This window comes from Anguilla anguilla, chromosome 3 (genome assembly GCF_013347855.1).
Source record: "Anguilla anguilla isolate fAngAng1 chromosome 3, fAngAng1.pri, whole genome shotgun sequence".
Classification (NCBI taxonomy): Eukaryota; Metazoa; Chordata; class Actinopteri; order Anguilliformes; family Anguillidae; genus Anguilla; species Anguilla anguilla.
In genome coordinates, this window is record NC_049203.1 from 35,305,919 (window position 1) to 35,440,259 (window position 134,341).

Here is a 134,341-nt window from a genome sequence, read left to right on the forward strand (position 1 = left end):
GTGCCCTCAGTATTATAGCTCACTGACATCTCATCAAGGGCCACTCGCAAAGATTGTACAAAGAACTCTTGGATACCCCCTTCAGTATGAAGCTTACATTGTTGCTGGCTCAGTCATTTCTGTTGTCTATCACTGAAATATTTCAAAATATTTTGAAAATTGTATTTAAATGTTAATGTATTTTTAAAAGGCTCTAAATACTATTTTTAAAAAAGTATTTGGTTTCCCAGGAAAGTATTTATTTAAAAGAATGTATTTTTTAAATACTATATGTGAAAGTATTTGGTTTTCCATTCAAATAATTAAAATAAATCAAATATGAAGTATTTCATGTGTAAATGTATTTGAAAATAAAATACAAATATGTATTTACATGCATTTTCACATACAAATACAAGTACGTATTTGTATTTGACCCAGGTTTGATGCCCATATAGAATGCTGTGGAAGAACTTGACTGGCCTGCACAGAGCCCTGACTTCAACCTCATTTAACACCTTTGGGATCAATTGGAAAGCCAACTGCAAGCCATGCCTAATCGCCCAACCTCACTAATGTGCTTGTGGCTGAATGGAAGCAAATCCCTTCAGCCATGTTCCAAAATCTAGTGGAAAGCCGTTCCAGAAGAGTGGAGGCTGTTATAGCAACAAAAGGGAGACCAACTCCAAATTAATGCCCATAATTTTGGATGACATGTTGTTTATCCACATACTTTTGGCCATGTAGTATGTTATGTTAAGTGGTCCTATTGCTAAAAAGAAACAAACATGTAGCTACAGTAGATATATAACCAAGAATGGAATGTGTAGCCACCTACACCTGGGTGAAATCTGTGCCAGATTATGCACAGCGAGCATGTAGCACTGGAAAAGTGCCAATAATAAGAGTACTGAGAGGCACATATACCACAGGCAAAGCCAGAAAATGATCTTGCGACTGATAAGCTGACACTGGTAAGTGAGGGGCTGGCAGTGGTAAATGAGAATACGGCAATTGATTCGCCAAAGCTGGTAACTCAAGTACCTAGGCTGGCAACCTTCTGGATTTGCAACTGACTTGGCTAGCCACTAGCATTCCTAGGCTGCTCACTCACATACCTACCCTGGTAAACCACTGGATTGGAAACGTTTTTCTTTTTTGACTAAAAAATTAACAGAATTCTAAATTAGCATATGTCATTTGTATCTCATTTTCATTCTGTACTCTCAAACACAGCCATCTAAGGAGACCTTTCATAACTAACTAAACTGTGCTGCAAAATCAAATACTGTAATTTCTTTATATTTTGCATAAAACTATGCACACTGTAGTCTATTTATTTGGTCATGTATTTAGTGTATCCACACAGGAGTACGAAGTGTAAAACACAACATTCACAAATCATAATGCAGAATGTTCTACACTACTTTTTTAATGAATTTGATGCTGTAGGGCATCAAGACATCGCAGGCTGCTACTCCATTTCTGGATATGGCTACACAGGTTGTGATACTGCCTCTCCCTCTGTTCTTCATAAGGTTGAATCCTGCCTCATCAACATAAATGTACTCATAGTTAGTCTGGCCAGCAGCAGCTTCCATCATATTCTCAAGTGAGAACATGTTAGCATTGTCTACTGTAAATTGCAGTAACTGGATATATTGTACAAAAGTACTGTGGGCGGTGGTTATAACATGATGCTTTAGACAGATGGTGTTGTTCTTATCTACAATAGCATTTTCTTAGCATCTGTCAGAAGCTGTGCTCTTGCCCCTGAAACCGCTTTTATTTCTGATATGATTGGGAAAAATTTTGCCATTATTATGAGGAAGCTACATGGAAAGTTGAGAAAAACCCCATTTGTGGAATTCTATACTTCACAGAAACAATGCTGTATTTACATTACATTACATTTATTTGGCAGACGCTTTTATCCAAAGTGACGTACAAAAAGTGCTTTTCATGGTCATAGACAACTACTAAACACAGGTTCAGTAAGATACAAAACTTATTTTTTACAGCTATTTCTAGCCAAGAACACAGTTTATTTCACACAGTGAACACTATTCAGACCTAACCTCTGCAAAGCCAACTAGGCAGAAGAATAAGCTACAGTATTAGGACAAATACAAGTTACCAAAAAGTGCTGGGATGGGGCAACATGTAACAAGTGTCATGAAAAAGGGGGGGGGGGATTTATATACAGCGTGGTGGTGGTTAGTCTAGTTATAGTCTGAAGAGATGAGTCTTCAGGCCACGGAGTGAGGGGGAGGTTCGGAGAGGGACGGGGAGTTTGTTCCACCACTGGGGAGCTAGGGTGGAGAAGCTCTGTGATCCCTTTGGTCGGGTGGGAGGGGTTACAAGGCGCCCTGCTGCCACAGAGCAGAGTGGTCGAGCAGGGACATAGGATCGAATCATGTCCTGCAGGTAGATGGGGGCTGTCCTGTTGGCTGCATACTGTAGACCAAACATTGCTTCATAACCTTGTGTGTTGTAATGAGCTGCTATTGTACAGCAAGCTGAAACACTCTGATGATCCACAGTTGTGACTTACCAGTAACCAGTTTTCCTTTTTGAACACATGAATTGAAGACACTTCTAACATTAGGCTGAACCCTCTCTCCAGCATCTCTCAAGGATAAACCATAGTTGTTCTCGCTGATGATACAGTGCCTGAAGTATAGAATTGTTGGCACCCTACTAAATTGTGCATAAACTGCTCAATACAGGGGTGCTAATAATTGTGGCGCACTTTTTTAGAATAAAAATGATTTTGTGATTGTTGTTTTTCTCTGAGAAATAGTATCACTGAAATAATATATAATTTACCGCATTATATTACATATTATGAAATATATAATTTCTACATAGAAAACATTGCAGTATTTATTTCATTCTTCTCTGAATTTTTCATGATGTAATATCTTGAGGGCACAATGAAATGGTTTTCAAAACATTCTGTTGTTTCAGAGATTCCTTTTCTTTCCCAACACTGCTGAAGGATATCACAACAGAGCACTTATACTGAGTAGGACATGAGCGGATGTATTTCCTTAGTGGGTGTGCCAATTACTTTGCTGCAGGGGTCAGTTGGTTCTCATCATTTATGAAGCCCTTTTCTCTCCAGAAGAAAAGTCCATGTTTGCCTGGCCAAAATTCAATAGTAACAGAACAAAACTAAGTTGTACTCAAAGCCATGACAATTAAAAATGTGTCCTCCTTATTTATTTATTTATTTATTTATTTATTTATTTATTGTCCCATCACAGTTTTCTTATTCATGCATTAATATGGAATCATTTCTTATATGTATTTCTACATTAATCAAATATAAGTCCGATTAAGAAAGGGCTGGTACTATTTCTGAGTAATGGTGATGTCCACGGTCCATTTGACCTGGTCAGCTCAGGGCCAATACCTGCTTCCTTTGGTCAATGTCCATCCTTTTCAAATGGAACATTGTCTCAGAAACAAAATCACCTTATGGCGATGAATGAATTTCACATTTAAACACCACTAGGAGGAAATATAACAATTAAACATTCCTGACAAAATTACATTCTATTTCTAATAGAACGTCAGACCTTCATATTTCACAGTTTCCTCACATTACAGGACTGAATGTTCCTGGAACAATAATTAACTAGGAGCTATAATTTCGATGTGCTCTCATGAGCATTAATTTCACTGGTCATATTGATAACATCTATATGAGTGTACAAATGTATAAATGTCTCATATATTAATTTGCATGTTATACAAATATGGTGCACATCTTCTGTTTAAAAATCCTTTTGGAAAAACATCCTCCTTTGGTGTTTTGAATAAAGGGCAGAAAATAGCTCTTATTGTTCCTCTCAGGTGACCATCTGCAGCTGCTGACCAGGGGCCACAGGGAAGCTTGGAAGGACGCAGCTGATGTCAGAGAGACCAAGTTAAGGTGTGCCATCAATCACACAGCTTCATCACAGTGCTGTTTGAACTCCTGCCTTCCATGTCTTTGTCACCCATTGAACCTCATTCCAAGAATGTGTATCCAGATTACTGATGGTACCTGCTTACACAGGAAATAGAAAAGTGATGCTCTCTCCAAGCTTCAAGTGTCACTTGGCCTAATTATTTAAACACACTGTTTCGGCGTATCTGTGCCTATGTAAGGGTGAACACAGTAGAGCTGTCCTTATATGCACAACCGCCATGTTGGCTGTGCTCATGGGACTCCATTCTGTAAATTCAGAACAACTGGATATATATTTTTTTGCATTTTCTGTGCTTTTTTGTAAACTGCATTTATTTAATTCGCAATTGAGTCAAGACCCCACAACTTTAAAAGACATCTACACAAATCTTAAAACATTTCTTGATTCAGGGGAATTGACCAAACATGAACTTATACTGAACAAAAATATAAACACAACACTTTTATTTTTGCAGCCATTTTTAATGCATTTAAATAATACCTTGATTTGTTGTATGTGCACAAAGATCTTATTTCTCTCAAATTGTGTCCACAAATTTGTTTATATCACTGTTAGCTAACATTTCTCCTTTGTCAAGATAATCCATCTCCTGCACAGGTGTGGCATATCAAGATGCTGATTAAAAGCCATGATCACTACACAGGTGTTCCTTATGATGGGGTCTATAAAAGGCCATCCTAAAATGTTGAGTTTTGTTGTTCAACACCATGTCACAGATGCCTGAAGAGATCATGCAATTGGAATGCTGACTGCAGGAATGTCCTGTAGAGCTGTTGCCAGAGTAATGGGTGTTCATTTCTCTGCTGCCTCCAGCATCGTTTCAGAGATTTTGGAAGTTTGTCCAACAGGCCTCACAACCGCAGACCACGTGTAACCATGCCAGCCCAGGACTGCCACATCCGACTTCTTCACCTGTGGGATCGTCTGAGACCAGCCACACGGAAAGCTGATGAAACAATTGGTTTACACAACCGTAGAATTTCTGCACAAACTGTCAGAAATCGCCCCAGGGAAACTCATCTGCGTGCTTGACGTCCTCATCGTGGTCTTGATTTGTCTGCAGTTCGGCATCACAATTGACGCGAGTGGGCAAGAGCTCACCTTCTATGGCCACTGGCACACTGGAGACCGGTTCTCTTCACTTATGAATCACCGTTTCAGCTGTACAGGGCAGATGGCAGGCAGCGTGTATGGCGTTGGGTGGGTGAGCGGTTTGCTGATGTCAACGTTGTGAACAAAGTGGCCCGTGGTGGTGGGGTGTTGGTATGGGCAGGCATAACCTATAAGCAGAGAACTCAAGTGCATTTATTCATGGCAATTTGAATGCACAGAGATATCGTGATGAGATGCTGAGGCCCATTGCTGTGCCACTCATCCACCGCCATCACCTCATATTTCTGCATGACAATGCATAGCCCCATGTTGCAAGGATCTGTGCACAATTCCTCAAAGCTGAAAATGTCCCAGTTCTTCCATGGCCTGCATACTCACCAGACATGTCACCCATTGAGCATGTTTGGGGTGCTCTGGACCGGCGCATACCACAGCGTGTTCCAGTTCCCACCAATATCCAACAACTTTGTACAGCTATTGAAGAGGAGTGGAACAATATTCCACAGGCTACAATCAACAATTTGATCAATTCAATGCAAAGGAGATGTGTTGCGTTGCATGAGGCAAATGGTGGTCACATGAAATCAATAGATAAGTGCTTAATGAGTCTATTTCAGTTGACTGATTTACGTTTATTACCGTTGAACTCAATAAAATCTTTGAAATTGATGTGTTGCATTTATATTTTTGTTCAGTGTATAAATTAAATCCACCCAGGCCAGTTTTTATACTTTGCTAAAAATCCATGAGGCTGGACTCCCCATCTGGGCATCCCATTGTGGCAGGAATTAGAAGTCTCACAGAGAATCTGTCAAAGTATGTGGATTACCATATTGCTCCACTGATTAATACTCCTCCATCATATCTGAAGGATACATCAGATTTAAATAAGACCGTTGTCTCCAATAAATGAAACAGTCCTGCTGGTAGCACTTGATGTGTCTATTCTTTGCACAGATATGCCTCACAACCTTGGTTTATCTGCATTAAAGAAAAACCTTTGCATTGACTCCGCTCTGCATCAACTAAGCTTTGTCTTTGGCTAATTTAGTCTTGACCAAGAATTATTTTCTTTTTGAATCCAATTACTTTTTGTAACTACAGGGCACAGCTATTTATGTACAGATGGGTGCTAAATTAAAGGAAAAATCTGAATAAATGAGTGGACAAACATAACGAAAGCAGCTTCCTTACAGGTGTACTGCATGATACAGGTCAACAATTAACATCATATCATGCTCTGTGGCATGTATAAAAATGCTGAGCTGAGTTTACCTCAATTTTGGATGAAGATGGCAAGAAGAAATTATCTAAGTGATTTTGACAGAGGGTTTATTATTGGGCACAGATGGCAGGAGCTTCCGTCACAAAGACGGCTAGTGTTTCAGTAGGGACAGTGACTAAAGTGAAATCTGCATTTAGACCTATGGGAAAGACATCAGTAAATGGGGTCAGAAATTGTAGTTGAAAGCGCACATTCGCTGATCGTGATGCTCGTGCGTTAGTACAAAATGTAAGGAAAAGCAGAAGAGCAACTCTTCCCCAGGTGACTGAGAATGCAGAACTTGATCAGACTGTGTCAGCAAGAACAGTCCATCGACAACTGCATGAAGAGGGATATTTATAATAGGGCTGCAGTGCATAAGCCCCTCATTATAAATACAAATGCTCATTTGAGAATTCAGTGGTGCAAAAACCATAGGCACTGGTCTACAGAGATGTGGAAAAAAGTGATATGGTCAGATGAGTCATCCTTCAGCACATTCTCAACATTTCCCGCATAGAGTGCCAGGCAGTTGCTATGCAACATTAGTAAACTTTCCTTTGTTCCACCAAACTAGCTAACAAGCAAGCGACCGTTAGTGAGCTGACAAGAGTGTATGCCTTATTGATGCTTATTTGTACATTCTTTATTTGTACTCCTTTCTGTGTGGAGTTTACATTACATTACATTACATTCATTTGGCAGACGCTTTTATCCAAAGCGACGTACAAAAAGTGCATTTCATGGTCATAGACAACTGCTAAACACAGGTTCAGTAAGGTACAATACTTATTTTGTACAGCTAGGTCTAGCCAAGAACACAGTTCACACAGTGAACACTATACTGACCTAACCTCTACAAAACAAACTAGGCAGAAGAATAAGCTACAGTATTAGGACAAATACAAAATACGAAAAAGTGCTGGGATGGGGCAACATATAACAAGTGACATGAAGGGGGGGGGGGGGTTTAAAGAGTGAAATATACAGCGTGGTGGTGGTTAGTCTAGGTATAGTCTGAAGAGATGAGTCTTCAGGTCACGGCGGAAGATGGGTAGTGAGGGAGAGGTTCGGAGAGGGACGGGGAGTTCGTTCCACCACTGGGGGGGTAGGGTGGAAAAGCTCTGTGATCCCTTTGGGTGGGTGGGAGGGGTTACAAGGCGCCCTGCTGCCGCAGAGCGGAGTGGTCGAGCAGGCACATAGAATTGAGTCGTGTCCTGCAAGTAGATGGGGGCTGTCCTGTTGGCAGCAGTGTAGGCAAGGGTCAGGGCTTTGAACCGGATCCTGGCGGCGACCGGTAGCCAGTGTAGTGATCGCAGCAGAGGAGTGACGTGGGAGAATTTGGGGAGGTTGTAGATGAGTCGGGCAGCGGCATTCTGAATCATCTGTAGTGGCTGTATGGCACAAGCTGGCAGGCTTGCAAGGAGAGAGTTAGAGTAATCAAGGCGAGAGGTCACTGTAGCCTGGACGAGCAGCTGGGTGGAGTGCGTCGTCAGGTATGGTCGAATCCTTCTGATGTTGTACAGAAGGAATCTGCAGGACCGTGATGTTGCCTTGATGTGCTCCTTGAGGTCCAGTTGGTCATCCAGGACCACCCCCAAGCTCTTGGCAGAGTGAGAGGCAGTCACTGTGGTGCCATCAACCGTGATTGAGAGCTCACGAAGTAAGGAGGTCTTGCACGGGAAGAAGAGCAGCTCAGTTTTGTTGAGGTTGAGCTTCAGATGGTGGCTGGCCATCCAGGTGGAGATGTCAGCCAGGCAGGAAGAGATCTTATCATTGATCTGTGTGGCCGAGGGGGGGAAAGAAAAGAGTTGTGTGTCATCTGCATAACAATGATAGGAGAAGCCATGTGAATAAATAACTGAACCAAGAGATCTGGTGTATAAGGAGAACAGCAGAGGACCCAGTACAGATCCCTGCGGCACTCCCGTAACAAGTGGATGAGAAGCAGAGGCAGACCCCTTCCAGGTGACCTGGTAGGTCCTATCTGCAAGATAGGAAGCGAACCAAGACAGGGCAGTCCTGGCGATTCCCATCCTAGCCAAGGTGGAGAGGAGTATTTTATGGTTGACCGTGTCGAAAGCTGCAGACAGGTCAAGAAGGATCAGGACAGAGGAGAGGCGTGAGGCTCTTGCAGTGGCAAGTGCCTCCGTCACAGCTAGGAGCGCAGTCTCTGTTGAGTGCCCGGATCGGAAGCCAGACTGGTGAGGGTCTAGCAGGTTGTTCTGATGGAGAAAAGAGGTTAGTTGTTTAAGAACTGCTCGTTCAAGGGTTTTGGACAGAAGCGATACGGGTCGATAATTCGTTACATCGGAGGGGTCTGAGGTGGGTTTTTTGAGAAGTGGGGTAACACGAGCCATCTTAAAATCAGAGGGAACATGACCAGAGGAGAGAGAGGAATTAACAATGGAAGACAGATAGGGAAGGAGCTTGCTGGAAATGGATTGGAGAACTTTAGATGGGATGGGGTCAAGTGGACAGGAGTTTGCATGTTCTCCCTGCGTCTACATGGATTCCCTCTGGGTACTCCAGTTTCCTCCCACCAGACTATAAATTACCCATAGGTATGAGTGTGTGAATGAATGGTGTGTGTGCCCTGCAATGGACTAGCAAGCTGTCCAGCATATGTATTCCTACCTCTTGCCCAATGCATGCTTGGATAGGGTCCAGCACCTCCCACGACTCTGCCCAGGAATAAGCAGGTATAGAATGGATGGATTGATTGTATGTTCCCATTTATTGTTTAGCCACCGAAAAACTGTCCAACATCAGTGCCATCACTTTGCATAGGTCTACTCATTTTGTCAGGCGCAGTGCTTGGCATGGCAAGGATTCTGCTCCACCTTCTCCTGTCACCGATCGCTCTGGAGAAAGCTCTCTAACCATCTAAAAATGTGTTAAAATAAGAAAAATGCCTGACCACTTGCAACCTACGACAGAAAAGTACCAACACAAAACATAAACAGAAAACAAAACATGGTAGCAGCAAATTGTAACACTAAGGTAAAAGGAGTCTTAAAAAGGAGTGTGAGTCAAAAAGGAATCTCTCAAAAAGCCCCCTTCAACTGATGTCTTCAGGCTTTATCCACTTGACTGTTACTTGAACACAGGTGTGCATCATCAGGCAATCAAGCCCTAATCAGCTCCACCTACAGGATTGAGACTTGCAGACTCACAGAGCAAGGGAACATAACAGGCATCTCTCTCACCTCAATATTTACATCAGATCATTTCAAATGTTTCCATTTTGGGACTGATGATGCCAGTTACATGTAACGTTTTTTTGTTTAGACTTGAATGACTGCTTAGCCTTAGTGATAATTGGGATGGGAGGTATGCTATCCCGCTATGTTATGGTTTGGTGGGGTGGCATGCACAGCACCAACAGTTTGGCACTTTTAGGGGATTCCTACAGAAATAACCACAATGACCACAGACACTCAGCCCTTAAAGCAGTGGTGTCAAACTCGTTGCCATGGAGGGCCGTGTGTATGCAGGTTTTCATTCCAGCCTCAGATCTTGATTATATAATTTGTTAAATTATTTGCTGAATTAGGGATGCAGGTTTGTGCACAATGGTGACCCGACGTCTATGGTGACCCGCATTGTCTAAATAAAAATTCTTATATTCTGTGCTTCAATGCAGTTAAACGCATATGGCTGAATGAGTAATTGGACTCAATTAAGGCAGCATTAATTGGTTGGAATGAAAACCTGCATACACACGGCCCTCCATGGCAACGAGTTTGACACCACTGCCTTAAAGCATCTGACCTCATGTCAACAGACAGAATTCACAAACAACTTCACATGTCCACACAAGAAAGCCCGAAACTTAGGGGATTTTGCTGTTTTTCCTTCTTCTTTTTTCCTGCAGATTACATCATCACAAATGCTCCAGGCACACAAAGAATGTCTCCCCATTGAACATTAGCTACATCAGCCAGTAAAAACATTGAAAACTTGACATATATAGAAGTTCACACATTTAAAAAAAACTTTGCAGCTCTCAAAGTTTAGGGTAGTTCGTTAATAGCTCTCTGGTAATTCGTTCACCTATGGGACCTTCGGACGAGTGTGAGGCACGGGTTCAAATCCCGGACTGAGGCAAATCTCTGATTACTCGTTATACGGGCTTACTTGCTAACTAATAATTGCCTAAAAAATGTAAAACTACTGCTTTTGCAACTGCGTAATCTTGGTGGGAAACTCTGAAATCCATTCTCTATCACCCTGTTACTCAACTCACGGCCCTCAAGGTCCAAGAACTGCTGGTTTTTCACCCTCCCTTTGCAGTCAGGTGTGAATACAGTTTGGCCAATTGGTAGCTCTAATTGTTCCGTTAATTACATGGGGAAAAGAAATCCAGGGCCGGATTTGGATTCAAGGTCCAGATTTGAGTATCCATGCTCTATCATGTCAGCACTTCTGCCTGAAACAGTCATCAACCTTCTTTAAAAGAACAAGAAAATTGTGACATTAAATAATGTCCCTTAAGTCCTATTGTTTGAAACTGTAGGACTTAAAGATACACACGACAGAGTCTTTACACATGGAGCTCCTTTTTAGAATTTAATAAAATGACCGGTCGGGAAAAGGTACAAGTACAGTCTTCAAAAATATTAAGTCTAATACATGAGTTTATATAATTCTCAGAATCAAAGAGCTGTTGGTCCAGCCTATGAGATTCATTCAGTTGTCATATAGAAAACTTACAATTATAGCCAAGTGTAGGTTAGGGAGTTCATTCCAAGACTGACCATGGGGGCCAGTTAAACAGAAATAGAGTTTCTTTAATCCCTTAATGCACTTAATTACTGCAGCTGCTGTCCATACCCTTTTTCTTGCATTCCAACAGATGCATTGTATGGGGTGAAACCACATACTATTAGATACATTGGCAATTGAATGTAAACATTCAGCACTCAGTGAACTATATTTATCAAGCCATTACATTAATATATTTGCTTATATAATGCTTTATGTAAGTCAAATTTTTAACATGATCCTTCAAAACCTTTTTGGTAAAATACACCTACACTTTAGTTTCACTTTCAACATTTTTAGTCAACCCAAGGAGTGTATAATGTTAGTGCAAACAGCACCGAAATGAAGCACGGAAAATTTGCATTGCGATTTGGTTCGCTAGGTAACATTGCCGATTTATTTGGCATTTATGGTAAAGTAAAAATGACTGAATGTGTTTCTTTCAGCTAGAATGTAAGTGTGTTTGCATGTCTTTGCTAAGTTATGTCTTTGCTAAGTTACTCATACATTCAAAGCACTGCCTATAAGTCATTAATTCAAACTTGCAAAATCTAGGCCTGCCATTAAAAGTTCTGATATAAAAATAGGGCCACGCTACAATAAACAATATTGGCTATCTTCGCTCAACCAAATTAAACAAGCTGTATTCTAAAGCAGGACTACCCAATGTTTCCTAAAGTATTTCAAGTTACTTCCCTTTGTTTTTTTATCTTCCCATCTGAACAGAATGTGACGTTTTCGTATGTTGAAAACATGTTTTTCTTCAGATTGAAATAGAACTGTAAATAAGCATTAGACATGCAGTTATTATATGACGGCTATTAACCAATCATATTATGAGATTTACCCTACCCATTTTATGATATATTGCAATTGATAGAATAATGCTGTAGCAGGCTGAGTGCCACCGCTCGGTTAAGAGACGAGAGAGACGAGAGTTATTCCAGGACGCGAATGCGTCTTTTTATTTTCACGGCCGCCACGCAGCTTTCGGTTTTGTACAAAAACACAATTGTCGCTGCTGACTCTCGGTCAGAACTTCCTCTGTCTCCAGTCTGTTCCTTCTGCCTCTGTAGACCGGCTTTTAAGCGTCCAGGCTCACTGTTGAGGTAATCAGCACATTGTCCATCAATCAAACAATTAAACATCGGTGCTGATTAATAATCCCCAACAGCTGTGTCCGAGAGCTGCCCCGCCCACTCTCTCTCTGCAGCCAGCGCAAAACCACGCCCACCCTACCACAAATGCAATTTTATAATGTTACTTTTTAAGTCAAATACTGACCTGAATTACTCAAATACTCTCCTTTAAACGCCAGTCACGTTCTGAAATAGGTCTACAGCATTATGCATATGTGTTTTCTTAGATTAATTAATGGTAGTAAGGAAAGACGGGAGCCTGCACTCTTAATGAATAGATATAGATTATGAATGTCTACGCAACAAAATCATTTTCATTTTAATTAATGTAAATGCCGTCTAAAAAAACCTTTTACTGGTTAAGATAACTGTGTACAGATTGCAATGTGGATGGAATAATGTAATTATGACATTTCTTAGTTTTTATCCCAAATACTGACATGTGATATGTATTTTTCTATCTCATTAATAAATAAAAATGTCATCTAATACAACCTGTTACTGGATACGATTGGAACAGTTTATTAATCTGTGGATAAATGCTGTTAGGTGCACTAAAACTTCTTTATTTTCTAATATTCTCCTATTTTTCTGTGTTTTTGAGTGCTAAATAAATGTTCATTTTAGTTCAGCAATTTAGTGTCTTATTTGTTATCATTAAATTGTTGAATTTTTTCTGGTGCAAAAAAATAATAAAAAATCATTTTATCGGCCGTCAGCCACCCTGCTTTCTAAATATCTGTATCGGCATCGCCCATTGAAAAACCCTTATCAGTCAACCACGGTTAATTTCCCTTCCTGTCCAAATTCTTGTGAAAATACTCATTAACAGATCATTTCTTTGTGTCATGAAAATAATTAGTGATTACAGTGATTTTCCTTTGATTTTGTAAATCTGAATCACAGAATATATTCAGTTGCGCTTTTTTGAGTTAGAACCTGCCTGGTAGCCATAGCAACATCCACCCCACGCCACAGCTCATTTGAGAGCTAGGCAAATATTCCTGTGGTGGAAGTCAGGGCCAGCCTGAGAGACAGTGACAGACAAGGAGGCTATCTTGATTTAAATACTTTGTTTTGCTTCTCTACTTCTCCTAGAGTCCAGCATTTTAGCTGGTGAAAGCTTTAGAGAATGAGCAAGTAAGATTTCAAAATGAGAAGATATGAACATGGCTAAGAATGTCAATCTCCATGTTATTGCAATCAAATAAGTGGGGTCAATCATTATTTAATTTCATGTGCAATAATAATTTGCCTTTAATGCATTTCTCTTTAGTGTGTATATACAGCATATATACATATATATATATGCAGATTTAAATATTCTTAAGATTATTTATTTGTGTGTAGTTTAGATTAGCATAAATCTATGACTTTCCATCGTTTCTTCAATCAGTGTGTCAAGTGCACTATTATAAAATCACATTTGTGTTTCATGCTCCCAGTATTGTGGAAAGAAATTAATATGATGCTTTCCTTTCACATTGTGCCTGCATAGTGCAGATGCAGGTGACAGTCTTTAAATCTGACGGCAAGTGAGTTGTTGGCTGAGGCAACAGAAGACAAAGCTCACAACAAAGCTTTTCTCTTCTTGGTTTCTCTCAGTTAAGCTTTGCAACTGTTCCCATCTCAAGACGTTTTTTTTTTCCCGAGAAAACACAGATCATGAAAAACTACAAACTAAATATATGTAAAAATGTATAAATGTAAGAACACTTGAAACGGGAGAAGGTTTCATGTGTCCGGTATATGAAAGCTTGATTGAAGGGTAGCCTGCTCACTGTTGGATGCCTGGAGTGGAGTGGAGAAATAGTTTTGTTATTCTCCTGGTTCGTATTCGCTGGTGTTCATCGCTTCAAAGTAAAAACTGTTACGGCACCATTGTTCTCATAATCGTATATAGTGAGCTCCATGTTTGGGATAAATATTATTTTTCTTGATTGGCCCTGTACTCCACAATTTCAGATTTGTAATCAAACAATTCATATGTTGTTAAAGGAATACTATGCAGGATTTTTTAGCCTCACTATGGTCTGTGTTTACAATCGAAGTCGTCTCCTCCATTGTCAATCCTGCCCACTCAAGTACCTCACTTAATGCTGCTAGCTGGATAGCTAGTGGTAACATTAGTACCATGAAATGAGCTATTGTGAGTGACAGTAAGATGGCAGATTCCATTATAGCTTAATTAATGACTTTTTTTAACTTCATGGTTTTGAATTTTATAGTTTCCCGTACTGTAAGGTTTCATTTGTGAACATTTCAGAAATATTTTGTTTCTTTTTTCTAAACCTTTTAATGGCATGTGATGCATTTAGCTGCTTATTTTGGCATTCTTTTATTTTAAAGAGGATGATGTTTTGCTGGAAGATTTGACCAATTAAAGACACATTATGTTGTATCTAATATATAGCTTAATCAATTCTATTGTGTTGAACATAATAATGAATTCATCGTTGGGACTTTTATTTTGAAAATTTCAGACCCTCACAAAAGTCCTTATTGTCGCTAGCTTCACACTGCAGGTAATGTTACTTACAGATCCAACAGAAAACAAGTCAACTCCATCCCCTTGGCAAACTTAAGCTGATGCCACCAGGGAAAAGCAATTTCAAGGTTAACTTTAGTTCTTGAACAAGCCCTGTCTTTTTTATTTGCTGTATCCGGGCTTCTTCCAAGCAACAAACACCACTGAATTCTGATCCCAAACCACAGGCTCTGTAGCCATACTCACCCCTCCCAACACAGAAAAGAGTGCCATGCCCAGGAACGCCCGAATACAATTTACGATAAGAAATACCGGTAAAGGTGCACAAATTTGGCGAAAGTGTATAAAGACAGAGATTGCCAGTGCATTATGGAGTTGCCTTAGCATAGTTATTTTATAATATTTTCAAGATATAAATTCCAGCATAGTATGTCTTTATAATGCTGATTCACAGCTTTTAATGAAGGGTATTTTTATACATTTGGGTGCACCATGTAGACAATAAAACATGTTTTATACATAGTGCCCCCATTTCAGGGCACCATAATGTTTTGGACAAATGGCTTCACAGGTGTTTATGATTAGTCCGGTGTGTTCAATTACTGCCTTAATACAGGTACAAGAAAGCTTTCAGTATCTAGCCTTGATTCTAAGGTTTTGATTGCGTTTTGAGACCATCATTGGTGTTTGAAAAAAGTAGGCCAAACCTATATACTTTTGGTTGTACGCCAAAAGTATGTGGACAACCTGACATCCAACATCTCATCCAAAATTATGGACATTAATGTTAGTCCATCCTTTTCTCTTTTAACAACATCCCCTACTGTGAAAAGACTTTCCACTAAATTTTGGAACATAGCTGCAGGGGTTCACTTCAATTTGGCCACAAGAGCATTACTGAGGTTGGGTACTGGTTGGGTGATTAGGCCTGGCTTGCAGCTGGCTTTCCAATTGATCCCAAGGGTGTTGGATGGGGTTGAGGTCAAGGCTCAAGGCACAGGCCAGGTAAATTGTTCCACACCTTCCTCTACAAAGCCATTTCTATATGGACCACGCTGTGTGCTAGGGAGCATTGTCATGCTGAAACATAAAAGGGCCTTTCCGAAACTGTTGAGGAAGCACAGAATCTTCTAGAATGTGTAGTATGCAGTAGCATTAAAATTTGCCTTCACAGGAACTAAGGGGCTAAGCTCAAACCATGAAAAACAGCCCCAGACCAAGGTGTGCAGATACTTTTGGTCATATAGTGTAAATTGAAAATGAATTAAAAGGTTTGTAGAATGCTGCTGCCATGTCCCATATGGTATCTGCACTAAAATTTAACACATTTTACTGTTGGCAAGAGTTTGTGGTGCACATGACTAAGATGGCTGTCGCACTTGGGTGAGATTACAGATTCATATAGATTTATATTCGCCTTTGACTACATGCTCTGGTGTAATCTCCTATGCTGTGCACTGTTTCTGTTTAATAAACAAAGACATGGTCAGTTAATACTGTTGATTTAATTGGACCAGTCTCTCTGTTTAATGTTCTTTCATTTTGCTTGGATGTAAAATCTGGGCAATCCTAACCCATTTATGGGGTGTTCTATTTAAGCCTTTATAACTCCAGATCTGAGTATCACAGAGACTTGGAAAATTGCTTTAATAAAGAAAGACACTAGTACCATGGTGATTTAGATTAGATTATTAGATATTCATAATTTAGGTAGAAATAAAGTGGCACAAATGCAATTATCTTGGCAAAAATGCAGAAATTAAGTTGTTCTCCTTCTGTTTGAAATGAAACAAGGAGCGATTGCATACATATAACAGGTAAAACTATACATTTCCTGAATCATAACCTCCTTGACCACAAGTGTCCAACATCTGAGAGTGAAATTACTAAAGATCTATGAAGAACAAAGTATGCAGTGTACCCTCGAGTCCCTTAGTAGCTCAAAATCAAAATGTCTAAATTGCACATTACTACAAATCAACTGTGTTTACTCACGTAACTCACTTTTGCATCATTTCCAAGTGGGAATTACTATCTTTTCATTAGTATAGGGGATAAGATATCCAAAACCTAGCCAAAACCTCTCCAAAAATGAATAAAATGTTTGTTTTTTTCCATTATAAAGCTATACATTTCCCCCTTATTATAGTTTAAGATGAAACATTGATATCCCATTGGAAAATGATGTGCAACCATTGTGACACTGTGTTTAACATAGCTGACATGTTGCAGGTTGCAGGAGCACTGAATGTCTGTGTTGATCACTCTCAGAATACTGGCGTCCTGGCCACTAGGGGGCTTGTGCGAAGTGGTTAACTGCAGGAACAAAGAATACAGGAGTTAACACTAGAAAGGCCATATTTTTACTAACTTCAACTGTCATGTCTGACACCTAGTGGTATTAGGCTCATCAAATGCATTTCACACAGTTGTCTTTAGCCTTATTCCGACTGCATTTGTCGACCTGGCCCTGTGCATGCTTCCCAGGAGTGATGGGTGTGCGAGGTGATGCTGAGACCGTGGCTGCTTTGAGAGCTGTCATTTCTGTCTTCGACTTCATGTAATTTTCACGCAGCTCACAGGCCAGGTTTATGATGAAGTCATGCTTGTCTATGTGTTCTTTCAAGCGTCTTAATTTCAAGCATCTTTTTTTATGCAGGGTGTGTAGAGCCCATATCATTTAATAAAAATTAATAAAAAGCCAGCAACTTCTAATGGTTTTGTGCCAGTGGGTGCCAGTTACTATTCAATATAAACCATTGAGTCGCTGTTGTCTGGATTTGTTTTAGGAGACTGCCATTTTTTCATGGCACAGTTTCAGGAGCAAGTTGCAAAGTAAAGAAAATTAGCAACATCCAATAGCAGCACACTTCCTGGTGTGTGTCTGGGTATCTTATACTTTGTCACATACAGTAATGCTTTTTTAATGAGGAATTCTCTTTCATGACTTGCAGGACCATCCCAAATTAGGGATGGCAATTTAAAGTAAGGTGAAACTTGCCTTGGACCTCATTAGGCACTTGCTGTTGTGACACTGTGATGGAGTCACCCTCCTTCAATTACAGTCCATGGCATTATTATAATTACAGGAATGGTCCTTAGCTAATTAGAGTACTAATATAGGTGTGACTTTCTTTGGGAAATCGAACCCTGACAAACCACACATTACGTGGACAAGGTGTAAGCTAGCACCTTATAATGTCAGAGACAGAGTTAGTGACAGTGCTAGTAGCACAATTTACTGTTTACTGCATGGGTTTTAATAACAATGTCTTTCCCCCAGTTTGGGATACCAAATCATATTCCCATCCCATTGCTACAATACAGCATCCTTGGTCAAGATAAGTGTGTCAGAAAAGTATGCGTTCTGTGAAGTGTGTACTGCCACTGGCTAAGCTACACAGTCATCTGTCCATGGAGTACACGTCATGCACAGCTGATGCAGACAGACTGCCGGCAATCAGCCAGAGGAATAGCAAGCAGAGACAAGGACCAACCTGCAGACTGAAACCCCCTTTCCTGGGAGCCACTGCAGCCTTATCCTGTGTTTGAGGTGTGTGGTCCCTAAACCAGATTTTTAAAACTCCATGCAGAATATTTAAAGTGCTCAGCAACTTTTGGCCTGTCTCCCCTGCTTCACAATTTTAAAATACGCAAGTTGGGGTCAAGAGTAAGAGCACAGAGGGGAGGGGGGATAGAGGAAGGCGTGATCGAATGAGTTTGTAATGCATCATAGGCATGTAGGCAGAGCCAGCGAGTGGTAAAACAATCAAAAATCAACCTGTCAAAAAAAGAGAAAAAAATCCCATGTCAGTCACTGTTCTTCCACCATAGATCAATGCTAGCTGTGATTGCTATTTTATTATAATGTGAGGAAATGACTTTGAATCATTGTTTCCTAAAATCAGCAAAGGTATTTTGGCAAAATAAGCTGAATAGGACTCGAGTGCTGTCCTTATGCGGTTACAGAGTAGACAAATAAATGATCCATCTGTATCATTCCCTGACATCTTATTTACTCTCCCAGTAAGGAACCACTTCAACTACATAATGATCCATGACCATAGAAACTAGACTAACATTAGCTAGCTGACCATAATTGAACAGTTTCACTTAGAGAATTCAATTACAGAAGAAATCTTAACGATGTCATGTTGCGGTGGCACTCTCACAGAACAAATGAAGCCCATGCTAGCTATCTTATCTAACATTAGAAGACAGCTAGACTTAATCTACTTGCTGCAACTTACAAAAAATAGTAAAATTGGAAAATAACTGCAGTTGTAGTCATAATAGTCATAGATAACTAACGTAACAATTGGAAAAGCTATGAACAATTATAGAAACTAGTCTAATTACCTAAATCCTAAGAACTATAAAATCCTACTACTACTAACTACTACTAACAAACTACTAAAATCCCAAATATAGGGATAAAAAAACGATAAAAAAAAAAACGATGGAACAAGAAAAGACTAAAAAGGATTTCTAGCTAAGCTAATGTTAGCTTACCTAAAGAGAAAAAAAAAACACTGACCAGGCTGTCACTATTCGACCGCTGGTAGTTTGAAATTAGCAGGGTAGTTTGTGGAGTTGCATTAGATCGCTTTGAATACATAATACATTTATCCATCAATCAAGAAGAGGGACGGACATAGGGCCTTGACTTGCTTATGTAGAATCAGGTTTTTACCTACTTTTACATCACAGATGTGGGTTGGGCTCCTGGCGAAACTAAACAAAGCTTTTCAATTTTGATGGCAGTGGTTGGCTCTTTTGTTGCACAAAATGTGGTGACAGGGCTTAGAATTGTGTGTGTGTGTTTGTGTTTTTTGCTGTTGTTGTTTGTTTTTACTATAGGACTATTGTGATGTATCAATTGGAGAAAAAAATATTTGGCTTTAGAATTCAAAAACATGAACATGTGCTGGTCTCTGTATTATTGTTTAACTGCATTTCCTAATTAGGCCTGCATCTTCATGAATAGTCAAAGGGGATGCATATAATGGTGGCTTGTGAGCATTAGGTAAATGTGATGTTACCTCCACCAGAGACACAATGTTTCTTGCAAAGTTCAAAGAAATTGAATGCTGAACACAAGGATTGGGGACTGATAAACTGTTCAAGGGAAATCATTCTTTGTTCTGTATGGGCCCTCACGTATTACTATAGAGTCGTAAGATGTCAGAGACTTACAGGGCAGCTCTCTCTAATGCTGCAGGGATACAGCCAAGATGGATGCCATTCCTCTATGTGCAAAGTCGCTATGGAAACATAGAACAGCTACTGTGTCATGCTTTCAAAGGTTTGGTGGGCGGTGTTAACTGTAGGCATTTCACTCTGTGGCGGGGAAAGTGCAGAGGAGGCTCATTGGCTTCTCTCTGCCCTGAAGAAGCTCTGCTGGGTAAGCCAATCAGCATCCTCACTTTTAGGACATAAGCGATGAGTAAGCAACTGCACATACAGGAACAGCACATTCAATACCTGCAAATGAGCTCATTTCCATTAGTGTAACAAACAAGATCATTGGCAGTAATGGGCGATCATTAAGGACATTATTCAACAGAGCCCTACAGTATGAGCTAAGCTCCTGAGCACTGTGATTGTTTCAGGTTGAACATCTACATAGTACAGCTACATACAGAAAGAGAGAGAGAGAGAGATGGGGGAGAGGGAGGGAGGGAAAGAGAGACATCAGTGGGGGGGAGGGTTTTGCCTTTGATACTGCCCAGGATGAAGTCAGGCTGCTGTGCTACTGGGAGAATCACATTACAACCATGCTAATTAGGCCAGAACATGCCAAATGGGCTCTCAGATGCTTGTATTGACACAGCGACACATCCACTTCCCTGTGGCCTGGTTATCCTCACAACACGCCGCCGCTAACACAGGACAAATTGGAGGTACGTGAAAGAGTATCTGAAATAACTCATGTTAAATTCGTCACTTAGATGATGTCGAGCAAGTCGACTAATACCCATTATGATATTGCCCATGCTACAAGCTTCTGCAGAAAAGCTCACAGCTTTTATTGTGGAGGTGGAAAACCCCATGAATAAACATCTAATTGATTAAAGAGATAATTTATTTTTATATGAGACATATATTTTCAAAGGGTCTGCTGGGATGCGTCCTATGGACATTGTCCTTATCTGTCAACATGGCAATGGCAGTGGATCTGTTTCATCGAATATAAACATGATGAGGTTTTTTCCTATGGCAGTAATGTGGTCCGGGTTATCCGATACGAAAGGCAGCACATTATATGCGAGTATTCCTTTGGGGACACGATCAATAAGTAATGGGTTATCGTCACAGCTTCTCTGTCCTTTGTTGGATTTACAATAGTTTAGCCGAACTCTTTATAATATTGTGGAGTGATGTGCTGGACTCTGCAAAGGTGAAATACAGTCCATGCTTTCATTGATTAAAAAAAATTCCAGTTTCAAATTCCCAGCTGACCATTTCAATTTATTTTGCTCCAAAGCTTGAAATTCAAGTGTTTCCACTCATTTGCAGCATAAATGTTTTAACTGTTCAGAAACAACCCAGAATTATATGGATTTAATACATATAATTCTATACGTATAGATTTATATTTATATTTCAATGTTAATACAATGCAAGCCACTTGTAATAGCGTCCATCTCAGAAGATTTTGTTCTTGCAAGCTGTTTTTTCATAGAAGCAGATTGCCTTTACTTGGCTGGACTGATAAAATCATTGGCTTGATGTTGAACTGGATTCTGGGTTCTTACAGACACAATATTTGTAATTACACAGTTTAGTGTATCATTATCTGTAAAAATTTAATAGTGTAATTAAAACGGGTCAATAATTATAAATGCGTTTTTCTTAAAGTAATTCATTGCATATTCAGAGAACTACTACTTGACCTGAATGGTTACATTTTATCTTGAATACAATACATGCTTTTTGAAATGGTAATCACATCCAATTGTGTCAATATCTAAAGTTGGTGCTAGTGATTTACCCATCAAGAGTCACTTGAATTTCATTTGGAGTCAAGACTGTGCAAAAAAGAACATTTGATACCACAGAATATTCCTGACATTAAATGTGGTACTGTACACAATCAGTTGTTGCTTATAGATGAATGACACAACTTGAGTCACAGAAATGCAGCGCATATGGTATAACCCTTTTCACTCTCTTTGTTAATTAAATTACTGTCAAGTTCCTCATTAGCAAATTCACATAAAATGTCACCAAGGGGCAGCCTGTTGAATTGCTGGATAATTATCCTTGCATGAATAATACATTGTGCCACAAGCCTCTGGGTTCAACATGTCATGATGTCATTCATCTGCTGCTTTATAAGGCATTGCTATAGATGGCTATGACAATGGACCATTCAAATACAGCAGGGACTCCATTATCTGAACCTATAATCATACTTATCACTTTATGGTCAGGGCGGTCTTTAAGTAATGGGCTTTCAGGACAGTTGAAGGCCCTGCCCCTATGGAGGTACCTGTTTCCTGACAAAATTTAATTGAAATTTTTTTCAATATTATTGAAAATCATCAAAATAATTTTCTAGATTGTCTTTGTTCATTAAACGTTATAGTGGATTAAAATTATGAATACATGGTGAATACACTATGAATGATGATTTGTATCTGATGGCGCATGGAATGTGTGACCTTTCTTTGACTGGTCTGATTCTGTGGTATTCTCTCATGATCTCGTCTGTTAGCCATGATATTTGTCTCCTGTGAAGGAGCTGCCACCCCCTCCTGCTGAACCAGCAGGAACGTGTCAGCAGGAAGTTGCTCATCTGAAAAATAGTTTTATGTTTAATATTTTGTCTGTATTCATTTGATGTAATCCCTGTCAAAATGGCACTAATGGTGTTGTTTACTTTGGTGTCAATAGATTGCAACACAAGTATGATAACTTGTTCTGTAGACTGCTCGCTGGATTGATTTGATGAAACTGCCTGCTCATATCCTATAATTTAATTTCTAGTCAGCTGATATAGTGTTCCTCAACTGTTTAGCCTTGCACCTCAAATGAATGTACAGATATCAAAATTCAAGAGTATGCACTTCTGTACATTGTTGTACTTCGTTGCCAATGTCTGTCCCTCAGAGTCCATGAACCATTAACAAGTTCAGTTTTCTTCATCGCTGAAGCTCTGGCCAAACATGACCCAACAGCGACCCTCTCTCAAAGTTGTAAACACCTCACAGCTAGACCAATGAGGGTTTGTAGCTGGAGGGGAAGGCACCGCGTGTTTTCCCTTGGCTGGTGTGATTCAAAACCGGAGATATTAGTTATTTTTCCTCTGTTCGTAAGAACAGGGCACAATTATACTTAAGAATGCACTGGTTCCGTCGCCGCGGGTCAGATATGAAGGCGCTGCTTCATGTCCCGCTTAAGACTGGCCTGAAACGGACCAGTAGCTGTCATCGGAGATATATCTGATCTGTCGCCGGACTGTCAATATTCCAATGGGAACATCAGAATATTCACAAATGTGCGGAACAACACATCAAATATATCCATGACCACAGCAAGTAAGCGTAACAGTTACTAGGTTTTACCCTCGTGATAATCTGACTCCAAATGAAATTAGAATTTTAAATTTGGGTTTAACTATACGTGGAACTTGGGAGTGGTTACACTTGACTCTATCTTGTGCCATCATTCCTCAATATATGCTCCCGGGTTTAGCACTATTGTTAAATCTCAGTTCGGTGAAGAACCCAGAGGGTAGGAGGCTGACCACTATAATACATGCCTTCCTTTGTGCATAGATAGTTATGAGCCCAGGACAGTGTGTATCTATCGGGCTCCTTAAGGCGAATTTGACAAGAACTGGCGTATAACGCCCATGGGTCCTCTTAAGCCAAAACACCAGAACCAATACCACCAATCCCATTAGCGGGCAGATCGTGGTCTCCTATCTAACTTGAAGACCTCACTAAAGACGTTCGCTGTACTAGACCCCTGATCAGTAGGTCCTAGTCATAATTGTCCCCCTGAGTATTTAATCGGAATTTCGGCTGAAAAGAAGATAAAATGGATTAGAGTCATGAAGACCACGCAAGTTAAAATAAGAAGAATTTATTTAACAGGCAGGTAGGTCATTAGCTTCAAATTCACAATTTCTCAATTTAAAATATGGAAGGTTTTAAAACATAAATATAGAGTAAAAAGTTCTTACCCAGCCTGTTTAGCTACACACAAAATCACAGAGCCTGCGCAGTGTGGGAAGTCGGTTACGATCTTCCTTGTCTAGCTACACAGAGCACAGAGTATGTGCAATGTGGGAAGTCGATTACGATCTTCCCCGATTGCTTTGTCTCCCTTCCTTTTAAGCCAAATCCCGCGTTTGGTCTAGGCGGCATTCGCATAAATTAACCTGGCCGAGTCAAATCTGGAATTTCGGCCCCCACCATTTGGAGGCTGCTGTTAAAACAATTAGTGGGGAAATTGGGAAAAGGAGATGATTACCAGAGAGGACATTCCATTGTGATAGTTTTTCCTTCAAATTCTAATTGGTATGAAACATATTTCATTCAATTGCTTGAATTTCCCTGAATACGTCCATACCAAACATGTCAAGTGGATGTAATATTATGGTGCAGTTGTCATGAAAATACCCTTTTGTTGAACCATTTTACATGCAATCCATGTTATTACTACATAAGGCATAATACAGTAATATAATGAAAACATGTGCATGGTTTGTAAGGTTTTACGGGGTTTTTGAATATGATAAACAGATGGTTTAGAGTCCAGATCCAGAAAAGAAATCAAAAGTGTAATGGCAGAGGGGCCCACATAAGGGCACTGTGGTACTGTCCTGCGCAGTTGCCCCACCATTTGGCCAGAGGCCTGATGATCTTTTCACCCTTAATGGTCCCAACACACACACACCCACAACCCTAGACAAAGAGACTAGCTCCCCTTATCTTAGTTGTGTCCAGATGGCAACATTCCAGAGAGCCAACGGCTTGCTCACACAACCATAAACAACCAGTCCAGTTCCCCTTATCTCAGTCTTGTCCAGAGGGTAACAGTCCAGAGAGCCAATGGCCTGCTCGTCCAGAGGAAGTCCGAGTAACTTATTGTTTTACCACAAGGCTCTCGGGTCCTTTGAAGTACAGGATGAGTCCCAGCGTGCCGGCTCGTTCAAATGCCAGCCTTTTCTGGGTCCCAGTTTGACTTCCCTCTTACAAAGTCATAAAGGTCTCATCGTCTAGCCATAATTATAGGCAAGTAGGCCTGCACAGAATTTTTTTACATGCGTCTGAGCGTGCTGGTATTTTAATTGCTTAATTATCTCAGGAACCTCATCTGTGTAGAAATACCTTCTTTCAGTACATTTGTGTACCCATTTATACCCAAGATTTTCCACCTTATACCAGCTAGATCAGTGGTAACCAACCCTGTTCCTGGAGATCTACTGTAGGTTTATCATTCTAACCCTAATTTGGCACACCTCACTCTACTAATTAGCAGATCAACATCTAAAGATCTATAGCTGTTGAGTGAGTAGTGCTTTGTCAGGGCTGGATTAAAAACCTACAGGACTGCTGATCACCGGGAACATAGCTGGTTACCACTGAGCTAGATGAAGGAACACAATGAAGGAGTCAATTAAAGAAATGTAGGAAAAAACAGGTTGCATAGTTTTTGGATATGGCTTGTTTAATTTCTATGAAACATAGTAGTGAAAGTTATGTTGTATTCTGCCATAAGAGTGATATAAAAATTTGATATTGTGACAGGATTAGGGGATGGAGGCCTCAAGTTGCCCCACAGCGTGCAATAAAACAGGAGATGGAATGCAGATTGGGAGTACAACATTTTTATTATAGTCCGTATACAAAGAGTTGGGCCTCACCCCAACCAACGTGATAATGGGGGGAAAAAACACAGACAAAAGAAAACAAAATCTAGCTCCGGTTGGAGCCTAACTACACTTCTCAGGTTCCCCTCTCTCTCACTGACCAGCTAAGCCGGTTCCCAGTCTTTCAAACAACCAAATCAAAGTCCGCAGTCCAAGTCAGAAAAACAGGCCAAGTTCATTATCCAGTCGGGTTCCTTCCAAGCAAAGTTCCATACACAATTCAGTGAGTCCGCCAGAAAAAGGTCTTGCACAAAGTTACTTTTCACTCACTACAATGACTTCTCTAGACAGCAGCTACGCTTTTCCCTTACTGGTCCTTCTTCACCACTGCTGTGTTTGGAAGGCTTAAATAGGGCTGTGAATGCCTAGGTGTCTTCAGGTGAGTGTATTCAGGCTGGCTGGAAAAGGTCGCATGGCTCCAGGCATCCAGGGAATGGAGCCAGCATGAAGGCACATAGCGCCCATCCAGCACTACTCCTCTGGTTCTGCTACACACCCCCTCCCTCAGCTCCGACCTCATGGGAGGGGTGAACGACGTCCACAGAGAGTCCGTCCTGGACAGGGCATCTGTATTGCCGTGGCACTTTCCTGACCTATGGGTAACAGAAAAAGCAAATTGTTGTAAGCTCAGAAACTCGCGGGTTACCCTGGCATTCGTTTCCTTGTTACGCGACATCCAGACCATTACATTACATTACATTACATTCATTTAGCAGACGCTTTTATCCAAAGCGACGTACAAAAAGTGCATTTTCATGATCGTAGACAACTGCTGAACACGGGTTCAGTAAGGTACAATTACTTATTTTGTAAAGCTATTTCTAGCCGAGAACAAAGAACACTATCCTGGTCTAACATCTGCAAAGCCAAACTAGGCAGAAGAATAAGCTAGAGTATTAGGACAAATACAATTTACCAAGAAGTGCAGGGATGGGGCAACATGTAACAAGTGACAGGAAAAAGGTTTTTTTTATTTTTTTTTATTTAAAAAAAAAAAATATATATATACACAGCGTGGTGGTGGTTATTCTAGGTATAGTCTGAAGAGATGAGTCTTCAGGCCACGGCGGAAGATGGATAGTGAGGGGGAGGTTCGGAGAGGGACGGGGAGTTCGTTCCACCACTGGGGAGCTAGGGTGGAGAAGCTCTGTGATCCCTTTGGGCGGGTGGGAGGGGTTGCAAGACGCCCTGCTGCCGCAGAGCGGAGTGGTCGAGCAGGCACATAGAATTGAGTCATGTCCTGCAAGTAGATGGGGGCTGTACTGTTGGCGGCAGTGTAGGCAAGGGTCAGGGCTTTGAATCGGATCCTGGCAGCGACCGGTAGCCAGTGAAGTGACCAGTGGGGCATGGTCTGTGATCAGGGTGAAGTGCCACCCCAACGGATAATACTTCAAGGTGTCCAGTGCCTATTTGATTGCGAGACACTTTTTTTCCACCGTCGCATATTTACGTTCCCGGGGCAACAATTTCCGACTTATAAATAACACTGGGTGTTCCTCACTTTCATGTTCCTGGGATAGGACGGCACCCACCCCCTCCTCAGAGGCATCCGTTTGCACAATCATTGGTTTAGAAAAGTCTGGGGTTACAAGCACTGGACTTGAGCATAGGGCTACCTTTAGGTTTTGAAATGCCTTCTCAGCTGCGTCCGTCCATCTGACCACATTTGGTTGTTGGTTCTTAGTGAGGTCTGTGAGGGGAGATGCTAAAGTAGCAAAGTTAGCAATAAACCGGCGATAGTAGCTTGTCAGCCCGATGAAGTTCCTCACCTGCTTCTTGGTTTTAGGTCGGGGCCATTCTTTGATTGCCTGGATCTTTCGATCCTGGGGTTTAACATTTCCCCATCCAATGGTATATCCTAGATATTCTGCTTCCTCAAGGCCCAACCTACATTTCTTTGGGTTAGCTGTCAACCCTGCTTCCCGCAACGCCCCCAATGCCACGCTTAACCTAGATAGGTGAGTGGACCAGTCCTGACTGTGAATAATTATATCATTCAGACAAGTGGCCGCATACCTCTGATGTGGGCGGAGGATCTTATCCATGAGGCGTTGGAAGGTGGGTGGAGCTCCGTGCAGGCCAAATGGTAAAACCTGATAGTGGTATAGTCCATCAGCTGTCACGAAGGCAGTTTTCTCCCTGGAGGCTGGAGACAAGGGGACTTGCTAATACCCCTTCGTTAAGTCCAAAGTTGAAACATACCTAGCATCTCCCAACTATTCAATTAGTTCATCCAGACGGGGCATTGGATATGCATCAAATTTAGACATCTAGTTTAACTTCCTGAAATCATTACAGAATCGCATTGTCCCGTCTGCTTTTGGAACCAGTGCAATAGGGCTTGACCACTCACTTAGCGATTCCTCGATGATCCCCAGGCGTAACATCATCTGGATCTCATCTCGGATAGCCTGTCGTCTGGCTTCAGGGATACGGTACTGTTTTTGTTGTACCTTCTTACCCGGTTCGGTCTGGATCTGGCAGAGTCGAGAAAACATCCCTATGTTGGTCCACCAGCTCCTTGAGGTCTTGTTGTTGCGCTGCACTTAACTCTGGTCCCTTGATGACGTCAGCTGGGGGCTCCTGCTGGAGAGGGGGAGACATAGCACAACACGAAACCTCTCGGGCATGCCACTTCTTTAATAAATTCACGTGGTATATTTGGGTGGGTTTTCTTCTCCCAGGTTGCTTAACTTTGTAATTGACCTTGTCTACTTTCTCCAATATTTCATAGGGCCCTTGCCAGGTGGCTAAAAACGTACATTCCCCGGCGGGCACCATAACCAGTACACGGTCCCCCGAATTAAATTCCCAAGGCTGGGCTTTTTGGTTGTACACCTTCTGCTGGGCCTGCTGAACCTATTGCATGTGCTCGCGCACAGTTGGCCAGATGACTGCCATCCGCTCTCTCATTCCCTCTACATGCTCAGTCAGGGAGCGATAGGGGGATGGCTGATTCTCCCAGGCTTCCTTAGCGACGTCGAGGAGCCCCCAAGGTTGTCGTCCATGCAGCAACTCAAAGGGCGAAAATCCGGTAGAAGCTTGTGGAACTTCCCGAATGGAAAACATCACATATGTGACAGGTGCTGGTGTTTTGGTCCTCAAGTAGGGTAAGGTCATTTTTCAGTTTTTACAGATTATGAAAGTGCATATTATAAGCTTTCAAATGATGTGTCATACATTGAAATCTGAAAATAGTTGAAGAAGATATGCTTATTTGAATGTTGGTATTCCTAAAATCAAGTAGCAGAGAAAATCCCCGTGAAAGATTTTCACACTTCTCACAGGGAGATAATGGGTGGGAACAATAGCTAGTTAACTCCACCCCAACCACTCCCCCACTAGAGTACCTATCAATCCTTGCCCATTTAGGGGTTACCCTATTTAAAGCTTTATAACTCCAGATGTGAACACCACAGAGACTAGAAAAATGTCTTAAATGAAGCAATACATTTGTACCATTTATAATACTAGCTTAGATTACTTTATGTTCATAATTTTGTAAGAAATTACATAATACCACTAACCTATTTAAAGACACTCAATTTCTAAAATAACGTATATAACCGAAATATTTTGAGCAGTAATAATTACATAGCAATGATGAAATCGTATCTATGTTCAGTAGATGGAGACAGAGACAGTAAATCAATGACAGTTCTATCCGCTTCTGTTTTGCTCCAGAAAACGATGTCAGATAGGTCTATCAGCAAACATATGGCTTAGCTATGCCCAGAAGTCCTCAATAATAATGGTATTTTCCAAGGAATTACGAAAAATCATTGACAACGTTTTGTTAGGTGCAACGTATTTTAATGCTACCATATATAGAGCGAATGCCATGGTAAGAAAATGTTCGGTTACGCTAACCTATAAAACGCTATTCAAAAAGCAAAATTAGACATGTTATACATCGTTAGAAAGCTTATACTCTCACCTACTGATTGAGCATCCGCCATTGTAGCAACCTCACACAGTAAACAAACATGGGCTACTACCACACGGCTTTATTTATGGGCAGTGGCTTGACCGAAACAAAGTGACAATAGCCAACAAAATCAAACATGCTAATTAAACTGCACCCTCATCACGCCTCCAAAACCCGGCTGTAAGAATCACTAAAACAAGCCGACTTTGCTGACAAATTATAAGTATTTAGTGACCCTAAAAATGTTGTTTATTCTATTGAGTGATTTCTTCAACACTTTAACTTTCGTAATATGAAAAAAAGGAAAACAGTAAAAAAAAAATTTTAAAAACCTTTTTTGCCTCCTAGCACAATTTCAAGATTTGCGACTTGCGGACCTTTCCTCCAGCACCCGTCACATATGGTAACAACTGGTCCCAGTTTTTCCCATCTTGATCAATCAGCTTTCTCAACATTTGTTTGAAGGTTTTGTTAAACCTTTCTACTAAACCATCAGTTTGAGGATGGTAAATGGAGGTCCTAAGTTGAGTGATTTTTAATAAGTTACATAAATCTCTCATGATTCTTGACATGAACGGGGTACCTTGATCTGTGAGGATTTCCTTGGGGATCCCCACGCGGCTAAAGAGCATGACGAGCTCCCGCGCAATACCTTTGGAGGCCATAGGGGAATAGCTTCAGGATAGCGTGTTGCATAATCCATTATAACAAGGATATATTGGTGTCTCCTGGCAGTCTTCACTAGGGGCCCCACCAGGTCCATGCCTATCCACTCGATAGGCATCTCAATGATGGGCAGGGGGACCAGCGGGTTCCTATAGTGCACTTTTGGCACCACCTTTTGGCACTTCGGGCAGTATCTGCAATAATCCTCGACAGCCCTCTTTACTCCTGGCCAGAAGAATCGGTTCAAGATCCTCTCTCGCGCCTTCTCCATTTCCAAGTGGGCCCCTACACATGTGAGTGGGCAAGCTGTAAGACTGTGTTAACATGTTGAGCAGGTACCAGTAACAGCTCCTTGATCACCTCATTCTTAACTACCTGATACAAGAGCCCCTTCCATATAGCAAAATGAGGATAAGTTACTTCACTCGCCCCCTCCACCGGTCGTCCATCCACCACTCTCACTTGGGACCAGCATGTAACAAGTTAGAATCGGTCAGTTGTGCTGTCTCAAATTATCCTATTAAGGTAGTACCCCCTGGGATCACATCGGTGCCCCCTTGTTCCTCTGCTGAGTCCAGGAGTGGAAAGGGGAAGGGGTCTTCCTTTGTTCCCCCCTTCAGAGCATGGTTCAGTCGAGTAGTTGTTTGGGGAGATGGCGGCAGGGCAGGGGGCCTCAGCTTTTTGTGGCAGATGGGTGACAGGCATTGCCACTTTATCACATTTCCTTCCCTTCTTACCTTGACTCCTTAGCTTCTGGTTTATGGTTGCGCTTCCGGCACAGTCCCAGAGCCTCGGGAACAGGGGGCAGTCCCTTCCTAACAAAACCGGCACTAGAAGATGAGGTACAACCCCTACCACCATCTCACAGCTCCCCCCTAGTGGTGGTGATGTGTACTCTGTAGGTGACATACTCCTTGGTGTCACCATGCACACAGGAAATAGACATGAGAGGGACCGAAAAGCTTTGCTGCTTTTCACTCAACTTTGGTTGAATCAGGGTTATCATACTCCCAGATTCGAGGAGGGCTTCTGTGTCCTTATCATCTATTTTGATGGGAAGCAGAGGAGCAGTATGTTCTTCGTGGGCCCAGCATGAGGTCAGCAGGTGGCACTCCTTCCCTTTGGGGCTGTCAGAGGATAGAGCGGTAGGCATTGGTTCCTCCCTACCTGGACAACTCCAAGCTAAACGGCCAGTTTCACCACATTCAAAGCAGCGCCACTGGTCTAGGTCTAAGAAAGGACGCCGTCTTCTCTCCCCCTCGGATTCTCGGGTCCTTTCTCTGGTAGGCCTCCAATCCTGCTTTCCCTTCTCTGTATGGCCCGCTGACTCCTTTTCCTTCTTCTCTGGTTTTAATAGGCGACTGGTGGCCTGGTGGGTTTCCACTACTTGTACCAACAGGTCCATGCTTGTAGGATTTGCCAGGCTTGCCATTTTCTTCATGTCCGTTGGTAAGGCCCTTAGGAATTGGTCCATAACTAAGAGCTCCAACACTGAGGTGCCCTCTGTATCTGCATACAACCAGGACTTTGTGATGCGGATCAGCTCATACATTTGGACTCTTGGTGAGAGGGTGTGGTCGAATGTCTAATCATGGAACTTTTGGGCTCTTGACTGTAAACTTATTCCAAAGCGACTATCTCCTTTTTCACTAGCTCATAATTAACTGCTTGTTCCGGTGTCAAATCCCAATATACGCTTTGGGCGGTGCCCACCAGGAAGGGGCCTAGAAGACCCACCCGTGTTTCTTTTGGCCATCTTTCCCTTGTAGCTGTCTGTTCAAACACCTGCAGGTAGGCTTCGATGTTGTCCTGCTCAGTAAGTTTGGGCAGGAACTTAATGGGGTGTGGTTCTGAAGTGGTTGGTTTGGTAGCCACAGCGGTTTGGTGTGCTTTCAGTTGTTGTAGCTCAGCATGGAGGACAGCAGTTTGCGGTGTTCCTCCAGCAACTCTCGCATCGCTCCAGGCATCCAGGGAATGGAGCCAGCATGAAGGCATATAGCGCCCATCCAGCACTACCCCTCTGGTTCTGCTGCAATATGTAGACAGATTTTAAGAAATTCAAAAATGTACTGAGTATATGCTTCTGTATATAACTTGGCTCCCCTCTTAAAGGCTACACTGGCATCTCCGTGTGTACTTCTATTATCTTGTGTGTATTTGTGTGTGTGTGTGTGTGTGTGTGTGTGAGAGAGAGAGAGAGACTTAGACAATATATAATGACAGTGATTTTCATTAATTATTAGATTATTCATTGAAGTCATCAAATTATTAATTGAAAATTATCCACCTGATAACGTAATAACCACAAAATAAAGTAGTATTCTATGTTATTACAAGTAAAACAAATTAATGAAAAATTATCTGGCTTTGATAGCATGATATTTGTCATATAGTACATTTTTTAGGGGTCCCCAAAATATTTTTTGTGCCCCCTCATGTGTAGAGATGGCCTTGCTTAAGGTGTTCAAGAGTCAGTATGCAGACCTTGTTTTGGCTCTTGGATTTCCTTGTTCATTAGATTTAGGACCACATACTCCTATCTTTGTGCAATGATGTACCCCCAGATTAAGACAAATCTTGACCAAGCCAATGCTTGTGAGTCCTGTGGTGTAAAGGACAATTCATCACAGCATTGCCCCGAGAGAGGATTGAGGATTATACAGTCCACAGGGTGTTCTGCCTCATCACACAACAGCAGCTTCATTCCATGCAGTCAAACAAGAAGTCTTAAGTTAAACAACATGATACTGGAAACATTAGTACCACCTGGCATTAGCCGATAAGGGCTGTGTGTCTGTTGCCATGGTTAGTTAGTGTATGTCGGATGTGGAGTGACTCCATATGGTGCTTAAAAGAGGACGCAGTGGACATAATAAAGTTGAAATAAAAGTCTCTGATCTGCAGTGAAAAAAAGGTTCTTGACATGTATGAAGGGTAGCTTTTTCAGGAAGGGACAGCAGGTGTGCTCCATATCAGATGTGTCCGTGACAGCTGGGGTTCCTGAAAGGATACAAACTCAACAATGAGCCCCAAAAGGACAGTAATACGAACCTGCGGCCATGACAGGCTTTCTGGACCTCCTCTATCCACAGACACAGGAACATATTTCAGGGCATTCCTTCATAGTGAACACAGTCTAATTGTCTAAGGGGAAAAAACAGTGCTGCAGGTGAACCAAGTCCCAGTATCCCTGTCTCCCCCTCTCTCTGCCCCAGTTTTTAAGCTCACTGTTGCTGTGGTTTGCACGTTAATGTAAAACAAGACATTCTGGTACAGTACATGTCCACTGTTCCACCGGTACTCCCTCCCAGCACAGCCCATTGAGCAACATGGAAATGGATGTTGCCATGACAACCACCCCCCCATCAATAACCATTTTCAGAACAGAAGGCAAAGATGAATAATGCTTTATTTGCAGACGCACTAAGAGAGCACGCCATCATGGTTTATAATTTTAATTTATTTAAATGGCTTCATAGGAGAAAGATGAGCTCGTTGAGGAAAAACACATTACTCTCTCTTTTTTTGTGCAAACATTGCTAATCCCATTTACCCTAATGAAGAAAAATAGAGAGATCTGGATTGTTTTCCCTCGCAATGTTGTGGCAGTGAGGTTCGGCCATTTTTGAGGACCCAGCAACAAAAGGTTGTTATCAGTTTGAAACCGAATTTGTGACATTTCCTTTTCATTTGATCTAGTGACAGATAGAGCAAAATAAATGGATTCCAGAGACAGAACTGATGAGTAAAAGGCTCTTTTTAATGGCCCATTTGCCACAATAATTTGATGGAGGAAATCTCTTTGCTTGTTGTGCCGCACTAATTTTAAAATGATTACGGTACAGTAATTCATTAGAAAACAGACCTCAAGGAAATGATTACAATTCAGTCTTTGGAAGAGTTTTTTATATAGCACATATATATAACACAGTGCATGTAAAGTCATTGTCAGACAAAATAAAATTAAAAAATCATCACAAAAGCCAGTTCTAAATATTATCAGCAATATTGTTCCATCATGATTTGGAACGGAAACCTTTAAACTCTGAATATGCAGATAAAGGCATGCCCAACATTGCAGGTAAATCTGATATGAAATTGTCTCTGCGTACAGAAGGGGCCGATTGGATCAGACCTGGCTTTTGGCTTTCCACTCTCCCGGAGATGACTCCCGTTTAATCTCAGCCGGCTCGAGCACCCCTACCCCACACGCAGACCCCTGCCCCCCTCCCTGCCCGACTGATCAGTTGGGATGCTTATGCGCTTTACAAACAATCATGAAATTTTCATCAACCATTGCCCCGTCCAGCAGAGAGTGGGGGATTAGAGGCTGACGTCTGTGTGCACAGGGAAATGTTCAGTGTTAAATCAACTCTTACAGTCCACATATGGTCCCTATTAGACTCCTGTATGCTCTGTTAGAGCTGAATTAACACCGAACATTTTACTGCGTGCAGGTGGAGGGAAGCTTCTTCACAGTTGTGCCCCTCAAACGAAGAACCATCAAAGGTTTTGCACAGATTCTGCAGATGGTCCCTGCTTAAGTGGCCCCTTTTGTGTTTCCTCAGGTGATCTGAGGAAGAGAAGAAGGAACAGGCCCAAATTCTGTTTTAGCAGACACTTGACTGCCCTCAGATGCCTCCCTGTAGAACTCCAGAGGTGCCCTAAGCAAAGGTGGAAAGTCCAGTGGGTCAGAAAGTAAAAATCCTACCATGTTTTGCTTCTAGCTAACTGATTTCATTAGTTCTACCTCCTGGCTAAAGTATTGTGCTATTTAGCACATCCTGGTGATTGAAACAAAATACTGGGGAGGACTTTTACTTTCTGAACCTGGATTTTTCACCGCTGGCCCTAAAGGAATAGCCCGGCCTAGCACGGCCACAGGTTTTTACTGCCTCCTCAGTCCCTGGACTGGACTTGATCAAACATATTTTCTATACCTCTAGCACTGGAGGACTACTCTGTTAGCAAGGGGGTGGTGGTACAGCTGTTTTTCTTCATCCAATCTGTATAATAGCTCTGATCTAATCTATGATCCAAGGACCCATTGTAAGCCCCCCTTCTTAATGGTGATTGTCCAGTGGCAGTGGTAGTCATTCAAAGAACATGTATGAGTGTGTGTGGGGGGTGGGGGAGACAGTTTTGGTGTGTGTATGAGCATGCGTATAAGTGTGTATGAATGCGCGTGGGGGAGCATATGTGTAAGTTTGCGTATTTGTGCGAGGGCGTGTGTGTTTATGCGCACGTGCAGCAGTATGTGTGCACGTGCGCCAGAGTACATAATGTTGTAAAGGCCACCTGTGTGATGAGAGGCTGAACAGAGAAGCGGTGCTCGAGCTTCTTGTGTGTGAAGAGCTCCTGCTAACAGTACACAGACAGAGAGGTACCGTAGAGCGAGAGAAAGAGAGAGAGAGAGGCAGAGAGGGGGGGAGAGAGGAAGCGGGGGGAGAGAGGGAGACTGATTTGACCATCTGACAGCAGAGAGGAGAGCGGTCCCTGTGAATGCTGCACTGCTGCTGGGAGTGCATTCCTCTCTCTGTGCTCTGACAGTCTGAACACGCTGAAATAACCGGAGCTGCTGCCTCACATGGACTCAGTGCCAGCCGAGATGCTCTAAAGGCGATCCGTTCCATCGATGCAGCACCTGGCAACTGCCGTCTCACCTTAGGACACTCACCATGGATTCTCTCGTCAGCGACATGGACAATCTGGAGAGCTCCTTAAAGTACCCAAAGACCAAGCAGACCGAGAACATGTGGATGCGACTGAAGGGGATGTAAGTCAAGCTCTCGCGCATAACTTCTGCAGGGAAGGCAGAAATGGTGCATGCTATTTGTGACTTGGTAAATGAGATGAGGACAGGTTGTTAATGTGAAAGCATTTAAGCTTTTTCACTGTTGTTTAAATGGGTGCAACAATGTGAGGCAAACTCTTGATTGGCTTGAGCAGATCGTAACATAATTTGGTCAGGATACTTGCAATGATGCTGCTGGTCACTGGACAAATCCTGACGCATGTGGTACCTCTTGGTTAATTACCATGAAATGCTTGTGAGAAAAAATCTACCTGTTTTTAATGTTTTAATGTTGGTTGATTCCTCTGTTTCTCTCTCTGTCTCTCTCTCTCTCTCTCTGTCTGTCTCTCTTTTTCCTCTCTCCTCTCTCTCTCTATTTCTCTCTCCCTCTCACTCTGCATGTGTGAGTGTGTGTGTGCATGGAGGCTTTGTTTATCAATAACCAGTAGTACGGTGTCCATATTTCCAACTTGTTGCGAGCTTCAAGTGTATTTCTCATTTCAGACATTCTCACTTCAAAAGTCACCTTTTTGTTACATTTTTTATTATTGTGTGTTATTCCTCTTCAGCTGAGACATAAAGTGTTTGGTTATTCTTTATATCTCAGCTGGAGAGGGATAATACACCAGAATTTATTCTCTGCTGTTCGGGTGTCTGGTGTTGATGCTACACATCTGCTACTTTAGCCGGGCTCAGATTCAGCGAAGTCTCACTCCTACATTCTCTTTCAATCAGCACATTTTAATTAACTACATTAATCACTATAAAGGTCATGCATTTATCTATTGCAGGTAACAGGCTATAGAGTCCAATTAATGATTGCTTTGCCACAGAATATAACATAAATAAATTAGCTGTGTTGAATATGGCACTGGTCGCATCAGAGGGACGTGAAAGGAATGTGTTGGTATGGTGACTGAAGTATTAGCATAACCTGGCGGATTGAATCGGTGCCTCGCTCACACAATCCTCTGGTAAAGATGGAGTGAGGCAGTGCTTCAGATCAGAGCTAATACTTTGAGGGAAAACAGATCTAACATTTGAACAGTGGACTGCCTGTGGTTGGCTCTCATTAAAGGCATAACTGAACTGTGGACTGAGAGCCCTGCTGCTGCACCTCCTGCGTTGCTTGCACCACAGCCGCGCTCACCAGAGCGTGCGCTAATGTAATCAGGTATAAACCGTCACCGCAACTTCGCACTGTTTAATCATTTAGAGTCCTTACGAAACTACGGTTAGACGGAATCAGAGGGCGCGATTAGGGCAGGCCCCCTCCCCCGCCCCACACCAAAAAAAGGTACGCATGAACAGTGCACGCGTGTACACGTGCAGCACATGTGTAAATGTACAGTTTGTGTACATGCACGCATGCAATAGGAAGTTTGTTTTCTCGTTCAGACGCGCGCAGAAGCTAACAGCGAGGTAGCAGTCCATCTGCATGGCGTGCTGTGTTGCCAGCTGGACTGATGGATGCATATAACTCTAAGTGGTTGAAGGACAGTCCATAATATTTGAGTGTAACATTCTTTGTTAACTGTGGATGTGACCAGGCATGAATAACTGAAATCGTGGTGTAACATCCTGCCAGCCAGTATTTACATTTAATCTGCATGTGTTGACACCACTGCATCTTGAATGTCTTGAAAAAGGGCTTCAGACCAAAACTTTGACCAATTCAGATACAATCGTCTGCTATGTAAGCCCCCCGTGAGGAGGCAGAGTGCCTGTAATTGCACTCTAGCTTTATTTTACTGTGTTGTAAGCCACCTTTACTGCATCCAAACCCATCTGTGGTTGAACCGTACCCTCCTCAGCTGCACAGTGACCCTGGGGCCGAGATTCTTCTTTTTCTGCACAGAGGAAGTGGGAGGAATTCATTTAGCCTAATCCCCGTTACATCCCTCTGCGGCTCCCGGAGGAGCGTTGCCATGGAGCAGAGCAGACGGTCCATCCTGCCAGCCCACCCTGCCAGCGCGGCTCCAGTCGGTTCAGCCACAGAAATTGCCGACCAGCCAGGCATCTGATTCCAAGACAGAAACCTCCCCTCCTCCCCTCCCCCACCTCCCAGCTATGCTGCTCTAAATTAACCGTTTATAAAGCACGTTGCCAGAGGCTTCATTTTTGCTTCTTCACGGAGAGAACCTTTCTTCGAATGACACTGTGGAGGCCTTCTGAATCTTACTCCAGATAGTGTCCCAAAAATGAGTTGTGAATAACTGCTTATGATAAATCCTGTTTGGCTTTAAGGATTTATCTGTGGATTGTCAAGAAGATCATTCTGCTGTAGCAATTCGCTCCAGTGTAGTAATGCATCTTGTGGTCTGCTCCTGAGCCCTGACTATGCTGGTACCAGCTGGCCATCAGCCCAGCAAGGAGGGCTTCTGTCAACAGGGCCCCCATATCGCTGCACAAGAGCAGCTCCTCTGGTTGATTAGGCACCTGCGATTTGCTTGATCTAAACGTACGCGGTGTGCTCCTCTGAAGCCCCTGTGACTACACAGCTTAGGTGGGGGATTGCAGAGGGTAAAGGAGCATGGGTTAGCAGTCACATAACTGTGAGACTACTTGTAAATGTTTTGTAAAATGGAGAATATCAAAAAAGGACAGTGAATCCAAGGATGGGACTGGAAACAGCCTCTTCTGAGAGCAAAATATTATGATACCCTTGTATTGAAAATTATGTAAATTCAGACTTCTTTGGTAGCCTAATAAAACCTGATCGATCAACCTCAATCTGTGGTTACTTTGCTTAGTGTTCAGTGTAATGTACAGTATTTCATAATACATATCACACTGTGACACCTATTTACTGTGTGCTGCCTGATCAAGTGCATAACATGGTCTCCCATTGAGCAGAAGCCATTAGTTGTTATGATATTGTAGACTAAATTTTATCATTGAATTCAGAAAAGAACATTAAATGCATGGCAACTGTCGACTTTAACCATATAGTCTCGGCAATGAATAAACAAATACAGTCCCATAACCAGCTAGGTAGGCATTTAGTGAATGCGTATTTAATAATTGCACAGTGTAAAAGACTTGGCATAGGCAGGCTCATCACTGGTCCATATTGTCACTAACATATAAAGTATTACATCAACATAAACAGGCTTCAAGGTTTTCTATTTGTTTTTACAAACCTTTTCGATTGGTGCAGTTGTATGCGGCACAGGAAGACATTTTTACGAGCTGGCACACTCTTCTCTCAAACTATGAGTGCAATGAAATATAGGCGGGAAATGATTTCCTCATCAACCTTGGAGAATTCCGGCCAATGCGGTCTGCATACACATGAAGCTAAATGTGCTTAATTAATTACTATGCCTTGGCACACAATGCACTTTATATTGGGCTAAATAATAAAAGAACTCATTTACTTGAAAGCTTCCAAAAACAAAACTCTTGTTTGCAGTCTGTTTATAATGAGAAAAAAACAACAAAAACATAACAATGGCAAATGGTGCATTAAAATTCTACCTGGGAATTTTTATTTTTCCTTCCCAAGCAATTTAGCATTGTTAGTGGTAGAGTGTTAGCATTGGCTTGATTGTTTTGGATCTTAAGGGTTAATTGTGTTCAATGGCACTGGGTCAATTGCAGTATACCTTAATTTTCAACAGTGCAGTGTTGTACTCCAAAGTACAGTACCTTCTAGCTCACACAGGTTTAGCTGTGTATCAAGTTTGGGGAAACTGTACTGCATGATTGGAGGTGTGTATCAGCTCATTTCCAACAAATCGCCTGCAAGTCCAAAAGATGTGACTGTATTTCATCTGTTGTTCTGCACGCTGTTCCTACCAATTTAAAGGTGCAGGCCATAGAGAAACATACTCAGGAGGGGATATAATGATAATGCCAAAGTTGCATTCACTTTAAATCTCAATGAATATTGCTTAATTCAAATTTTGAGTTGCCTGCCTGAACTGTATATTGCAAGTACAATTATGAAATATTTAGCACACAAAAAACAAATCACATGAGAAATTAATTTATTTCTCATGAAAGATTTTAAAAAATGTTATACTAAATGTTATTATGTTATGTATGCTTCCAGTTTTGCTGCAGTAAAATAAAATGTGTTTGTAAAAAATTCAAATTATCAGTCTTTGCACTCCATTATAAACAATTTGTACGATAATATTATTAAAGAACTGCATAAAGTATTTTTAATGCTTCAAATAAAACTCTGTCCAATTACCTTTTAGCTGTGTTAACGTTCATTCTTATGGATTAAATGGCTATTTGTGCTCTGCACAAATGGCTTTCCTTTGTATGGCCAAACAATTAGTGTAATGAATAATTCAAAATCCAGAAATGGTCTTTGTGAAAGTGATTATGTCTGTATTGTCCTTCAAGAGATGGGGGGAGAATGAGTGAGCGACAGAAAGAGAGAGCAGAATATGGGAGTGCATTTTATTTTTTGGTGGTTAGCTGCAAGCTTTTCAATATCTGTTGCACACATCTCTGTATGTAATTTGCCAATATTATGTTCAATTTTCTTAATAATTGAAGAAATAATTCTGTAAATGAGTAATGTGTTTATTTCATATGCTAATCTAATGAAAGTCCATCTTTGTTTTCAGGCAGAAGTACAAAAGCACTTCGCAAAGGTAAGCCAGTTGCTTCGAAATGACTGCTTATCCAGCCAGGATGCACGTGACTGTATTGGCACTTTTCTGGAAAAATCATTTCACAGGCCCAATATCTAAATCCTCCTTAGTCTTTACAGACCTGACCTGGCTTTATCAAAAAATTATTTTGCTGAACAATTTTCTTGTCAGCGCAGCTGTTACATGTCTGTCACATTCACTTAGCCATTGATGCAGGGATAGGACATTGATTTCTTTTTACAGATATTCAGAATGGAGGCTACTAATTAATCTGTCAACACCATTTTCACTTGTTTTTCTGAAATATTTTTTACATACTCATACACACATGTATATGCGCGCGCGCACACACACACCTGCACATGCACACGCACACATGTATATACGCATATTATAAATGAACCTCTACCTTAACTGTGATCCAAAACATGCCCAACCATAAATACACCTGATCTCTGCTTGGTGGCCTATATGGATTCAAACGTGTAATGCAAGGTAATCAAACACTGACACTTCTGTACCCCTCAATGGATGTTTGAGACTGGGACACTTACAGTGTGCTTGACTGTAAACAGTGTGATGTCTGAAATGTGGCCCTGTTGCCTTTGACTCTGGGGCAGTGTTATTGCATGTTTCAGTGTTCTAAACTGAGAAGTGGGGCTTATAGGATGCAGTACTGTAGCTTTTTATTGTGTGGAGAGGGTTAAATGAGTCTGTACCACCCCTCCCTTGTCTGTACATGAATCCCCTCTACAGTCTCTAATGTAGCCAAGTGGCCCTCATGCACACAGTGTAGTGGACCTGCTGTGGGATGCTCTTCCAGTGGGCTGCCTGCATTTATGCATTTATATAACACTCACTGAGAGGTGCTTTTCAACAGTCACCCCTCCATCTATGCTTAAATTCTCTCGACTATCTGCCATGTAGGCGTTAGGGTTCTGCATTTGAACTAAATCTGTAAATCTCATGACAGCACTTTGCATCTGCATTCTAATCATGTTGCTAGTGAAAGCCATTGCACCACTGCAGCGATGCAGATATGTTGGAAGCAACATGCTAATTGCATGTGGGTTACATCAAGTTAACAAGATTGTTAATACGGGCCGATGTTGCAGCTTGCAAAGTGCCTTGGATAACAGCCATGGGATTTTCCAGGGCTGTAAATTAAACTCTCTTTCTTTTGGTTTGAAAGGTACTAGCAGAGGTTGTTTATTCTGAACAAAAAATACTCTCTCCCTGGGTCAATTAAAGCATGCCTTCAGTTTTTAGTATGCACCTGTGTATTAAAATGGATTCCCAAAGTAGGCTACTGCAGTAACACAGTTTTAGCTTCATATTAAGTTTTAAGTTTAAGGTCTTGATTGTAGCATGCACATCTGAGTTCCGTATCTACTGACCCTCAGCATGTCTCTTGCTAGTCTCAAAGTTTAGTGTTTGTTTTCTTCACCGTTGTGTGCATGCTCCTGTGCGGAGTTCGGTGGTTTAAAGGTGCAGGTACAGCAAAAGCAGATAACAGAATCTTTTTTAAATATTTCACATGGGCTAATTCCTCCAATTGTAATGATTACAATGGTGCAGCGGTTAGCACTGTTGCCTCCCAAGAAGGAGGTTCTGGGTTTGAGTCCCAGCTGGATCCTCCCTGCATGGAGTTTTCATGTTCTCCCCGTGTTTGTGTGGGTTTCCTCTGGGTGCTCTGGCTTCCTTCCACAGACGAAACGTGTAGCCAGGATGACTAGCTTTCCTGGATAACTCCAGCTCATTTACAGAACAATTATTAATGTGCATTGTCTCTGTCAGATGAATGAAATAAAGCTTTCTTCTAAATAAACTCTAACAAAATGAAATGTGTCCTGGTCTCACATCCTATATAGGCTACTGTATTCATTAATTTTGATTAACCCAATAACTAATGTAAATGTTGTAATTACAAATGATTATTGGTCTCTAATGGCATTAGAATAGCATATGAAACTGATAATTAGATTTGGTCAAAAGACACCCCTATCTATGCATTAATTGCTATAGTTAATCGTGGTGACTTTTGTATAAGTATTCAATTAATAGTATGGATTTGGTACCTGTTTAATCCCACCTGGGCCAAACACACGGTCAATATGTGACTTCAGGACACCTGAATGTGGGTTTAATTGTGACAAACACACTCACACAGGCTTTATTGAGCACTGCAATGATGACATGCTGATTAGGGAAATGATTGGCAATCTGAAATGAGTCATTGTCTGTCAATCAACAGAATAATGAATAGGCATAAAAGATGTTGAGCAATGGTAAGTTGAATTTGGCCTGTAATTGAATCATTTCAGTCTCTTAAATGAATATATTGGCCTTAAAAAAATAAATGATGCCAGTAAACTTTGACATAAATGCATGTAACACACAGCCAGCCATTTAAATTAGTAATGTGGTGAAATCTAAATAAATTATTTGAGCATAAAGCAGCATAGTTTTAAAAATAACGATTAAATGGAGCCATTTTGAATTTAATCAAGGACAGCCATTTTGGAGATACAGTCAAATGGGACCACATGTAGCATATTCATTAATTTGTTTTCAACAAAATATATTTTTGTGTAAAAGTACTATCCAATTGCAGATTTGTGGCAAAAGCCATGAACGAAGTATGCTATAAATAATTGTGAACATACAGAATTATTTTTCTGTATGAACAGACTTTTGTAAAAGCTGGTCAGCAGCAGGTTTAGGTAGAATGCAACTGTAATATCCTCTAGGTGGCGTTTAAAGCATACTGCAATTGGCATTAGCATGGGACTGTACTAAGGCGTGAGAGAGCATGCTGTAGTCGGGACTAAGGCAATTTGATGTTGATCTCCATCCGGGAAATGTGTAACGTCTCAAGAAAATCCCATGCTAGACTCCCTGTGTTTACAAAATTTGTGGCATATAGCAATAGCCACCATTGGGCCAAGTAGCCAGTCACTTTCATGTTTTTGACGGACAGATTATTTGACAGCATTTCATAAACAATTTCATAGTGATATATCATATAACATTTCAGTTATTGTGAATCAGTCTCTATGGCAGTGTCTTCAGTTGATAGTATAGCCACTGAAATCTGAATAAATATTTTCATGAAATATACTTTATCACAGCATTTAGGAGACTTTAAACAGCAGACTCTTCTCTTTACACAGTTTTTGTTCATACAAAATGCAAAATATACATATCACCAATTTATACAGCTGGAATTATATTTACTGAAGAATTTCACTTTAAGTACCGTACTCAAGGGTCCAACGGCAGAGCTCATCCGTAACCTCTATCTAACCTACAACCTCTCATAATACAATATACAGTATTCTTTAATATAATACCAAGACAGAACCAAATGTCTTTGTCAGCACTTTCAATTACTTGCTGTTATTTTGACATGATTCACCAAACCTTGGATGAACAGGGTTGATTGGTTTATTTCTGATATGATACGCATTATCTTGAGTGTAGTACAGACAGGAAATGCATCTCCTGTCTTCTTTATTGAAACCCTGTTGTGAACAGAATGGCAATTAATTGTGGATTAGTGGTTGTCTTTTTTTAACCCTAAACACAGTAGCATTACTATTACATGTAAAAAAAAGTAAAGTGTGTTGACTGTAAAGACAGCAATTTGGTTGCAGAGTTCTTTGATTTTACCCTCTGCTTTGCTGTATTTTCTCAGATACTGATTCCCTATACTTCTGGAGGTTACTTTAGGGCCTGCTATGGCGTTTGAGGGGAAGCAAAGTTATATTGCCACTAGGTGCCATCACTGAACTGTCCCACTGAACTCACAAAAGCTCAGCTGCAGCTGTACATGCCACCCACTCTCTCATACCTCACACTGCTGGCAGTATACAAGGTCAAATCTGTCTCATGCATTCTGTGTTCTCTTGGTTCTGTTTTGAGTCATTTTCTGTTTATTGATTAATATCTGCTGTACAGTCAGCTTAAGCTTGCAGTAGACTTCTTTGTTGTAGACTTGAGTTTAGAGAACCTGTGCAATTCAACTGCATTAAGATGTATAATGAAACATTTTGTTTCTTAAGATTTACATTACTGGCCTACATTACTGGCGTGCTGCAATTCCAGTTAAGCCGCCTTTTAACAGCTGGGTGTCGCAAAGCGTTCTCAAAATCAGCACTCCAAATTGAAAGCTAATATCCCAGGAGACAAGAGACTATTTTTCTTGTGAATGCATTGAGGAGCACTGCTGAGAAAAATGGCCGTTAACAGAAATCTTTGAGGCCTGGAGATTAAATGAAGGATGCTTTAGGAATGTGGAGTCTGATCCACCAATTGCACGTCCTTGGTTTCATAGGTCCCTTCATACAAAATTGTGTCTAGTGGATTTTATCATTTTAATACATTCAGTGAAGTTGGTTGCTATCAAGATATTTATTCTGTTTCCAATGGATTACATTCTTCATCAGACACAGGTATTCATTTAAGCTCTGAATAGCATGGAAAATGCCCATAAATAGGGTGTCTGAAAAACTCCTTATAAACCATAGCAAAATTGACAGTTACTGTAGCATTTCATTATTTGCATTACATTTCAGAATCAATAAAAACATATATGTTGGTGAAACAATTGGGATTCTACAGGAACTGGCTAGGTCTAACACACAGATAGATTCTTGAAGAGATCAAGCAGCAGGCAATTTCTGTAAATGTAACAAACTGTTTAAGCATTTGGGTATGGGGTAAATACTGCTTGGAAAATGTACAATTTTGTGCTGACCAGTCTGGTATTACTGTGAGATCAGGTCAGACAAAACAACAGTGAAAGGTAAACTGCATTCTTGCTCAAATGCACTAAGATGTTATTATTAAATATAGGCTGGACTGACTGCTTTTCTGCAGTTAGTGTGTCATTTTATTAAGAAGCTCCAGCACATTATATTATCTTTTTCTGGCTCAAAACTATGGTGCTATATGCATTCACATTAGTCTAGCTGCAGTAGCTGTTTCCACAAATGCATCTGATCATGCAACTCTTACCTATACCTACCCTTTCTGGTTTATGTGAAATGTTCATTTGTTTCTGTTATATTTCTTGTGTTTTCACATTTACTGATTTGTTTTGACAAATGTTGTTTTGTTTTATGTTTTGATGTTGTGTGTTCTCTAAGTTGTGAGTGTGTTTCAAGAAAATGTGTTTACTTAACTGTGAATGTGTTTTATGAAATGTTGTTGTGTTCCTAAGTGGTTGTTGTTTTTTCTGTAATTTTATTTATTTTATGTTTGCAAAATTATATCTCGGTTTCAGATTTATTTTGTTTTGTGGAATGTTGTGTTTTAAGTTGTTAATGTGTTTTGTGAATTGTTTTAGCATTTCCTAATTTTTTCATTTGTCTTGAAAAACCACTTTTAAAACACTTTTAACTTCATTCATCACATATTTTACTTTCTATCACATTTTTCTTTTAAAACAATGATTGCCACAGTGCACAGGTCAAGAGTAGCTGTTTAGTTCTCCCTGGTGGATGCACTGTAGATGTGTAAAGGAGTCTCCTGACTATACTGTTAAGAAAAGAAAAAAAAAACGGTTGGACACCGTTTGAAGAAGCATTTAATAAAATTGTGCACACTGGAATTCAGTTCAATCCAAACTAAATAAATAACTACAGTGGGTTCAATTTAAGATTTGCCTGAATATGTTGTTGCTCTCAACATTATCTTTCGGTTACCCAAAACAAAAAGATTGGAAATTAGGCTGAGAAGTTGTCATTATCTTTGGTATTTGAATGTAATCTTTGGGCTTAAAAGCATGATGCCTTTGGTCACATAATCTAAGGCTTCATTCCTGAATCGATCACTGGAATTCCCAGATGTTGAAACAATTCAAAAAAGCAATGTGTCAGGCAGTCAGGTGGCCATATTTGAAAATTCACAGTGACATCCCCAAAACTATGCTCTTAGAGATAAGCCTCAGAGTTGTGCTTCATTGGTTATCTGAGGAGCCAGTCACAGGAGAATACAACTATGCTTGTCCAACAGGTACTGACTTGGGACTCATTTTATGTCAGATGGTCTAACCTGGGTGCACAGAGACCCCTGGAAAACTGTCAGTTTGTATAGTTCTCCTCCTGCAGTACTGCTGGAGATCTGTGCCAGGCTAAATGTTGCGCTTTGTCCTGTTTGAGGCCCAGGAATAATCATGATATATATTTGGCCAGCTGCATTTAGGAAAAAGACAGACTACTTTGTCTCATTTCAGATGGCTTAATGGCTATCTGCTAATTAATCTTCACAAGTATTTGAATGCACAGTAAGATTCTCATTTTTGTGGAGGAAGTGTCAGCCATATCATAGAGACTGGTTTAGGGCTGTATTAATTCCTCTGTTCTAGTGTCACCTTTTCCACATGAAGTGTCCAACATTAGTGCCTATCTATATCTCGTGTGTGGTATCCAAATTGTCTTATATTACCGCTGTCTTAGTGAGCTATATGGCTAACTAGTGAAGCCTGTTCAGATCAATGCATAGGCTGTAGTATATGATTAATACTAGCGGATTTAGCTAATGAGCTAGCCATCAGTGTGTGCAACTTCCATTACGAAATAGGGTTTTTTTCTTTTATAAATGCATGTTGGAAATACAACGTTGTTGACTTACCTTTACTGGTGAAAGAAAAATGACACTTTTTTGTTCTGGCTCATAATAATTCGGAAAAAGGCAAACATTTGTTGGATAAATATGAATTTTAGGTTGCTGGAAATGTTAGTATTCGTTGAATAGATACAACGGGTTGGTGAGGCGAGGTTGCTGAATAAGAAGAGGCTCCAGTCCTTGACCTACACATACACACACACACACACACACACACACACACCCTCCTAGAGGTTGTGCTTCTACCTTGTTTCCAGGCAACTGGGTGCAATAAGTACTCACATGATGGGGAAGTCACTCCACTCAGGGATTAGCTTCATAAGCTTTGTTTCGGGCCTTTCACACATTGCCACATGTTAATGAAAAGATGTGAACGCTGAAAAGAGCCGACCTAGACTTTCAAAATTCACTGGTGAATTTGTTCTGAACTGAAGTTTTTTTATGAGGACCTTAAATTCTTTATGGAATGTCTTTCTTGACAACCCTTAACCTTTTTTTTTTTTTTGAAAATCATGTCTATATTTGTGAGAGACTTAACAGAATTTCATGTCTTTGAAAGAGGAGTAGTTTCAGTCTCTTCAGTCCCCTGTCTAATACACAGGGGAAGTGAATCTCAAGATGATTGCCATGCTCTAAATGATTTCGCTGATGAAGTGGGGTGAACAGAAAGGAATAAGCACTGCAGTTTGAGTCCTCAAGTCCTCAACAGAATCAAAACTATGTGTTGCCAGACAGTCTGCTCTTTCAGAAGAGGAATAATAGTTCTCCACAATAAAAGGCTTTGCAATTTTTTTGGGAACACTTCCCAGGTCTATAAAACATTATTTTTATCAGGCAGGCCTCTTTATTATCCTTATCTTGCCCTGCTTGTTGAAGGCCAGTCAGAGCTGCAGTACTTGAAAACTGTCAATAAAAAGTAGATGTTGGAATGGGTAATGGTTGCTGGCTACTGTCTTTGGCTGGCAGGTGCACAATCAGTTGGAGAGGAGCCAATGCCTGGGCTTAGCAACCCAGAGAAGTACAGAACAGTGCGGGCTAGGCTTGCAACAGTACACAGGTAATAATCACTGAGAATTAGGACACAGTTTCTCTCTGAAGAATTTCCCGAAGGTGGCATTAAGTAAATAGCAGCTCCACCTTGCAAGTTTCTCTCTGAAGAATTTCCCGAAGGTGGCATTAAGTAAATAGCAGCTCCACCTTGCATTAGCTTTCTGTGCGAAGCTATCAGTTGGCTTCCGACATTTACCATTTTATTATTTGTTTAACTGCAGTTTTGCTGTAGGTTGCTTCGGGGCTGCCTACTTTTTCATTCCCTCTGAGCGGCTGTTCCACACTCAACATCTGTGTCTGGAAAATGAGAGTGTCACAAAGCAATTACAACTGTCCTACATTCAATACTGTGATTGACTTAGGGGCTCTGTGAAATTAAACGATTTGGGAAAAGATCCAAACCGTGATTTCGTTATGCATCTCTGAAGCTGAGGTGATATATATTTGTCACTGCTGCACACATGAAATTAGGGACATATAATTATTGAACACCATCAGTAAAGTCTATTCCTCTTTCAAAAACAGAGCTCTTTTTCATATTTTGTAAACGGATCATCAGAAGACCCGTTTTATCTATATCAAATGGCCAGTTGTAAGTTTTACACTCTTTTAATAGAATAAAAGGTATTTATAAGCTTAGTAAGAAACAGGATCTCTCTCTGCCTAAACATGCAAAGTGGCATTTGTTTCAAATAATATTGAGAAATACTATTACAGTCATTGACACTACTTATTCTCTGTACAAATATTACAAATACAAAAATACCCTGATAAACACTGTGTGTGTATATAAAGTGATCTCCATAATCTTTGGGACAAAGCCACATTTTTTCTTGATTTGGCTCTGTACTTGCATTTGTTATCAAACAATTCCAAGCTTTTTATTAAAGAGTATTTTATTAATTAATTTTGGTTTCGCCATGTAGAAATAACATCACTTTTTATACATAGCCCTCCTCCATTTCAGGGTACCATAATGTTCGAGACAAATGGTTTCACAGGTGTTTTTGATTAGTCAGATGTGTTCAATTGCTTCTTTAGTGCAAGTATAAGAGAGCTCTCTGTATCTAGTCTTGATTCTAGGCTTTTGATTGCCTTCGGAGTCAGGACCAGAGTTGTGCTGATGGAAGTCAAGGAAGCCATTATGAGGCGGAGAAATATGAAAAACAAAATCATCAGTGTAATGGACGAACCAGAGAAGGGCGCAGACACAGAAGTAGCGGTGCAAAAGTTAGGGGTTTATTGTTCCCAACACAGGTTGACCACAAAAAATGTCTCAAACCAACAAGGGAAAAAAACCCAACGTGTAATAAAAATAATAAGAAAAAAAACAAAAGAAGCATCAAATGCTTAAATAACAAAAATGTCTATAGATCTGCTCTTGCCTCTTAAAATACAGAGGTCTAAACTACAGCAGATTAGCAATTATTCAAACTTTGGTGAACAGTTTCACACCTTGGCGCCCCAAAAACAAGACAGACCCAGGGGCCAAAAATACTCATATTTATATCATGTTGTCCAGCACCAAAAAACAGAAAAAAGGGGTGACACAAATATGTAAAATAGCTATTACAGGTATTTGAGGAATTACAACAAAATATACATATAATAGTTAACATTTGTATTGAATTTGTTGACTAATACTTTTAAAAGAAGAAAAAGAAAAACATTTAAATAATAATTTTAAGATGACAGTGGGTCCTATGGTCCCCTCGGGCCATGGATGCAGTGGACTGATCGGCCCTCCCACAAGGAACCAAATAAATGTTCCTTGTTTCCGCCTGCAACCCCTTTTGTGGCCGACCCGTCTGCAGAAATGAAAATTAAACGCAGGTAAAACAAACAAACAGCAAAACAATTACATTATGGTAAACTTAACGTTAAACTAAGTGCATGCACTCACTTAGTAAAACGAAAGTAAATAAAATATTGTGAAAAACAGAAACCATGTGGTGAGTTATTTTAAATTATATGTATAAATGTACTTGGAAATGTATGATAAATGGGGTGAATTGGTCTTGTGACTCGCTCTGCGGTCGTCACAATCAGATACATAGGCTAAAACTTAGGCTTATCAAAATCAACCATTTGAAACATCATTAAGAAAGAAAAAGAGCATTTGTGAGCTCAGTAATCTCAAAGGGCCTGGTAGACCAAGGAAGACCACTACAGTTCTCACGATAATTAAGAAAACCCTCCAAACACCTGTCCCATTCATCCTGCTGCTGCTATGAGCAAGCAAGTACATCATCAATGAAGACAAGTGAGTCAGTACCTGTGGTAGCCATACATGCCCAAACCATAACACCCCCACCACCATGTTTCATGGATGAGGGGGCGAGGTGGGGGTGGTTTGAATCTTGGACAGTTCATTTAGGCCTCCACACTTTGCTCTTGCCATCACTCTAATACAACTCAATCTTGGTCTTATCTGTCCACAAGACATTTTTCAGAACTCTTTTAGGTACTTTTTAGCAAACTGTAACTTGGACATCCTGTTTTGTGGCTAACTCGTGGCTTGCATCTTGCAGTGTAGTTTCTGTAATTCTGTTTGGGAAGACTTCTGTGGACAGTAGTCCCTGAAACATCCACGCCCGCCTTTGGAAGTGTGTTTGTGACCTGTTGATTTTGGATCAAGATGGCAAGAGGAAAAGATCTAGGTGACTTTGAAAGAGGGTTCATTATTGGGGCACGAATGGCAGGAGCTTCAGTCACAAAAATGTGGCTAGTGGCTAGTGTTTCAGTAGGAACAGGGACTAAAGTAACATCTGCATTTATATCTGTGTCAGCAAGAACCATCCGTCCATCAACAACTACATAGAGAGAGATATTGTAGTAGGGTTGCAGTGCATAAACCCCTCATTACGAAGACAAATGCACATTTGAGAGTTTAGTGGTGCAAAAACCATAGGCATCAGTCTACAGAGAAGAGCAAAAAGTGATATGGTCAAATAAGTCATCCTTCAACATATTCTCGACAAGTGTTTGTTTCACCATATACTGTATAAAGTACAGCTCTTTTTATGCACTTTTTCTATAGGCCTCACATATATGTAACAGCTGAAAAATAAACAATTGTAAAATAAATTGTATGTGTCATTACCCCTCACTGGGAAACTAAGAATGGTCAAGTCTTGTCCAGAGATATAGGACTACAGATTGTTCAGCACAAAACAGATTCTGCTCCCAAATTCTACCTCAACATGCAGACAAAGTCAAGGGGGAAGACTAAACAATGCAAGGTGTTGTCTCTCTCACAGACAAAACTGCAGCCTGTGCAATGGACCTTAAAAGCTCTGCTGAGTCACATAGATATTTAATACAACTGAAGAGCGAGGCTACAAAAGGCAACCCATAAGACACATTTTTTCTCCTTTTTCCATGACATCATTTTGAAGACAGAGAGCCGAATTCAGTCAGTGGAGTGTTTCCTTCTATGCCTGCCAATGAGAGGAACAGCAGACCTTTCTACACTTCAGTGAAATGCCAAAAAACAGCCCATTGTTCATCAATGGATTGGCGTACTCTCAGTCAAGTAACGGGGGGCCAATTTCAGCAAAATAATAAAGAGCCAACCGCTCAATAGCAGCATGGCAAATTATCATTCAGCACAGGTCTGTTTTTATTCTCTCATTAGCGGGACCTGAAGTTGTAAACCTGATGCTAATTTGTTGTGACACTGGTGGAACTGTGTAATGTGCAAGCTTCCTGTCACAGCCTCAGTGGCACTGTGCTACGCACCCTCATCTCTGTTTCTCCTCAGTTTCACGTAAAGGTGTGATATGGTCATTGTAAGCTTCACTTTCTGATGAGTTATAAGGTTAGAGTCATGCTTCGGTTCCTTTTAAGTTTGTGGGAGTCCTGCACATACATGACAGAATAGCCGGTGCATTGACAGGATGCACCACTTGGGAGCTCAGCTTAAATGTGAAAAGGATAGTTCATAAATATGGTGGATATTGTTATGATATACTGTTAAAGCAGTGTTTCGAATGTGCCTTTAATAAAATACGTTTACTGCTGAAAATAAAAAGAAATGCTTATAATGAAAAAAAGAAATTTCCCTTGTTCTAAATGAAGACTCTTTTTATCCATTCCTCCATGATCTATTCCGGCTTATTCCTGGTCAGGGTTGCGGGGGGTGCTAGAGCCTATCCCAGTGTGTGCTGGGCCAGAGGCATGAATACAGCATGAGCAGGTCACCGATCTATCACTGGGCACACACACATTCAGTCACCATTCCCTCACACACTCAGATCTATGGGAAATTTATGGTCTCTGATTAGCCTACCTGCATGTCTTCGGGAGGGAACCGGAGTAGCTGGAGGAAACTCACGCAGAGAACATGGGGAGAACATGCAAATTCAAACCCAGGACCTTCGTGGTTATTATTATGCAGAATTTGCATAAATACAATTTGTGTATTGACACCATCATGTTTAGACAGGGTGTTTACAGGTTTAGATACAGTACTTACAACATGCTATATTTGGATATGTTTGGATATATTTATCATTTCATATCTTTGTCTACTAGTTTATTAAATGACACACAGAAATATTTGCTGACCTTTAGTCGCTTTTGTTATACAATGTTAAGAAAGAAAGCGACTGTGCCGGGAAAAGGAAAAATGGAACCCAACAAAGCGTCCAATAAAAATCTGAACTAAGTAAAGTTACGTGACTTGATATTAAAGTTACATGTCTTGATATTCAAGATATTGAAGGATAAATATTTTTCAATTTTCTTTCTTCTTCTTTTTTTACTTGATGAACTTAAATTCATCTGGAGTGAGCTCTGTATATTTTTCAAAAACAAATTATTTTTGAGGTGTCACTTAACTGATACAGTACTTAAGGCCGCCAATCTTTCGCAGGGCATATTTGTCCTATATCCAGTATGCATTATGTGTACCCATGAGATATAGTGTACCCTCCTAAACAATTAATTAATTGCCATGCAGAAACTGCTCATTGATACACTCATGGGACTTTATTTTTGTTGTGCTGAAGTGATCCAAGATAGACGGAAGAACTTTTAGTCAACCATGTTTAGTACTTTGTCATTCACTATAATGAAAAGCTCTTGCTAGTACAGTCTATTCTATTCTGGGCTTACAGGATATGAGTTGGAATACTCAGTCATGCAAGTAAGCACTTGATGCATATCATAAAACATATCAAATGTTTGATTGTATTGCTCCCCTAAATGCCAATCTCACAATCACCAATGTCACATTAGCCACAATCTCAGGCACCAGAAGCCCTCTTTTTCAAGCTTTCTCATTTCTCGCTTCTGTAAGTTTTTTTGTGAGGATTTGCCTCTTTCCATAGTCACTGTGTAGTGTGAGAGGAAGCACTTGTGCTTCAGTAATCAGCATGGTAGGAGTGAGGGAACATTCATCGCACCCCATAAAAAGATGACTCACATCTCTAGGGTGCTTTCAAGAGTCCAATCTTATTACAATGTAGACAGTCTAATTAGCTGCATAGTACCATTAATGTGGCGTTAACGATTTGCCTGTACCACCCTCACAAATGTTTAGGCTTTTTTAACATTTTTCTCATGATTTTTAATTGGCACAACACAACAATTTCAGAATCTGATCATTTTCTCAATTCTAATGACATTTGCCATGGCAACATTTGTTATGTTAAAGTGTTGGACTAAACAGAAAGGGGAAGCAGGTTAGGCAGTTCTTCAGGAAGTTTTAGTCTAGATTATGTCCCAGGCTTGTAGAGGAAATGTCAACACTAGAAATAGATCCGTATAAAAAAAAAGCGCATGGATGCAGTGTACCCTCTATGAAGCCTTTATTTTTTCATTATCATTAAATTACCAAACACAAAGGCAGGATACAAGCAACATTTTAATTCAATAAGTTGATGAAATGATTGTATTTGTTTTTACTGTAAATAAGCAGAACATTCTGGCTAGCATGGAAACAAGCAAGAGAGAAACACTGGGAAAACACATTGTAAAACAATTAGAATGGCATCCAAATATGGTCTGAGATTCTGTGTGGAACAGCCAATACAAATACTCCACTGGCTCGGGCCCAAAGTGCGTCTGATTGTCTCTCCTCATGTCCCAGTGCAAAAGAGGCCTGCTCAGACAACAAGTGTCAGAAACGGAAACTTCCGCTTGCCCAGGGACCGATGCTCAAATGGGCCGCAGACTCCCCCAGGAGTAAATGTTTACCCCAGTCTCTGTGAATCGTTTCAGATTTTGTTTCCACCTGTTTTATAGACTGTGGGCTTGTGAGGTAGGAATGAAATAGTGACTTGGCTACTGTTGGCCACATTCAGTTGAGTGAATGGCAATGTCCCCGGAAGGGGTACAAAGAAGTCTCTCTTTCCCCAATCTGTGCAGACACAGACAGATGAAACCAAGCTCCCCCAACTGAGGACATACAGTATGCACAGTTAATGGGGGCATTACTTAGCCAAAGGAAACAACAGCTCACCCCCTCTCAATGAGTTTTACTGGGTGATGATGACTGAACATTACAGTGCATTCTTCATGGCTGATCGACCAATGAGATCACCGCTATTTGGCAGATAAGACAATCGCCCAATTATCCGGAGACCTAAACACTGCCATTTTTGCTGTTATTCTTTGTAATGATTGTTTGTGCTTATGGGGCTTTTGAGTGATTGACAGAGGTCCTGAGAACTGAATGTCCACAGACAGTCTGAATTGGAGGAAGTGTGCAATTTCTGTGGAGAAACAACTGCTGGAATTAGATAAATGAGGACTTTCAGTGCACATATTGCCAATGAGGATGTTACAGCCTACAGCACTGTTTCTCACGCGTTTGTCTTGCTAAACTGGAATGAATGATGTTTGTAATTCCTGTTGGGCTCAATAAATGCAGTTTGATGAAGCTTTTAACACAATATTGATCTAAATCTGACAATATTTCAGCCACTACTTGCGAAATTTGTAATAGACTTTTTTTTAGACTAAAGCAATAAAACTAGATTTTCTTTCTCAGCTTTTCCCTAAATTTGTACCTCAAAAAGTTGTTATTATACTCAAGATATTTGATTAAGATCAGGTAGTCATCCCATGAGTTAACTAACTATTGGGCCAAGACCAATTAACTAAACAACTGTTTGTGCAGCTGAAATAGCTTCTCTAAACTAGTACTGTATAAGCGGAAAATATTTCTTTAAAAAACACTTCATTGCACAAACACTGCTCCATCGCCATTTGATGATGTACGAAAATGTGTAGCAGACAACTGCCAATAAATGCGCATTGTGGGTCAGTTCTTGATTGAAACCTCAATCACACCTAATTATTGAGCAAAACCCACGTACGGTAGTGGGCTGCCAGAACAAGGACTGAGAAACGCTTACATAAAGCATCCTGTTAATCAGCTCTCAGCTGTGATATGATATAAACTAATTATTGATCTCAAGAATTTGATAAAAGTAAAAGTCACGGTAAAGTCTTTTTATTAAATAACAGTATTTGGCACCCCCGCCCACCCACCCAGCTCCCGCAGTCGACAGTTTGTTGGCACCCATCTCCCTGCGAATAATTTGGTTGGTTCAACAGATGCAGATACTGCTGTATCTGCACACCCCTAAATGTGACTTACACATATACTGTAAGTATTGCCACTCTTCTTGACAAATATTTGTCCTTCAAATAGAATTGCAGGCATACTGCTGTTATTGATTTTTGGCTGGACCGCAACAGCGGGGCCAGCCCTATAAATGCGAATGTCTGTGACTGAGTGACTGAGTGATGAAGTTACACCATTGGTCGGCTGAGTTATGAAGTTACACCATTGGTCGGCCGGTCCAGCCATATGCCAGGTTTTGACCTGGTCTTATTAATATATTAACATTCAATTCTTGACATTCATTTAATACTACAAATCATTTTTGTCTCTTGAGAACTTCCTCTCCTAATAAATCTCAAAAATAGTCAGTGAGTACTTATTTCCCCTCAAGAGGATTGACCCTGCTGGTTGTTTTGGTTCATGCAGCATTGGCGTGTTTATTAGCGGTCCCTTGAGCTGGGCGAGAAGCGCAGGCCTCTGCTTAGTGTAACTCAGACGCCCGAATCTCCTGTTGATTAATGTGCCCGGGGCCCCAGCGCACTCTGCTCTGCGCTGCCAGACCTGACGAGCTCCGCTCTCGCTCCTCGCACATAGCTTCATCCACACATCATCAGCGCTGAATAAAAGCCAGATTGTGAAATAATTACCGCCGGTCTGACGTCGGGCCAGCCCTTTCAGACCGGCCCTATCAATCTTCATTAGGCGGTGTACAGAGCAACTCCCAAAAAACAGAGGGGGGGGGGAAGCGCTCTCACATGGGACGGTTTAAGGCCGGCTCAGAAACTTTCTCTCCGCCGGAGCTGAGAGATAAGAGGGGCTAAGAGGGGTGCGCAAGGATCTCGCCTGACGGTCGCGGAGCTCCAGTGCTAACAGCAGGGAGCCCAGCGGGGTTTGAACCCGGGGAGAGGAGAGGGGAGAGTGGCAGTCAGACAGCCAGCGAGCCTCCTCTCTCTCCTCGCTGCTCTCCATTCACAGTGCAGGAGCGCTGGTCTCCGGGCTGGCCTCTATGGCCTTTCTCACTGGGCTGTCAGAGAGGGGGGCAGGACCAGTCCCTGTGCTCTCAGCGCACTGAGCAGTAGCCGCTCTGCCAGTTTGAGCCTCTTGGATCCGGACTCGGGACTTTAAATGGACGAGCATGTCAGTATCAAGAGGAAGCTTCTCCACAGGCCCATCTTCAGGTAAGAGGGTCTAGTGGCAAGGGTTCTTTACGCGCCTTTTTGTTCCACTCACCTGCGTGTGTGTATGCGGGTGTCAGGGGAGGGGGGAGTGGCATGGGCATGGGCGTGTGCGTGTACGCACGTGCGAGTGTGTAGCTACGAATGAGAAAGAGTGGTATGAGGGGTCAAGGGTTTTATCAATCATAGCGCTCGCAGAGGTGCCTGTTTGTGAGATAATTAGGCTTTTGCATGACAATTAGAGCGCGCTCTGTAAAACGCAATTTCAAGTCTCAGGGGCTCTGTTCCCCTTCTCTCTCTCCCCTGCTCACTCGCTCAGTCTCTCTCTCCCTTAACTTTTGTACTCAGTGTTTCAAAGGAATGGAACAGGCTGTAGCCCGTAAATGTCTCCGTCTGTTGTGGTAAACAGCCATTAGATGCGGAACATTGTGTTGCAGTTCACTGCTCAGACCTAGTGTGGCAGGCAGGTTGCTAATGACCGTTTCACATGTAAAACAGCTAAACCTACAGGCAGCCACGTAACAGATAATTTGACATTACCGCTTCATAGCAGCCCTGTCCTTGTTGACAAAGTGGGAGATATTTCATGTCGAGATGATTAAAAAAAAAAATCTTAAGAAAATGTTTTCCTGAAGGAGGAATTTGGGACTAACTGTTTCATCTGGGTGCCATTTTGTTGGAAAACAAACAGAACATCCCCACGTGTAGAAGAGGGCAGTTCCCCTTGATCTTTCCAGGAGGGTCCATCGGGTGTCCTCCACCCCAGATTCCCCCTGAGGTCCCTCTGGCTAAATTTGAAATGAGCCTTCTGGGAAAACTGCATGGGAATAACATTTTTCTGGCACTTGCAAGCAGGGCTCTGTGCTTGGAAAAGGAAATGAGGCCTTTTGCTATCTTTTGTTTATAACAAGTGACATTCCAGGCTTCACTTATATTCCCATTGGTTGGAGCGGGCTGACATCTGCTCTGTATCAAACCATGGCAGCATGGCCTGGTGCAATAAATAAACATTTTATACAGTCTTTAGACCATCTCAGCGAGCAAGGTAACAAAGATACAGTCGAATCTGGAGCGGAGACTGAATCAATGTGCGATGAATGTTAAGTGTTTACCAGAGTTCCAGAACAGTTCACAATGTTTTTTTGAGCTTGGGATCCTGATAATCCAAACAGACATTTCGAAAACACATGAACTAACGACAAAAACTTGAACAAAGTTGAATGAAGAATGTAAGTTTCTACTAACTTTAAATTGTGGGAAATTGTGGCAAGTCTTTAGGAATTTTATGAAGAGCAATTTGAAAAGACTTTAGTGGGTCTGCATGCAGAATGATAGTTTAATTCTAGCTTTTGTGCCGATACAAATTTGCTGGAAAAGAGCTAATTTCAAGTTTCAGTTTGACAGAAGCCTCTGCAGCAATATGCTTTCAAATGATAAATCGTGGTAAGGAGCACTGTCATGATAAGTTCCCGCAAAGAAAAAAAGAAAAAATACTTTTAACAAATTTTTTTTTGAAAATAAAAATTGCCCACACCTACACTCCAGAAATTGTGTGGCTGAAGTGCATGCATTCACCTGAAAATCAGTGACTTTTCCCACACTACACATCTACCGAACTACCGGGGATCAAGTGTCAGATGGAAAAGACTTTGAATGCACTCATTATGCCAAATGTCTGCAGTTTGATTGTTGTTAATCAGTGGCTGATTCATGGTATTTGATTCATTTTGATAAGCTGCGATCAATTAACTTTTAATTTATTCAGTCACCGGGCTTTGCACTTTTTTTGGCATGGTAGAAACTCTTCCCTGGCATACAATACAGTGCTATGACACCTTACAGACAGGATCACATTAAAACCTTGATATTACTGTAAAAAATAATACCATGTTATTACTCATCATATGAGTATCATTCAGAAGTGGAACGTACATCCCTTCAAAGGTTATTAACACAAGACAGCTCTTTATTGTATGCTTTTAATAGATTTGATAATAAGCATTCTGAACATGTTTAAAATAAGACAAATTTTTCAACCTAGTTTGATTCTCTGAATTACCGATATTATCTGATTTGTAAATTGTGGGTATTACTACTGTATTACTACAAAATTACTACTACTACAAATTTGAGATCAGTAGCCCTGCATTTAAAAATAATTGAAAAATAAAAATTGTTTTTCTTTTTCGTTAAAAGATAAAAAATGAAAAGTTTTAATTTCCTATAAAATGATCTTTTGAAATTTAACATTCGGTATATTGTCACCTTATTGTCTTCCTTGTAGTGCACAATGTAGAGGTGCCTGCTGTTACGAATGTGTCTGTTCAGTATATATAATGTATGTGAATTTTCATTGAATAGATTCTGGAAATACTGAATATCTGTCTTTGTTGATTGTGAATAACTTAATATATTTGTGTGTCCTTTTTCAAAATTGTATGTGGAGACCTTGGTTTGTTTACGGTGCCACATCTTGATTGTCTGTTTCTCACAGTTGAATTGAATTTCAGTTCCCTATACTGTATGTGAGATAATTAGCTGCATTAAAGCCCTGGCAAAGGCAGCTTGCTGCTGAAACATTGGTGATAAAAAATTAGAGGAAATAGTGCACAACCCTTCTTTTCAAGTTTTACTTTCATGTCTCTTGGTCTACACCTCCCACAAGAAATAGGTATGCATTTTCTTGTTGGATTAAAATGAGATGTTATTTACAACAATGGAAAACTATTGTACTTGAATGCTCTAAAGTTTGGTGTCTTTGTGCTAATCTCTGTAGAGCTCTAGGCTCTCAAGAATATTTCTATTTAGAGCATGTATAACTGTAATAGAATTTTGCTTAGCATTCACAAAGATGTGAAGAGGCCTCTCTCAGAGACTGGAGATTACTTCCACATTGATATTAATGTTTATTTACTTCCTAAGAATACCTAAATCCATACTGGCAGATAACATATGATTTGTGCACCTGGTTTAGGCCTCTGTTTTCAGTAGGATGGTGCACAAAGGTAACATGACTTCTTCATCAGTTCTATAGTCATAAAACTATTGTTGTGTGAATAGTGGAGTGTAAAAGCTCGCTTATAGGAGAGACAGACACGATCATTTTGCAAGGGTCAACAAGTGATGGCTTTTAACGTGGTCCAAATATTTCACGTTTGGTTTAACTCCCAGTGTTTTGAATTTTTGTTTAGTTTGAATTTCCTTACAAGGGAATGCTCTGGATCTCAAATCATATAAAGATAAAGTCCAAAAAAGAGGGACTGATGAGATTGTATTAGCCATTCTTAGATTGCCAAAATGTGGCGTTATTTTGACACTCTCTGTAAATCCGTGTGACCACTGGCTCACTCTCAGTTAGTTCCTGCTTGAAGACAGCTTGCGTCGCGTGCCAAGCGTAATCCCCTTTCTCTTGAAAAAAAGCAGCCCGATTTCACAATGAGGAGAACAGCCCCATGCAGGCTGTTATGGAATAAGTCAGCACAGCTGTTGGGAAACCACAGTTTAGTCACCCCGCCATCAAGGGCAGTTTCACTAATGAACTTTAAAGGCAAAAGAGGCTGCACCAATGGTTTAACATGGGCTTATATACTCCAGAGGCAGAGTCATCTGTTTTACACATGGCAAAATGGATTCTGAAGCTATGAAGACCTCTTTTAAGCCTTTAGTAGTAAAGTTTCAGTACAACTTGGTAATGGCGGAATGCTAACTTTAAAAAATCCCTCATTGTTTTTGTGAGGCAGAATACAAATTCATGGAGATAGACAGGATTGAATGGCTGCAATCTGAAAGAAATGAGAGTAGAGGAAGCAACAAATTCCCAACACCTACGAAAAGTGGCACTGAGAATTTTTTGAGAATTTTCAAATTTTCAGTGAGATTGCGGACTGGTGGGGTGGCAGTGATTGCGGAAAGGGGGCTGGGGGGTGCTGTCTATCATGGCCGCAACGCATGGATATTCCCCCCTAGATGACTACCCTTGTTATCTGTGCCAAGAACCAGCCCTGCTTCCAAACACCATCTTGAGTCACATTTGTGTCCTGAGCCCTCTTTTGATTATTATTATTATTTTTTTTTACAATATTGAGTTATATTTATTAACTGAGTAATGAATTGAAACAATAACTCCTAAAGTTGACTTTCACTTCATTATCGAGAGACTTGTCTGCTGATAATTAGTTAGCTGGGGCTGCTGTGTAATGATTGGTGGATCGCTATGCCAATCGCAATGTTAATATTCTTTTCCAAAAGGCCAATTGTGATTTTTTCTTAGCTACTAAAATATAATATATGTTTTCAAAGAAAATACATCTTAGAGTTTTGTGCTTTTGCTGATTTGAATGTTAAAAATGGGGGTGTACATGCAGTTTAGCATTCTGTACCTATTTATTGTGGCATAATTGTTAAAAAATAGACTTGTAAGCGTAAGTTGCCTATTCAAATCATGAACTAGGGACTTATGTTTAATGAATGTATACATTTATTAGTTTTAATTTGTGTACTGTATAGTATAGTGGAGAAGGGGGCTTTCGAAATATGATGAACACAGTGAGGCCTTTTTCCACCACACCTACCTGTCAACACATCACTGACATTACTGTGCCTAAATTGTACAAGAAACTGAGAGTGAGTAGGACACATCTCTTAGCCATGCGACACCTGGACGTCAGTAAGATTATTGGCTCAACTTGACATAAGTTCACAAAATTGCAACATCGGTAGAATCACTGTGTATTGAATCGTGACCCCTGTGTGGTGATGTGTATTGCATTGCCAGATCCTTCACCCTACTCATTGGCTACATTTCACATTTCTGTTAACACAGAGTGAGTTTTAGGTGCAGCCCCTTTTATTTGGAACTTGCAGCTGTCCTCTGTTTATTTTTTCCTCTTCTGATTAATAGTCTCAGTTTATTCCCTTTTCAGTCCAGCTGTTCAACATTTAACAATTATTGTACCCTACGGTCAGATGTTGAGAAGGCTGTGACTCCAGGATTCAAATAATGTTTTGCCTCAGCTTTGACTATGGATTAAATTTGAGTGATTCTTCGCAAGATTGTCTTCACAAATATAGTTTAGGGAGTCCAACATTTGGCAAAATTAACTGCTAAATTGAAATGAATGGGCCTCATTCACGAAACATGTTTATGGTCAGATTTCATGGTGAACCGTGCCTACGAATGTTTCCACAAACATTTCAGCATTCATCATTTTTTTCTTACCTGAATTTGTTCTTTGATAAAATCAACATCTTTGTGTGTTTGGAAACATGCATAAAATCATACGTATAAGAACGCTTTATTATTTATGTGAATGCTTTATTATATTATGCATTTTAAGTAGCTACAGACCTCATTAACAATAAAATGTTTAGCAATACAGTTATTAATACTACAATATACTAAATAGGCTTTTATTATTTCAGTTTACGATAATGTTTTTTCACACCTAGTTTTAATCTTAGTTTTAGTTTTTAATAATCACCTTGTTGGAAATTTATTCATTTTATTCATTTATTGATGAAAGTGATTGATGATGATGATTGAAAATGATAAATAAAGACCCACAAGAGTGCAGCCAAACCCAACACTCATGCAATGGCGTATTTGTTGCTTTTGGATTACTTGGCATCTTTTGGGACCGCACAGATGCGTTTATGGAGAGCGATGAATTTCTGATGTTTGCACATGACCCTGAAGGCTACATGCCTTTTATGGGATTGCTAGGGTGTTGCTAGGGTGTTTCCTTATGCAAATCAACATGAACGGGCACACGCATCCAATATGAACAATTAGAATTCATGCTCTGATACACTTGGGATATGCACAAAATTGAAGGTCTGCGCATGTTTCATGAATCCCAAGTTGGGTTTTCATAGGAGCTTTCATAAGAACAAAAATAAGAAGAATTTAAGAAACGTTTTGTGAATGGGGCCCAATGTGTGTTTTTGATAAAAACTTGAGCACTTGTTTATTTGTAAGTCAGTTTCCATAAATTTGTCAGCACTAATTCCTTTCCAAATTAGAAACACTCACACTAAACACCACTAATGTCTCTGAATTCTGTGTAATCGCCCTCTTGTTGGCCCAGTCTTGCACCACAGCGTTGATTGTAGCCATATCCCCAGACAGCTGAATAACCAGCTACATTAAGATGTGACCCTGCGGAAAGGGAAGAAGGCTGTTTGCCTCAAACGAGCACAAGTGTTTTCTCGTGCCTGAGCTGGACTCTCGGCTGATGTTGCACTCCAGAGGAGAGTTGCGTGCACCTCACCACCCTGCCAAGGCAAGTCGGAACAGGCAGAAGTTGTGTGGAAACCATGTAAGTGGGAACCTGAGGAGCAGGTTTACAGTATGAAATAAACCAATGCGCCATATGGATGATACCATCTAAAGTGGAGCTATAAAAAATGCTCCGGCCCAGAGGAACGGAAAGTTCACTCGGCCGATAAGTCGGGGATAAAGTCATGTCGCCGCAGAATTCCAGAAGGCGATCAGATGTGCCTAAAAAGGCACTCTGTTGCAGATTTTACACAAGTGCAGCTTGGAAGACAGGAGCCTATTAAAACAGGTTAAAGAGCCCTTGCGTGTTAATAATACAGAAGGCCCAATGGTGGGGGCCCCCGTTCTCATAATACGTATTTACATGTGTAACATGTTGAATGTGAAGAGCGTGAACAAGATTGGCTGGAACAACTCAGTCACTTTTCAGTCTAAAAGGAGGGCCTGGGTCCATGAGTGGGTGCACAAGTGGGTTTGCTGCATTAGTTTTCTGAAAAAAAACGTCCTCCTGTGGCAGTTCTGCTTGGCCATTGGCCCTCTTTGTACAGATTTGAGCTTGTCCAGGCCTCTGCTCAATCTGTGAATTAACTGCACAAAGTACACGCCACTGCTGCCCGATGAAATGCATTTGTCACATTTGGGTATTTCATGAATAGTGACAACCCGTGCAAATGAAAACAGCCTAAATATCCAGCATAATAATATTGCCCTAATATAAGGTCTGTATGTCTTGGAGATGTCCTCAGCTGGGAGTTGAAAATATGTGCGATAAATGTCTTTGCTTTTATAGGTTTAAGAAAAATAAGTGGTGTGGGAGACTAGCTGCTCACCGAAGAGACTGCCAATAGTCTTTCTTCATACATAAAAGGGATATGTCAACATAATTTTCCAGATGAGTTGCATGCCAGCTTTTGGTGCAGGGTAAAAAGTTAAGAGGCCAGTGGCCCTCTGGGTGGCATCTTTGGGACTGTGGAATGAGAGACAGTTCAAGAGGCTGGCAGTGGGGCGCGGCGGGACCCAAGTGACGGCAGAGCCGCTCTCTGAGAAGGAAGTTTACACAGAGGAGGGCACAGAAAACTTATGGGAATCTGCCCTCTGTTAACCTCCCCCATCTCAGCAGTACCCACTGTGACTCCAAGCTTCTTTTCCTACTGCCACTCCCCAAACACTGGCCTAATGTGGGAAGGGACCTTTCTCTCACAAACACCCTAATCCCCACCACTCGAACTCCCACACATTCATATTTTCTGCACCCCACACCTACAGTACATACACCCCCAAACACTTGCACACCCAACAGGTACTTTTCTTCTGTTGGCTTGTGGTATGGCTTGCACACTGAGTGAGACTGCAAGGAACATAATGACATGAAAGTAAGCTCAGTGCCTGTTTGTAATGAAGCTGGCAATTTGGCACAGCATTGTACATGAAGCTGATTTAGGACAGTCCTGTTTGTAAATATCTCTCTCTCTCTCTCTTTCAGTTTCAATTTCAATTTCCTTTATGGCAGGACAACTACAATCATATTGCCAAAACAACACATACAATACACAGAAACATGGAAACCACATATACAACATGCAAAAAGTATGACCCCCAACACTATAATAACAATAATAATAATAATAATAATAATAATAACAATAGTAATAATAATAATAATAGCAACAACAACAACAACAGCAACAACAACAACAACAACAACAACAATAATAATAATAAACATGTTCACATAATGTAAAAAAAAACATTTAACATTAAGAACATTTATCATAATATCTATTTATTATAGATAATTTTTCATTGTCACTCATACTTAGGTTGTTGGGGAAAACAAATTTTTATATTTTTTAAAGAATTCCTCCCTTTCTTGATAATAATATGCGCAATGTAAAACAAAATGAGTCGCTGTCCCTACCTGTTTACTTGTGCACTGGTCGCACAGGCTGTCCTCCCTGGCTATCCAGGTTTGCCTGTGCCAGCCCTTTTCAATGGCCAGCCTGTTGTCACTGACACAATATTTGGTCAGGATCTCCCTCTGTTTTGAATCTTTAATGGTGACTAGATATTTTGCCAATTTATATTTTCTGTTTAGGGCCTGGTAGCATTCCAGTTTCTTTTGAGTTTTAAGAGTGTATGCCAATGCTCCAAATAAGAGTTTTTGAGGTGATTGATAATTTGGTTCATTCTGATTGAAGGTGTGCTTGAGGTGTCGTCCTGGAGCTGACTGATGGTGGTGTTGGTCTGTGAGCTTCAGGACTAGTTGGCTCTCTTCCTCTTCTCTCAGATGTGGAGGCCTCTACTCTCTGTTGAGGTGTCCAGACAAGGCTAAATTAAGACAACTCTCTGGCTTTGTTTTCCTTCTGGGTGGCTGAGCTCAGAAATAAGTTGGCGTAGGAGGTAGCTTCACAGAAAGCTTATTAAAGAAATGCTATCTTCAGCCTGAATTAACTTGTTATTTTTATTTCAAAGGACTTTCGGTGGTCTCAAGGGACCGTCTAATATATAATGCTATGCCAAATTTTCCCAAAATAATGCACCAGTTCCCTGTTGCATATTGTATCGCAACAAGGTGATGTCATCATCTTCTCCACATTACTGAACATTTTGAAGAGATCTTAGTTCAATACCATTGGGGACCCTTGGGGTTTTTCAAGACCAGGCTTGAGGCAAGGTTAGATGCACTCCATTGGATTGTAGGTGAAATGACAAGGCTGGAGGGGCTGAATTGCCTGTTCTCATTATGTTTGGCACTGCGGTAAAAGTACAAAAGATCGAAATATCTGTCATGTGTGAAATAGTAGGGCATTAAATCTTCATTTGAATGTGAAGGAGACATCCAAGTATTTCTGCTGCAAATGTCAAACCCAGCCCCAGCTCCTCTAGCCTTCATCTGAACAGATAAGCAGTGCAGCTCTTCACAAAATGTCATTTCTCGGGATCAGAGCTGATATAACAGTGCTGATAGACAGATCATTACGTAGTTAAGATACAAATGTAATACTTCTAAAAAACAGACCATAGGCAAGATCCACTCAACATTTGTCCTTATCTTTGCAATTAAATGAAAAGGTTACTTTCTTTAAAAAAGTAACCCTTTCTTTCTTTCTTTCTTACTTTCAGTTTGGCAACTTCAGCAATCACCAATTATTATTCCTTTTTTAATTGTGCTTACATTGGGAAAAAATTAACTCATGCATTTAGTGTAGTAAAACATTGTTAAGGGCAATTTTAGTTTGAACTATAGCCATTTTCTTGATTATTTTACTTCAAAAGAAGCATATGTAGGGGAAACAACTCTACAGCCTTACACTTGGCACCACTTATGTAGGCAGGATAACCACACAACTAGAAATCAGTCTCCTAAAATTACTCTTATCTTGAATATCCAACCATTAATTTGGAACTTCAGTTAATTAAAATGAAATATTGGTGATCAAATAAAATGAAATCACAGATTTAATAGATAATCTGAAGGATGTAGTTCATGAATAGACTATTTTGACTCAGATTCTCATGTTTACACAACATCAAAACAGAACAGTTTTAATAATATTATTTATTAAACATACAAAATACAGAGCACACAGAGACTAATCTAACCGGGGAGTACTATGCTAATTATAGCAAGGTGGGAGGGTTTCAGTGTGCGTGTGTGTGTGTGTGTGCGAGTGTATGTGTATGTACGTGCTTGCGCACATGCCCATTTGTCTCTGGACGAATGGGGGAGGGGTAAACAGCATGTAGGCCATGATTATGTAGTGTATGTAAACCTGTAGTGGAATCAGCTAAATCCCTTAATTTAGCTACAAAGGAGTATTGCTCCTGGGAGTGACGAAGAGAGAAGTGTAGCTCTACACTACACTGAACTGGGCATTTGCCCACTACCAATACGAGTGTGGAGTGTGGCTAATCAATTCAAACAGTTACACAACTAAACACTACTCATTCAAATAATCACTAATGAAGGACAAACAGAAATGCAGATTCACATTAATCTCTATAAAGACTAAATAAAAAAACTGTAGGTGCTACCTGGGATTTTTAGTCAGTCTTACTGAGCATTAACTTCCAGGTGCGTTGTTGTCTCTGGTGGTCGCAGTTGGGTCCTTGAGAGAAGGCAGTTGTAGTATCGTGAATTTGTGGAGGTTTCTGGTGGGGACAGCTGGGGTCCTTTCCCCGTATGCAGCGGTGATGTTGTCCCATCTTGTTGGTCGTCAGAAAGGGTGGAAAAAAGGTTATTTTTGCTGTAGCTTCTTGTGGTCACTTAACGTAGCACTGGGTGTACAGTAGTTTCCATGTGGGATGGATTAGCCTTAGTCACCACAGGTGAGCTAGGTTGGCAGTACCTAGTTGCTGTGTAGAGCAACTTGTGCATTAGTATTAGAGCAATCTGTGTATTTAGATAAGTTGCTATGGTGATAGCAGCAACCTTCAGAATTCAGGAGAGCTCCATCAAGTTGTGGGAACTCTGGAGACATGGAAGGTCCACAGAATTTGGGAGCTCCAGGGACAATTTCCAAGTGCCTGGGGTGAGAGGCACAAAACAAGAGAAAAAGAAGTAAAAGAAGGAGATTATTGTTGCTGACCTTTATTCTCCTGATTGGGGGAAGGGAACCTTCACACCTGTGCTGTGTGAAGAAGATTAAGAACACTGTGTTTACAGATGATGTCATCAGATGTTCTTCAAGAGACAGTCACTGTTTGTGTAAGGACTGTCAACTGGCTGTTGGTCCCTACACATGAAAAAATGCTATGCCTCTCTGACCGTTACTGTTGTTCTCCATTTATCCCAGACACAAAATGTTTACTTCTGGAATGCAGTAGTAAAACCCCCGAGGCTTTTCAGCAATGTAGTATTTTGCTGTGTGTGTGACTGTGTAGGATGTAACCAGTGTTGCATTGCCAGAATGGGAGATCCTGGCTTCTGTGTTTTATGCGGCGGTTACTACAGTTCAGGCATCACTCCAACCATATCCTCCCTGTGACACTGTGGTCCGGGTGCCTGATGCATTCTGGGTGGGGAAAGTGAGATGCAGGTCAAGAGGTGATAACAGTGCCCCCCTCCACACCCATCGCGCTTATCATCTCGGGTCCCTGCGCTGGAATGGAAAGTCACATGGGGGCCGAGGCCTGCACTGAAAAAAGCGCCCGTTCCCGCTGACCGTCCTGCGTGCCATTTCCTACACCTTATCAGTGCCAGTCCTGTTTACTCCATCACCCTCCACCCCTGCCATATCTCACAACACCATAGACCAACAGACACCGTGGTAAAAATAGCCCTTCATTGGCCGATGTAGGTCACACTTAGTAACTCAACTTTTACATGCCTGATTTGTTTGCAATGTGTGTATAAAATCAGTGTTGTTATTTCTTTTACCATTGCTTCCTTCTCCAACCCACCTTCCTTTGAGAAAAACTATTCATAACCTCAGGCCTGTTCTGTTCTCAAAATGCTACTGTTGTGTCACATCAGTAATTCTGAGTACCTGCTCCAAGATTGCCTATCAATCACCTATTTTCTTTCTGTCTACCACTACCTTCTCATTCTGTCTTTCTCATCTGCTTATGATAATTCATATTCAGAAAAAATGTTGTTGTATATATTTGTACTTTATTCATTTACTTTGCCTCTTACTGGTGCTTTTTCAAAAGAATATTTTTAAAATGAATGCCCACGTTAAAACACATAAACAACAAAAACATCGACCTGTCAGCATAGACAACCCAGATATTCTGAAAATGTGGCCACAAGCAAAAAAAGGCTCAGAACAGCATACTCACTTGAATGTACAAATAAAAAAAGTTAATATAAGGATAAAAAAACAATACAAGGAAGATTATGTTTTTAAAAAAATGGTTTCCAAGTTATGAATGGAAAAATTGTAGTTTTAAGTATTTATGGATTTATCTCTGATTAGGTGACAGTGACATTGCTTAGATAGTGAGGGATCACTCTGGGTTTCTGTTGTTTTTCTTGGCTGTGATTAGGGATCATTTTACCCAAGACTTATTTTACCTGGTCGTTTTATCCCCTCCAGTTTTTTTTCCATTTTCTTTCACATTTAACAGGTATGAAACTCTCCAGGAGTTTCTAATCCAACCGTGTGATAGTGTTTGAATCTGCTCTGTGTATAGTCACACTGTGTGAATACACCATGGGTTGGAATGAGGAGACTAGCTGGAGAGGCTCAGTGAAATTGTAAACGCAGTACATCTGTCACAAGTCTGTGTGAATGAAGCTTTTCCTGCTGGAAACTATGAATATGATCCCCAGTTTATTTCACAGTAGAGGCAGAGCCTTAAAATGGATACTGTTAAATTCAGTAGATTATTTATTATATACTTGAATTTTCCTTTTCCCCGCAAGGAAAGCAGTTGTTTAACATCTCTTTCTCCTTGCAACATTTCGTGACTCTGTTGCTTCATGCTTCAAGTGTTATTAGTAGGTAACATGTTAGCACACGCTGTGTTATGCAAAGGTTGTTATGGAGGCATGTTCCAAAAAGCTACAGAAAAGGTGTTTGGAATTTTCATAAGATGATTTGACTCATTATTAAAAGCAGAAATGATATTCTGTCTGAAGAACAGGCAGTTTCATAGATGAATGTAATGTTGGTTGTGCTACACTGAAATGCACTCATGCACCATTGCCTCTATTGAGGGATGAGCTCCCAGGGTTATATTTGTCAGGTCTGGATTTGCACCCCAGAGATTCTGCCATGCGTGCTCAGAGTTGGTCAATCCAGGATTCAATAACATTTCATTTCATTCAAGTGTCATGAGGGGCTTTTGAAAACTCAATACCATTGAGTTGTTTTCCGCTCTTGATCATTTTTGAAATTCACAAACAGAAAATTCTGGAATGCTTGGAATTTTTTTTTTTTTTAGAATTAATGAAATCAATATTGCTACAAAGAAACCATCTTTTGGTATGGCAATTTATCAAGAGAAAACATAAATGTGTGACAGTGTCCATACTTTTCTTTCAGTCAAAATTTTATATATAATGTTCTAGATTAATGAAATATGAAATCCAAATGTTTCTAAAATCACAAAAGTGTTGGAGATAAATTGAGTGAAAAGATCTGTATGAAATTTGCCCATATCATGGGCAACATCACGTCATCACAACACTAGTGATTATGCTTTTTCCAGATCTGCTTCTGTCTCCCCTCCCCATTCCTGTTAGGTCTTCATCCACCATTGCAACCTTTAAATTTAGTCTCACAGCTGACCTCTTCAGTCTATTTGAATAAACATTTATGATTTAAAATAAATACCAGGACAAATCACTGCACTCCCTGTGTTTGTATTCCTTGTCCCTTGCGGTCATCTGTTGTTCAGTTTGTCATTGTATGCACCGTCTTCCCTGGTTACTGTGTACTTCACATTTGGGTTCATATTTTATGAAAAGCATTTTATAAACATTGTCATGTTTGCGTGTTGTTTGTCTGCTTATGCTTTTACATGAAGGTAAAGCAAAAAAAGAGGAAATGTATTTCAGAGGATTAAGTGGAATTTATTGTAGCCAAATTTTAATCTGGTTGCTTTGACCTATTTTGCTGTCCATAATTCATATTCAGACAAGGCTGTTTTTGTAATATGAAAAAGTAACAATGACCTTGTTAAATAATATAGTTATTAATAAAATGCCAATAAAAGTACAATTGCTGCTCATATTAGCATTCAAAATATTATTAATTAATATTAGGCTGAGTCAGTAAAATATATAATCCAACAATTTTTAAATTTGTGGGCTTAACTAATGCCACATTTCTCAATACAAGAAGTTATTACTATTGTTAATATTAATACTGGATATAAATTATTAGTATTAAACAGATTTTTATCTTACTCTTTCCCTCTGTGAGTGCAGCTAAAAATAATAATTATGCTGATCATCATCATCACGAGATACTACTTTAAAAACTTTTACACTGAATAATTAAAGATAGTACTAATCTGGTAACCTACAACATGTCTATATTATTTTTAATGTATTCATTTACTGAGGCAGTTAATGTGAGGGAATACAGTGCAATCTTAACCTGTGTGTCACCTATAGGGTTATCAATGAGGTAACAGAGGTAGGAGTTTGGACTGTGAGAGCTGTTTTACATGGGTGTTAATCTGCCTTTGTTTTCCCTGCAGATTGAGATGTCTGGTAAAACAGCTGGAAAGGGGAGAAGTGAATGTCCTGGACCTGAAGAAGAACATTGAATATGCAGCCTCTGTGCTTGAAGCTGTGTACATTGACGAGACCCGGTGAGTTAGCATCGCCTTGGCTTTAGCAGTACTAATGGATACTCAGTGTAATGCTGGAGTTGCAAAGACGGGCTGTTCACAAAAAGAAAAAAGAAGAAAAAAAACGTAATATGGGTTTGTATGGTTAACCAAAAAAAAATTAACCCAACATTAAAAACTGTAGTGAAACACATTAACATCCTACAGGAGTTGGGCTGAAAAGATTGAATAAGAGAATTTTACAGAATCTTACACACATCTAAGCATTATGCATGTGAAATTGTTCAGCTGTTATCTCAATAACTTAACTAATTTCATATTGGGCACATTGATCAGGCTTGGACTGCACATACGTACAAACTGCATGTTACGGCTTTTGGCTCCTAGCTATGAGCAGCCATGTTCAATATGGCCATATGATTTATATGACCAATATCTCACACATGTACCAGATGAGTAATCAAATGCTGTTATTAGTGATTAGCATGTGATAAAAAAATAATTGGTGATAGCAGTTGTGGTATTTACAGTGAAAAATATTGCACAAATTGATGACTAATAATGTTTTAGAACCAGTGCCTAACCAATCAAATTTTGATACGTGATCTAATTTGCGCTTGTCTCAAGTGTATTTTAGTTCCATTCTCCAAATATCAGCAGGGGGCGATATTACTCCCGGCGCTGAGATTGAGAATCGAAAGCTGGCTTCTTGCTAATTTGGCTAATTTTGAGGCAGATTCAAATTTATCCTTGTTTTTAAAGGCAACCTCACAAATCCTTGCTAAAATAAATATATATATATTTTTTTTTTCTATTATAATATTGGCAGACAAACTGAAAGTCATGAAAGAATTCATGTTTATATTTTCATGTCCCCCTTGCATATGTTGCATGACTTTTCTTTTGTTATTTTTGACCTAGCTACTTAGTTAAATACTTTTTTAACTAGCTACAGAGCAAGCAGTTGCTAGCTAAGTCATAATGTCTGCGTCTTTATTTGTTAGCTGGCTAGCTGTCTCAAAAAAATAATACCGATGACATAAAGAGAGATGGACAAAATATGCCTTTATGCCTAGTTTGACATCTGTTTCACACAGACATTAGGTCCAAATTGAGATAATATCTGGTCATTCGTCAGATAAATTGGTGAACTCAAATATCAGCTAACTTCAGACTGATACTGCCTTCATAGGTTGTTCAGTTAGGGAGAGATTCATTTCATGCCTGCAAAGACAGTTTTTTTCTGAAGGCAGTGGCCTACTACGGCAACGAGGCAGCTACAATATTGTGTGCACTTCCTTAACATATTTACATTTTTACAGCTCTCTCGTGGTCTAATGGCTATGTGTGAGTTCACTTTGGGCCAGTAGCATTGACCTGTTATGAGCCAGCACAGCATGCATACTGCCCTGTGCTTGTTGGTGCTGTCACTGTCAAACTGTAATCTATTGCAGTTAATAATGTGATACATGCATGGGGCCAGTGCTTCAGAAGCTCTGCTTGAGCCCCTCAGGGGCCACTTGCATTGCGCAATGCTGACCACGTGCACTTCATCACAATGACCTGAATTTAATACACATGCAACCTTAAGACAGAAATCACCAAAATCAGACCACAAAACTATGTTAAGGCAAAGATTTCATGGATTTTTAAGTCAAAGTTGAGCACAAATGTTACAGCCTCTATGACTGCCTCTAAGGACAGTCAGTTATGTTCTTCATGTGTGGCATGTTTGTTACCATGGTTTTACATGAAAAAGTAAGCATGTTTTCGTACAAAGTAAGTTCTGAATACGGTTAAATAGAGTTAACTGTTTCACTGATGGGCAGAGAATGATAGAGTCCCCACTATGCAAGAGTGCAAATAATTACTATATTAAGATTGTCACGCAATAAAGTTTAGTAGATGCGTGTATGCTAAAACCGATGAATTTTTAAATGGATGGTTGTTAATATTTTCATTAACCAGCACTTTTGCAAGAAATGCACTAAAAGGTGTTGAACAGGTATTTCACTACCACGTTAAGATTAGATTGAGAATTCTTTTGGTTGCTGAAAATCAATATTTACTTTTTTCCCCATCAGTCAAGTAGAATCCGTCTGGATGCTTTTGTTGCATTTAAAACGTGAAAAAGAAAAGAACCAGAATTTCAATAGAAGGTTTCATCTGTCATTGGCTGATGATCAAGGTCTCCCTTTGTTCTCTTTGTTTTGTGAATTCCTGGCGAGCCCTGTAGCATGCTCTGTTTCTAGCGAAGCGAGAGACAGCGACGGAACATTTTCAGACGGCACAGAGTGATTGACGCAAAGGTATACTCGTTGGCACCGGGCTCCCCTTGTTTAACTGCCATCTCTGAAGTCCTCATGGAAAAGGGCAGACAGGCCGGCTCTAGTTTTCCACGAGCATTGTCAGCCTCGATACGGGATGTGTCAAATAGGCTTTCTCTTGATAAGGGGGAGGCCTGCACATGGAATGCTGAGGTGTTTTAGGTCCAGCTTAATGTTAACGCCCCCTGGTGAAATGATTATCTCCTTAACATTTCTGTTAATGCCTCTGGATTCCTTTGTTCTATTGAGCGGGCTAACAGAGCTGTAATCTTGTAAGGGGGCTTATATTAGGTCAATCTAATTGACTGGCTGATGTATTGTTCTATTGTCAATTGATTAGCCAAGCCTGCATTCTGAGGCAATCAAGAAAGTCATATAAGCACAAAGGTGCAGGCTCCCAATTACCTTAACAATTCAATAAGTTGGTATGATACTGAGGTTACAGGTAAAGTGAAAATTGCTGAGCACTTGTGCTTTCAAGGTACATTAGTTTAGATATAAAAATGAAACTGTGTTATCTGCATGCATATCAGAGGCAATTATGTATGCAAATGAAGCACAATACAGCTAGTGTCAGATTCACAAAGGTGATTGCAAATCACCACTAGCAATAAGTATGCATTTTTCATCTTAAACCTGGTGGCAATCCAGATTTTACATATATGGGTCTCTTTGAGTTAACAGAGAAGGAAAGTATTTGTTATTAGAAACTGAAACTCGAAGTCATGCAATACTACCTTTGCAGGATTACAAAGATGTTATTGAGCTCACACCCTGTAATTTATTTTCTGGTATAATTTAAGTTGGCTATTTCATTGTATGATGACAAATATTTAGACAATTCAAATAGTCATACTACTTTAATGAAAATGTTCCATTCAAAATGGTAAAATTCTAGGAAATGAGATGGTCCTGGTCAATTTTCTGGTTATTTAGTCGATCTTGTCAGTGGCTCAATGATCCTTTTTCTTAGTCATTATTATTCCTGAAGCATTATTTGTGCACCAAATTAAAATTAATCATTTGTGAAATACAGACAAGTTTCCTATTAGTGTTATTGAATGAATGTTTGTTCAACTTTTTTTTTTGCTCAAAAAAAAAATAAAATAGTGCTTAGATAACAGAAACGAGTCACAGCCTGAAGTGCTAATGAATGCAGTAAAGCCGACGAAGCTTGGCGCGATTCTGGCTCAGAAAAAATGTCCTCAGATTTGAAGGAAGAAAAGTACCATTTCTCAACTGCAGCATGACATATTATTGTACTTGTGAACTCCCTGGTCGCGAACTATTTGTGTGTGGTTTTGCGTTTACTTGATTTGCATCAATATTTCTGTGAAGTAGAAGTAAATGTGGCACTTCCACTTCACATGTGTTCTGCAATAAACGCCACAAATCGGCTCTGTAATTTTTGTGGATTAACCCAAAAGAGTTTAAAGGACAGACAATGGTTACATTCTATGTGAAATATTTTCATACACTGGCAGTGCATCCATGGTTTGTAATCCAAAGGTTGCTGGTGTAATCTTTGGATATGCCTCTGCCGTTGCAGCCAGGAGTGAGCTACTTGCCCTTAATAGCTAAATATCCAACTATATAAATGTGTAGGGGGCCTGCAAAGAAAATCATTGTATTTTAAAAGAGGTTTTAATTTGTTGACATGGTAGGTAAACAATAGCCTATGACATGATTACGCATTACCGTTGCATTGCATGCATCTGGTGCATGTTATCATTTCACCCGAACTACTGTGTTTCATGTACTGAGCAGTTGGCCTGAATTGTCCATCCAGGCATGACATGAAGCATCAGGTTGATATTTTTTGTTCTTTGTTTTTTTTCTTGTACTGCCATATCCTCTCATTTGTCTTGTGGACCGTGTAATTCAAAGAGAGGGCTCTCAATAGTTGCTTTAATGTAATTGTGTGAAGCCAGAATGACTCATCCCTGAATGAAAGCCTGTCTGTTAGCCGGAAGCTCACATATTAGTGTTCCTGCAGTACAGGTATTCCAGGAGCCTACACTGTCAGCCGTTCACTACCACAGAGACAGCGGACTACGCGTGCAATCTGATAAGAGCTATATAGCCCTATATTAGCCCACATAATAGAATCCTGCCCATGAAAAATGTGACAATCAAATAATGTTTATATGATAACTCTCTCTTTCTCTGTCTCACAGACATAGTGTGCTGACTCTGAGAGTAAGATTATACTAAAGATTTGGATATTGTGAATGTATAATTTACTTCCTTCATCTCTTAAATATACAGTGCAAATGTTTACATTAAAAGACAGTGTTTTTGTGCCAACATTTTTGGATATAGGGTGATGCAGATATGTTTGTATTTTTATGTATTTTTATTTTTATTTTGGTTGTAGTCTCCGGGCCATAGCCTTTAGGAATCCTTCCTGTTGTGTAGGAACTGAGTGTGTAGAGCGAGAGTACTGATAAGCTGCGACAGAATCAGCACTGCCCACAGGCTTTGGCAGGCAGCGACCAGATCGTATCTGTTTGCGATATTTTTCAGGCGACTCTTGGACACCGAGGATGAGCTCAGCGACATCCAGACAGACTCCGTGCCGATGGAGGTCCGTGATTGGCTGGCCTCCACCTTCACCAGAAAGATGGGCGTGATGCGGAGGCGGCCAGAGGAAAAGCCAAGGTTCCGGAGTATTGTCCACGCAGTTCAGGCTGGCATATTTGTGGAGAGGTATTACAATATCCATCTGTTACAAGGACACAAGCGTGATCAGGGCTTAATGCACTGTATATGAACACAAAGGAAATTATGTAAAAATGGCCAACCATACAGCTGAAAACATGTAGTGACTGGGATGTACAATAGCAGTAAATTAGAATTGTAATGGAAGCATTTAGGTAGTGTGGTTAATAAAATGGAGAGTTTGCTCTGGTTGATAGAATTGAGGTATGCTGCAGTGCGCCTTTCTCTAAGAGCTGCGGTCAGTGTCTCTCATTCCCATGGCAACTGCAGCAGGCGATTGCAGTCATCTGTTGCTCGTGAAGTTCTGTTTCCCCAGAGGGAGTGTAATATGAAATGTGAAAGAAATGCACGCATTTGATGTTGTATACATGGCTAGCACACAACATGGCTATGCTGAAACTGAGTATCTAGAATGACTATGGGATGAATTTTCCAAAGATTGTCACTATGAAATAGCTAGCCTTTCATATGCAGTTAAATCTATTTCCTGAAAGACATTATTAAGCCTGTAACACTCTAATTTTAGCTAATTAGATTTTTTTCTAAGTGATCATCAAATAATTTTAGTGACATGGTTTATTAAATATGAATATCTTTACTGTGTTTCATGTAATGCATTATTAAGTATGACTGATTAGCTTTATGTTTCATATATAAAACCTGACATTAATGGAATTGTAGACAAGCCCAGAACTCCATTCGGTTGTTTGAAGCCAGACGGGCAGATGATGGAGCAGGCCTTCTACAAGGCTTCTCTAACGAGATGAAGAGGCTTAATGCGATGAGCGAAACTGGCTCTGTCACACCTCGTGTCACTGACTCCCTCAAGCTCTTCTCCTGGCAGCCTCCTCCTCCTCCTCCCATTACAGTGTGTTTGGCAGTGGCACACCGAGACCGTTTCATGCGATACAAGTCCCGTTCAAATACTTGCCCCCTCTTTTTTAAGAAAAATAATTTTTAGAAAAATGTACCCCTATTTGGAAGTGCTGGTTATGCCTATTGAGTCACTGCCATGCAAGCTGGACCAAGCACAAGGATTTCTGCAGTTGAACCACGTACACCTCTCCAATGTGCTCTCCTGCAGGCCAGGGATTATTTCACACCATACAATACACACAGTACTACAGGAGTGCTGGCAGCAATGGGAGATGATGTGTCACTACTGGCAGTCAATAGGCTGGTGGCGCATGGCACGTTGTTAGGAGGGGCTATTGCTACAGTAACTTTGGAAACCCTTGCTGACTTAAGCCCAGCCCTGCTAGGAAAAGGTAGTTTTTTATATGACTCCCATTATCCTTATTGACAAAGTTGGGACTCAAACCTGCAACATATTTCGCAGCGCATCTTTGACTGTAGGGCATAGTCTGCACTGTGAAAGCCAGGCTCATCTTTACTGACTCAGTCTCTCAGCCCAAGAACAGGCTTTCTGTGGGTCGCGCCTCATTCGTGCTGCACCTACCGCATGGTTACGCGAGTGGGCACATTCACACACTGTCAGACGTCCACAGTTCAGCACGGTTTGGCTTAGAAATACCACTTGTGAATTGAGCTGCCTGCATTGAATTCCTGTCTCCCAATGCAAATTCCTCCAGGTCGGGGTTCACTTATGGGTCCACAAATAGGCAAAACCATGTGGACAGCCTGGTCTCCCATGGCCACGTCCCCAACACACATTCTTTCATCGCAAGCAACAGAACCTCCAAATATGTACTGCCCTTGCATTTCTTTGTCCAAGCACTGAACTACACTGATCACCAAGGTTATTTGCAAGAAAACATTTGCCTTTTGCTGACATTGTGGAGGATTCAACTGCCATACTATTGGCATTTATTGAAACAACTTAATAGAGGTGTGACATTGTAATGATTTTTAATGTAACATTATAATGTTTTTTAATACATCATTGTGGTGATTTGTCTCTAAAGGATGTACAGACGGACGTCAAATATGGCTGGGTTGACGTACCCTCCAACTGTGATTACCACCCTCAAGGTAATTATTGTAGTACTAGATCAGTGGTCCTTGGACTTTGCCAGCTCAGGAGCCACATTGAAAAAAAAAAAAATTTTTAAAGGGTCACATCAGTCTCAGACAAAATCTGCTGAAATACTTAAATTGAGAACAACTTCAAACAGCTGCAGCATAGTCATCAAAGAGCCACGGTTTGAGAAAAACTGTACTAGATGTTTTACATAATGTAGTTGAACGCTACATTTTGCTAGTAGCCTTGATACCCATCATTGCCTGTGGAGGAGCTTAATAGAAGCTCTTAAGATGAGCTTTTCAAAGCGGTGTTAAGTATTGCTAAGATGCCCTTATTCCTTTGTGTGGCGATCCGGTTGTCTCATTAAGCCGTGGCTGGCATTTTGTCACCTGTAGGATGTCGATAAGTGGTCCTTTGATGTTTTCGCACTCCAAGAAGCCAGCAGTGAGCACGCCCTGAAGTTCCTCGTCTATGAGCTTCTCACCAGATACGACCTGATCAGTCGCTTCAGGGTGAGAGTTGCCGCACTTGTGAATGCTCACAGTGTAAGGCACTGAGAATGACTGAGTACACTGCACCCCTCTGTTTAGTGCTGGTTCTCTCAGGAATTCTGCTGTCATCAACTGTCATCCCACCATGTGTGTGTATATATATATATATATATATATATACAGTACTGTGCAAAAGGCACCTGTAAAAAAATTCTGTACAGCTAAGATGCTTTCAAAAATAATGAAATGAAAGGTTATAAATATCGAAAAAATAATACAAAGAACAGTAAATAGTTAAAAACTAAATAAAATCAATGTTTGGTGTGACCACCCTTCGCCTTTAAAACTACATCAATTCTCTTAGGTACACTGTCCTGCAGTTTTATAAGAAAATCGGCTGGTAGGTTGTTCCAAGCATTTTGGAGAACTTGCCACAGTTCTAAAATACAAAAATGTATCTGTAAAATTTCATTTTTTGGGAAATTAATGTTTGGAAATCTCAAATTTGCTCTTTTCTACTGACACACTAATGCAGAAAACAAAAAAAAATAAACATCTAAGACCAAATATGCACTATATATTATATTTAAATTTAAATATTTTTATATTATATTATATTTAAAAATTTACAGTGCCTAAGACTTTTGCACAGTACTGTATATATATATATATATATATATATATATATATATATATATATATATATATATATATATATGTATAAGTCATTCATCAGTAATTGTTAAACTTCAAAAGCCCGCTCTCAGTTTAAATCGGTGGGGAAGCACTTGAGACACAACGCCGATGTCTCCCCTTCGGGTGGACTGCAAGGGCTGAGTGTGGTTAAATGGTGGCCTAAAGCCTGGATATGTAAGGTGACTTTCTTTTCATGGTTTTATACCCTCTCCTGAGAGAACGGATAATGAGTTCAATGATGATGATGAGGATAATGATGGTGATGGATTGCATGGAGAGCTTTAATCTGAGGGCTGTTTTACAGTGATGGGGGGTGGGGGGGCGGGGGTGGACATTACCTTCAACTGCCTTGAATGTGTACAGGCCACAAGGGAGGAGGGAGGCATAAGCTATTCAGCCTGGGGATATTTTTATGAGTAAATGGAGAGAACCACGTAGAGAATTGGGAGGACTCAGGGGAACCCCTGTTCTCTTCATGGACAGTGTCTTAGCATCTTCTCTTGCATTCTCATACAGATCCCTGTCTCTTCGCTGGTTTCCTTCGTGGAGGCGCTGGAGGTGGGCTACAGCAAGCACAAGAACCCGTACCACAACCTGACCCATGCTGCTGATGTCACACAGACTGCACACTTTCTCATGCTCCACACAGGCGTCATGGTACGATCCTTTCCAACGTCTGGTATTGCACTTCAACCGTTGGCTCATTTTAGCTTGGAACCTTCAGTATGGCATTTAATATATACAATGATGCTTTGCTTCAGTACTGCTTATACTAGAGCCTTAGTACAGTATGTGCACTGTCTATACAGTGTGTGAGTCACTCTGGAAAAGTCAGAAAGGCAGAATGTAAATATCCTCCAATGCTTCATATTGTAACATACCAGTGAATATGCAGTGCTGGTTCATCTTTTCGGTGATTAAAACTTTACCCTTTGAACCAATTATGTCTGAAACTTTCTGAGTTTTATTGTTTATGACACCGCATATTTCAGTTATTCCCCATGCTGTTGCATGTGTTGTCATTTTGTAAAATGTTCTTAGTCGTTAACATTTGTCTCCAAGCATTGGCTCACTGAACTGGAAATCCTAGCCATGGTGTTTGCAGCTGCAATCCATGACTTTGAGCACACTGGGACCACCAATAACTTTCACATCCAGACCAGGTGAGAGGTGCTATTATAGTGCAATGGCTGAAATGACTGTTCAAGTCTTACAGTATATGTAATATTGTTTAAGTTAAGTTTAAAGGTCCAATATGTCTGTGCTTCTACCACATGGATACATGTTGTGTGGTGTACATGTGAGGTACATGTGGGTAAATGTGGGTGTACTTTGCCCCAAAGCACAGAAAAGTATTGAGCTTAACATTCACAGCACATACAGGCTGTTCATAATCCAGTAGCTGGGACTACTTTGCTGGTCTTCTTCCAACTTGTTGCCCATAGAGGAAAAACACTGTTACCACAGGAGATATTCCAAGAAAGACTTTCAGCCAGGAGATGGATGGCTGACTGAGTGTGGAGTGTTACTATTTCTAAGCCTTTTTGCTTTAATTGCAGCCAAAAAAATCAATGTTATTATTTACTGTCAGCAGTTAACTTGAGCATCTGACCTCAATTTCAGACTAAAAAAATGTAACTGTTCCTATTTTACCCGTTTACATCCTCATTCTTCATCTGAGGAAGTACTAAATCGCCTTCTGTTCTCCTTTTCTCTTCACTGGGGGACCTCTGTTTGAACAAGCACTTAAAATAGAGTCCGATACTAATGTATCTTGCTGCTTATTGCAGGGCTTACTTCAAACTGCAATGGAAAATGAAAGAAAAGAAAACGTCACCGTTGAAAAGTACTGCTTAAAAAAATCAATGAGGCTCAAAGCCTCTTTCAGCTCTGGCAGTTGTGTGCCAAGCAGAGAGGGGAAGTCCAGGGTGCAGGAAGTACAAGTCCTGCCATGTGTTTCTTCCACTTGAATTCAGACAGCTGATTTTACTAATTAGGTCTACCTCCTGGCTAAAGAATTGTGGTAATTAGCAGATCCAGGTGATTGGAACAAAATACTGGGGAGGAATTTTATTTTTGATTTTCCACTTCCACCTGTTGCCAAGTGCAATTGTGTAATCTAATATGATCTTATCTTTGCGAGGTTCCTCTCGTAATTATGCTTTTTTTGTGCAGGTCAGAAGTGGCTATTCTTTACAATGATCGCTCCGTCCTGGAAAACCACCATGTAAGTGCTGCCTACAGGCTTATGCAAGAGGACGAGATGAACATCCTGGTTAACCTGTCGAAAGATGACTGGCGGTAAGAGGCCCTGAAAATCCAGAATGTTACACTAGGCGCGGCATGTGGGAAAGCTCCTAACCAGCTCTGTCTGCCTACCTACAAGCCTGTAGTATGACTTGTGTGCAGATTGTGTGTCTGCAAGATGGAGGCGTGTGCTTTAGGTAGTCTGACCCCTGTTGTTTGGGTCTGTTGAATGGAGTGTGTGTTTTAGATGGTCTAGGCCCTGTTGTTTGGGTCTGTTGAATGGGGGTGTGTTTTAGATGGTCTAGGCCCTGTTGTTTGGGTCTGTTGAATGGGGGTGTGTTTTAGATGGTCGAGGCTCTGTTGTTTGGTTTTGTTGAATGGGGTGTGTGTTTTAGATGGTCTAGACTCTGTTGTTTGGGTTTGTTGAATGGGGTGTGTGTTTTAGGCAGTCTGAGCCCTGTTGTTTGGGCCTGTAGAATAGTGTGTGTGTGTTTACCATCTCTGACTCTCTCCTGGCATCTGTAGAGAGCTGCGGTCCTTGGTCATTGAGATGGTCATGAGCACGGACATGTCCTGCCATTTCCAGCAGATCAAGACCATGAGGAACAACCTTCAGCAACCGGAGGGGTGAGTGGACGGCCGGCCCCCTTGGCCGCTGTGCCTCTCTTGCCAATCCTAGACCCACCTATGGCCACGTCCTCCGCATTGTCCCCTGGCCCGTTGACCTCAGGCCACTGCGTAGCTCTATCGCCATATCCCCCTCATCTCTGCTCAGACCTTCCGCCCCTCCCCGCTCTGTTCCATGTGCCCGTATCTGCGTCGGTGTCGGCTGATGCGATGTTGTCTGTGGTTGACAGAATAGACAAGGCTAAAGCCCTATCTCTGATGCTGCATGCAGCCGACATCAGCCACCCCGCTAAGACCTGGCCTCTGCACTACCGCTGGACCCAAGCCCTGATGGAGGAGTTCTTCCGACAGGTACCGTACACAGCTATCTCAGCCTGAATACTGGAGATTCAGTTCAGGACAACTGCAGGTGTACCCTTGAGAAAGGTTCCTGAGTTGCTTCAGTACATACTGTTTACAGCTTTATTAATGGACAAGGCATCAACATTTAAACTGTTTAAATGCCCATAATTAAGGGTGTTTGTCTTGTTGATGAATTGTAATAATTATATAATCAATAATAAAATGCAATAAATATAATGGTGATACTGACTGCTCTTTTATGTGTGAAAAAGTGCAAAAGGAAACACCTGGCAACAGTTAACACCTGTCAGTCATCCGTTAACTTGCTTTTGCACTGCCTGAAAATGGGGGACTCAACACAAAAACAGCCGTGTCTGTAAAATGGTAAAACATACAGCTGTACTTTTGTCTCATATTCATCTTTTAATCTCAAATCCAAATGCCTTATGCATATAGCAACAATAGCAATTTTCACTGTACAGTTAGCATACTTTTGGGGGGTACTGTATAAATAGTATTTTAAAAATATATTACTATGCTATGTGAATCTGAGTTAAACCCCAGAATTTGCCAATGTGTTTGCAGGGAGACAAGGAGGCCGAGCTGGGGTTACCATTCTCCCCTCTCTGTGATCGCAAGGCAACAATGATTGCACAGTCACAGATAGGTGAGATTCACAGTTTGACTGTTTCCTGTTAATGTAACAGGATTTAGGAAATGTTGTCATTTATTAGTTGAACGGCTAAAAAAGTATGTTAGTGCCCTCTTCTGGACTTGTGTGATATTGCATTCTGATTTTTTTTCATATTTGTTGTTAGTGTGGACTCTCAGAAAAACGTTCTGTTTAAGACATTTGGTTAAAAACAGAAACAAAAATCAAACAGTTTTTTAAAATTTATTTTTAAAATCCATAGGGTTTTCTGATATGCAAATTAATTTATTTTCTTTCAGGGTTTATTGACTTCATCGTTGAACCGACTTTCTCTGTTTTGATCGACTCAACAGAGAAGATTATTACTCCTCTTATAGAGGAAGCCTTAAAATCAGGGGACAGAAGTGTATTTCGATCCAGGTATGGCCCCAATAGCAGTGTTTGCAATTCATTTACAGTACTTCATGTAAACATTAGGTTACATTCAAAATAAAGTCTTTGACTTTGTGGTATCTTGTATTTTTGATGCTACACATGGTTTTGTCTAAAAATAATAATAAAATTGACTATTTGTCACCTCTGAGAGAGGACACAGTATGTATGACACCACATAAAACCAGGGGCTGCATTGTATCAAAAAGGTTCCCAGTGACTGCTGCCAACATGCTGAATTGTAGTGTGCAGTGTGCATTGGTACAACATAGCACCTTTTACACATGTTTATACTTTAAGATATTCATTAAATGGCAGTGATTGTTTATTAATCTAAAATGAAAGGACAGTCTCTGGATGGCCACTATGCTCTGTGTTGCAGCTTGGCTGGCAGTGGCTCAGGAACAGTAGTGGAGTCCGTACAGAGATCGAACACTGAGCAGGGCGCTCCCACAGACTACTCCCTGTCCAGCATCAACCTGAAACAAGTCCGCCACTCACTGGCCGAGGTCATCCAACACAACAAAGAGCGCTGGAAGGAGCTAGCGGTCCAAGGTGCCTGTGAACCTCGCCACGTCTGGGGCTTTCTCCATAATGAAGTCCTCCAGTGGTTCCCAGACTTTCCCAGGCCACATCTTACGTACAGAGAAAATTAACATTCAGTGTCTCATCATTTCTTTGAATATTGTGTCATCTAACATATAATCCTATATTGAATTCTGAAATATTTTTGACACATGTAAACAGATGCTAAACATGATTTAGTCAGTTCTTGTATTCACTTGTTCTCATGACCCATGATTATCTGCCCATGAGCTGGTTCATAGTTATGGGTTTTTCTCCTGTCTGTATTCAGAAAAGCCTGCATGAAGGCTGACAGCCATGTTATGGTGGGTTTTTTGTCACTAGAGCTGGCGAGCAAACAGCTGGAGTCCTGTGCCCGGGAGGAGAAGGGGACAGACGCCAGGGCCGAAGATCGCCCACTGAAAGGGGTCACGTTGACACGGACCAACTTTGAGGTGCAGAGCGAGTCAAAGTCCCTGAATGAACTGAACAGCACCGGTTCCAATAACTCTTCCCAGAATTCCCTGTCCCCGTCTGCGGAGGAGGAGTGTGTCGGCTCATCGCCGTCCAGCTCGGACGCACAGACACACAGCTCTGAGCAGCTACCATGGAACGGTAATGCCCCTCTTACCTGCAAACATTGCTTGAATTGGGAAAAGAAAGTGCAGTGACTCACCTTTAATTTGTGCTCTCAGCAAAACCGCAGACGAAAACAGGCAGCCATATTAAATGCTTATATTATACAAATAATTCATTACTTATGTTACCAATGTTTCCCGCAGTATCAGGTATGGCCATTTACTAATTGATACAAAATATATCTGCTTCAAAAATCTCTTGGAGAATGTAAGACCATTGTTGCAATGCGTCATACCATCCATTTTGAAATTTTAGACTGACCCATTATACTACCAATATTCCTGCCACTTTTGAATCAACAATTAAAACGTGTTTTTCAAGAGGCAATTGCTGATTTTGTATTCTCTTCTTGGTGTGGCAGTGGCTAATAGTCCTGTCCTCCCCAGCATTCTGCCTTTTGTTCAGCTTTCCCATCTTATGTTGACTAGATTCCTGGCACAATAAATGAATGAATAAGTGAATGGCTCAGGAATAACATAATCCCAAATGTTTATTACAAATTGAACAGTAGCTTGTGGCTAAGTCGTATGACGCAAGCACTCAATCGCATTGCAATCTGGGAAATTGCATGTGTGATTAAGGATGTTACAAACTACAGTTTATGACTGATGCTGTTCGTGCAGCGCACCCGTAATTAGAAAATGCAGTGGGACTCACTGAAAAGTGGCGGTACTGCATCGCAGACTGCTGCAGCCCAATTGAACCACTGACCTTTACACATACAGCACTGTGCTCGCGTGACTGTTCATTCTGTACATGGTGTGCTTCGCTGCACAAAGGTGTACGGTATATGTTCATTGTGATTCTTTCATTAGGAATATTACTTCTTGTTGTGATGGTATGGTTGACCATGTCCAGCTGTAAAAGCAGTGTGTTGGTGTGTGATGTGACTGGTGTGTTGGTGTGTGATGTGACTAGTGTGTTGGTACATGATGTGACCGGCGTCTTTGTGTGATGTGACCGGTGTGTCAGTGTGATGTGACCAGTGTCCTGGTGTGATGTGACTGTTGCGTTGGTGTATGATACGACTGGTGTGTTGGTGTGTGATGTGACTGGTGTGCTGGTACATGATGTGACCGGTGTCTCGGTGTGATGTGACTGTTGCGTTGGTGTATGATACGACTGGTGTGTTGGTGTGTGATGCGACTGTTACTGCACCTGTAACCGGTTTGTGATGTGTTCCCAGGAGAGAGACCAGAGCCAGGCCAGTAAGAGGATGCTCAAAGCCCTTTATTCCCACTGCCACAACTCTGCTTCCCAGATATGATTCGTTTGTTTTGTAAATTTCAGTTTAATGCATTATTTATTAAAGATGGGGTTCTGCTCCCCTATGCACCACAGTGCACTGTCTCTTCCTTCCTTCACAAACATGAGTGTAATAAAGAGCAAAAAGTCTAAAAAGCCAATCCATAAAGCCAATTGTGGCAGGAGTTGATTATTCTTTTGCGACTGGCAGTGCTGTAACTCTCAGAGAACACCTTTTTCCACACAACAGCAAACAGAGGCGGTTTGGGATTAGGTGTAAATACATGTACAATATTAAAGGGTAAGCATAGCAGACATGATGAGAGCAGGAGGCTTATTGACTGGGATTGTGTGTTCGTCGAGGGTGATGCAATTGCTCTACTTTCCCTTGCCTCCTGTTACAATTCCATAAAGATTTATTTAAAAAAGATAAACTTTTATATCTGAGTTTGAGTTTTTGTGTTTGAGGCTGCAGAGGTTCAGTTCACGTGTTACTGCTGAATTCTGAGCACTTGAGTATTCTACCCCCAAGCTTCCTCTGTGACTTTAATTTTAATATATGGTTAGGGACAATAAGGTCTTTCCTCTTTCCTCATCTGAGTTCAAGGTTCATGGGAAACTGAAATAGGTCAAATGTATCTCTGGTTCAACAATGTGCAAGACTGACTACAGATCATTCAGACTATTTAAATCTGTTGGGCAAGCAAACTATGGAATGCGTATGGCTCAAATGATGAAATACTGTTTGACTTTCCTGTTGTCCTCAGGTTAAAGAAGGCCCTTTCTGAGTTTATCTATGAAAACCCGCAAATTTCATTTTTTCTGCACAAAATTCAATGACTTAACAAAATAAAAAAAGTTAAGCATCACATATTACAGTAAATAATATCTATTATAATATGTGTTTTGTTAAGTTACAACTAAGTGGGTTAGACTGAATAAATATAGCCTCTTTGGACTATGAAGTTGGAAAATTTGGTTATTATTTGTTGATGAGTGACTGGTTGTTAAAATTTTGAGTAGAATATATTTTGAGTTTAAAATTCAGTGAAGAGGCCTCATCATAGGGGGGCTTTGAGGGTGGGTAATTTTTGACCCTTGACCCTGTGGACATGGGGTGTATACATTATATGAAGAATACACAAGGGTTAAAGATTTTCCATGGGATAGCATGAGGATTCAGATGAACAACCATTCCCTTGTGGACAATCAATCACCGACTCACACAAGAATAAAGGCACACAAGAATATGCTTGTTTTGCTTGTCCAACTGCCAGTCTTTAAACCCTTCTGATGGGTTGTCCTCAGTTCTTTTCCTTTGGAGTCCTTGTGCTCTTTGAAATCTATTTGGTTTAGATTAGGATGTGAGCCTTCATCCACACTAAGCTCCTGATTCAAGTCCTGCTTGATGAAATAGCAGTTATATTGTGATATATTTCTTATTTATTTTTCAAGACTTGCAAATTGTGAGAATGCCTGGTGAGCTGGAAGAGCCAGAAATATGGTGAGAAAATGTTGGTTTCACAATATGGCAGCAGTAGAATCCCTTGTCACCATGTAACAAAGAACATGGTTCAAATTATTATCAACTAATAATTAGTGATAATTACTCCCCTAGTTCACAGATGAAAGGGGAATGAACTTTATTTCTAATGGTTCTAGAAGCACACAGGGAAGTTACATGCGGAAATCTCAGCAATCAAAAGTATAGATTTTTCAAAGACTCCTAGAGACCATGGCAAAACAGTTCATTCTCTCTAATTAAATACATTATGCTCTGTGAATTAATATCCACTTGTGTACAGTGTGTACTCCCTCAAATGCACATGCATGCATACTTCTTATTCTCAAAGTTTGTATCAGAGACTTATAATTCACAATAAATACACAATGATGTTTGTAAGAACAAATATTTATTTATGTTAAGACTGACATTTATTCTGACACAGAGTTTATGAGGTACCACAGATCTGTAAAAATGACCATCATTTGGGAGTACTACAGGTATACAGATCAAAAAATACCTGAAACTTTCGTCCAACATTAATCATTCATACTAGCCACGCAAATCCATTTCTTAAATAAAGATTTTGAGATATTGTCAAAAACGTTAAGAACTGAACAAAAACTATTCAGACATGTATGTTGAAGATCTATAAATTGAGCGACAATTTTCTTAGAACTTTTTGATGGTGATAACATATTAACACAAAAAAGGATTAAGATAGTCAAAAGCTTGAAATAGTGGAACACTATTGCTATCTTAGCAAAGATTACACACTGCAGCCACCTGTCTAGGCACAGACAAATGTATTGATCCAATATATTGATCTACTGATGCATCAAATAAGAAAAACAAATCCACAGTCTTGCTTCTTCAACAGCAGAAACCAGGGGATTTCCTGAAAAACTCTAGAGAAATCACTCCTATGAAAAACCAAAATGTAAAAAGTTAATATTTACAAATCATGAAATAAAATATGGCTTAATAATAAAATAATAAAAATAATAAATTATAAAATGACAAGCTGAAACATGATGGTCAGGAGAGGCACTTGCTTAAAGTCACAGGTTGTCATGAGCTGACTATGTCCTAGTGGCAGGACATAACTGACTTCATCCCACCAGAAGTGAGGCTGGTTTAAATCTATCCAGGCTGCTTGGGTTATTGCTTTATTCCCAGTTCTTTTCAACAAAGAAGCTACCAGTTTTAATAAAATAAAATAAAAGTGGAGAGGTCAGTGTACTGAAATTAAAGGCATTTTTAAATTTGTATTTGCCTCCAGATCTTTGTGTCATTTTGTTACATAATTACTTTTATTACTTAATTGTTTAAGCTGCAAAAACATTAAACCTGTCATCTCTTTGGTGCTAACACTCTCTCAACAGCTGACACGGTACACTGAAAAACATGTCACAGTGGTTTAACTTAAAGTAACGAGTGACCTGGCAGCATTAAACTGTTGAATTAGGCAAATAACGCATCTTCAGTTTTTCATACTACTTCTGTATGACCTGTATGAAGAAGTATGAAGAACTGAAGATTTGTTGTTCACCTAACTCAATATTTTAAGGCAGCCAGGTTTCTCATTATTTCAAGTAGAGTCACCTTGAAATGTTTACAGTGTACTGTGTCGGTGGTAGGGCGTAAAATATCTGGACAAATAGATCAGATGAGTGCTTGTGCTTCATTTGTTCATAATTCTAAAATGTTGAGAAAAAGGGAAAAGTGCTAAATACTGTCCATTCACTGAAAAAAAATATTATTCTTACCTTTTAATCTAGAAAGGTTTTCTGTTGTATCTAAAGGAAGACTAATTTAACGTAATAAACTTTCAGACGCAGACAGCAAGTATGCTATTTTTATTTTACTGCAACTACCCATCAAATATAACATAGTTTACCAGTCTGCATTCAGTAGCAGTTTGTATTTAGTTTGCAAATTGTAGCACAGAACAGCACAATGTGTTTGTTCACATTCATATATTTATCTTAAATGTCATATACAAATTAATGAATGTAGTAAAAGTCCCATTCCTGGTGTCTCCTGTATTTTCCAGTGAGAAGGGGCTAGTTTCAGGAAGGAACTTCAAAACTTTCCAAGCTTTTGTCTGGTGGGGGGAGCACATTAACTGAATCCCAAAGCTCCTTCTCAGCCATCTAAAGTGCTACATAGCACTCTGTTTTATTCAATTTCTTTCTAATGCACATTACGGGCTATGCCAAAACCATTAATGTTCCAGCAAGTGATATCTTCTCTGTAGTGGTCAGTTGTGTTCAGGACCCTGATTAGAGACAGAATTGAGCCTTGCTCAGTTGTATTGACTGCCTATGAAAAGCATTTTCCACATGCATTTATAAGAAATCACTGCCAGCGTTCCCTCTAGAAAAGACCATTCTTTTTTTCCACAGACTTGACTGAAAATTAAATTGGAGAGGTTTGAATAATGCAATTAAGGCCATTTTATTACATTTTATTGAGTTTGGCTCCAGGCTTTCCTTTGTGGTATTCTATTATTACTTAAACTGAAAATATATTACTGTTGATAGTCTAATCTATTGCCTGCCCATTATTTTAAATGATCAATTGCAATAATGCAGATTAGCTCTCTAACAACCTTGGTTTTCATCAGGGGCTCCACAGACCCCTGGGGGTCCCTGAAGGTACAGTAGGGCCAGACTTGATATGAAATTATTACATAATATATATGGGGAAATATTTCAAAATATTTTTTTAAATAAAAATAAATGATAATAATAATAATAATAATAATAATAATAATAATAATAATAATAATAACAGTAATTTTACTCATAAAGGGGCTTCCCTGAATATATTTGAGCCTGAGTGGGGGCCCCTGGATCAAAAAAGATTGAAGACCCCTGCTTTAGAAGAATGAATAATTCACATGATTGTGAATCATGATGCTGGATACCAGGAAACAGAGACAAGGGTATGGTTTCATAACCAAGACATGTATTGATAATGAGCCCCTCTGAGACCCCCTCTCTCCCCCAGTTTCCTTTTCCACTCATGTACCTGAAGCTGAATCCCCAAATCTGAAATGGGCCCCTGAGCCCTCTCTACGGATTTGTGTCTTTTTCCTGCTCTTCCACACCTTCTTCCTCTTCAGGGAATGATTCTCTCTGGGTCCTTAGCAGCTTCGTCCCTGCAAAGATACACCTGTCAACGGGTCTTGTGTATACAAGCTTATTTTGTACCAAATGAAAATGAATTGGCTAAGTTAAATGCACTGCAGTTGCCTTTTCATTTTCACATTAGTGACTCATGAAAAAGGAGAAAGCAGAAAGGGCAGATTTTATCACTGATTGGATTTTTAAATCTGGTCCAGATTTACTTTGAATCACCTTCCCTTTTTGCTTTGGTTTTTCATTTTCAGTTAGTAGGGAAACTGAAAGCACCACCTCCCCCCCCATGCACACACCCTTTCTCCCTTTTGTGTAGTCCCTGTAGTGTTGAACCATGAGGAAACTGGCAGGAAACAGTCATTCAATCCTTTGATCCGTGACCACATGACCCCTCTGATATATGACATGTCAAAACTTGACCTCGTAATATGCGCTGTCTGACTGGTTGACTCCAGGTCAGCTGACAGCTGGCCTTCCACCTGACCATCTGGACTCACAGAGATCAGGTGGCAGGCGTTCTTTCCCCCTGAGGCGCAGCGGAGTTGCACTAAAGGACCGAATGGCTCTGAATGGCAAAGCTGCTGGCTAGAGCTACTGGACTAAACCCACTCTCTCTAAATGTCCTTATACACAGTGCATTTGTAGGCGGTGTTCTCGCTGTTGACATTTGCTCCAATCACATCCGGTCTGCTTATGATCCCAGCCCTGACCTGATACCAGGATCCACCCCCCGGTCAGCTGACTGACCACAGCATCATGCCTTGTGATGTTCTGACGTCTGAGCCAGAATGCTGGCATCTGAACAGACAAGGCTGCATTTGAGCTCCCACAGATGCGGTGTCATTATGTATATCACATATCTAACCCATGTAAAAACATCCATGAATGAATTTCCATTACTTGTCAGTCTATCTTGGTATGCCTTCCCCCCCCCCCTTAACGGTTGTGGTGATACTTCTAGACACTTGAAGTAGCAAGAGGAATATGTTTATTTCTCAACATAAAATTTGAAAAAACACTGAATGTCTGCTCAAAGAGCAGGAATAGACTGATGAACAGTATTTACAGCCTATTAGTAGTCATTTTAGAGTAATGAAGTGTGATATATTACCTTAATGGTTATTCACATTTGGAAAGCTGTGTGCTGTGATGTGAATCTGACCAATGCAATTAGGTTCAGTATTATTATGTGAGCACTTCCAGGGATTTCTAACACTGTAACGGTCTGGTGTATGAATTAACAGACACTGTTGTCTTCGCCCTTAAGAATATTTAATCCTATTCTGAGTAATTGTCGTCTCTGTGGTGGTTGCTCAGCGTGACACTTTGACCTATTATGTAAGTGGATCAACACAACAGCGGTGCCAGAATGTAACTGTGTGAGGTCATGAGCATTCACATTATTAGTGGCACCATTTTGAGGCAACTTATTCTCAATTTTATGTAAAGAGGATATGCATTTTTTTTTTTTTTTTTTTTACAAATAGATGATAGTTTGGTTCCAGAACCAGAACAATATGAGCTGGAGGTGGAAGAGTCTGGGTAGAGCCCTACCTGGATTGAAGGGATGTGAGTGCTGATAGGGAGTGTCTTTGCGCCTGGGCGGGTTTCCTGACCGCGTTTCGGAGCACCTGTCTGAGTGGGGCTGCGAGTGTGGGGTGCGGCGGTCACCTCCCCTCTCATCCCGTGCTCCGTGGGCCTCTGCCCACTCCCTGCCTGCGGGAGCCATACCATCAGAGATCCGTCATCAGCGGGAGAAGCCTGACAACGAGAGGGCCCCGGACACCCACCAGTGTACCCCTGTTCTCCCCATAGTGGCATGAACACTCCAGGGAGACAGAAGACGCGCTGGATAAGACAGCATCTGCTAAATGCCTAAAATGTAAATGCGACTATCGGATAACAAAGAAAAACCCACAGTTTACCCAGTTCTTTCCCTAGCTGCTCACAGGGGCATAAGACTGAGTTTGACATAGGGAGGACACATTTGCTCCCAGCCTCCCACCCACCCCCACAATAACTATTATAGTTTGTGGAAAAGAGCCAGCTATGAATTTTAAAGATGTAGACACAGCCTAGCCTCATCCATTCTCACCTGCAAGAGCTGGCTTTGTTGTTTCTTTCTTGTTCTGTATGTATATGACAAATCTCCTAGTGAGTAATAGGATAATAGTAGATAACCTCAAGAGAGCACAATAATAAAAGTATTAAGTTTAATCAACCTAATTAAACCTTATTTAACACTATGATATTTGAATGTGTGAATGTTACGTCCCTGTGTGTTCCTGTGCGTGCGTGTCTCTCTCTCTTACTCTCTCCCTCTCTAGCTCTCTCCAGAAACCACTGCCATTCACCATTCCTATCCCCTTCATAATCATCCTGCTGGTCCCTGCCTACCTTCCACCAATCCAATGACGACGCCCGATTTCAATTGCCTGCCGGCCATCCTGTATTCTGTTGTTGCCATTTCTCTCCGCTATTTTCCCTTACTGTGTTAAATCGTTGGTTATCTGTATTGTTACTTTGTGTTAATCCCTGATAGTGAATTGTAAGTAGTGTACCTGTTTCCCTTGTTTTACCCTGTTTTTACCTTTTCATTTGTCCGCTGCACTGAAGCAGTGAGACAGGTAAAACAGAGGCCTGTACTCCCCACATAGAATTACTGGGTCTTACTGCATAGACACACTACACTAGGAGTGGTTGCCACCTTCTGTATTTATGTTTGTTAGCTAGAGTAGTTAGGTAGGCAATTGATTTGAATGTCTCTAGGTAGGTAGTGTTCCACAACTTTTTGGTTAAAGCTAGTTTTGTTGAGTTTTGTTACTTTATTTGGCAACACTCAGGTTCCCAATCCTTGGTTGTGTGCGTTTGTAAATATTGTACATACTATTTATAGCCTGTGACTTATCTACACTGTTGCCACTAGTTATCACTATTATTAAGTAAACACTTTTTCCACTGTACTTTTTTGTGAATTGTTTATTCTTGTCACACCGCTCATCGAAATTCATCATTCTTTCCTTTCCCTGGACATTCACTTTTTCTATTTAATGTTGCGCACCCCATCTGCCATACCCCTAGACAGCCAGGTTGGAATGTAATAGTGAATTAAATACATCACAAACATTTTGTTTTTAGATGCATGACTAAATGCATACATAAGAAATTTGTAATAAATATGTCTTACACAGAGCGTGGGGTGCAGATGAGGCATCCCAACTGAACAAGGTTGAAAAAGAGCTACAGTACCCCACATCCACCCCAACACCCCCCCACTACTCTACCCATCCAAACCCTCTGCTGACACATATGGATCTAATGTATCAAATAATCTATCAAATTATTTACATTGTCAGAAAAAATGGCATAGAGAAAGACAGAAATCTGATAATGCCGCCTGCACAACCTGTGCAACATCCTGCATACGTATAAATGTTCAGTCCATTTGCGAGTGCAGCACACAATGCAAATCAGGCAAACTAAAACAGCCTTCCCCAAGAACTTAAAAGAGCATGGTTGGCAACGTCGCACAGATGATGATTAGTGGACTGGTTATGTGAAGTCGCTTTGGCAGATCAATAGGAAAGCCAACTGTGAGCCAGACTGAATCGGCTACTGCTAGATGTAACCATAGCAACAGGTTATAATGGTTGATTCACAAAACTGATAGCCAACGTTAAATATGCAGCTAAAAAGCACTTTAATCAGGGCTTTGTCTTAGTTGGAACACATTGCATCTAGCTGAGCATTTTTGTAGTCATTGGTGCAGTAATTATTAGGTTTGAAAATATACTTCATGGCCAAAAGTATGTAGAAACCTGACATCCAACACCTCTTTAAAAATTATGGGCATTAATATGGGGTTGGTCCACCCTTTGCTGCTATAACATCCTCCACTCTTCAAGTAAGGCTTTATACTAGATCACAGAGCACTGCTGCAGGAAATTGCTCTCTTTCAGCCAGAAGAACATTAGTGAGGTCGGGCAAAAATTATTGATTGGGCGATTAGGCCTGGCTTACAGTTGGCTTTCCTATTGACCCCAAATGTGTTGGATGGGGCTGAGGTCAGGGCTCTCTGCAGGCCAGTCAAGTTCTTCCACACTGTTTTTCACAAAAACATTTCAATATGGACCTCACTGTGTGCTCAGGGACATTGTCATGCTGAAACAGGAAAGGGCCTTCCCCAAACTGCTGGTGAAGCACAGCATCGTCAAGAATATGATTGTAGGCTGTAGCATTAAAATTTGCCTTCACTGGAATTAAGGGCCTTGCCTAAATCATAAAAAATATAGTGTATATATATATATATATATATATATATATATATACACACACACACACACATACACACACACAGGTGACAAATTAAAGGAGAAACCAATATAAAGTGTCTTAGTATGGTGTTGGGCCACCACGAGCCACCAGAACAGCTTCAATGGCATAGACTCTGCAAGTCTCTGGAACTCTACTGGAGGGAACACCATTCTTCTTCCCTCATTTGGTGTTTTAATGATGGTGGTGGAGATCGCTATCTAACACGTCGGTCCTAAATCTCCCATAGGTGTTCATCTGCGTTGAGATCTGGTGACCGCGAAGGCCATAGCATATGATTCACATCATTTACATACTCAAACCATTCAGTGACCCCTCGTGCCCTGTGCATGAGGGCATTGTCATCCTGGAAGACACCACTCCCATCAGGATAGAAATGTTTCATCATAGGATAAAGGAGATCATTTAGAATAACTTTGTACTGATTTGCAGTGATTCTTCCCTCTTAGGGGACAAGTGACCCAGACCAGAAAAATTCCCCCCACAGCATAACAGAGCCACCGAACCCCTTCACTGTAGAGGTCAAGCATTCAGGCCTGTACCATTCTCTTGGTGTAGGCCACACATGCAGATTGGTTGGTTGAATGCTTTGACTTGACTTTTAATTTTTTGTTGTTTGTGTAACCTTTGTTGAGACCATCAAGCAGCTTTCCTGCCTGGAGTTAGAGAGGAACTTCATGGCTGTCCAATATGTAATTTCAAATCGGGAGCTGCGAATCGGGAGCCAACTTCAGCGTCGTACATCCTCAGTGGTTTGGTGGCGTGTTTGGGCATGGCTGTCTCGTGGTGGAGCATTTGTAGTGCCAGGTCTACCACATGCGTTTGCAAGTGTTTCAATAAATGTGTCACAGTCTAAAAGTGTTTGGACAAGTTCTCTGGCTCTGTCAGCCATTGCGTACCATTAAAAAATAAGGGCGAAGCACGTTCACCACAGAGCATACAGTAGCTGAAATTTTAAAAGTTCGTTCAGAAACAGCACGGCTCACATTAACAAACCCGGGCAAACCCCAGGAAGACCCATAAGAAGCGGACCAAATATGCGCCTGTATTAAAATCGGAGAGCATTTCACTGTCTCACTTGTTATATTCACATCAAAATTCTTACAGAATATAATAATATAATTTTCAGTCTCAATCCAATTAAAAATTAATCTGGATTGCACTGATTATGTCTTAATAAAGACCCAATGGAATGCCCAAATATATGCCTGTTCCGAATAATATATATATCGGTTTCAATGTATATATATCAGAAATTATGTATATATATCGGTTTTGATGTATATATATATATATATATCAAGAATGATGTATATATATCACAGTTCAATGTATATCTATCAAGAAAGATGTATATATATCAGACTTCATTAAATATTTCCTGTTTGGCCCCTCATATATATGTATATATATATATATATATATACATATATACACCATGTACATGCACACCTATCTAGCACTGGGTTTTACCTTCCAGAACTTCCAGAATTATATTTGGCATGGATTCAACAATGTCCTAAGAACTCAGGGATTCCGGGTCAGGTACACCGGTTACATAACACAGTTCCTGCAGAGTTTTTGGTGACACATTCATGCTGCGAACCACCCATTCCATGTCATCCCAAAGGTGCTCTATTGGACAGAGATCTAGGGACTGTGTTGGCCATTGAAGTAAACATAAGTCACAGTTGTGTTCATGGAATCAGCTAGAGATTATGTGTGGTTTGTGACATTATCCTGTTGGAAGTATGGACTTTGGCCATAAAGGGATGCATATGGTCAGAAATAGCCTGACCTAAAATGTGCTGTGCTACTCAAGTGATGTTCATTTGGTATTAAGGGGCCTAATGTGTGCCAAAAAAACATGCCCCACACCATTACACCACCAACAGCGACTGCACCATTGACACAAGACTGGATGGATCCCATGGATTCATGCTGTTTATGCCAAATGGCATAAATGTTTATGGCAATGTTTTTTCCAATCTTCAGTCATCCAGTTTTGATGATCACAAGAACAATGTTGCCTCATCCTCTTGTTCTTAGCTGACTGGAGTGGAACTGGGAGTGGTCTCTGCTTCAAGATTTTACATTCTCTTTTTTGCATTCAGAGATGCCTCTCTGCACATCATTATTGTAAACAGCTGTAATTTAAGCATGTGTGGCCTTCCTGTTAATTTGAACAAGTCAGCCCATTCTCCCCTGACCCCTCTAATTAACAAGATGTTTTTTTTCCTCAGAATTGCAGTTCACTGGAGGATTTTTGTCGTTGCATCATTCTCTGTGAACTCTAGAGATTTAGACTTTTCATTGTTTTTACGTTACGACTACAATGTGTTTGTTAGTGTAATTAATGTAGGTAGTTTTATGAACTTAAAGGATTTTCCTGTCCACTTTAGTGTTTCATATAGTGCTCCTGCTAGTTTGTACTTGTCAGATGGTCTGCTTAAAAAATTATCTTGCAATACCAGAGACTAGCTGTAATACTGGTTGAAGACTTTAATTGTGTTCACCTTGGGATGTGGTATCATAAGGTTGGCATGTAAAATCCACACAAAATCAATGGTCACTGGACATTTTACCACAGGACTATTACAAAATGACTACAGAAATTACTGTGGCTTGACAAAAAGAATATGAAAAATTGCCATATGAATAGAATACAACAGGAAAAGCACAAGGCTCCCACAGGATTACCACAGGAAAAGCACATAAATACTACTGAAATATTATATAAATACCACAGTAATACCACACCATTGCCACAGAAACGTGGTACAGTACCACAGAACTCGTGGTAAATCTATCAAAAAACCACACCTCAGAGTACCACGGGAATACCACAGTACCGTATCGCAGGAACACAATCATAATTACAGGAAACTACCACAGGTGCTTCCTACACCCCTGGCCGCTGATATAGATTTACGTACCATACATCTGACTGTAAGTCTTACACATGAACTGTTGAAATTCATGCCATTTTTGCAGGAAACATCGGACACCACACAGGGAACTAATCATATTTTTCATATATTCACATGGTTTCTAATTTGCCATAATTTGTCCTGCATGCATTTTAATTGCATGCTGTTCAATGTCATTGAAAAGTTCTCATAAAACAATCAATTCATAGCCTAATTGTTATTCACCATATACTGCATATCCAATTGTAGATTAGTTTGTATTGTAAATATAAAGACTAAAAATGAAGAAGACATTACATTGATAGCTCCATAAATAGCGCTGAAGCATAAACTATCCAAAAAAGCAGGTAACCACCTTTTCAGGTAAGATGAGGATACCATCTGTTCAATAATAAGTGGCTGCCTATAAATAAATATATCAGTGAAAATATGTCACTGTATACCCTGCTTAGTGAATGTAATGATTGGCATTCATCTCGTTTGTTCATTGGCTGACGGTTTTGAGTGCTATTCATGCTTCCTTCTTGCCTAGCAACACAATAATAAACAGATGGTATCATTGTCTCACCTACATAAGTTGCTTATATTTAAAAAGATGAATACATTTGTAAAACTCACCAAACAATGACACACAACATGTATGTATGCCAAGAACAACCAACTATATATATATATTTTAAAGCCATTCCAGGCACACTTTAATGTGTTACCAAACTTCCTTTAATCAAATTTGCAATATCATTCAAATTATGATAACCAACTCTGCTATATTACAAATACCACACCCCCTCTAATGCAAAACTGTATTCAAAAATCTTAATTATACATATATAAACAGGAAACAACTCTTCTAGGTATATACAAAGAAGATCACATACAGTACACAAGATAATAGGTCACAGTCATGCCTGGGTCAAATTCTTATTTAAAATGCTTAAACCCTTTCGAGAGAAATAAATGATGTGCATTGTAGACAAGAGACACCTAAATACACCTCTATTTGGGACAACATTTTTCAGTCTGTTTTGTATACTTTCAGGGATTTTGGGGATCTTTTGAAAATTTTCTGGGGCTTGTATCACGAAACAGGATTAGTAAGTTAGATTGATAACTGCACTGAGTAAAACCAGAGGTGAAAAGTCCAAGGGCCAGAAAGTAAAAGTTCTGCCATGAGTTTCTTCCACCCATAAACTCAGCCAGCTGATTACACTGATTAGTTCTACCTCCGGGCAGGAGAACTGTGCTAATTAGCAAATACAGGTGATTGGAACAAAATTCTAGGGGAGAACTTTTAACTTTCTGAACCTGGATGTTCCACCTCTGAGAAAAACCCAGAACAGGGCAGTGTCCAAATCAGACTCCTAACTACTGTGTCCTCAAAGTATGTATTGTCCACTAAGAATAGTCATAGGAGTGTCATAAATCAACCCACACCTGTGTACTTTACACTCCAATTCAGTTAGGGGTGACAATTAGCCGAAGCTATTCTGTATACAGTGTGATGTCAGTTTAACTGCATTTCAAATTCAAATTTCTTGCTGCCATCTGTGTTTGTTTACTGATGAAATACAAAGTCAAGCTGTTTGTCACATATAAGGAACCAAAGTGTTCATTTATGCTCCTGAATATTGGTGGCGTCCAAATCAGCGCACCTGCCTACTATGGAGTACATTTGTTCAGTACACTGGATGAGAAAGTTGTAAAGTAGACAAAATTTTTCCTAAATATATAGTGTACTTAAAATCCTAGGATGATATACTTATTTCCGGAGCTTTGTAGAGCATATTTCGGAGCGTATGTTTCAGGAAGCAAACAAACATTTTGGGCCCATAAATATGACGTGCAGCCTCACTTTAAAAATGAGGCACAGCTTCAATGACGTTTTCCTTCAATGACAACGACACCTGAGCAAGTATGGAACATCTTACAACACTTCCACAGTACAGTAGGAAAACAGTGTGGAGGACATTTTTTGCATACTGCCCATCACGTACTAAAACATAACACTGAACAGTATGTGGTATGCTTAGTAGACAGTGCATACACTGTATATTGAGGACACAATATTTATAAAGCTGACTCGGACACAGCCATACTTAGCGAAAACACAGAAATAACTATTTCATCCAGGTATTTTTCAGAAATTTTGTGTACTTAACAGCTTTTAAAAAAAAGTATACTCAACTAGAATATTTATTAGTATGCAGGTCTGCTGATTTGATCATGGTCCAGCTCTTTGTACTTCAGTCCATGTTGCAGATTTGGGAAGGCTCTGAATTTTATTCAGTGCAATTAGTTTAATACAGTTAGTTAGCCAATTAACTCAGTAGTACTGCGTTGTGATACAAGCCCATGGTCTATGAAGTGTTTAAGCATTTCAGATATGTATTTGACACAGGTCTTTTCTATGTCACAGATATTGATGTTATCTGGATTCTGTAGTTAATTGGAAATTAGCTGCAAGGGAGCCTGGGGCATTTGAGAAGCCTCCACAGGCTGCCTGTGATGACACCCTTTTTCAATTTCTTTTAAAGGGATCATGCACCACTGATGTGAAGATGCCCTGTCAGTTTCCTCTAGTTTTTAATTACTCATTTAAATTTGATACATACATGCATCTCCTCAGAAGGAGCAAATTTGCCTCAAGGACTCATAAAGTCCATCATATTGGATTTTTCAACATACAGTATATTCAAATATTTTGCTAAATAGTTAAATGACTGTTTGACGTATTGACATGCAACTAAATTGCATTCCAAAAAAATAAAAAATAAAAAATCACAGCTCTATTCATTGGCAGTAAGCAGAATTTTCATTTGCCATTGATTTTCACCAAAAATTATAATAATAAAGTGGAGTGAGTTGTCACAACATAACTTGTTATTCACATTGCAAGCCACATCAAGACTCCACCACGATAGCATTGGAACACTCAATAGGGCTGTTAGGCCATTACATATGCATAATATTTCTATGAATATCTACCAAATTTATAAGAATGTTTGCAGGTCTGATATTTTGTCAAAAGATGACTAAATGGCATACCAGTCAAACTGACCTATATGGATGTGCTCATTCAAATTATTGTAATTAATTCCAGACACATCCTGTTGGCTTGAGATCTTGTCAGAATAGTGATACCCACCATTCTGAACAAGACAAAATGTCAATGCTGTTGCTATCTTAATACATTTATAAACTAGAGCTAATTGAACCATGAACCTTTAAGCTAAGAGCATGCATATATGCATACAATCTTCTCATGAGTGATAGAGATTGACAGCCATTTTCCCCTCACACATTGCAGAATGGACTTTAAACTGTGAAGGGAAAGGTGTTTCAAAAACATGGCAGCCAGGAATAAATCAGCTAAGAGGAATAATTTCCTCCTACACTGATTCAGCAACTGCTTTTCAGTTCAACAGAATCATTAGTAATTATTTTAGTCAATGCCATAGGACTATAGATACATTACATAACCGATTTACAATAAAAACTCATAGTGCTTTAGTGGCAATTTTTCGTTCTTAGAAAGGTTTAGACATGCACAAACATACACACACACACACACACACACACATCACTGTTAATTACGTGCAGCACTTGCGCCATATTACTACTCCTAATATAAACATTTTATTTTGACTGAAATAAAACTTTTTAAATGCATAAATATAAAAAGTTTGTTCAGAGGGCATTAATACGGTCCAAGCACTCTCATTCATATGAAAATCTATACCTTACTTATAATTTATTCCAAAATTAGGAATGTTCAATTCATTGTATTAATATCCTCCATCAATTCAGGAGTGTGCGGATTAGCACACAAGCCCTGTGAAACACAAGTAGCCAGGAACTCTATCTTTCGTCCTGGATGACTGCATATGTAGAGGATGCTTTCAGTTCATATTATATCTTTAAATGTATAGAGTATCTCCTTGAAAGCACCATGCGAGGGCATGTCAATGTGGTTGTAAGAAAACAACCATGTCATCATATTAAAGTAAATTTGGAAGAGCTCAACTCCAAAGCAGCAACTGAGCTTCTGTGCTTATTTTTGCTTTTCTTTCTTTCCATTCTTCAGTATAGGGATGGTGTATACATGTGTTGTATGTGAATTTTGTTAGGAGGACAACAATGAGGGTAGTTTGACCTTTTAGAATGAAACATCTGGGTGCTCAGCTTCTTAAACAAATGCTTTTATGCCACTGTAATCACGTATCACTTGCCACATTCATTTTTCAACCTGCAATCTTTAGTGAAAACCACTCAGGGAAAATGGATCAGGTAATTAAATAAAGGTTCGTTCCTATAATTTAGCAATCAATGTCAGTATATAGATACGTATTTTTAAAATAATGTTTTCAGTTTTATTACATTTAGTTTCACAGAAGAACAACATTCCATATACAGACAAAATGCACCGCAAGGCTACTCTTTGATATACCACAGAAAAAAATTGTATTTTAGATCTGGAAAACTATATTCAAGAATGAAATTAAGTATGTCATCGAGCCGTGCTAAAGAAAATGTGATTGTTATATCTTATTTCATTAAAACAAAAATGATAGAAGTCTGATTTGAGTAACTGGAAACCAGATGTACAGCAGAAATGTGAATGTTGAAGAACTGGTCCAATAGATGTGACTGCAGTGAGGAGTTTGGTCAGGGAGTGGATGTCAGCAACAACAGACTGGCCTGGATATGCAAGACTATCGAGAGACAGACGAAGGACTCGGTAGGGCTTCCTGCGGACTCTCTGACTGCTCTCCTGTATTAATATTAATAATAATAATAATAATAATAATAATAATAATAATAAGGAAAATGAAGAAAAACAATAAAAATAATTTAAAAAACAAATAATAATTATAATGGAAAATTATCAAAATGTTCAGAAAGAGAGCAAGAGAGAGTGTGTGTGAGAGAGAGAGAGAGAGAGAAAGAGTGAGAGAGAGAGAGATGATGCATGTTAGGCAACCTTAGTTTACAAAACCATTAGTATAAAGTCAATCATAGAATATATTTGCTCCAGTACATGTCCAGAAAAAGGCTTCACAACTAGCTGAGTAGACAAGATGTTCCACACATGCAGGTGGAATCCAAACAATTAGCACTTGGCCTATCAGTTCCACAGAGTCAGACACGACACCAAGCCAATTCATGATTCGGTAATTTGGTTTGGTTATTATTTGTCAGATTGCATGCATTCAAATAATTTTTGAGAGGTGCAGCTGGACCTCTTTCTAGCTTGCTTGAACTACAAACTAGGGTGGTGTCCAAATCAGCCTCCTAATGATCTCCTAACGTTCTCAAATTATCTAAGCATGCTGAAGATTGTTTCGTGCATATTTTTAGTACGCAAAGGGCAGTATGCAAAAAATATCCTTCATACTATTTTCCGACCATACTGAAGTGTCGTAAGACTTTACGATCTTGCACCATGCTCACATGTCGTTGTTGTTGAAGGAAAATGTCAGCGAAGCTGCAACTTGTTTTTAAAGCAACGCTCCACATCATATTAATGAATCTTGGTTTCTGCTTGTTACATCTTGAAAAGTATGCTCCTGAATATACTCAGCAAAAAAAGAAAACTCAGAAATAAATATATCATCCTGGGATTTAAGGACACTACATTTAGAGAAAATTTGCATACTTAATAACTTTCTCATCCAGTGTTTGTAACATGTATCTATAGTCAATATTAGGCAAGGGTGCTGATTCGGACACGGCCTTCTGTAATGCATTCAAAACGAACTAAATTCATGTTTCTGGGTCAAAAAAAACTTTCATTGGTGCCACAGATATCAGTGGTAAAGTGGCTTTATTTCAAAATATATGTTCAATACAACTGAATTAATAAAAGGAATACAGTGAAGAAACATCCAATATGAGAATTATTTTTTTAATTTTAAGAAGCCAAATAATAAATTAGATTGTCATTGACCTCCATCAATAAATTTTATTATAGCAATCCAACGTGGTTCAAAATGGTGTCCATTTCGCACATAGGACCTTGATGAGATGTAGTGTAGATCGAAATGTTGTCCATATTCAAAAATATGACTAAAGGCTAAAGACTATGGCTAAATCTACTATACACTTGGAGACTCCACCTATATCACTGTAAAGTAGGTGAAGGGGTCATTGGTGCACCTGTCTTTGGTGAAAAGCCAATTTAAGGATCCAAGACCAACAAGCCCTGGTCAAGACAGCAAATATCTTTACTTGAAGAACCCAGAGAACTATGGAATCTAGGGGCCATCTTATAAAGAGGGTGAGTTGAGCATGCCCACACCGCTCAGAACTTACCCCCAGTACAGCTGTCTGGGTGCTCCTCAGTACCGAGAAGCAGATTTACATGAGCCTCATTGCCGTTGGGCTCAGGGCAGTTGTGATTGGCCCACTGGGCAGCGTTGCCGTAGTGCTGGGCTGTGATTGGGCTGAGTGGGTCGAGGCTTTCACATAGCCCAACATCCAGGTTCTCCTGCTTCTGAAGGTGCTGCTCCACCACCAGCTGCAGTTCTGCACTCAGAATGGGAGACAACAGCACCACCCATGGACAAGTGCTGCCATGACATGGGGCCCTGAGGAATGCTTTGCTCCACTCCCTTCTGTACAAATGTCTCCCTATTGCTTACTTTGAGCGGCAAAAGCTTGGGCACTGACAGGTACTCGTTTGATTCAATTGCCATGTTTCAATGCATATTGCGGAATAGTACGATCTGTTAATTTTCTGGCATAGTTCAGAATGATGCTAAGGTAGTTCAAGTACCACACGTTCATTTTACATTATAAAGTATTCTGATATAATTACTCCTCTTACACTTCACAGTGTTATCCTTTAGAAACTAGAAACTGCATTTTCAAAGGCAGTGTAGCATTTCTTTTCTGACGATAACTCATAACCTTTCTGAGTGTCATCAATGACTTCAGTAACATTTCAAAAAGAAAACATGGGTAGTGTTTACCAATATGAGTACTGTTTATCATCCAATTGCTTATATTCTCTTCACTAACCTGGCCAGGATATAAATTACACTATTTAAATGAGTTCAGAGGAAAAGAATAAACATACAATAGAGAAGAGAATAGATAAATAATGCAAGAACACACCCACCAGTTGTTCAGGACAGGTATGTACTGCAGTGTATGCACCAACCTACTGCCCTATGCTCTGTTGACTGCTATGCATCATCATCATCATCATCATCATCTCATCACAATTATCAACATCATCCAGTTGCAAAATAGTCAGCCATTAACTCTTCTAAGTGACTGCCTTATTAGTTCCTTATATGCCTTGATCCCTCCACCCCCCAGCCATGTGTCACATTTCATTGGCTCAGGGTTTATTCACTGAACTGCAAGTCTACTGTTGCATTTAGTTGATCAAACCTGGTCTGAAGACCACCTGACCAGAAATTTGGCTTGAAGAGCATCACACTGGATTTGGACTAGATCTATAATCGTACAACCCCAATTCCAAAAAAGTTAAATTAAATGCAAATAAACACAGAAAGCAGTAATTTGTGAATTTACTTTTACTTGTATTCAAACAAAAACAGTATAAAGACATGGTATTTCATGTTTTACCTAATTAACTTAATTGTTTTTGAAGATATACGTTTATTATGAAATTTATGCCTGCAACACAAGTTGAAATATCACGGTGATGTGATACAGGTGATGTTAAACAGGTGAGACAATCGTGTTATAGTATATAAGGAGCCTCCAAGAATGGCGTAGTCCTTTATGAGCAAGAATGGGTCGAGGCCCGCCAATTTGTCAACAGATGCGTCGGCGAATAATCCAGCACTTTGAGAAAAGAATGTTCCCCAAAGACAAATCGGTAGGATTTCACCCTCTACAGTGCATAATATAATTAAAAGATTCAAGGAATCCGGTCAAATCTCAGTGCGTAAAGGGCAAGGCCAAAAACCACTTCTAAATATGTGTGATCTCTGATCCCTCAGTCATCACTGTCTTAAAAGTCGTCATGCGTTCGTAATGGATATCATGACATGGGCTCGGGAATACTTCGGCAAACCTTTATCAGTCAACACCATTCGCGGCTACATCTACAGATGCAATTTAAGGCTTTATTATGCAAAGCAAAAGCCATATATCAACACTGTCCAGAAGCGCCGCTGACTTCTCTGGGCTCGATCTCATCTGAGATGGACAGTGGCACAGTGGAAGCGTGTTTTGTGGTCCAACGAGTCAACATTTCAAATAGTTTTTGGACAAAACAGCCGTCGTGTCCTCCAGGCCAAAGAGGAAAAGGACCATCCAAGCTGTTATCAGTGCCAGGTCCAAAAGTCAGGGTCTGTTTTGGTATGGGGGTGTGTCAGTGCCCATGGCATGGATAACTTGTACATCTGTGAGGGCATCATTAACGCAGAAATATATGTACAAATTTTGGAGCAACATATGCTGCCATCCAGACGCCATCTCTCCCAGGACGTCCCTGCATTTTCCAGCAGGACAACGCCAAACCACATTCTGCCCGGATTACAAGTGCATAGCTGTGTAAGCAGAGAGTACGGGTGCTAGATTGGCCTGCCAGCAGGCCTGACCTGTCTCCGATTGAGAATGTGTGCCGCATTATGAAGTACGGTAATGAAGGCCCCATACAATTGTGCAGCTGAAGACCTGCATAATGGAAGAATGGGGAAAAATTCCGCTTGCTAATCTTAACCAATTTGTGTATTCAGTACCCAAACGCTTAATAAGTGTTATTAGAAGAAATGGTGATGTTACACAGCCGTAAACACTTGACTGTCCCAACTTTTTTGGAGCGTGTTGCAGTCATCATATTTGAAATGAGTGTATATTTTCAAAAAACAATTAAATTCACAAAGTAAAACATCAAATAATGTTCTGTTGTAGTGTTTTCAATATAGTACAGGGAGAATAGAATTTGCATTATCACTCCTTTTGGTTTTATTAGCATTTTCCATATTGTCCCAACTTTTTTGGAATTGGGGTTGTACATCGTCAGGGTCCAACTCACAGAAGCTGGTGCAAAGGGCCAGGAGCTGACCTGCCGTTAGGACAAGGGAATGGCTGCAGCCACTTCAGCAGCACATGCAGCTATCTCTCCATAGATAAGGGAGAGGGCCTGGATAGAATCTGTTCCCGGAAGCCCTCCCTGCATGAGTCAGTGATGCGGCCTTCATGATCCCCTCCCTCAGCTCTCCTAAAACCACTCCCCGTGTGCAGTCTCCTGCTGTCACTAGGGACAAGGCTGCAGAAGCATACATGTCTGTGCAAGACTCAAAATGTTGGCTTCAGATGACGTCCATTACACTAATGTTCTTCATCCATCTCATGCTTCCAGACTTCCTGATTACATTATTGAATGAGTATGATATATACTACTTCATATTTCAATGACAAACTCAGAAGATAAGGCTGACATTTGACAGATACTGTGTGTGTATATATATATATATATATATATATATATATATATACATATATATATATATATATATGTATATATATATATATATATATATATATGTATATAGAATAAAGAATGCTGCTCAGGTAGTTCAAGTAGCACATGTTAATTTTACATGATAAAGTATTCTGATATAATTACTGTTCTTACACTTCACTTCTCAGTCTTTTAGTCTTATTTTTTAGAAACAACATTGCATTTTCAAATGCAGTGTAGCATTTCTTTTCTAGCAATAACTCATAACCTTTCTGAGAGTCATCAATGACTTTAGAAACATTACAAAAAGAAAATATGAGTGTTGTTTACCAGTATTCTTTTTATCAGGATTTTACAAAAATGTGATAGCATCCAATTGCTGATATTTTCTTCACTAACATGGCCAGGGAATTTATTACACTATTCAAATGATTTCTGAGGAAAAGAATAAAGCTGCATTAGATGTATGCTCTGAATATGGCACTGGGGACATCTGACATGACCTAGTATACAGGAGCACCAATGAAGACCACCTTAGAAGGCAGGAGTATACATCAGTACAGTGTACAGTGTTAAAAAAAAAAAAACAGTGTGTGTGCATGTGTAAGAAACTGTGTGTGTGTGTGTGTTGTGCTTGTGATTATCTTTCAATGTATTTGTAGGAGTGTGTGTGTGTGTGTATGCATGTTTCCATACTACAGCAGTGAATGGACTGAAACACCCTACAGAAAAACCTAAGAATTAAAATGATGAAATTACAATATACAACCTGACAGCTGCACATTCTCTGAAAATATTGATTTTGTGAGTGAATACAACAGTGCTAAGGTAACTTTATAAAGGCATGGAGGAGATGTATCAATAACTACAGGTAGTGAACAAAAATGTACAATGTTCAGTCACTTAATAAAGTGTGAGGCACCATGTATGGCCAGGAAAGACTTCAGGCATTATGGCACAGAGTCTACCAGTGTCTGACATTCTGCAGGAGAAATATAAGAGAAGTGTTCATGCTTAGTCAATGGAAGTGGAACATGCTGCCTCAGGTGTAATACCAGAATACCCCATAAATGCACTACTGGGCCCACATCTAGTGACTGAGAAGTCCGTGACATGTGGATGATATTACTGTCAGGCTTTGCAATGAGGAACTACTCTTGCTCTGTGGATGAGGGCATTGTTCTCCGCAGAAAATAAATGCTTTAACAAGGAATGGAGCTGTTCACTTAGTACCGATATGCAACGGCCTCTTCTAAGGGTAAGAGTGCATCCACAAAATGCCTGTAAAATGCACCATTGGCAACACAGTTGACACATATGGGAATAGATGCAATATAATAAATTCATATTGCACAATGAGATTGTGTATGCTGTAAACTGCAACTTCTGTGTTATACACAAAGTGAAAAAACAGTTGGTTACACTTGGTCATAAAGACTTACATTCCTAAATCCATTTAAAAGCATGTGTACATTTTAGGGGTTCAGATTAAATCACGTGCCATTGTTAAATCATTGCTATTGCATGATTTGACATTAATGAACATGACACAATGCCATGCATTGACATCATTCATAAAGCATTGCATTTGCTTCAAAATGCTTTGGAAAGGTGGTATATAACATAAGAATAACTTCAAGGTGTTATGACAATACACTTTGTGAAAAATGTGGCCAACAAATTAAGACAAACAAGAAGGCCTACCTATGAGAAACAAAAAAGGCACAATCATGAAACTGGGGAACTAAAAAACAGGAAGTGGACACACAGGCATCCTGTGCAATGCATGATGGGAGAGTACCTTTCATAGTGGGTGGGGTGTACACACTCTGCTTCCTTTGAGCTGGGGACAGATCTGTGTTTGGTACCTGGCACGGCAGAGTGGAAAATACCCATGTGAGAGGGGTCAGGTTTCACTGGGGCTATTTCAGGGCTATTAGCCACCCCCCATAACCCTCACCCCCAAGAAATCAATATTAATTACATCGAGACGGACTCCATCAGAATGCATCAAGGAAAAAATACTGCCTGCTTGGAAAATGGAAAAGGCTCTCTATAAAAGGAAAAAAATTATAGATGGTTGCTCACTATAAAAGCTGCCTTTCATAGCGAGAAACCAAAATGCAGCTAAACTAGCATACAGTCTTGGTTTAGAGGAAGGATGTAAAACTCAAAAATATCAATTGGTTGACTCTAACATTGTCTGAATCATTTCCCATTTGCATATAGAAATTACAGAGTGCAGCTTACCTCTCCCTGACTTCCTGATGTTCGTTTGTCATCTGCTTCTAGGGGAAAAAAAGACATTTCTAAAGGGAATAGTCACTCACTATATCAGATTCATTAAAGCAATTCTTTAATCAATTCCAAATTCAATTGTGAACCCCGCTGCTAATTTGGACAATACAGCTTTGTTTTAATTAGATAACACAGTTGATGAACCGATGAAACTGTGCCTGTGGAATTAGCTGTGCCTGTTTGCTCACTCAGTAGGCAAGTTATAAATAATTTTGCTCCAACTGTCACCACTGTCAAAAACAAGCTTCTACACTCTCCATCATAAGCAACAGTAAATAAATAAATAAAGCAGAAACAGCTTATTGCTCAAATCAGTATGCATTTCTATTTAAATGAAACAAATATTCACAAAAGAGCTGTTTATATTTAAGATGAGGCTAAAAATTCAAACCACAGGTGACAGCAAAGAGTGGCCCTCACTGAGTGAGCCTCTGTTTTCAGTAAGCTATTAATTACTACATGACTCATGGATGAAAATATTAATAAGAATATACATTTTAAAAGCAAGTGAACTGCACTCTAATTTCAGCCATTAAGCTTAAAAAGCTGTGAGCTCAGAATAATTCAATAATATGGTTAATCTTTTTTTTTTTTTTAAATGAATAAAACAAATAGTAATGGCTCCTTATTTTCAAAAGTTGTGCAAATTCGTGGTTTCACACAGAGCTGGGGAGTATTTCATGAAGCAGAATTCCTGTGTTAGCTGGATAACTGCACTGAGTAAAACCTGGAACAGTTATTTTTACTTCAGCCCAAATTTGGGATGGTTTTACTCAGTGCAGTTATCCAGCTAACTCTGTAATCCTACTTTGGGAAATAGGGCCTTGAAGTCATGAGCAATCAATTGTATAGAGGCTGCTGGCTTTGAATGTTGCACGTCTTGTGGTTCTAATGATCAATATAACTTTCACTATCAAGCTCAGACACACCTTTACTTTCACAGATTGGAAACTCATCACCACAGGCTGAAAACAGCAATTTACCTTCTCGCATATGGCTAATCACACGCCAACACACAATAAAATATCCTAGTGATGGGTGCCAGCAATCTAGTCCTGTGCAATAACCCTTCTTTGTCTTTGAAAGCACACAGTCATGATACTCAGAATTTAATGGAATTTGTACATATTCAGAAAACAGAAATACATTTTGGTTATTTATTTATATCTATCTATGTCCAACTTTGAAATGGACTGACACAGTGTCCATACATGCAGAAAACAAACAGGCATGAATGCAAGCAAGCACACACTTGTGCGTACACTTGATTTACAAAAATAACAGACCAAAAAAAGGTGCTTATGTTTGTTTTGAGAGCTGTATCAGTGTACTGTGCACCTGTGATATACGTCTCACTTGACATGAACACATTCTACCATTACGCCTTCTTGTGAATGCCACCAATAATAGCCATTTTCCTCTGAAATAGGCTGAAATTCAACATTTCTTGCTCTCTCCTAAAATGCATTATCAATTAAATGTTATTCTTAAACCATGAACCCTGCCCACTCCAGGGATTGATTTGCAGTCCCTCCACAAAACTAGCATTTGGAAACATGTACATTCCATCAGAATGATGTCACCTGACCTGTCAAAAAAGAGGCAACAGTATTTTGACCAATTGTGATGTGGTGTCACTATGGAAGAACAATTGTTAATCATTTCTATGGAACTCATATCAAAACCATTATAAACACATTTTTAAAAAGTCATAATTCAGAATAAGCTCCACAATAACCACATACTCAGTGCATTTTAAAGTATTATTTAAAAAAATGAGGTGAACTATGAATGCTTCATAATTACTGGTTATTTATAGTTATGATATGCCTTCTATTTTTTCAATTAAGCTATTAAAGAACAAGACACAAAGTCAAACTTAAAGACTATGTTTGAATTTGTTACGTGCTAAGTGTAATAATGGTTAAGTGCACACAGTACCTCTGAATCTGCCAGAATTAAATGTTTACATTCATTTACATATTTATTTCTTTCTTTCTGCAGTAAAAATAATAGTAGCCACTTCATACGATAGTGGCAAGATAATTTTGAGAATTATAACAGAAAGCATTCATAGCACACATGAGAAATGCATAGTTTTTAACCTTCAACACTGGCATTTGTGACAGACCAACCACAGTTCAAAGCTCGGGTTTTGATCGGACAGAAATACCAATGTGACAAAGAGCTGCCTGTTATCTGAGCTCTGCTCTGAACAAAGCAGAACCCACACTAACCACCTACAGCTGATCTCGGGTGAGGGCAGAAAGAAAGGAGATCAGCTTCGGGAATCTCACCACATGATCCGATGATGCACAAAAATACAGCAGCACAATGGCATAGCCAAACGGACAGAATAGTATGATGCAAACCGTTTTTTCTTTGTGTTTTATTGCCTTGAGCACTATTGTTCATAAATGTATACACAGCTCCAAAATTTAGCTAAAAATACACAGAGGGAAACATCATTCACTGGTTTTAATGGGCAGTGTTGTGGTACTGAGGTTGTCGATCACTGAATCATATAAAACAATCGAAAGGCTGCTCAGTACAAAAGGAACACAATGGTCGGTTCAAATCAGACAATCAATAAGAACACGTAATTGATGTCACATGGATGTTGTGGTTTGTGAAGCCTAAAACCTCTCAATGCTAATAGAGTAAATTGAACCGTTAAGACAACCCATACAGTACAACCTGAAGTGTCAGCATCCAGTAAAAGAAAAAAAAAACTGAAACAGCTACACTCATGGACATAGTAAGAATTCAGCAGCTTCTCAAATACTCAAAGATCACAAAACTATTCAGTTACATGTATCTGACTCTTGCAACAGTTATTTTGACGAAGATAGGGACCTTTTCAGGTGGACCATAATTTGGTTGTTTGGTGAATGCCCAACTGCAAACACTAAATATTTGAAATCACACAGCTAGCAGGCTTTTTCAGAAAAAATATTTTTATACAAGGTGAAGTTCAATGAAACCTTTCTTATCTTCTAGAAGAACAAAAGGTGTCCGCATACTGTGCTGAAGACAACTGAGCAGTTTTCAGTTGTTATGGCAACTCTACGTATGCCTGAACTCCATCTTAAGATCCCGACTGATGTTACCGACTCCTTTTCTGTGGAACATATTCCCTGTCAACAAGTCAAGGAAGGCATGAATCAGAGTGTCCCTTCTCTTTCTGGAAGCAGCATTTCCTTGTTTAATATTGTGTAAAGCAATATGCTGTAAGAAGTCTTGACAGCTTCCTCAAATGTTCTTATCTATCTTATATACCAAAGAAAAAATATCAGAGCAAAACTAGGGGTCAGAAATTAAAAGTCCTCCCCACTATTTTGATCCAATCACCTGGATTTGCTAACTAGCAAAATTATTGGGCCAGGAAGTAGAATTAATTAGCGAAATCAGCTGGCTGAGTTCATTGCTGGAAGAACCATATGGCAGGACTTTTTTTCTAACCCCTGGACTTGCCACCTTGGAATAGTACTAGTGACAAGAGCACAAAATGTGACTGATTCTACATGATTATCCCTGGACTCGAGCCAGAAATGGCTCTTTTCTGTACAACTGACAAACAAATTTAGCTACAAATTGTGGTCTGTTTGAAATTGGGCAGTAGGAACCAATCCGAATAAATCTAATAAAAAATGCAACAAAGTAACAGTTTAACCCTGATTTGGACCAAAGCAAAGGAACTATAGGTGGGCAAGTGATCTGAATTATAAGTCCAGTTCTCAAACCCTAATGTACATCACTTTACATTACATCTGCCAAATAAATGTAATGTAATGTAATGAAACACACAAAAAGGAAAACTGCACAAAAAGGGTAAAGGGTGTGAAAGCCACCTAAATGGAGCTGCTTACTTAAAAGTTTAGTGCCAATGTGTTGATACATCACACATCGCCTGACTCTTTTTTTAAAAACCATGGATCACACTCCACTTGTGTACATAAAAATTCTGTTCTTTTGCTCTTAAACCAACTCAATCAGAGCTGTCAGAAACTCTTTGAAATACGGCTCTCAATAAGGTACATTAAGAATAATCCGAATCCATGTTACATAAAAGGTTTTTGTTTGCCTTGACAGCAATGAATAATAAGATGAAGGGAAGAATTCGCCAGAGGGGTGTTTTACAGCGTGACTTTATGTGGCACCACAGGCAACAGACAGGCCAGGTACATTACATACAATGTAAGCAGGAATTGGGTACAGAGGTACTGATTAAATTCTGACACATGTTGACACATACAGTTCTGAATAGGGGCCATTTAACTGTCATTGCAGGCACTTAAAAGGAACGGCAGTTCTAAAGGATTGACACCTTCTCTCCTGCTTCACAGGAAGGGGAGAAAGTGTGTCAGAATTTACAACAAGTGTAACTGAAACCGAGTACTGCAGTCATTCCCAGAGGACCATAAACTCATATATCGTAGCGCACACGCCTCTGCCAGTAATGCAAAGGTTTTTTCCTGGACACTGGATTAAGGACTGTAGGTAAATGGTGAGCTTAAATGGGCTGAATTGCTGGTTCTCATCCTCAAATACTTATGGCAAAACAGGCATTGCCCCAGAATAGTTTTGGTCATATTTGTAACATTTTAAAATTATTTTCAGATGTGGACGCTATAAGGAATGGAATTCTGCAAGCCTGCCTAGGCCTATGTGGTTTTGACCGGATATGGTCCTTTCCTTCAAGTTTCAACCTTAGATTTCACTCCCATGCTTGTAAGACACGGATATTCTGCTAATTGCCCACACAATCAGAGTAAGTAGCAACTGCTTAAAGATAAATTTGAAAAAGACAGAAGTGTTACTTAAGGCACAATTGAGTCAGCATAGATGTCCATTTTAACAGTCACTTTCTGTAACTGTAAAGCACTGCAAAAAAATTGATCCTGAGCTTTGCCTTTTTGCTCACATTAACTCAGTGATCAAGAAATCTTATTTCACTAACACAGAGTTATAAAACTGAGACCAGTTTTGTCTGATAAGCATCCTGAAATGATGGCAAAAACTTTGTAATGCCAAATGCTGTTTTCTGTAAAACTGAACTTTTTTTAAATTGCAGTACCTAGAGCATGCACCTACCCACATCCTAACCCCAGCACATTGCACCTGTTCTTAAGTCACTGTACTGGCTCCCAGTTATATTTAGCCTGAACTTAAAGGTCATGCTTATAGTTGCCCATAAAGCACCTCATGGACTTGGGCATTCACACTTTGGAGATTTATCTGAACTTTAGGTCCCTTGTCACACTGCTTTCGGCAGTTCCTCACAGTCATTTTAATTTTTTTACATTCACATTTACGCATTTTCAGATGCTCTAATCGACAGAGACTTACAGGGGCCTAATCCTGAATTGAGATACGAGCACTTCAATTTTCACACAATCGAAATGTGTTGCCCCCATGCACATCCTGGCATGAGGATGTGATAGATTTGGAGTCTGACTGAAAAGAATGTGTGCCCCTTTGAATTCTGAATTATGTGAATCCTGGTTTGAGATGTAGGTGGAATGAACAGGCAAAACATTTCAGTCAGCATATGAAATTACTGCTCAATGGGTTTTTAGTGGACAGCAATGGTTTTTTATGAGCAATACTGATTAAATTTATTTCGCCAATGTCATGGGAGTTTACACGTTTGGGTTCAATGAATAATATGAATAGAAATTAAAATGGCATAAATATTTAAATCTCAACACATTTGGTGACTTCTATCATTAAAATAAAATCCAATAAGCCATTTTTTAAAGCCATGAGCTGTAATTTCATATTCTGATAAATTGTATTCCTTTGCCCCATTTATCCCATCATTGCTTTTGAACTCAGAATTCAAAGGGACACACCTTCTTTTCAGTGAGACTCCCCATGCGTGCACCTGTCACCTATCACTTAAAGGGAACCCCTCCTGTTAGGCCTTAAAATGGTCTAAATGCCTTCAATTATATAAACATGTCATAAAAACCGTATAAAAGATTTTAGTTATTTAAAATAAAATAAAATAAATATCGACTCGTAGGTCACCATTGTTATTACCGCCACAGTGAACTCTGGGTAGTGACGTCAAATGGTTGCACGGGTTTCTTTTCCATGGCTCTTGTCCATTAAGCGGCATTGAAAATGTATCGTAAAACCTCCTTTAAATGTATCGTATCCGCATGTATTATCATTAATGAATATGCATTTAAAGGAGGTTTTATCACCAATTTAAGATTTAAGGGTGTGGATCAATTATTACGTTACGCCGTTTAAATGAATGACGGTCATGTATACATTTTAGTTTCACCAAAAGCGATAGTTTGATCCGTATGGTCAAGTGACTTCAAACAGCTGCTGCTAGAAAGTGGAGCTCTAGCTCTGAAACTTTTCCGTCTTAGTTAGCATAGGCGAGCAGTTGCTCCACAGACACCATCTCTTATACACTACTCTCGTCTCCTCTGGCCCCCGATCTTCATCGTTCGTTTTTATTTATTTGATGAGGCTGTCCTTGGTGCTTTCCTGCTGAGTAGTATCCCGCTCTGGCTCGAATCGAAAAGGCAAAACAGAAGACATTTTCAATGCCGCTCAATGGACAAGAGCCATGGACAGGAGACCCGTGCAACCATTTGACGTCACTACCCAGACTGCACTGTGACGGTAATAACAATGGCGACCTACGAGTCGAGTTTTATTTTATTTTAAATAACTAAAATCTTTTATACGGTTTTTATGACGTTTATATAATTGAAGGCATTTAGACCATTTTAAGGCCTAAGTGTCTTAACAGGTGGGGTTCCCTTTAAGTCACCCAAACCGGGATGTGTGTAGTGGGAAAAAACTTTCAATATTGACTTCAGAAATTCAAGTTAAGCACATATCTCAAGCCAGGACTAGGCTCTAAGTGCATAAAACAACTGGTCTAAAAGAACGGTCAGAGACCAGGAAAATCAATGAAGTCACAGACAAAACTGAGTCAGCTTTCGAGGTGAGCACAGCAGCACATTTTGTCTTCACTAGATTCAATCTAATTCAGGCTAGTTAGAGCAGAAGTTTAGTAACTACTGCCAGTAAGCCCCTGACTCAGCAGTCACACCTGTGTACAAGGTTTCGTTCTAGCTTTCTATCTGCATATACAGAACTTAGTTCAGTTAAATTAGCTCCTCACAGCCCTGCATGGTGACAAGACTCCAAAAGCAGTAAGACAGGATGTAGCCTGGATGAGTGGGGGATAACCATCTGGTAAAAATGACCAGCTCCTTTTTTTTTTTTCTAAAGGCAATATTCTGTTTACATCTGTTCACTGTTCATTGAATGGATTGTGGGATGCGGGCAGTGCATATGAACATTCAATCATTTAGACAATGCCATATGCCCTTTTCTCCAGCCTCAGAAGCCCAAATCCTATCCTGACGATTCTTTGCTCAAAATTTGGTTGCGAAATCTCACATTCCAATCAAGTGCTTTTATCTAAAATACAATGAACTTGGAGGTTTTTATTGACCTGCACTTTTACTTTTTTACTTCTGTGCTCTTTGTCTGTGGTGTTGATTCTAATGGAGACCCACTAGTAACAGTAAAGATCAAGTAATTCTTGCTTAAATGATGGTAGGAAGACATTTCTTTTTATTGCAGTGATGGGAAGAAAACATGTTCTCATTAAACAGCCATTTTTAGAAAAACGTGTATTTTTCTCATCACTCTGCTTCTCGTGTTACCTCTAGAATTGAATTATATTTCCTCTATTTGTCATACATTAAATCTCTAATATGATGTTAGTTTGTTCAAGCATAGATAATTGATTGTTAGCACTCTGAACCCTTCTGAATGAATCCAGTTTTTTTCTCCAGCAGTGTTATTGAGGGGGAGAAAATTGCCATGACATTCTTTATCCAAAATGGTCAACACTCTTTAACCAGACCCAAACAAAATATGTTTCCCATTCTTGTGTAAATCCAGCATAAATGACCATTAATTAAATTCACAAATAAGAGAGGTCTCTCATGCTTCTGAATTTGAAAGATCAAAAGCAAAAATATTTTATGTTAGAAACTGAAGTGGTGTTCTACACCCTTGATTAAAAAGCGAGGTTGTTTGGGACACCATTGCAGATCACCATTGGAATGCAGATAGAGTTCACGCCTCTGACATCGGTTTAGATTAGGGATTAATCCCCCGTAACTCAAGCAGCGATGAACACCCTTCCTCACTCGGGGATACTCATAATGCAGAGCCCCTCACTGAATTTCCCTCGCTGTTCTTTACCTGCTCCAGGTGAATCATTGTAGATGACCAGCGTGGCTGGCGTGGGTCTTCTCCGACGGATCTGTGAATGACAGAGGAAGGGCGAGATGTTGCTCCATAGCAACTGCTCACTGTTGATCAGCTCTAAACCTGTTATCTTCAGTTGTCAAGGGCTATGTGATATAAAAAAAACACTCTCCACTATCTGCAATCAGTTTGCAATTTCTAAACGGCAGACTAAAGCTCAGGTTGAATCTTTCCCTGTAATTATTCTGAAATGACTAATCCGAGTCTGACGAACCGGTAGTATCGATGACTACTTAGAACAATGGCATTAATTACATTCTGTTGAATCCTTTGAATTACAAAATTATTCTCCCAGTCATTCAGTAATTCATGTGACAGATCTAAAAGCATTTCAAGCAGACTATTTCAAACACACGGTGAGTCTGTAAAATATGGCCGCCCCTGAAGGAAAATGATGCTGATCGTTGTTGTACTTTAGCGTCGTCATTGTAGCGTCGTCTTTATTGATTCTCTAGTATTCATAAAGTATAGTTACAGCTCCCCTAGCAGCGCCTAAAAGACCAGTGTTTTCTATTTGCCTGGTTTTTAACTAACAAGGTGAGCTTGAGGAAAATCCTTACCCCAATGTTTTCTACATAGAGAATTCACCTATTCCAACCTACGCTAATCAAGAAAGACCTTTGAAATAATTCTCAGGCATACACTTCAAAACCTATACAGAAATTTTAAAAGCATGCCTCACAAGTTAATGTTTGCATTATGAATTAGAGGCAGAAAGTGGAAAGGGGAAAGGCTATTGAAGTGCCCCCAGATCACATTGCAAATAGTTTCCCTCAGGATATTAATTCATACTGACTCTTTTATTCTGGATTCTTTATTCTAACATCTGAGGATAAGTCTACAACTGGGATAAGTGGGACTTCAAACAACCTAACCACACCAAACAGATTCTGAAGTCTTCTTTTCAGCACCCTAGCAAAACACTCATCACCACAAGGCAATTGTGTGCTCAGATTGCTTGAAAGTACATCTGTGGCTGCACAAAAAGCGAAGCAGTTTATCCACTCCTCAAAAGAACAACAGTGGTGCTCCACTACTCCTCTACAAAGCGCTCAGTTCCATGAAGGGCAATTAAGAGTCGCTTTCACTTACGTTTTCTGCTGCCTGGGGGTCCAGGTGGCTGTGGAAGAGGGGCATAGCGAACTGGATCTTCTTGGGGCTGTTGGGCTCCATGGTGCGTGCAGAGAGAGTGTGGGACTGCTGACGCAGGGCAGCTCACAGCAGCAGTAGCCTCTGCTCCGGCCCCTCCTTCACGAGCCCTCTGTCTGCTTCTCCACTGACCGCCCACCTTCCAGCACCCCAGTCAATGACAGGACGTGAGCCCTGGCCGTACGCTTGTCCCCGGTCGCCTTCTTCCCGCACCCTCACGCTCCGACTCTCTGGGCTCCTCTCTGGGGTGCTCCCAGGCCTCTGGTGGGCTGGCTGTCCTGGGACTGTCCACAAGCCAATCTCCTCGCAGGGTAATAATAGCAGCCCACAGAAAAGTGCAATATAAGCTCCCTTTGGGACCTGCTGATGTACTGTTAATTATTGATGAGCCAAGTTCAGGAAGCTTTTATTTTTTTTCTTTCACTCTCTCTCTCTTGTTTTTCCTTCCTCTTGCTCGCTCTCTTTTACCCTCCTCTGGCCTCTGTAGATTTCCCTTTCAGAGGTGTATGCACCTTGAGAAAGGAGAATGTATTTCATAATTCATAAAATAGTCAATCACCCCGCAGCACATCATTTACAGATTCTCAATTATTAATGAATAATGAATTTCTGCAGTGAAGGATATCCACACAACCTTGGGCAGAGCACACATTTTATTTGTAGTTCTGGGCATTGTGATGTAATCCACAATGAGAAGACGTATTAGAGAATTAGAAATAATATAATGACTTAGGGGCATAAAAATATTCCCATCCTGAAAAATCCACACCCAGAACACATTCTTACTTAACAGGTTTGTAACAGAACACAGCTTAAGATAATTATCAGGAGGTGACAACATGAGAGCCTCGCTCTCACTGGTGTATGTGCGAGGAGGGCTGCTGTAACTGACACACCGGTCAGGCAAACTGAGCCCTCCCTGTCACCAGCCAGGCTCCCTGGGGGCAGCTTCTGCCCGACACACACTCTCCCCCCAGTGGTCTGACTTACAGTCACAAACAACTACACCACCTCCAGTGCCCAGAACATCACAGTACTATACTGTTCCTCCCTGAACTGCTACTGCAAAACTCATGTCATCACTGCAACTTGCATAAACTCACGAGTGCGCAACCAGGCACATGCTCTCATATGATGTGCATGATGCCAGCCAATGCTGCTTTTCATTCTGCAGGCCATCTGCAGAACCACAACCAAGAAGTTAATGCATTGGAGGGACACACTTCATGTGTAATTCACACAAGCAGAAAGCAGGCAGTTTTTGCAATGAAACAGTGCTGAACAAATAAGGCTTTTCTCCTCCCTTGGTGATGCTATAGCAATTATCCTACATATCACCCCGCGAGGCCACAGGCCACAGTCAGCAGTCTTATTCACTGATGGTCCAATCATTTTCAGATTTAGCATAAAAGCCTGGGCCCCAAGCTACTACCATTCAAAATAAAAATAAAAACTATATTACAGATTATGGACACTGAATGTACAAAACCTTCTGGAGATTTTTACAAATTCTTTTTTAAGCTATTCATCAGCTGTCCAATTCATCTGAAACCTCCAATGTGCTCTAGCTATGTTTTGAAAGATTTTTTCATAAAAAAATCATGATAACCATAGGAAATTCAATTCACAATAGTCCACAAATCTTTGTTTTAATATGAACTTACAATCAACTTTACACATAAGTTTAATTTAATACAAAGCTATATAAGTCCATTGATGAGCCACCATAACACACAATTTTAGTTATCAGCAACATAGTGGATCATTGGATCATTATTTTCGCACAAACATTTTGGAAAATGAATGACACATATTTCGATTGCCACACTATAAACACATATTTTAATTGTCCTATTTAGAAGAATAGTCATAACTGTTGGTGGCAGTTGTTTTGAGCATGGCCGTGGGTCATTGCTAAAAGCACATGTATGTATATCTACTATTTATTTTAACTGAAATATCTCAGAAATCTTCATAACTGTGGAAAAAAAAATGTTTCCATTGACTGAAAACACTGTCTTTTCAGTTTCTTTGTGAAAAAAAAAATCTGCGCTTCAAATGATGAGAATATCTTGCCTTCATTTTATGAAAGCGTGTAATGTGATTACAGTCTGTAACATAAGGGGGGAGTGCAATAGAGTTGTCTTCTGGGCAGTCATTTCCACCAGCTTTTACCATCCAGAGCTAAGTGCATTTAGACAGCAAGCTTTCAGGGGGAACTGTTGTGATTGCATTAAGATTTGCCACTTGTATCCTCTCTGTAAAAGCTAATGCAAAGCTGCCTGAATAGCATACATTGGCAAGGTCAGCATTCACACTTTTCTCATTTTAGCAGGGTCATATTATGTTGTCTATTCCTAAATGTATGGGCTCAATAGGGGCCAGACAGGCAAATTCGAAAGATAAAATCCAATGGAATTCTCCAACCTTTGTGACTATTTTTACAAAATGTCTTCCAAAAGGCGCTGCCCCCAATAGAGCTGTAAAAAATGTACGTAAAACATAATTAAAAAGCTTGTTTAAAATTTTGATGGTATGGCAGTGACATACAATGAAAGGGAGACTGACAACTGATACCTTACAGCTGGCACCTTATTACCACACATAGACTCATCCTTCCTTCACAAATGCATGCAATTAGGCAGGGCTGGGCTTAGAGCCTGCCTGGATTCCATTGTGAGGCCCCATAAAACGAATTCAACTACTGCTGCTACTATTTATATTGTCACTGTTGCTATATCCATTGATGCTATTATTGCTGATATAAATGATCATCAACATTATTGTCATAATCTTGAGAATTAACATAATCATTATCATAAACGCATACAGTAAACAACCACATACTATGCATAAAATTGCAATTCATCATCCCATGTTATGGCTTGAACACTACACAAAACAGCAGCAGATTGCTCTTAATTTGATTTGCTAATTTTATTAAATGAAGTAAATGAGTAGTAAAATGATGTTTGTGTGTGCGTGTGTGTGTGTGTGTGTGTGTGTGTACGTATGTTTGTGTGCACACGTGTAGTACGTGGAATCAGTGGCAAATCTTACAGACAACACACTGTATAGCTAGCTCTTAGTATTGTTTATACCACAGCTTGGATAAATATTTAGTCTTTATGAGTTGATTTTTACATAACATAACCTATGCAAAGTAACAGTATAGTGCACAGCCTTACAACTGAAAGCACTATCAAATTAGCAACAACTCAGCGGAATTATTTTAGTTGCATGTAATTGGTAAAAGCAGAATAAACTGATACAATAAATATTTTTTGCATGAATCTGTATACAAGTGCTTCTTTACAAGCCTCTATTCCATTGCTCCACAACCATCTTAAATAGCTTAGACCAAGTGATTTTTGCTAAATAAAAAAAAATGACACTATAAATACAAATGTAGACCACAGCTTGCAGCCAAATTTGGTAATATTCGAAACAAAATGTGACGTTTCTCAATTTGCATAGCTGTACAATTCAGAGTGACTTGGGAGAAAAAAGAATGCTTATCAGACAGTTGGGTCATTCATCCTTGGCCAGCATGCCCACCTCTGCAGCCCCTGGGTTTAGCTCCCACACTCTTGTTTTCACTACACCATCAATGGTCCGTTTTTACCAGCAGTGCTGTCACAAAATGTCCCCAGACACATCCAGGGAATGCTTAAAGAACACCAGTCATTTTCATTTTTTTCAGTATCATCAACATATCCTATGAAAATACCAAAACCGATAGGGTTTCTGTCCAACTGAATTAATTTATGCTACGAACAATTATTGTCCGTCTAGCCAGCACCAACATAATGAAAGTCATTAAACCCCATTGCTGCCCAAATAAGAATTAAAACAAGTGAAAGTAACAAACTCATTATGCTGTGGTCAGCATAATTCACCATTACAAAGAACCTGGCTTTCGGACTATCTACGTACTGATACTTCATAAAACAATTTCTTTTTCAATATGTGGAAAGTAGTCCAGTGTGACACTGAAATACAAAACATAGTTCCCATCGAAATTAACAATTTGCTCCATTTTGAAGTACGTTCAGTACACTGGCCATGTTTTTCTTGATAATAGGCTGCATTTTCAGAAAATGAAATATGTCTTTCTGAGCTGTATTTAACCCCTTTGTGCACATGCCAAATTCTTGCCCATTTAGGGGGTACTCTATTTAAAGCTTTATAACTCCAGATGTGACTTGAAAATGGCTTAAATGAAGCAGGCTATTTGTACCATTCACAATTCTAACTTAGACTAGTTTATATTCATAATTTAGGAAGAAATAAAGTGCCACAAATGCAATTGTCTAGTGCCACAAATGCAATTGTCTAGTGCCACAAATGCAATTGTGCAGCTACTTTCGGTTACGCTATAAAACGCTATTCCAAAAGTAAAATTAGACATATTATAAATCGTTAGAAAGCTTATTCTGTCACCTATTGGATCGATTACTTGTCGATCAAGTCAGGTATATATTTTTTTTAATTTCTCATTTATTTCAGTGTTCAGTGAGCAGCGTTTCTCACAGCTGTACTGGTATACCTTTGGCTATTATTGGCTTCATCTTGTTGCTATGAAGGCATACTGATTTTTAGTGGTAAAATAATGTCTTAATTTATACCCAGACAGACACCAGTGTGTCATGCGTGGGGGGTGTAGTTACAGATGAGACTGCAGGGAGAGGGTTCTTGTTAAATGGACGACCAGCATGACAGTGGTGGTGCTTAGAAACTCTGTCTTCGGCATAGTTGTCCTGAATCATCTACTAATAAAGCTAGAACACAGATTTTGTGTTTTCAACTCATACTTTGGTTGCAGGAGCACAGAATGCCTGAATTGAGCAATCTAGGCATGCCGACCACTAGGGGCATTGCGTGAAGGGGTTAATGATTTGAACGCACAATTGAAATTAATGGCTTTTCTGGTTGGATGCTAAATGTCACAAAGTACTGTTGGACAGAAACATTTTTGGTTGTGGTAGTTTCGTAGGATATGTTGACGACATGAAAATGTTTTTAATGACCAGCGTTAACCTTTCAGGACTGTCAGGGCATTTGTATGAATAAAAGATTACCTTTGGGTGGGAGATTTTATCATATCCCATAGAAGTTTGTAGTATATTAGAGATACAGTTTATCTGAGGTTTGTCTGTCAATACACTCAAAACTATTGATCCATGTAATGCTTGTGTGGAATTCACATATCAGGGATGGATTATTATTATTATTATTATTGTTACCATTATAATTGTTGTTGTCGTTGATTTTTCTATTATAAGGAAGTGTGCAGCTGTCACAGAACGGGAAGGAAACCACAGTGTTGCCTACAATGTGTCATGGAAAAACCTTAACTTTAGTCATGGGATTTTGCCTATATTTATTTGTAGCTTCTACTTAATTTGGATGATAAACTTCGGCTACATTTTAGAACAATGTTTCAATTTTCATTATTTAAATCTCAACAATATCATGTTTTCAACTTACAACTTACTCGTGCATACAAAGCAAAACACAGGGCTAAAGTTACATGAAATAACATTTCGGTAGCATTGCTTAGAGCTTGTTTAATTTTTCTGAAGTAAGACAGCCAATATTATTATTATTACTATTATAATTATAATAATAATAATAATAATAATTATTATTATTATTATTATTGTTAATAATAATAATAATAATAATAATAATAATAATCGTATTATTATATTTATTATTAATGAATTAATGTCTCTGACTCCCTGATCTGCCATTGTTTTCAAGGGGGTTTTCCCCCATCAAGGCGGCTCCGTGCGGATTCTCCCCCGAGCTAACGCCGAACAGTGAACCCCAGTAGGTAGGTAACTAACCTTAAGGTTACAGGTGGCGAGTACAAACTACTGACAGCTAGCAGGTTTACTGTTAATTAACTTCAAACTATAGTTAATTTCAGTGGTTAGCCAGCTTTTGTTCATTATTTTTAATGATAGGTTTTAATCAACTAACTTATGAAAGTTTTAATCATATGTTAACAGCACAGAAGGTTGCTAGCTAGTGCACTGTTATAAACATCTAAATAACAGCTACTGCGGGTGGCTAGTTAAACATCCAGTCTGTCATTGATGCCATATGCCAGTGCTAGTTAGCTACACTTAAGTCAGGTTAGCAAAGAGCATAGAGGAAACACTAGTTTCATTTTTTTCAGCAGTACGAATGAAACAAAGGTGGTTATGTACCTGGCTACATCTTGTTTTTGTTGATGGTTTACAAATTCAGTCTGAGGTAGCCTACCTTGTAATGATAGTCATGCAGCTATTATGAGTTATCAAATTATATTATGTGTTTGCATGTGAAATGCTAGATAATGCATTTAAATTATATATAAATGGGGTTCCAGAAGCTGTAAAAGCAACATTGTTTTATGTTTGGGCAATTACTAGCTAGCAAGCAACTTCATCAACTTGGTTCCAACACAAAGTTTTTACGAAGTCCAAAACCTGTTTAATTGGTATAATTAAGTGTTCTGTAATTGGCTACTCTGATCAGATTTTGTAATTGGTAGATGCAGCTAAATGTCCAATGGGGAGAATTATTTATTTGTGGTACTGGAGCATTTGTGATGATATAATCGGCAGGAAGAAGAAGAAGAAGAAAAAAGCACAAAATCACCTAAGTTTGGGGCTTTATTGTGTGGATGTGTGAAGTTGTTTGTGAATTATGTCTGTTTATATGAGGTCAGATGGTGCAGAAGTTAATGTGTTAATGGTAAATGTGGGCTGGGGCACTTGGGGCTATGTACTTTTAACCAAGGCTGTAGTAGCTACTCGAGTCCGATCTCGGTCTCGAGACCGATTTTTGATAGTCTTGGTTTAGTAGTTAATATGACTTGGTCTTGAATCGGTCTCGGGAGTGAATATGACTCGGTCTTGAATCGGTCTCGGATGAATTGGTCTCGGAAGACTCGTTCCGAGAGGAGAAAAAAGCTGTGTTCGAAATTGCATAGTTAACGTTACATATATATTATTGTCTTTAGTTAAACGAAAACGAAACTTGCTGCAGTGGGTAGCTTTCTTTTAAGAAAGTGCCCAGCAGCGAATGCTTAAATTTCCATTGTTGATAAAGTTATGCCCCCCCACCTAAAGGTTTAGTGATTGCCTCCTCCCGGCAGTCTCATCTGCAACTACACCCTCCACTCATGACATAATGGGCAATATTGTCTATCTGGGCATTCATAAAAAATATTCTTTCACCACTCAAAAATCGTATTCCGAGCAACAAGATAAACCCAACAATAGCCCTAAGATATGCCAATACAACAGTGAAAACGCTGCTCACTGAATAACTAAATAAACGAGACAAAGTTTTAAAAAATGATAGGCTACCATGTCATTCTATAGTCAATATCTGGGACTAAATATTGAATAAATACACAACCTTACCATTGGTTTTATGCGTAGAGCTGTCCCTTTTGAGACTGAGTGGTCATATATTGTCTTGGACAATTCGTTTGTGAAATATACGCGCATTTGCGATGCCTGTATACCTTCCAAATTAGCTGTGGGTAATACCACCTGTCCTTTACGGCGTTGTCGCCCTTTTTAGTACAGTCTGGCTTGATTGACAATTCATTTATTCAGTAGGTGAGAGTACAAGCTTTCTAATGATGTATAACGTTTGCTTTTGGAATAGCGTTGTATAGGTCAGCGTAACCGAATTTTTTCTTATCATCACATTCACTTACGCATTCACTTTGTGGTAGCAGTAAAAGACAACGATTTTTCATAATTTCTTGGAAAATGCTATTATTATTGAGGACCTCTGGGCATAGCTAAGCCATATGTTTGCTTATAGACCTATCTGACATCGTTTTCTGGAGAAAAACAGAAGTGGATTGAACTGTATCATTGATTTACAGTCTCTGTCTCCATCTACTGAACGCAGATAATATTTCATCATTGCTATGTAAGTATTACTGCTCAAAATATTTAGGTTATATACGTTATTTTTTAAATCGAGTTTCTTTAAATAGGTTAGTGGTATTATATAATGTGGATATTTCATACTGTAATGTAAGCATTAGTTAGTAGTGTAATAGTTTTTGTGATGCATGCAACGGTGATGACGAGAGTGTTGGAACATTGCCAAAACGTGGTGGACGATTGAAAATTGTTTTGATATCGTCCCAACACCATACAAGAAAACATAGGAGAGTACAGAGTATAAAAATACATTCAATAGTTAATTATTACACATTTAGGTACTGTACAGCATTGCGTGACAATATTTTTGCATTATTTTTAAATCTGATATCAATGTTTCATCTTAAACCTTCATAAGGGGCTCATTTATATGCTTTACAATGGACAAAAAACATTATATTCCTTTTTGGAGAGATTTTGGATATGTTTCTGGACCCCTAGCTATTTTAGACCACTGTACTGACAGAAAGCTTGTAATTACCACTTGAAAATGATGCAACAGCGAGTTTCTTGAGTAAAAACAGTTGATCTGTAGTGAAATATGTGAATTTGTTGTGATTTACAGCAATGCATAATTTAGACATTTTGGGTGGATTTGGAGACGCTGGGTACACTGCTTAGTTTTTGCACAAGGTGAACCATACCAGCCAATAGGTAACTTGACTAAGAGAGAGAACGTTTACCACATGCCCATTTTTGACTTTTATTCATGCACTTGAGCAACCCTTGCTATTCATTTTGGAATTGACCTTAACAAGACCCAATGAAATCAATGTGTGACAGGAGATCCTGTGGATTTGTCATTTTAGAATGTCAGTGTACTGGCTAGTACACAGTTTTTATTTTATTTTATTTTTTTATCACAACCAGAGTACCGCCAAAGTGCTGAGTTATCCTATGCAGCTTTAGTATGACATTAGATTATTTCAATAATATGATTCAATTAAAATGTGTCATGCCAGGTAAGAATATTTTCAGTCAAGCAATGCTGAGAGCAGTATATGGTCATGTCATGGAGCAGTAAGAAAAAGTAGGTGAAATAGATGAATCCACGTAAAGGTGCAACTACTGTATGTTATGAACATAAACAAGCTGCCTACAATTAATTTTGTCCTCAAAACATGCTAATTTTGTTGAAATGTCTTTAGAAACCTCCCTTCTTCTATTTTAGGCAATGAATACAATGGTAGCCTTGGATAACACATTGCCATGGTATTGGTCTCGAATTGGACTCGTAGTTTTGCGGTCTTGATCTTGGCCTCAACTCGGTCTCGACCCCCCCTCAGTCTTGGTCTTGATTTGGCCTTGACCCTCTCGACTCCCCCTCGGTCTTGGTCTCTACCCTCTCGACTCCCCCTCAGTCTTAGTCTCTACCCTTTCGACTCCCCCTCGGTCTTGGTTTTGAATCGAACTCGATTCACCAATGACTCGATCTGGACTTGGACTCGACTAAGGCGGTCTCGACTACAGCCCTACTTTTAACACCAGTGTATAACCAGTAGCTTGGGTGTTCATGCAGCTGTATTTACACAGCTGGTTTTGATAGCCTGAGCTGGGATGTTAATGTGACTACCTTCATTAGCTGGACTTCTAGTATAGCAAATAATTACTGTATTGGCATTGCTGAATGAGGCACATTGACCATATTTCTGACTGATGTGCTATTAGTATGAAAAATTGGCTGGATTGGAGCAAAAGGAGTAGTTCTGAGTTTCATTTTGCGTGCAGCCACAGCAATGCTGTTTGAGCCACTGCCACTAATGCAAAATATGCTATCCATGCAAGGCTCCAAATCCCCATGTTCCCTCCTCGGGTTTTTGTCTTTGCACTACGTTTGTCAATTGCACTTTGCTGTTATGTCATCCATTCCTCGCCAAGTTGAGTCATAATCTTGTCTGAGGTTTCTTGCTGCGTGGGAAGGTGCAGTTCACAGTCTCACTTCTGACAACCAGTGCTGAGCCAGCTATCTCAGAGCTCTCTATATCCTCTCTAAGAAAAGAAAAGGAAGCTTCATACAAGTTTTATATTTATGTGATCTTATTCCCTACACTATTTACAGGAAAAACAAGGTGTGCCAAACTGACCACAAGCAAGAAAACAAACAAAACATAATAAACCTCTTCATGTTTTTTTTTAGTTCATTGAAAGCAAGTCCTTCTAAGATCCCACTCTCTTTTCCATGCCCTGGAACCAAAAAAAAAAACGGATGTAAGCCTGTGTTCCTCCCATTCAGACACTCCATAAAAATATTTCCCCAAAATATTCTGTTTGTGCTTTCCCCCAGTCAGGGGATAGAAACACAAGACAGACAAATGCACTCAACAGGACCTGTGATTCCTGTGTCAGAGGTCCAGCATGGATCACCAAGGAGGGAAAACGTCCACCCAAATCATCTTCATTCTGCCGGGCATGCTGGGCCTGAGACTGTACCCTGTCAACTTCCCTATGCCCCTTTCTCTCAGCCTCCATTCTCAATATGTCTCAAATTGGGGTTTGACATTGGGGGGGACACATTTGCTCCCCAGCCCCTACCCCTGCCAGCCCCCACAATAAATATTATAGTTAGTGGAAAAGTTTATTCGTTCCACCAGAAGCAACTACGGGTATCAAAGATTCTAGCAAATGCTAGCCTCATCCTAGCCTTACATGCATTCTCACCTGCAAGAGCTGGCTTTGTTGTTTCTTTATTGCTCTGTGAGATATCTCCTAGTCAGTAATAGGCTAAGAGTAGACACCCATCAAGAGGGCACAGGAATGAAAGTATCATGCTTAATCAACTTAATTAAACTGTATTTAACTATTGAAAAGTGTACATTAAATACATCACAAATGTTGTTTTTAGACACGTAACTAAATGCATGCATAATGAGCAATAAATGTGTCTTATGATATGAAAAGCATTCCAAAAACACAACACATATACAAAAAATCTTTAAATCAGTGTTTCCCATGCAATTAATTTATTTGGGCGGATCACCCAAATAGATTCCCCTACGCTCGAAAAGATTTTTTTTGAATTTGTTTGCTTATATCTATAAGCAACACACTATACTTTTGTACTGACATTTTTTAAATGTCAAAGTGACCTACAGCCAACTCTCATTTTGCTGCGTGAGTTTGGCCTCCCCTCTCCTTCTTGTAGAAAGCATATGTAGAGCAGAGCAGGGCAGACAGTGCTTGAATGCTAACATAATTAGTCATGCCTGGTAACAATATTTTAAGTTTTTCAAAATCTGCAAAATCTAGCCGTTGTCATGCATTGTTTCTTCTTATCCTCTGCCCTAGCCAAGACTGCAAAGTTATGAACATTATTTGGATTAATGTTAGCAATCATTTAGCAAGCATCAGCATTTAGACAGCTAACGTTAGCTTAGATAGCTAATAAAAATGTAAACTTTTCACTTGCGACAGAGATGAGAAAAATTCTTCTTCAAGAAAAAAGGCTAAAGGAAGAGGGGGAAACTGCACCACAGATGGGTTGCCATAACATTACTGTTGTAGTAACAGTTAACAGTTAGGTCTACTTACTTACTTTAATTGAAATTGATGAAAATTTAACAAATGAGGGCATTTTGGCTATCAGGCACCGATGACTTTAAAGCTTTTAACTTATGTTTAGAATTTGTATGTGATTATATTATCCTCCAAATCATTCTGATAGCATTAAGGTCTGTCTGTAACAGACCATTACTGCAAAAATTGTTTTAGTTTGGATTCTTTTTGCATTTGGTCCATTATCTCTTTCGGTGGAACAACTTGATTCGAAAAGTGCCGTACAGATTTTATTTTCATCTGGAGACCCAGCCAAAGTAAAAGATTCAAGCCAAAGATTCAAAGCCAAAGATTCAAAATGTGCTTTCGGTCATGAATAAAATGTATATTGGAAACCTGAGCATCATCTTCTGAAATTTCTGTGTTAGTGAAGCACAAGATAATTTCCATCCAGTGATGCCTGCTGTGCCAAGAAGAGAAGATCAGTATTAAAGTACACTTCAGGGGGAGGGCTGAGCACAAAATCTAGGGGGGCGAGTGCATTAAATTACAAATTTCCCCAGCCAACCAAACATATAATCAGAAATGTGTTGCCACAAATCAGACTACAGGAGCCCTATGGCAGAGATGTTAACCAGATGATTACGTTTACCACATGCTCTATCAGAAATCAAGACTGAGCATCACTCCCACATGCATTAAACACACCCCCATCAACACCAGCCAGCTCAGCATAATCACTCAGGTGGGTCCTGAGCTGCCCTCCATCACAGACCTGAACTGATTTCATATTGAAAATACAGTACCCTACAAAAGTACAGTGCCCTCCAAAATGTTTGGGACAACAACATTTTAATTTATTCGGCTCTGTATGCCGCAATTTTAGATTTGTGATCAAACAATTTACATGTGGTTAAAGTGCAGTTTCTCGTTATACATTTGTTTCACCATGTAGAAATTATAGAACTTTTATGTATAGCACCCCCATTTTAGGGCACCATACTGTTTGGGACATATGGCATCACAGGTGTTTCTGATTAGTCAGGTGTGTTCAATGGCTTCCGTACTGAGGGTGTATCAGAGCCTTCTGTATCTAGTCTTGATTCTTGGCTTTTTGATTCTTGGCTTTTGATTGCCTTTGGCGTATGTTATTGGCATTTGTCAACATGAGGAGCAGAGTTGTGCCAATGAAAGCTGAAGCCAATAACTGAGAAATAAAAAACAGTCAGAGACATAGGCCAAACCTTTTGGAACATCATTAATAAGAAAGAAAGCACTGGTGAGCTCAGAAATCGTGAAAGCTGTTATGGCAAATTAAGACCGCTACAGTTGATGCCTAAAAATTGTCACCATAATGAAAAAGAAACACCCAAACACCTGTCCGAAGATCATAAACACTCTTCAGAAGACAGGCGTGGATGTTTGAGAACCTACTGTCCGAAGAAGACTTCACAAACAGAACTACAGAGGCCAAACTATAAAAAGCAAACCACTAGTTAACCGCAAAAACAGGAAGGCAAGGTTACTGTTTAGTTACTGTTATTGAGCCCTAAATAGTCTGCAGAGTTCTGGGAAAAGGTCTTGCGGACAGATGAGACCAAGATTCAATTGTCTCAGAGTGACAGTGCGATGGCAAGACCAAAGTGTGGAGGCCAAATGGAACTGGCCAACATCCAAAGCACCCCCACCCCCGGTAAGCTGTGAACCATGGTTGACATGGAAACAGTGGGTTGGTGTAACAGCTAATAGCAGCAACAGAATTAATTCTTCAGTGTACAGAGACATCTTATCTGCTCAAGTTAAAGAAACTCACTGGATGTCACTTCATCGTACAGCAAGATAATGACCTCAAGCTAGGTGCTAAAGTAATAAAGGACTATAAATTTAATATAAATGAAGGCAATACATTTTCCAAAAACAGGAAAAATATTGACAAGCCAAGTCAGTCACCCGATCTGAATCCAATTGAGCATATGTTTGATATGCTGAAGAGAAAACTTAGGCAACTAGTACCTGAAAAAAGCTGGAGCTGAAGATGGCTGCAGTACAGTCCTCAAAGAGCATCACCAGAGATGTCTATGGGTAACAGACTTCAAGCAGCCAGTGCATGCAGAAGATATGAGACAAATTCTAAACATGACTACTTTCATTTACATAAAATGAATATGTCCCAAACAATATGGTGCCTGGAAATAGGGGCTATGTATAAAAAGAGCTGTAATTTTTAAATGGTGAAACCACAGTGTATAAAAATACCCTGAAATAAAAGCTGAGAATGTGCAGTTTTTGATTAAGTGAACAGTTGTGGAGTACGGAGCTGAATCAAGAAAAAAAAGGTCTTTTTCCCAAACATTATGGAGCTCACTGTATGGGAACAGTAGAGTGACATTAATTATTTTTGCTATATAGATCAGGCATTTGGATCAGAGATCAAAATATTAATATGAGACAAAAGTACAGACAATCTCCATTTCATGATATTTATACATGTATATGTTTTACCATTTTACAGAAACAGCTATTTTTTGTCGAGTCCCTGTGTCAAATTCATATTTTTATTTCAAATCCAAATGCCTGAAGTATATGGCAAAAATAATACATTTCACTCTACCATTACCTTACTAATGGAGGGCATTGTATTTTAAATATGCACAAAAGCAGCAGGACTCTGTGGAGTGATTCTAATGAATACCAGACTGAACACACAGTCCCCACTTCTACTAAATGCAGCAACATCAACACCAGACTGAACACCACCCCCGGATTACATGTGTCGACAGTAGTTATTTGTCTCAAGACTTTTAACTTGCTAATGTGTGGATGTGATGTTATCTTGTCATATTGAACCTCAAAGCACTTTTTAAGTCACTCTGGATGAGTCTCAGTCAGATGAAAATGTAAATGTAAAATACAAGGAAATGAAAAGGGTTCAGTATTTATTTACAATTGAAGAGGAGTTTAGCAGTGTGAACCATGGGTTTCTAAGCGAGGTTCACAGTAGGGAAGTTGCTGAATAGAATAAATTATCACCTTTGGTGTTTATTCCAACTGAGGAGTCCAGTTTTAAATGGAGTTGAATGGACCAGAGGAAATGGGGTAAACTGCAGCCGTACATCCAAATGGGAATGTGAATAGCCTGTTGCCATAGTTCCCTGCTTAGTTTATTTGCCTCCTCTTTATATTGCTACAATCAACCGATGAATGTGACCATAACCTATTTCTGGAACTTT

At 39.9% G+C, this 134,341-nt stretch overlaps 2 protein-coding genes across 6 annotated transcripts; one reads left to right on the top strand and one right to left on the bottom strand.

The window, feature by feature from the left end:
• Positions 1 to 35,635: 35,635 nt before the first annotated feature.
• pde1a (phosphodiesterase 1A, calmodulin-dependent) lies at positions 35,636 to 86,633 on the top strand. 2 transcript variants are annotated; one of them, XM_035411597.1, is made up of 16 exons: positions 35,636 to 35,985; positions 40,590 to 40,616; positions 71,479 to 71,592; positions 76,425 to 76,607; positions 78,545 to 78,611; positions 78,999 to 79,115; positions 80,307 to 80,447; positions 80,853 to 80,953; positions 81,966 to 82,091; positions 82,563 to 82,664; positions 82,895 to 83,015; positions 83,592 to 83,673; positions 83,958 to 84,078; positions 84,473 to 84,645; positions 85,000 to 85,269; positions 86,480 to 86,633. In XM_035411597.1, the coding sequence occupies exons 1-16, from the start codon at positions 35,888 to 35,890 to the stop codon at positions 86,503 to 86,505; spliced, it is 1,869 nt and encodes a 622-aa protein (XP_035267488.1). In that variant the 5' UTR covers positions 35,636 to 35,887; the 3' UTR covers positions 86,506 to 86,633. The 2 variants fall into 2 exon arrangements, with proteins under 2 accessions (XP_035267488.1, XP_035267489.1); XM_035411598.1 differs by lacking the exons at positions 35,636 to 35,985; positions 40,590 to 40,616 and adding an exon at positions 56,642 to 57,050.
• A 1,799-nt stretch (positions 86,634 to 88,432) lies between these two features.
• On the bottom strand, positions 88,433 to 120,013 carry ppp1r1c (protein phosphatase 1, regulatory (inhibitor) subunit 1C). Of its 4 annotated transcripts, none has more exons than XM_035407496.1 (8): positions 119,602 to 120,013; positions 118,444 to 118,504; positions 110,146 to 110,180; positions 109,697 to 109,763; positions 104,763 to 104,975; positions 92,743 to 92,904; positions 91,079 to 91,208; positions 88,433 to 88,965 (listed from the first exon to the last, which is right to left on the bottom strand). In XM_035407496.1, the coding sequence occupies exons 1-7, from the start codon at positions 119,680 to 119,682 to the stop codon at positions 91,123 to 91,125; spliced, it is 705 nt and encodes a 234-aa protein (XP_035263387.1). In that variant the 5' UTR covers positions 119,683 to 120,013; the 3' UTR covers positions 88,433 to 88,965; positions 91,079 to 91,122. The 4 variants fall into 4 exon arrangements, with proteins under 4 accessions (XP_035263387.1, XP_035263385.1, XP_035263388.1 ...); XM_035407494.1 differs by having other exon boundaries at positions 110,146 to 110,183; positions 119,602 to 119,994; XM_035407497.1 differs by lacking the exon at positions 92,743 to 92,904 and having other exon boundaries at positions 110,146 to 110,183; positions 119,602 to 119,989.
• Between the last annotated feature and the right edge of the window lie 14,328 nt (positions 120,014 to 134,341).

Excerpts from the sequence above, each read along its gene's own strand:
- pde1a (XM_035411597.1), top strand. The coding sequence starts at position 35,888 with ATGGATTCTCTCGTCAGCGACATGGACAATCTGGAGAGCTCCTTAAAG. Across the intron at positions 79,116-80,306 it reads ACCTGATCAGTCGCTTCAGG|ATCCCTGTCTCTTCGCTGGT; the intron begins GTGAGAGTTGCC and ends ATTCTCATACAG. Across the intron at positions 82,665-82,894 it reads AACCTTCAGCAACCGGAGGG|AATAGACAAGGCTAAAGCCC; the intron begins GTGAGTGGACGG and ends TGTGGTTGACAG.
- ppp1r1c (XM_035407494.1), bottom strand. The coding sequence starts at position 119,682 with ATGGAGCCCAACAGCCCCAAGAAGATCCAGTTCGCTATGCCCCTCTTC. Across the intron at positions 110,184-118,443 it reads CAATGATTCACCTGGAGCAG|AAGCAGATGACAAACGAACA; the intron begins GTAAAGAACAGC and ends TTTTTCCCCTAG. Across the intron at positions 91,209-92,742 it reads CTCACATCCCTTCAATCCAG|GGACGAAGCTGCTAAGGACC; the intron begins GTAGGGCTCTAC and ends GTATCTTTGCAG.